Source organism: Rhododendron vialii, chromosome 4a (genome assembly GCF_030253575.1).
Source record: "Rhododendron vialii isolate Sample 1 chromosome 4a, ASM3025357v1".
Classification (NCBI taxonomy): domain Eukaryota; kingdom Viridiplantae; phylum Streptophyta; class Magnoliopsida; order Ericales; family Ericaceae; genus Rhododendron; species Rhododendron vialii.
Window position 1 is genome coordinate 35,207,319 of NC_080560.1, and position 144,179 is coordinate 35,351,497.

Genomic DNA, 144,179 nt, shown 5'->3' on the forward strand with positions numbered 1-144,179 from the left:
AGTCATATAATACGTGTGTGTGACCGAGAGTGCGAGCGTAAAAGCGTTTTTCTAAAAGATCTCAAACTACTAAAATTCGCGACAGTAAAGAATGAGAATGACTACTTAAAATGAGGATCGAGAGCAAGAGCGAAACGTTCTTAATTTGACCTAGGTCTAGCCAGCTGAAGATAGGAGCACAAACAATCAGCATTGTAGTATAATAGTAGTTAAAATGAAGAGAGTCATAATGTTAGTTAGACACGAAGAACTCGATTTACTTGGAGGACTTTCAAACGGTACGTCGATCTGGAACCTCATGAACTCTTTCGAAAACGTTTATCCTAAAGAATCTTTATGATTAATGGAAACTTTCTTTTGCCATTAATGCATACAGAAAGTCTACACACACATACAATCTGTGCACAGATTGTGCACAAATTTTGTTGTGGGGCCCACCACGGGTCCCACACAAATCATCCGAGCCGTTCATTAAATGTAAAATATTTTTTCAAGGGTCCCCGTAAAAAATAATTTCAATCCGATACTTATAGATACTCGATCCAATCGTATAACTTTTCATTATCCGAAAATCTGAATGAAAAGTTAGATGGTTGGATGAAGCACCTATAGGTATTGAATTGAGCTTATTTTTTACGGGAACCCTTGAAAAAATATTTTACATTTAATGAATGGCTTGGATGATTTTTGTGGAACCCGTGATGGGTCCCACAACAAAATCTGTGCACAATCTGTGCACAAAAATCTGTACCGGTAGCAGGACTCTAATGCATATAATACACTAGGACACATAAAAAAGCGTATAATGCAAAGAATACACTTTTCAAGATGCAAATTCATCTTGTCTTCCGGCTCATTCGACCGAAATTCTGGCTCCGCCCCTGCGTGACATACAAGATCTCACAGAACAATCAAGCCAACTAATTAACGATACCTCTAAGCAAACAAACACCTAACAATCAGTACTCCTTGGAAAATTGGTGATCCACCTTTTTCTTCCTCACCTTACCAACATCGGAAAGGCTCCTAAATGCCACTTTCTCACCCTTGATAAATTTTGATGGGCTTTTTCCACCAAATTTGGAGCAAATTCCACTGATAAAACCATATGTTTTTGCTTCTTCCTCCTTTCCATCTCCATCTCCATCTCCATCATCATCTTCATCTTCAGAGTCGAGTAAGGAACCGGATTCTTCTACCGGAGGGCAATCCCGTTCCCAACAATGAGATCCCTCAAAATTCCATCTATCGCCGGTTGGAGTGCTAAATTCCTCGCTTTCAATTTCTCCTATTGAAATGCTATCTACCACACCCATTTTAGCGCTTGGATATTGATCAATATCGTGTTTCGTTTTTGCACCTACTTCCCACCGTGAAGGGGTTGAGGAGGCGGAATTTAAGCCAAAAGTCGCAGCACTCCACATTTTTGAGGGAGAGGATGATGAAGGAGACGGCGTTGAACTCCCAAAACCTTGGATTTCTTTTGTGATTTTCAAAGCTTTCAAACGCGCTTGTTTTAGCCTTTCTCCTCCGCTTAGAAGCTCTAGTATCCTCTCAGATCTCATTCGCATGGTCTTCCCCCAATCGAACCTTAATATAACACACAATAAGCACGCAAAGTTAATGCAGAGAGAAATGCTACAATAGGCAATCTATATTCGGGTGTTTACTGTACGCCCCCCTTAAATTTTACTATAAAACCTTATAATATCTAAACAATATTCATAGTATGAGTTTCCAAATAATAATCTTGTATAGTAATTCATTATTTCCACACATAAATATTGAATTTATGACAATTTATATATTGTTGCGTTCTTGTTTTGATCTTATGAATATTTTAGATGCGAATACCATGAATTGTTATGCAAATGTTATTAGTTTAAGACGATTGAATGGAGAGCATATACATACTATATACACTCAAAATTAAGATGCGTAAGGTATAACTTTTCTACAAAAAAAATAAAGAGAGAGAGAGAGAGAGAGAGAGAGAGAGAGAGAGAGAGAGAGAAATTAGCTTTATAAATCTCTTTCGACATTTTGAATTTTAAAGAAATACGTAGTAAAATGATGAGCTACGTACCCATTTTCGTCTGTGTGTTGAAACGTTCCGAGCTCTTGGATGGTACGGTAGTCGCGTCTGAATTCTCCAGCAAATTCTTCAGGACCATGAGTTAGTAAGAACTCGAGCAATGCCATGGATTTGTAGTATTGCCTCCATTGCTTCAAGTCAATGCTATAGAACCTACATTTTGTCAGACACCATATATGAAGAGATGAGCTTGTAAAAATATAAAATAAAAACAAAGCTACTTTAAAAAATGAAGTCAGAATTAGCGAACAAAAACTTAGATGATGCATGTGTAAATCTCGCACTGCTATTTCGGAGACAAAGGGCGATTTTTTTTTGGGTCAAATATGAAAATTTAGATTGGATGATATAAACAATGATGAGCAAATATTTGGCGCGAAGTTAAAATTTTGACATCACTTATGAAATACTCCCATTTTCTTTGTTTTTTTTGATATTCGTGTCAGTTTTTAATCATTTAAATCTTTTAATAAGAATATTCAAAAATATGCAATATGAATCTAGTTTGATAGTTTTTGATTAGGTTTATAATACCAGGTTTTCAAATTTATGAGAAACTTTGTAGATTAGAAGATATGAGCATTTAAAGAACGGCATGAATAACGAAAATGGACAACCAAAATGAGATAGAGGGAGTATGTTTCGGATATACAATCTCGCAAAGTGTAAAATACACGGCATCATAGAGGTGGTATTATTCTTCTGATTAACATTGTATACTGTTAAAAAAAATTAGAACTTAATGTGACAAACAATACCTCCTGTGAAGGATATCAGCTATTCTCCAGTAGTCATCTATGTCGAAGGATGCCTGAGTTATCTGGGTCATTGTTTTTGCATCTGGACTGCATGGATCATTATTTGTTGCTTCCTCGGCCAACCTTTAACACAAGAGAAGATGTGCAGATAAATTGTCAGCGTGAGAGAGAGAGAGAGAGAGAGAGAGAGAGGGGAGGGTGTCAAAATCCTATATCGTTATTAATTGGCATGTTTAACAATATGGTCACGTGCAGATAAATTGGGATCGGACGACTGGGTCTTCGGCCTCCTCGGCGTCAGGTGGTTATGGGTCTCGGCCTGGTGGGTGGTGTCTGTTGTTGGTGGCGGGTTGCTTGGCCGACGGTGTTGAGGTGCTGGGGCGGTGTGACCTGCTCTGGTTAGGGATTAGGGGCGTGGGTCTGGGCTTGGCCCTCTTTGGGCTAGGCCTCGCCCGTTTTGTGGTGTTTGATCTTAAATTTCTTTATTTAGGCTTTTAGGTCAACAGGCGTAGGTTTTGTTCCAATGAATTTTTCATATTTGGTTTCTTGCAGGGATTAGATCTCAGATGGACATAGAATTAATTTTAGCGTTGTAGATTCTTTGGGTCTTGGGCTAGGATTTGAATGTCATCATTTGCTCCTATTAATCTTTGTAATATTTTAAGAGATTAATAAAAAAAATTCCTTCCAAAAAAAAAAACAATATCGTCACGGTGGAATGATATCAGGAGTATTGAGCAATACGTATTGAGATTTGTTTTTCGTGACTGTGATTGTTTTAAATAGCGTTGACAAGAATATAGGTTTACAATTAAGAAGTATTGGTAGAGAAGACATGTATAATGAATTGCGGCTACATCTACCCACACAACACGCCCCCATAACACACAGAGAGAGAGAGAGAGAGAGAGAGAGCGAGCAGAAACAATGGACATCTATAGCAGATTCCTGCTACACTCATCCAATTATATGTTTTTGCAAGACATATATGCATATTTATGTATATGTATATATACGTGCGTGCATGTATTGAGAGAGGTAGTTTTAAATCGTGATTCAGTAAGCGTAACGATTGTCAGATGTATTGGTAAAGCACTCAAAACAACGAATGCGTATATCAAATCACTAATCACTGCCACGAGTGCGATTTTATTTTCACTTTCAAGAATTTCACTCCAAAATTTTCATAAACTTCTTGTTTCAAAGAAGGAATTAGGGAAAAGATCATACTTACAATTCGGCTTGAGTAACATCACTTAAGACCAGCCTAGCAGTTTTGTATTTCTCATGTAGAAAAGTGGATGCTTGCTTCTTAATCTGCCCCAGGAACAAGGTCCCCATTCTTAACAAAACTAGTTATGCCTAACAAACCCTAGTTTTCAGCCTCACAATCTTAGCCATTCCCTCCTTGATCTTATTTAACACATAACAAGAAATCTAGGGGTAAAATCTTGTGGAACTCTATTTCTCTCAAAGCAAACAAATTACGAGGTTGGTGGATTGATACCAACCCTTTAGAGAGAAAATAGAAGCATTTTGTGGGACGGAAATTTGAGAATGTCAATATGAGGGGTGCCATGATTCTTGCTTAGATATTGGAGGAAAGACCTCAATCAATGGAGATGTGTGCAAAACTTTAAAAGTTGACCAAATGCTGGCCATACATATATCGCTCTTAATTACATACTCCTTCTGTTGCCCATTTGTTGGTCTAAATTACTAACACTTTTTATTGTCCCAAAAAGATTGTCCCCATTTTAAATTTAAATGGACAATATTTAATGGACTTTTTCTTGTACCTATACCTTTAAATTAGGGGACTGATTTTGCCACTCTTTTTTTTGTTAGTACCACTCTCTTTTGTGTCTTGATTAAATGATTTGTTTTGTGAGAGAAGGAAAGTGACATTAACAAAAAAGGGAGTGGCAAAATCAATTCCCTTAAATTAATAGCACTAAAATGGAACTCCATCCATCCTAATTTGTTTGCTCATTCCAACTTTTTATTGACTCGGAGTCTTTGGTCTTTGGTTTGAAATTAAAATGTTTAGTTTTCCACAAATACCATTTAGAACAATAAAATAACTTTAATTAGTTAAGTTTCCTTCAACTCAAAACTAATTAAAGGGGTAAAATTGGAAGTTTAGCCTTTTGAGGTTTTGCTAATTTTAGAAAATTACAAACAATTTGGGACGGCTCAAGAAGAAAATATGAACCAAAATGGGACGGAGGAGTGAGAAAAGGTAATGATTGGAAAGTAAATGGAAAAATAAAGTGATAAAATACAATGATTATGTTCCCTTGTTAAGTTAGAATCTCCAAAAGGGACCAACAAATGGGAACAGATGAGTATATAACTATACATATTTAGCTAATACGTACTATCCATTAAGAGGAGACGACACTTTATGATTGGTCAAATGGCACGACGCTTCTTGATTGGTCATACGTCAAGGTTGTAAAAAAACCCAACTCGATCGACAATGGATCCCTTTTCGGCCTAAACATTTGACCTTAATAGGTATACCCTAAGAAGGTGACATGTAGCCCCATGTGGGTGTGGGCTTATTCCCTGGGCTCCAAGGATGGTGGTGGCAGCGGCTCGTCTCACCCCAGGTGGCCGTGGTTGGTGGTTGGTAGGGTTGCTGTTTAGGCTGGCTCATATTGCCTATGGGTTAGTCTCTAGCTAGGCCTCTGTTGTCTATGGGTTGTGTTTTGGGTTTGGTTTTCGATGTTTTAGGCTTCATTGTTGTATTTGGGTTTTGGGTATTTTATGGGCTTCAATGTTATATTTTTACCCATAGAGACCCCTATGTTGATCTGGGCTTGGTCCATTGAATGCTTTGTTGATTTCTTGCCAACTTGAGCTTTGCTTTGTAATTCTTTTTCTTATCAATAAAATTTTGCTTCGCTGTTCCAAAAAAAAAAAGGGTGCGGGCTTCGGCCCATTAGGTGTGGGCTCTGTCCCAAGGGTTAGGCTGGCGTATGTTCTCTATGGGTTGGTCTCTAGCTTGGCCTATGTTGTCTATGGTCTATGCCTTTTAGTTTTTGGGCTAGGATTTTGGCACCTTGGGCTTCTTGTTGTATCTGGGTTACGAATTTCTTGTGGGCTTTATCGTTATATAGTTATACATGTTTTGACCTTTTAGGTGTTTTAGGCTAGGCCCTTTGGAGGTTCTCTTTGTTGGCTGCTTGCCAACAAGAGTTTGTTTGGTAATCTTTTTTCTTATCAATAAAATTTTTGTTTCGCCGTTCAAAAAAAAAAAAAAAAAAAAAAAATATATATATATATATATATATATATATCAGTTCCCATCTTGTAGGGACGTCCTTATTTTTCTAAAATGCGGACGTTTGCTCTGAGCCGTTGGATCTCATCCAACGGCTGTAATAGAAGGGCGAGACACGCGGGTAAAAAAGGGGATGGGTCGGGTAAAATACAACTCGCGGGTCACCAGGTGATCTCAAACGGGCCAAACAAAACCCCAATTCCCTCACTTCTCACTCGTTGAACAACAGACGAAGAGAGAGAGAAGAGCAGAGAAATCGAAGAAGACGGAGAATCGACGAACGAAGAAACGAGTCGAAGACGAACGATCTGTCAACAAGGTCTCTCTCTCTCTCTCTCTCTCTCTCTCTCTCTCTCTCTCTCACAACTTCCTTCTAGAAACCCTAACCCCCTCGATTTTCAAACTCGCAAATTAGGGCTCGATTACGCGAAGAATACGGCTCGATTTGAAGGTATCTATCTGATTCGAGCTTGATTTTGATTCTGGGTTGGATTCTGATTAGAGCTTTATTTTGATTCTGGGTTGGATTCTGATTAGAGCTTGATTTTGATTCTGGCTTGAATTTGGGGTTGGATTCAAGTTCATTTTACTGTTGATTTTGATTCTGGGTTGGATTCCAATTCATTTTACTGTTCAATGTCACAAATCGTAGGTTGTGAATCTGTATATATTTTTTTGCAATATGTGGTACATTAAGCAGAAACCCTAACCCCTTTTTGATCCATCTGTTCTCGCAAACCCAGCGCAACTTGGCATGATTTATTAGCTTAAGCTACGACATCTGCTTTAGGAGTTTCTGTTGATTCCCCTGATTTCATCTTTCCTTGTTTTACCTAATGAAAAAATAAATTTGGGGCCCATAAGCCAAGACTTGTACCAGTTTCTTACTACTGGTATTGTCATCGCCGAATGAAAGATTCACTCTTTCTTGATGATTTACTTGATATTTTGTAAAATAAGTAGGTCAATATGATTGTTATGAACCGTTTTTCCCAATTCTTTTTTTCAAATTTGAATTGCTGAACATGTTATTGTAGTGTTTGGGTAACCTATAAGATGTCAATTTAAGGTGCTTTTTGATCGTTGGGACTTGGGAGTACCCATCTCGTACTCTCTTTGGATTCCTCCAAAATGGGGCATTGTATCCTTGTAAACTGATTTCAATTGTGGCTTTGTATAGCAGTCTATTGGTGTCCACAATTGATAGGGGTCCAATTCATTCAAACATATATTGGTGTTCTAATTAGGAATTTGCATCATTAAATCTGTTGCCTTGTCGACATTTGCAGGAGTTAGAGCGGTGTAGAGAGGAACTTGAAGCTTTGTTATTAGTTGAAGAAAGAGCCTGAGATAGCAACGAAGGTTTTTACCCGTAGACCATCATCACACTTTTGAGCTTGAACTAGAAGACGACGAAATTGAGTTTTTCACAACCGTCGCGAATTTTTTTTTTTTGGGTATATGTTCAGTGTTTCTTCTGATCGAGTGTTGTGAATGCTTGACTCAGTAGTTATGAATGCTTGACTCATTGTATTTGTATTTGGAGAGAATCAGATATCAACTATCCATAGAACCATTTTAATTCCATCATTATGATTCATATTTCCACCATATTCCGTTATGTAATTGATTTTCTTGAGTACTATACTTTTAAATGGATAAGAACTTAGAGCATAGGAATTTTGCTGGCTTTTTTTAGGGGGTTCGATGGTTCAACAGCCTTAAATTTTCTGCTTCTTTGGGGTGTATTTGAGCTACTACTTTCCAGCAAAACAAGGTTTTTGAATTTCGATAATTTTTTGGAAGCAACTTCAGTTTTTCCCAAGATTACAGCATAAGGTAGATTGAGCATAGCTGTAAGATATGAGGTTATTGGAAACATGATTATAAACAACGAGACCATCAATTCTAAGAGCCATATTTGAAAATAACAGGCTTTTGCAGCTTCATACACAAGCTTTTGTTGCAATTCATATTTGAAAATAACAAGCTTTTGCAGCTCCATATTTGAAAATTTCTGCTTCTTTGGGGTGTATCAGAGCCAGATAGGAGCTTATAGCCTTATAAAACCATTCTATACTCAAAACCATTTCATCAGTTTGGTCCAAGCGGATTTGCACTCACAAGAACTTACCTGCTTCAGGAGTTATGTTGCCAAATGAACTATTAAACCAAGCTTGAAAAAGGTGACAGATTTACAACCATGTACACAAAACTTGCTGTCTACCTGATATATTTGTAACCAAATGCAGTTTTGTAAAACGCAACGAACACTGACATAATAAAGTCTCTAAAGATCAAAACTTTCTGAAGAGAGGTGTAAATTATAAGGTGTCACATAAAAATTCTGTACAAATCACACAATTGCCTGGTTAAATACAATGACCAGAGAGGTCCCAACATTACATGGATGCGGATTATTTTTCTTTCTTTTGTTGGCAGTTAACCAACCAAGTAGGAGCCAGGGCAAGGGGATAGCCTTGGACCCAAGCATTACATAGCCTAATATTGTCACGAGAGGGGGTCATGTTCCTTCAACCACACAAGCATGCTCTCACATGTTCACAGATTAGACTGGAGATAGCAGCACGGTCAGCACCATCCTTGCTCATTTACAATTTGAAAGGCATCACTCCATTTCAGCTTCTAAATGCATATTCCAGTTCAAGGCACTTTGATGCAACTTTTGATCTTTTCTCTCCCGCCCAGTAGACATAACATCAGCGAAAAAGTAAGATATAGTGTGAAAGGAAAAAGAAAACAAATCAGACGGGATTCAAATTCTTAGTATTTAACCAACACTTTTCCTATGTTAGGACCCAAAATTGATCACCAGAGACAAAGTTTGGTAGGAAAATAAGTTAAAACTTTCTTAAACTTGGAAAAAATATAGTTTTCCCAGGAATTAACCTACACACAAACACACATATGTATAGGTTTATATGTATGTACATGACACACATATGTATTGTAAATGAAGAAATGGACAGATTCAATCATAAGCCTGCTATAATTTCTCTGTACAAGGAGCAACAAGTTGAACCCCTTCAACAAACATAAGATTTAGGACCAGCGGAAAAAATCAAAAGAAATAGTAAAGAACCCTACTATATAGAGAGAACCAGATCGATAAATCGAGAGAGATTAAAAAATATATACAGACTCCAAAAAAATTCCCAGATCATTAACATTCCATGAATTCTACCCAGATCAAACCCTAACTCGAAAAAACTAAAATTCCCAGTCGCCTAGCAAACCCCACTAGAAATACTTACAGTCCACACAATTTCTCGAACCAATCCTTACTAAAAAAAAAAATTACACAAATTCGAAGAGAGAGAGAGAGAGAGAGAGAGAGAGAGAGAGAGAGAGAGAGAGAGAGAGAGAGAGAGAGAGACCTTTTGCGTCTAGTCCGATTTCCTCCTTCGTCCATCTGTTCGAGGAACATGAAAAAACCCTAACTTTAATCTCAGCGAGAGAGATTCTGAAATACAGAGAGGGAGAGAGAGAGAGAGACCTTCTTGACAGATCGTTCGTCTTCGATTCGTTTCTTCATTCGTCAAAAATCAAGCTCTAATCAGAATTCAAGCCAGAATCAAAATCAAGCTCTAATCAGAATCGAACCCAGAATCAAAATAATCCAACCCAGAATCAAAATAAAGCTCTAATCAGAATCCAACCCAGAATCAAAATCAAGCTCGAATCAGATAGATACCTTCAAATCGAGCTGTATTCTTCGCGTATACGAGCCCTAATTTGTGAGTTTGAAAATCGAGGGGGTTAGGGTTTCTAGAAGGAAGTTGAGAGAGAGAGAGAGAGACCTTGTTGACAGATCGTTCGTCTTCGATTCGTTTCTTCGTTCGTCGATTCTCCGTCTTCTTCGATTTCTCCGCTCTTCTCTCTCTCTTCGTCTGTTGTTCAACGAGGGAGAAATGAGGGAATTGGGGGTTTTGTTTGGCCCGTTTGAGATCACCTGGTGACCCGCGAGTTGTATTTTACCCGACCCATCCCCTTTTTTACCCGCGTGTCTCGCCCTTCTATTACAGCCGTTGGATGAGATCCAACGGCTCAAAGCAAACGTCCGCATTTTAGGAAAATAAGGACGTCCCTACCAGATGGGAACTGATATATATATATATATATATATATATATATATATATATATATATATATATATATATATATACCAAGTGAAACTTTAGTTCCGAACAATGAGTCTAAGCACTCACTTCCTCCAAACAATATGAGACTAAACCTTAGGATTAGGGATGCAACGTCATCGTTGCATAATCCCAGCAACCTTCCTTGGTTTCTGTGGTGGCAGAGCACATCCTACTTATCGATCACTTGAGACTAGGGAAGTGAGGCTCTGATACCATTTGCAACAACTTGACTCAGCTGGCCATGGATCCCATTTTGACTTAAACACTTGGTCTTAAAAGTATACCTAAGAAGGTGTCATGTAGTCGTAGGTGGGTGTTGAATAAACAAAGTTACCAACTGAAACTCTAGCTTCCAAACAATGTGAGACTGAACACTCACTTCCCCCAAAACCTGGGGTATTACAAAGGTGCTTCTTGATTTGTCGAACAATGACATGGCGATCCCTGATTGGTCGAACGACGTAATCATTTCCTAAATCTTAAACTATAAAAATATACGGACCTATGCTTTGAGTTTCATTTACTATTGTAAAGAATGAGGAAAGAGCGATCGATTATAAGAATTTTTAGAATTATATAAGTATATATTGTTCAGTATGGAAATAATATTCACGATGCACTGTAAGGCTCTCACAGTCCATTTTTTTCTCCATGGCAGCGTTGAGATGCGTTTTTGACTTGTAGCAAATCCAAAGTTGGGATTTCCATTGGATTTTGCTGCTAACTCTGATTTGTTTTTGCGCCACCCTGAGGCGACTTAGACACTTTTTAGTACCTAAATCTTTAACAACCAATGGTGCCGAATTTTATTGTCGGTGCATGTGGATAGATTTTTGAAGGGTCGTGTTTAGAATTTAGACATAAGTTTCTTCTCTTTATGTTTATTAGATATCATTAGTGTTTCGAATTTGGTTGTTGCTCCTTTTCTCTATTATTGGATAGAAATGGTAACAGCCGGATGGCTTTTAATGTAACGTCGTAGAGCTCATTAATTTGCAATTCCAAAATGAAGGATATACCTAACAACAAATGCTGATAACAATTTCAATGATTATGATGCCATTCTCTTTGTTTCTATTACCAGTGTAACAATTTCAATAATTAATAATAAAAAATTCCTTTCAAAAAAAAAAAACAAATGCTGATCATAACATAAATAAAAAAAGATTATACATAAGGATGTAGGCCTCGCATTCAGCTTAACATAAGCAACTCTAAATCCCATCCCATCCCACACCACCAGAAAAAAAAAAAAAGGGAAAAGGGAAAAGGGCAAAAAAGATAAAAAGTTCCCCCATCCCACCCAAATTAATGACAAAAAAAAAAAAAACTAATTAAGAAAGATTTTCATACGCGAAAGGAAAGGAAATGTAAACTTGAACCATCTAGAGTTTTAGGGTTAAATCAATTATTGAATTGAATCCATTTGCAGCATTCTCTTCATTACTTTTGATACTCTCCAAAATCGGTCGATCCAACTTGTCAATCAACGGTTTAGTGCAATCACAGTCCACTTCTTGGATCGACGTTTTCTCTCCCAATGTACGGTTTCTCGTAGCAAATGGGAGTAGCGGTGATGTTAGGCTCGGCGAATGTTGAAAATAAGAGACACCGGTGGTTGGTACATGAGGTAGTGGTGGCATTGGTTGTGGCTCAGGCAGAACCGATGGAGGCAGAACCGATGGCAGGAGCGGATGCAATGACGACGAGGGTATAGTGATCACTTGAACGGAGGGTACTTGATGAGAGGCAATGGAATTAGGGTTTGGTATAATGGAAGGGCGGTGATGAATTGGCTGAAAGCCATTACGGGTGGCGCTAGGGTCAGGGATTCGATATGAAAGGTTACGCCTAAGAAAATTTGGAACGCGGTTTAAGTAATTGGGGTAGGTTTTAAGATTCAGCGCTTCATTGACTGTCTTACTCTCTCTCATGTGAGATGATTGGAAGTGCCTCACCATGTCGTGAGTGCCCACACACACCTTATCGCATACCTTGCATGCGAAATGCGTAGGGTGGTTTGGCCTTTGCATCGCGCTAGAAAGAGAAGACACGACGGTGAGAGAGACGGTAATTGAGATGTGCTAAATGGTTTCCACAACGGAACTATTTATAGCTAGTACTGGAGAAAGGAACTCGTTTACTCGCGGTTAATGCATAGAGAGCTATATTTATAATTGGAGATTTGTTTATTTACTTTTTTTCACTACCTAACTTCATTATTGCTTATGAATCATTAAATATTATTTCTTGGGCTCAGAATGCTTCAACGAAAAAAAATGTCAGAATGAGCTGTAGATTATTGCCTTTTTTTTCAACAAAAATGACTTAAAACTTGGTTTTATCAGCCCAATAAGTTTGAAATTGGAGGGGAAATGGCTGGCCTGGTTGAAATTTCATGAGTCAAGTTAATTGAAATCTATTTGCTATGTCATAAATGAGTGAATCTTGTTCCTAAAGAAAGTCAAGACAATATAATTAATTGTTTTCATATTTATTGTCCATTAACTACAGCCATTGTTTGGTAGGTTAATTAAAAAAGAAGAAGATGAAGAAACAAAGAAATTAATTAAGGACTTAAACCTTTGAGAATCTGGTTAGCACAATCTGGTATGTGTTACCTTTGAGATTCTGATTATCAGTGATTGGTCATGCTCAGTGCATGTCTAATTCTTTTTTTATTTTTTTCTCAGCAAAAGAAATTTTATATGTCTAATTCTCTTTGCTGTATGCAGTAATCTTAAATAGTTTGACACTTAATATTTTTTTTTTGTAATAAAGTATGTATGACATATATCTAATTATTAAGGATACCAACTTTTTAAACTTTTTTGTGCTTTGTAATACAGTTTTTATAACATTTTTTCCATTTTCATGTTGACAGCGCAATCTAGCCAATGGGCATTAAGATTATTTACCTCTTATTGCGGGAAAAGTAAATGATTCACATCTTCTTTTCTTTTTCTTTTTTCCAATATATTGTGTACATAGGGATGGCAATGGGGCGGGGCGGAGTCGGATTTAGCGTCCCCCAAACCCGTCCCATTCTATATCAGATTGGAGTCAAAGTGGGAAAAATCGGGGAGGTGTCGGTGTCGGAGAAATAATCAGGTCCCCATTCACCGTAATAATTTGACTAATTTTGTTCTTTTTAGAGTGTTTTGACAAGAAAACAAGATATTGATGAATGATGATTGATGAGAGTTTAAAAAAAAAAAAAACCAAAACATAAACTATGTCTAATTAATTGGTATATTGCTCTTATTATATGAAAACAATAAAATTTATTTAGACATATACATACAAAAATATAAATACCTATAATTGAAGTCGGATTGGGTTAAAACAGGGCAGGGGAAGCAAATACCATCCCCACCCCATTTGCTTATCGGATCGGGGAATACCTGCTTGGATCGGAGTAGGGGATGGGTCGAATGTTTTATTAATTGGTATATTGCTCTTATTATATGAAAACAATGAAATTTATTTAGGCATATGCATAGTACAAAAATTTTAATACCTATAATCGGAGTCAGATTGGGTTAAAACGAGGCAGGGGAAGCAAATATCATCCCCGCCCAGGGGAGGGGGAGGTCGGAGGCGGGGACGGGGACGGGGACGGGGACGGTTCGATGTCTCTTTATAAACTTGAACCTCACACCTCCCCTTTGAAAGCCAAGAAGTACAACCAGATAGCCTAAGTGCCACAACTAATAATTCACATCACCCTTATTACATTTGAGAACACATTTGGATATCATCTAATGGGTGCGTTTGTGATAGTTGTGGATACATATATATTTAGATTGAAGCTTTTGATTCTATTGCACAGACGCCCAACTTTAGACTCTAGTAGAAGCATATAAACATGGTTGCCATAGATGTCAAATTCTAGTAATTATAGCTTCAGTAAATTTAGTACTGTATACTATAAAAACCTGAAAAATCTACTTTTATAAAACTTAAAATCTAAAATTTTATCAAAGAAGCACTAAAAAGTATCCAATCCCAACTTTGAGATTTTCAGAATTTCATGTTTTTTTTAAAATTTTTTTTTCAAAATCTGTAGAATCCAAGAATCTTTTGTCTAGAATTTTTTGTGAAAGCTACAAACTAATTGTGAAAAATTAAAATCTCAAAATCTGCGGAAAAAAATCTCGTAAATGACACTCACAATATATGGTAGATAGGACACTAATTAATTACAGTACCTATATATTGATTATTGAGTTTCTTCCATCACATTTGACTAGTTCCTGTATAAATGATACTACATTTAGATGATACCTACATAAATAAGGTCAAGATAAAATTAATTACAACGGCTTAATTTTGCTTAATAAATATTGTCCAAAATAAGGGTATTTATCTGTGTATTAAGATGTCATTATCATCTCTTCATCATTGCATTAGTTAAACAGCTAAGAAGAGAATTGAATGGCATCTTACTTGCAACATCTATAGCTTATTTATGCGGTTAGTTATATTTAATTACCATCTTTTGGTCTAAAGAAAAAGGAGTAATGTAGACACGGACCGAGGTGCACAAATTTGAACACACGTAAATATGAGGTCTATACACATCTAACGATTATGAACACATCTATGTTTAGATCTGTGTACTTCTGCCTGCATGTGTCCATTATATTTGAGAGAGAGAGAGAGAGAGAGAGAGAGAGAGAGAGAGAGAGAATTAACCAACACAGCTGTTGTTAAAATGGCCAAATCCTACTTGGATTTGTCATGACTTACTATTTCGAAGCTCTTTTCGTTAGAAAAAGATACTATTTGAGAACAAAACTTCTTAAAAATTTTGATGACTCTAAATTTGAATCTAAGGTTGGAGATGAATGATTTTCTTAGTGTTGAATCTAAATTCGGAGATATATAAGGTTTCTAAAAGATGACACAGCCAAAGTTGAAGCCAAGATTTAAGATGCTCTTAGATACACGCGCGACCTGAGAAAATATATGTAGGCGGAGAAACTGCATCAAAGGAAGAAAAAACAGACCTGAAAGGGAAAATCAGAGGACTCATTCCGAGAAAAATCCGACTCTAAATTTGAATCGAAGTTACTATTTGGGACGGTTCATTTTTCAATTGTCTTCTCCAGTCCAACACATAGACTAGGGAAGATCCGAGTCAACTTGTGTGCAGCTCAACTAAAGCAAACAAGCTGGCCAGTAATGAAGTGCTCTACAATGGATCATTAGTTATTCCAGAGTTTGGGCGCTTCTCTAAACTCGTGACTCTTATCCTTTTTGTCGTTCTGAAAACATGTTAAAAGTAGAGGAATAGGAATCACGACCCATTATTAGGCTCGGAACATCCAATTTTTTTATGATATCTTTTTATTGGGTTCTTTTTAATGGCGAATAAATTTCATTAATCTTGAAATGAGACTTATTACAAATTAATACTGAAGGGAACCCATGAAAAGAGGCATCAGAACAAGTGTATCAATTAAGTTGGTATCCAAATCCTTGATAATCATTTACCCAATGCGGACCCTAATGATCCTAAAGGGTTGTCGAGCACGAGCTCGGCTCGAGCCTTGACAAGACGAGCCCTTAACCAGTTGAGTTTAGTCATTTACTAAATGAGCCTCTTTAATCGAGCCGAGCTTCCCTTAACGAGCCGAGCTCCATTTGGCTCGTTTAGTAAATGAGCCGAGCTCACGATCTCCTCAGTTCTTTTATAACCCTTAACGGAAGAGAATAAAAATATTACTCTCTTTTTATTGGTAATAATATCATGTTCGATCTAGAGTAGAGGTGAGATTTTCTCTTGCAAATAATTTGATAGGAAGTGTTACATTGATCACCCCACTTCTCGAGTACTCTAATGGTAGATCTGATCTGAAGTTCAACAATGGAATTATCTAGGCCACAAGTCACATGCCATGCCAACACCAAGATGAATAGCAAACTCAAGGTCCAAGATGGATGTCATGGAAGTGCACAAAACCTTTTCTTTATCGGGAAAAAAAAAGATTTTATTCATCATTGAAACAAATTACAACAATTAAGAGGATCCAAAGAGAATGACATCACAACGAGGAAAATTTGACATCCCAACAAAATTGGCATCCCAGCTCTCGACAATCATTTGCCTCTAAGGACCCAAACAGTTGCTGAGGAACCAACCACATAATAGCAGAAAAGCAAGGAGAAACAAAAGAAAAATCTTCAGGCCTCCCCATTGCTGTCTTCCATATGGCTCAGATTTTTACTCTTCTGATTCCATCCAAATTTCCCCTGAAGTCTTCAACTGAGTAATCTCTGATGTCTTCCTACGGTTCCTTGCGGCATATGATTGTTGGAGTTTATTATTGCTCCTTTGTGAGGTTGCCATTCTCTGGCTTGATACCTTGTGCTTTGAGTCCTTTTAATATTTGTAATTTATTTTCAAAGGTCAATAAATTTTTTGCCCTTAAAAAAAAAAAAAAAAAAAACGAGAGTAATCTCTGATGTTGAACTTAGATTTCATCCAAAGAGCTACCCTGATTTTCACTAAATCGCCAATCTCTGACTTGTATGGAGTAGAAATATTAAAGATGAGATCATTTCTTGCAATCCAATTGACCACATTCCAGCGTAGTGGATTGTCAATAAAGAGAGAGTTCCTTCAATTAGCAACCTACGGACTGTCGGGGTGCGAAAAGAGCCTCTCCAAAATGATTAAAAACACACACACACCACAAACTTCAATACATTTTCACTTTTCAATAGACTTTCACGCTTCAATACACTTTTCACAAACTTCTATACACTTTTCATTCATTTCGATAAACTTTTCCAACCTAAAAAAACATCCAGTGGGCTGCTTTTACCATATTTCATTTCAATATTACGGAATAAGATGTTCTCGACAAAATTCAATAGAAAATTAAATTCATATGCTGATTTCATTTAGAGAAAAAGTTCTTTCTGGATCAACCGGACAAGGGGCTGTCCGGACAGCCCCGTGTGGGCCCCCTTCGCTCATTTTTTTGGAAAATTTAAACTATGCATCTTGTAGAGTCCGCAAAATAATGTATCTAAGCAAAAAATCAGCTTGTCCGAACATCGATAGGTATGTCAAAAGTTGAGTTTATATACGGGAAAATGGACGACCATGATCTGTCAACTGTTTTTAAAGTTAAACTGTTCACGGTCATCCATTTTTTCGAATAAAAACTCAACTTTTGACATACCTATCTATGTCCGGACAATCTAATTTTTTGCGTAAATAAATTATTTTGCAGGCCCTATAAGATGCACGGTTCGGATTTTTCAAAAAAACGCGCGAAGAGGGCCCACATGGGGGCTGTCCGGTTGATCCGGACAGAACTTGTTCTCTTTCATTTAATGCCGTAAGACCTACTTTTATCTATCAAAATATAATAGCGAGTAAATACACGAACTTAAATTTTATTAACCACATGGCCGAATGTGCATTACAAAAACACGAGACAGCTACATGGTGACCATGAACATGAAGTAAAGATTTTCATAGTACAACAAACACAATTGAATTATTACAACTCTACTGCGGTCGGAAAAACAAAAAATTCCCTAAGCTTGAGATTAACTTTCAATCTCCTTTTGTTCCATCAGCTTACAACGTAGTTTAAAATACAGCAGCAAGAATCAGTGAGTAAGACTAGAAAAACTTGAGTTTAAAACAGTGAAAGGTACATTCGCGTATTATACTTATAACGTAGCTGAGATCTTCATAAAAAGCTAAAAATAGGGAATGGAGGCCTTCCCTGTTATTTTATTTCCTTTTCCCTGTGCCAATGGTTAGAAGCTCAAAGCTCCGGAGAGGATCGTCGCGGCCAGCTTTTGTGGCTGCAGCCCTGGTGAAAGAAGATGATTTGGACTCGAAACCAGGTTGGACCCTTTGGGTTGTAGATGGGCGACCACTGCCCGTACCCAACCAGATTTCACCAGATGAGCTTGGTCGGCTGCTTGACACCACAGCCCTTTTCGAAGTACTACCATTTCGAGAAGTGCGTCCTCGTTCAGAGTCAACTTGCTGAAATGTAGAGAATCAAAAGATATCAAGAATTAGACAAGGTCCGGAACACATAAATCTTAGGGGACTTGGGCGGCATTGTCAAGACAAATATCCAATGGTGAATTTCTCTGACGAAATAGTGAAATCCTGAATCCTATTAAATCAACACTGTATAATATTCACTTAAACGGATTTTATTTTTATATCTGTAGATGCATACAAGAGCAAAATACATCAACATCACTAAATTGTGTACTTTCATAAAATATAAACCGATGGATGCCAGTATGCCACTACAACTAAACTAATTGATCTCTTGTTTTTTTCTCAATAGAAAGGTGAAACCCCAGAAGACAGTTTTCTGCATTATGCATACAAAACTGATCGAAATCAACTTGCAGAGAAGTAGAGAAGCAAACATCAATGTAAGATTGAACTTCCCAGGATGGTTATATGAGAAGTTGGGCTCGGTTGCAATCTGCAGGAATCTTAAGGGGTAATGGAAAAGTGATTTCAGGAACTACCCATTAGTTAGCAATGTAATGGAATAGGAATGGGATTCATTAGAGCACCTCCAATGCACAATGGCTAAAATTACATACCAAAGCCAAATCTGGGCATGCTACAGTATTAAGAATAGCAAAATTTATCAACCTTCCTACATTGCTAGAAATGTTATTCCTTTAGTCATCTCTACGAAATGTGAAATCCAAACATTCATAGGCCCCATTAAGGGGGGAGAGAGAGAGAGTGAAATCCAAACAACATTCATAGGCCCCATTAGGAGAGAGAGAGGACACGTCTACCAGGCTCACATATCTATGTCCAACACATGTCAGAAACAGATACAACACGACACTCCCCAGACACATGTCAAACACACCTAAATATGTGTATTTTTTTTTCTTATTACATTTGTTTTACCATGACACATTGTGGACACTCTAAGACACGTCATGGACACTCTAGGAAAAGTGGTGGACACTCTTGGGACATGCAAAGGACACATTAGGAGGATAAAATGCAAGGTTTTAAGCTTCGCCCGGAGTTCAAAATTTCAATTGATGGTTAGTTCATGAATACTTGCACTAACTGTTGATTAATATCTTCATAATGATATCACTTTTTGTGGGTTTATCTTCATTTGATAGAAATGATGTTTTTCTCTATAGAATAAATTCATAAGATACCTCCATATAGTGCAATTAGAAATGACATCAGCATGTCCGTATAATGTCGTGTCCGTTTCCGTGTCCTGTGCTGTATCCGTGCTTCTTAGGGCATTACTAAAGCTTTAGCCATGTGTTTCGCATTGCCGAAAGTTGACAACTCATTTGACAGGTGCATTGGAGCAACAGGAAAATTGGAATTGACATTTTTTCGTATTGGCAACCAAATTGCAATCCGCATTAGAGATATTCTTACCAACCCAAATAAAAACACAATCCCAAACTAAACAAATATTCCACCCCATAATCTCCCATGCTGATCTCATGTTCCACTATTCCAGTCTCTACAAAATTCCCTAACATCATGGAGAAAAATCCTGGAATCTTAACTACCTCATAAAATTGAATATATGGTAATAAAATTTCCTACAAGGAAAAATTCTGCTTTGCGATCGATTTGTGTGCAGAATTCTGGGGGGAATTTGCACATCCCTCTGGAGATCTGGGGAGGGTTTTGCCATTAATTTTTGTTTACTGGCTGTTTTGTATAATTCGTGTGTACCAAGTATTGTTTGGCACTTAGGGTTTTGAGTGATACTTTTGCTTACCTGCCAAAGAGAGAGAAGAAAAAAAACAGATTCTCGTTCCCGCTCTAGACAAAAGTCATCCAACCATAACACTAATGCACTTACAATGAGGTCTAGGGATATTCTTAAAAGCTAAAGCAAGAACGAAACACATAAACAAGCATATCGCCAATACTACTCAGTACTCACCACATCCTTCGATGATGGTACATCATCAGATGATCTATTCCTGGAGTGATCTCTGTGCCTGGAGTGTTCGCCTTGCAAGCCGGAACCAGTAGCATTCCTTCTAGAAAATGCTTCAACTGCACCTGAGAACCTATCTCGGCCCTCTTGCCTCACTTTATGGGACGCATAATGGCATAAGTTAGGGCAATTAACCATCCTTCATTATGGACTAAACAAAATACAGGAATATAAATATAGAAGGTCCAATTTTTTGAAGCTCCAAAGACTGATTTTGCTTCACCAAATAGATAAGTGTATCTAAGCTGATGGTATAAATAGCAAAACCAATAACTCAATGATTCCCGTAAACAAAATGCTTCTTAAGGTAAGGTATAAAATGAATTCATTTGGACAACAAATAATTTAGTCATTGAGAAACCTTGCTGAGAAATGAGAAATACCCGGAGGCCTTTCAGCTTTTTCTGCAGATGGTCCCGGGTTCAAAGCTAATTTCCCAACCGGCTGCGGAAGAAGAATGAGAAGGTTAAGGGAAGGATCATTTATTCAAACTACATCAATAATTTCAAGGATTTCCGAAAAAGCACTAACCCGTGCTCTAGAACTAGAACCAACTTGCGGATACTTCAGAATAGTCCAGTCAAATACATAGTCAAACTGGTAACCTGCACCAATTAAATCGTACAAGAAATAAGAAAAAACTAGGGGAACTTTTACTAACGAACTTTGGCCATTTTTAACTCTCACCCCCTCTACTTCATTGGATAAATACGCTTCTGAACTTCCAACTAAATTACAAACACTCACACCGCTAACGAAACAATAATAATGCCTAAAATACACTTCTTTTCAGCCCTCTACCCTCCCTCTTCTCTGTCTCTATCTACCTAGCCTAAAATATTTGAAAATTTCTCCACCACTGAGAACTTCCGTGGTCAAAACCCTTGCCCCACAACATCCACTCAACCTCCATCACCAGAGCCAAGCCCCATCCCTGCAATCTACTTTGACTTGCCCATAATGCTCCTCAACTTTCATAGCTGAGGAGAATGACTCACTCCTCTTCACCATTACCGTCAACGCCGGTTGAATCGCATGGTGTGAAAATGCGGTCCAATCTATTTGTTTATGAACAAGCTCTTTTGACACCAAGGAAGTCCTGAAAAAAAAATTGCTTATAGCGACAAATGACTAGTTCTCATTAGCTCTCCTTGAAGTTGAACACATTAAAACCCATCTGAGATAAGTCGACAGAGTAGCACCTGCACTGCAACCAATCATAGTATATCATCCACATACAAAACATGGGACACTGAAATCTCCTCTCCAACCAGACTCCCCAAAAAGGCAAAAACCCTAAAAAACACCCTTAACAGCCTTCATAATTATTCTACTCAACGCTTTCATCACGAGAATGAAAAGCCCCCATATGTCTGGAAAAAGCCAGAAGAAGATCCATTGACCATAACCGATGTTCGCACTAAAGTTCCGTAGAACATGATCCAGTTCATCAACTGCAATCTACAACCCATTCTTCCCAAAATATAAATAAGCAAGTCCCCATTCACAGAGTCATTAGCCTTCTCAACGTGCAACTTCCACAGAAGACCTGCCTCCCCACTCCTCAACCATGATGGATTTTGGAGGTTTTGTCCTACAATCTATTCAGTAAACTATTTCACACACACACACACACTCTTAAGTTGGAAGTTCAAAGGATGTCTTTAATTGTGAAGTAGAGGGAGTAAGAGTTAAAAATGGCCAAACTACATTGAGTGAAAGTAAAAATTAACTGAAAACGCTTCTTTGAGTTGAAGTCGGCATCAGCTCCAGGTAGAACATCAAATGTCAAAAGTACAAAACAAACAAAAAAAGATGGTAAATAGGAGGATGCAAATTAAGAAGTACACTGAACCTTCTCGAATAAATAGGTCACGGAAAAGCCTTTTAAGGTATGAATAATCTGGTTTGTCATCAAATCGCAATGATCGACAGTAATGGAAGTATGATATGAACTCTGATGGATAGGATTTGCACAGCACCTGCAAACATATGTTAGAATTTCACTTAAATGGAGTAGTGTATCCTAGGCTAATAAGTTTGACAAACGAAGAAGCCAGGTAGACAACATATGACACGAAGCTCAATAACCTGATGAGATTCGCTAATAATCTCGTAAAATATATGAAATTATTCGGTAATTACAATCCAAGCAATGTGGCATCAATAGCAAGTAGTGATACCTCTATGGGAGTAAGCATCTTCTTTTCACTAATTTTATCATATTTCTGCTTCTTTGTGCCTGCTTTCAGACCCTGCCAAGGAAGACTAAGAAAAAAATCATTTGAATTGGGTCAGGAATGTGAAAATGCTAATGGGAAAAAAGGTTAGTAAAATTCCTATAAGACGTTCTACCTTCCTCGCAGAAAATACATAAGAACGTAACCAAGAGATTCCAGATCATCCCTTCTGCTTTGCTCTGCAAGAAATCGTACTCGAATGCAATTAGGAAAAACATAAACACTAGAAAATGTGGACAATGAATATCGTACAAAATTTGGTCACTCGCTGCATCAAGTTGGATTTACTAACCAACTCCAAGGTGGGTGTTAACACTAGCATAACGAGCTGTGCCTGTGAGATTTTTGTTTTCCCTGTGAGAAAAAGAAGATAAGTTTCCATGACAATGTCAAAAGCAAAAAAAAACTACAAATAAAGGAAAAAGTCCAGATATAATCATGCAAACAAGTTTATGCAAGGGCCGAAACGATACAAGGAAATAAAAGGATGATTAGTTGAGATGCTAAGCAGGAATCAAAATATCTGCAGTACAGGATTTCTGTCCCCTATCATATACCCTGGCTATCAACTAGCTCACTCAATCTGCAGCCATTAGTCTTAAGCCGATGAGCCATGTTAACATTTCACAGTCATAGGTAGAACAATAATGATATGCATGCTCCACTACTTTCAAACTTGCATAATGACTTCACTTTAGAAGTACATAACAGAAAGTAGTAACAGTCTAAGAGAGTAGTTCGACAATTCACAAAGAATATTAAGTTCTCAAGAGGATCACTTCAAAACAGAAGTAGCTGTTAAGTACCAAATAGTCCCAAAAGCTTAAGCTGTTAGGAAATGGGCCCAACAACGTATATCAAGCTATCTAACACCCTCCCTTGTGAGAAACCCCGTCTTGCATGTGGAGATGCAAACAATCATACAGATGGCGATAGAATGCAAAGGGGAGAAACATAATGCAAACGGGAAACAAATACAAATAGAGAGACTTGAACCTAAGACCTCTTGCAACCTGAGCTCTGATACCATGTTAAGTTACCAATAGTCCCAATAGCTTAAGCTGTTAGGAAATGGACCCAACAATGTATATCAAGCTATCTAAAAGTAGCAACTTTTTTTTATAAGTATCTAGCAGTAGCAACTTTATCCTGATTACAAAATGCAGCCTAAACGGAAGGCTCCAAGAACCCCCAGGGGTTGGGCAGCGGTAGTCACCTGGCAACTAGGAGACTTAGGAAGCTTTTGGTCAGAAGTTCGACTCCCACCCACATGCTATCAATTCTTGTCATGGGCCCATTCGGGAATTTGTCCCAGCTTTCATTGGGCCCTTGCTAGCTGATGGTGGGATTCGTCCCCAGATTAGTTAGTCTATTGGGCCAGATATTTTTGAGTTATCAAAAAATTGAAAGGCTCCAAGTTCCCAAATTAGTTCCCTGTCTGGTGAAGTGCAGTGAGGAAATGAGGGGAAAAAAAATAAAAAACCAACAAATCACTACAAATGCTTATCTCCACCATAGAATCCTAATAGGACTATGTAGCAAAAAGCCACATACACAGACACAGAAATGTGAAGGATGCAGATATGCCCATGGTTGCAGCTACTAAGGGACAAGTGAGGCAATTGCCTCTTCTGACTCATAAACAATTACACTTTTGACTTTTAGTTTTCAACAAATTTCACTTTTTTTTCTTTTTTAACTAGTAAAAAAAAAAAATTATTGAGAAGGCATCAAGGGGATGCCTTCAAGAAGTTCGAAAGACAACCCCATAGAGATTTAACATGAAGAGTTCAAGTGATGTGTATGCTAGATATAATTTTGTAGGATGGAAACCTAAAAGCTTCAAAAAGGCGGCAAAAAGCCCTCAAGGAGAAAGCTCGGAAGAAAGCTATGGAAGAGGAAATCAAATTTATACAAAAGACCCCCTGGTCCCCCACCCGCTATGGATTTTCCATCACTTACTCCTCCACACACTCAGTCCTTCCAACATCTTCTAAGAAACTACTGTCGTAACATCCTGCCCTTCTTCATCCGAAACTTATGGAGATCAGTACTGGACCAACTGGCAATCTCATGCCATGCATCAGATCAAGATTCGAGTTATATGCCAGGTAGATGAAACCGAACTTTATTTGCCCATTTAACTTCTCTCAGAGTCGGCAGTTACAAAATTTTCAACTGCATTTAGTATGTTTGTGTCATTCATTCCAAACAGAGACTCCATAACTACAACTTGGAATCCAAAGTTCCATTCCGTATACGAATATAGGAGGCTAGGAAACTAATATACACGTCCACTGTGATAAGCGTATGGTGTTCATGTTGTTTGGCTAGATCTCCTCCCCATAACAAGGCATCCCATAATCCCCCATCCACGATGGATCCACAAATGAAGCCGCAGCCAACTCTGCCTCGTCCAACGCCGAAGTCCTATTTCCCTTCTACACCTCCTCCAAAAGTTGCTCTGGATCTGCTCCTGGTCTCTCCCTTCACCAATTCCCGTACTCTCCCTCGAACTGCTATTTCCCCTCTCTGCATTGCATGATGTGTTTGAAAGAGAAATACAGGCATTTTTAAAGATGAAAAACAGTCCTCTCAAGAAAAGTGCCCCTTGGGATAACGTCCAAAGGTAACTCCTTAATTTTAATACCCCTACAGCTTGCCCTTCTCATGGAAAACATCATGGGATTGTTGGGCTCTCCCTTTCTTTTACTCACATCTTCTTAACAACAAAAACACCTCCTAATGATCCTGAAGTGTCCCTATTCCACACCAAAAACATGGCATAGAAAGTTAAAGCACAAATGACACTCATGAATACCACCACATGTCCAGATACTCATGCCAAGTCAATGATTGGAAAACTCAGACAAACAATTCCAGGGAGAAGCTAGTGAACAAATGATATGCGATAAATGCGTGAGAACAGCTGGTCATCTTTCATGTCTGCCCAGCCAAAAAGTACAAGCGAAAGCACAAAAGATACCAATAACATCTAGATTTATATACATCCCCGATTACATAAAATGCCAATAATTTGCGTTAGAACTTCCAGAAAGGTCAATTTACGTGCTGCTCCAAACATAAAATAGACAGAATATCTCAAGGCAAGTTCAAAGTTAAAGTGGAGAAGTTAGATGAGACATTATCTTGTCAAATTCCCAAAACATATAGAAATTGTGTTCATATACCTGTATGGTATGTGCTTGTGCGTTTGAAGATCTCTATACTTTTTTGCTAGGCCAAAGTCAATGGCATATACCTGTAAAAAGAACAAAAGAAGAAAGTTCAGGAATATATTTTAAGCCATGCCAAAATTTACACATTTAAGAAGTAAAGAACAGCAAGAAAGTCAAAATGAATATCTCCCAGATTTTCATTAGAAATCAGGGTTGTCAAGAGACAATGAGATTTCACAAAATCAACCAAAATTGCCAGCTAATAGGCGGTTGAAGACTCGTATGAGCTTAGGGAACGTGAAAAACTAAATGGTATCTTTATGTGTTGGCCTTTATCTATTCCTCTTTCTATTGATATATTTGTTCTGGTAGCATCAGTCGAGGGCACTCTCCTTCCATAGTAAGGAGAGGGCGCCAGGAGAGGGATGTTGCTTGTGAAAGCTTTCATAAAACCTATTCACATTCAGTAATTCTACCCCTTCTTCATTATCTACAGTGCTATCACCTTCATTGACCAGGTCTTCGGTCTTCCAAACCGTCCTTCCCTTTCTGATGGATTGATTTTGAACGGCTTGCCTACTCACTTGGACGATGATCTGAATATCAAATCTTTAGAATAAAATCCAGTTAGAAAAGTGACATGGTGTGGTCCCGTAGAAAGTGAAAAGCTGGTCAGTGTCGGGTCGGCTCCTAGAGCACTATTCGCCTTGAGAGGATTGAAAAACCTCTGCCCAACTAAGAGCAACCAGTTAGTAGGTTCTTGTTAATGTCAACATCATGAAATTCACCGCGAAGAGGGAGCGGGGGCACCTGGAAGCTCCTAAGGTTGGGAGCGCCTAAGGAGCGTATAGAGATTACATATAAATACATATTTAAAATATCTTTAAATACTTAACCATTATGTGCATACTGATACTCTAGACTATCAATGAAGAAAGCATGGTAATGTGCACAGAAATTGAATTGAGTCTCTAGGCCTACTCTCTCTGATGCCATTTGGCTTTGATTTGGGGCATGGTTCCGCAGCAAAACAGATATAGGGGGGCTATTGTTTCAGTGGTATTCTGAGAGCAGTCACTTTGTGCATATTGCCAAAGATTAGGTCCGTCTTCAATCTTCCCTCGCCCATACCCCCAATAATCGGGGACTACATGGATTCTGTTGTTGTTGTTGTAAATATTTAACCATTGAAGGAAAAGTGATACTGATTGAGAATTTTCCCAATCTTAAAGGGTAATTATTGGAATTTAGATATTTTCAATTTGCAAAACTTCTTGACTAATATGATTTTTTCATATTCTTATTTCCACAATAGCACAACTCCATTAACACTAAGAGAATAACTGCCTAAACGGCCCGATAAGCTCTCATCTTGGGAGCGTTGATTCGAGCTCCCGCCTTGGGAGTGCACCCATTTTAGAAGGATTCTGCTATTAAGCTACACAAACTTGTTGATTCAAGGATAAGGGGATGGGCAGGACTAGTCATACCAGCATAAAATAATCCAGCTTTTGGTAGAACCTATGTTACCTAGAACACAGTCCAGTATGATGAATGAGAACGGAACATGGTAAACTGTATGTCCTACATAGTGGGGTACGATATGAGTATGATTCTATAGGTCACTGTTAGAATAGAATCTACTTACTTCAAGAGACCAACATCCAGAAAATAAAGCATGAGTTTGAAACTAAATTCTTCTTTTTTCGCTAAACCCCCACATCTGGATTTTTTTTTTTATCTACTACATTTGTTTTTTCGCCCAAGGACAATGTTAAGGAATTAGAGAAAATTGGGAATTACTTTGTATTGCTAACTTCACCATGGTGGAATATAGGTGTACTCTGTACCATATTTTGGAGGTCCATATCGTGATTCATAAGGATGTAAGCATGTTCTGATAACACAAGGTAGCACAAAAACATCATGGCATAACTGATCAAGTGGCCTTTTCATCACCCATATAATGGAGTATTTTGTCCAACGGGTAACTATGATTGCTGTGTTTGGTTTGGTATTTGAAAAGTTTTTTGAAAAATAGTAGGGGTAATAAGTGGAGAGAGATAGAAAGAGAAATGTTGGAAGTAGGGAGAATCTGGGGGGAATTTTTAGAAAAATGCTTTTTGAAAAGGGAAGAGAACAAGGCAATGATTAGTCTCACAATAACTCTTATGCAACCAAATAACTAAATGCCCTCCCAAGATAAATTTTGACGGATAACTTGTCTGTGTGATGCAATCATCAGATCAAACATGGCTGTGTGTGACATCCTAAAGTAAAAATGGGGAAATGCGCCAATTATCATTTCCAATCATATTGATACCAATTGAATGAAATCATGCAAGGTGCCATGAGTCATCCAAAATGGGGACTACAATTAAAAACCAACAAACAAAATTTCTTCCTGTATTACGTTTTCCACTGTCAAAGACATGTCAAATTAAGAGTCTTATAACCTACACTAACTGGTTAAACGCAGCCATGAATCCAAGAGTCTCAATACATGCAAGCATGAAGAACCTACGTCAACACATTAAAAAGCACTCAGAAGAACGAACCTGATTTGCTTTGCGCCCTAAACCCATTAGAAAGTTGTCCGGCTTTATATCACGGTGAAGAAAACCTCTTGAGTGCATATATTCAACTCTATTAATCTACGCAAAACATAAGGAAGAAGCATAAGTAGCGCAACTACCATCAAAAGGAGAACATTTCTGTAGCGCATAGGAAACTTACTAACTGATCTGCAAGCATTAAAACTGTTTTTAATGTGAACTTCCTATTACAATAGTTGAATAAATCTTCTAAGCTTGGCCCAAGAAGGTCAATAACCATTGCACTGTATTCGCCTTCAACTCCAAACCATTTGAGGTGGGGAATACCAGCTTCACTCAATACATGCAAAACAAATAGATACCATTACATTCAACTAAATTAGAAACCATGGTCAATCACAAAATAGAAAAGAGAATAAAAGCAAGAGAAAACTCACTTCCTCCTTGAAGAAGCATGTACAGTTTTGATTCATAGTGAAGCTGAGGGTGTTTAGTCTTTACCGATTCCTGTGGGGAAGATAAATATTTCAATCCTGAATATCGAATTCTCTCCATAGAAATTTGTTGTCAAACTATCAAATTCAAGCTGAAACCGAACCTAAATGAGACTTGACAGTATCGCTAGAGCCAACGCAAGCAAGAAATGTAAATCACACCAGAAATATGTAATAAAGAGAGATATTAATTGATAGTAATTGCTACTACATTTAATTTTATTGTATAAATTGAAAACTAAGGTCGAAAAATTCTAACTCAAACATCAAAATCCTCCATGAATAGTTCTTTCACAGTTTCACTAGCTTCTTACCAACGAGTTAACACGACAGACAAAAACTATATTCCGAAGCTGTTTTCCAGTTATTAGGAATCTAGGATATCTGTTTTCAAACTTCTTTCAAACTAGAAGCGACCAGGTTCTTCCTTTCAAAACTTTAGTGGTACCGAAACCGACTATCAACGAAACTAAAGACAAGTTATGTCAAAGAATCTACCCCCCAAAAAAACGAAAGAAATATTTCTAGTACTCGAATACAGTGGACCAAGCTAAAAAAGATGTATTCTTGTTCGAGCACCAAAAATATTTCTTAAAGTGATTCCACAAAACAAATCGAAGAAGTCGTGAGCCTATGCAAACCGGATTAAAAGCGGTGGATAGCCTAGTTCCTATAGGCTATGGTCAACGAGAACTTGTAATCAGGGACCGACAAACTGGAAAAACAGCTATTGCTTTCAATATCACATTAAACCAAAAGCAAATGAACTCCTCTGAGAGTGAGACATTGTATTGTATGTAGCGATTGGACAGAAACTCTAATTAAGTGGGAGTTTAGGATCCTTCTATTCGGGATTACACAAAAAGGAAACTCCCTTAACAATACTAAAGGCCAAAAAGCCTCTCTAATTGTGACTCCCGGTATAGTTTCCAATCCCAATCATGGTGCACGTAAGAGTCATCCATGTTTGTGTTACCAAAAGGAGTTACTAAGCTTGTTGAAGCTACTCCGAGGAAATTTCTATGGAAGGGCAGCGAATTAGGTTCAGGAGGAGCTAAAGTTTCTTGGGATGCGGTGTGTATGCCTAAAGATGAAGGTGGGCTGGGCCTGGTAAGTGGTATCGATCCTTTGCTTGGTTGATTGAATATCTCTTTTCCTACCCCTATCAGAGAAAGCCATTTCGCACTAGCCTTTTTTTTTTATTTGAGGAATTTGTTGGAGGTGAGTTGTAGGCCCACGATTGGTGCATTAGTATGTCTGTTTGCCTGTGATAGTATAGGCAGGAGTTGATAGCTTGCTTGTTCCATGACCGAAGGTTGAAGTAAAGCGATCAAAGGTTTCGAGGAGCATACTTAACAGGAGATAGACACAATTCAACAAAGATTTAGCACCAATGTCTAGTGCTGATTAAAGACTCACAAACTAGTTGAAAATCAGTATCCCAAACTGCAAAATATAAAGCATACAACACAAATTGAAAATCAGCATCCCATATGCGAAAAAGCACACATACCAGCTTCACAGCCACTTCTTCTCCTGTTTGTACATTTACTCCTGAAACATATTTTAGAAACCAAGCAGATAGCATCAAAACTAAGTTTAGTTCTGAACAAAACAAATGGAATGCCATTTTAAAATACACAGTGCATATACCCAAATATAGCTCGCCAAACGATCCGCTCCCAATCTTCCTCCCCAGCTTGAACTTTCCACCAATCACATGATCCATAGTTTAATCCCCAAGTAATATTTACCCTTTTTCCTTAGGAACCCAAAAATTGAATATTTTTCTATTTCTTCAAATTCCAAATTCAACCCAATTCATCGTCCCAAGCCAAACACGAACCAAACCCTAAAATACCCTTTTTCAAAGAACCCACCACCATCCAAAGCCAATTCCAAATTCAACCCAATTCATTGTCCCAAACCAACCACCATCCAAACCCTAAGATATCCTTCCAAGTAGAACCCAACAATTGAACCCTTTTTTTTCTTTCTTTTTTTCAACTTACAAATTCAACCCAACTCATCATCCCAAACCAAACACCACCCAAACCCTAGAATTTCCATACACCTCCCAGATCCATCAAAAACCCACCATTCAAAAATCATATGTATCTCAATAACAAGCTCGGAAAGGATTACAAAACGAATCCCTAATCAATACCAAAAATACGTAATTTGTACTGTATTTGATTCTATGACTTTGAAAACCAAAAGAAATTCCAATAAATCAAAAGAAGGCCCTTGAATCTACATCTACCGGGGGCTGGAAACCCGACCCCTAAATCTGAAACTGAAGTTTGCGAATCGAAACCCAGGTTAGATGGTACATTACAGCGAAAAGTAGATGAGGAGATACGTAACGTAGAGAGAGAGAGAGAGAGAGAGAGAGAGAGAAATGAAATGCCGGAAATTTGAGGTAAAACAAATCTAACGATACAAAATTGGGGGTGACAAAAAAGATCTGTGATGGAGAGCGATGAGTTCCGAGAGTTTATTGGTAAGAGGGAAGGCAATGGCCAACGAGGATTAAAGGCTTCTGATAAAAAATTCTTGTAAGGCATCGTTCGGTTCTTATTATTTCTTAGGGATTTATTTTTCGTTTAACGAGAGATAAGTTATTCTTTTATAATACATCTCTTTTAATTTAAATTTAAATAAATATTAATTTTAGTTAGTGAAATACATCCTCAACTTTGTTTTATGTTTTTCCTCATGTTTTTTCATTGAATGGATGTTTATTAAATTCACGTTATATTTTTTGAATTAAACCGATAAGAGGAGTAGAAAAAGAAAAAAATCATTACCAAAAATAATAAAAATAAAAAATACCAATATCAATAGCACGATCTATTGGTATTTTTTAGATATAAAATTTGCATGAAACAGACTTCGGACGAAGAAGTTATGGCCACTTGAAGTTGGCTGAAACCCAGAAAACGGGCAAAATTTTCAAATTCGATCGAAACATCAAACCCAACCTTTAGCACAAAAGAAAGCACGATCTAGGTACATAAACATCATATAAACGTATAACAAGAGTAAGAAATTCCTACCAAAAATGGGTTTTGAGCAAAACCCTAAGAGAATCAAGTGGCTCAAGCCCAAATCTTCCAAGAGGAGCTCCTCTCAAGCTTTGGTACAAGATCTAGAGAGAATATAACCCAAAAAAAAGATAAACAAGCATGAATCAACAAGTGATCGAGAGGAGAGAGAGAAAAACGTGATTAAGAGCCAAATAGTGAGAGCAAGAACACAACACTTACTTTGTTCACCAAATGTGAGAATCAAGTGTTCTTGAGGTGGAAATCACTTGGATCTTGATGATTTGAGGTAGAAATCAAGTGAGATTGGGGGGGGGGGGGGGGGGGGGGGGGGAGTGGTTTCAGGTCTGGTTCCAGGGTTTGGGTGTGAAAAATGGTAAAGGTAGGTATTTATAGTGAGCTGAAATGCGTGCTGCATTTTTTGAAAATCGACAGCGGGTACAGGTACTCGGCGATTTCCAGTACCGGTACTGGAACCCCAAGATTCTAGAAAAACATAACTTCTGGACAGCAGGTACCGGTACTGGGCAAAAGGCAGTACCGGTACTGGCTGAAGAAAAATGAAATTTTACCGACGAACACCAGATCGAACCCCGCTTGCTACCAACACCTCCAATCATCATTACAACGTCAAAATACGATCTTCCATCTATTTAAACGATTAAAGAAAATATAATAATTTACGAGTCTCTACAGATGATAACTTGAAGAACTCATTTTTTAACTCATAAATGTGTTTCGTTTAGGTGTTAGGTGTCGGATCAGCTTGATTTTGGTGTGGTTTTCCTTACCAAAGAGTTCTACAATATGAACGAGCCCGATCATCACAATAGATTGAAAAATGGCCGGATTGTACAGGTGCAATCCAACGGTCAACCTAAGGAAAGCCACCTACAAATTAAATAATACCGACTACTTCAATAAAGATTAATTTAGTCCAAACTCAACCTAATTAAACATTTCATTACCATTAATTATTATATTAGAAATTAAATTAATCACAGATCATTTTAATACATACTTTTTTAATATTCAAGAACAATAGGTAATATATTTTAGAAGATCTACAAATTGAATGGTTCCTGTCATCAAAATGCATTCGAGAAAAGTTCATAATGAGCCTAACATTATGGTCAGTTGCCAAAGGTCAAGAGGAGCTTGAAGAAAAGGAGCATAACATTAGTAAGCAAAATATTATTTGGATTTCTTTTCACTTATGGTTCGAGTCATCGAAATGTATTGTGGAAGAATGATTTGTCTCGTAAAGTAAAAATAAGTGCTTAAAAATAAGAATCTTAGCGGAACCGAACCTTTATGGTTGTTTATGAGTTTTGCTAAATATCAGTTTTGGTGATGCAAACACGTTTTAATAAAATACAAAATTAGAAGTCAATCCCAAAGATGGTATCTAGCTTCAAGTGGAAATACCACCTAGGGTGGTTGGCCATGGGGTCCACGGATCTTCGGCAGGATCAGAGCTCGTCAAGGCGTGCTATTGATGCCCCATTGACCTCTGGGGCGGCAGTCTCATGACTCGATTCTTCGGACTCTTATACTTTCCCTTGCAGATTGTTCTATCTCCAGGTGGGACAGTACTCGTGTTGGAGCTTCGGTCCATGCCGATCATTTGCTGCGGGCTTGGAACTCTATGGTCACACAAAAAAACATATCGCCGCGCTTGGTCGCTTCCTCCTTTCCTTTTTGCTCAGTAGAAACAGCTTCATCCGAAAATGGTGTAATGGTTCGCTAAGAATAATTAATTGCAGTTAAAAAATGAACAGCTTTTCTTCCGTCCCTTTGTCCAGTTTTACCTAACTGTGATTTCTTTTGAGGCTTAATTCAATGATCAAAATTATACATTTGAGCTCGTGGATCAATAACATTAAACCATGCTCTAAATGCAACAATTTCCAAATTCGTAGACCATGATGACCTTGAGTTTAGGCAGTTTTGTTGTTGGCACGCATCTGGAATGAATGTTGCTTCATATACCAGTTGAGTAGCTCTGGTTGGTAACCACATGGCCTAAATTGGGGTCAAGCCATGTTATATAATTGCACATTTAATTACATGCCACTCGTTCTTTTCTTTTTTCCTTACAAATTAAAAATGAGTAAAATTCATGGTCCTAAGTAGATCACCCACTGGAATTTTCGATCATACTCTGGCTAAGAATTAATCCTACAATTGTACGGTCTATCGATTTTACACTAATTATATACTACATTCGTCTCTTTTTATGTGGCTAGTTTCGTAATTCTAACTTAGTAAGAAAGAAAACATTATTATTATACCTTTCACATCGACTTTTACGTCTACTTTTCAAAATTATTCTCTATTTTTACCCGTTAACTTTTCAAAAGGACAAAAGAATATAGATTTACAAAGTTATACCCATTAAAATTTTAAAATAGACACTTATTAAGAAACAACTCAAAATAAAATACTGAATTCTTATTTGGGGACGGATAGAGCAGGTGTTTACACCCAAATTTGGCACCGAAGGCATGAACTGTCACGTGGTGCTTTTTTGACCATGAGAATGACCTAATATGATTGTCCCCCATGTACATTCGAGATTATTAAGGTATTTTGGGCTTTGCTGGATCGAATAATTTCTGTTTCAGATTATGGTTTTGGCCCAGTCTTTTTTTTAGATTATTAAAAATGGTATTGGGCCCGTTTGTTACTGAAATTAACAATGGGCTGAACGGTTTGAAATGGATTAAAAATCTAGGGAAAGTTGGGCAGTCCCAATTTCCCAAGCAGTCTGGCCCATGGAAAATTGGTAGTTAGCTTATTACAAAGGAGTGTTAGGCTGTGGCAAAGCCCATAGACGTTAACATCCCCCTTGAGCCTTAGACCATGTTCGGTTTGAGTTTTAAGGGAAGTTTTTGAAAATAACGAATAAAGAAAGATATATAAAAAAAATTTATTGAAAACCATGTCCAGGAATTTTGAAATCCCAAAACGAAGCCCTAATGATTCAAGAAATAAAAAATTACCCAACCACTTTAGTAGAGCTTCCAACCCATGGAATTTGATTGGGAAGGCACTTGAGCTTTGGCCATCCTTAGAGATTCTAAGGACATGAATGGGTAATGCCGTATTTCCGTTGCACCCAAAAAAAAAAAAGAAAGAGAAAAGAATGAGTAAAAAAATTTAGAGTTTGGTGATAATGTTAAAACTGTTGTTGTTGGTACCAAAATTCTAGTGCACAAATGGCTTGTATCATGTGCAATGTACAAGACTTTTATGTATTAGAGTTTTGGCACCAATAAAAACAGTTTTGGCATTATCACTACTCAAAATATTTTGTTCATCTAAATATAGAAGATCAAAAGTAAAATTGAAGACCAAATCTGTAAAATGAACAATGAGTTCCTTCAAGATTCTATCAAAAAGTATAAAAAGTGAAAAAGAGAGAGGATAAATTATAGTAAAATATTTTCGCTATATGTCACATCCATATTCCATTTTGGAGGAATAAAAATGAGTTGGAGATGCTCCAAAATCTCTCTCTCTCTCTCTCTCTCTCTCTTTACCCACAGTTTTTTTTTACCAATCAGAAAATGCAGATAACATATATAACAAAATATTACAACAAAGTGGACACTACCGGTTCGAAAATACAGAGAAAATAAAAAAACAAAATACAAAAAAAATAAAACAAACAAAAAGCCGTCTGGAGCTAAGATGCCAGAGTTGGACCCGTCAATCACACTCGTAACAGAGTTGGAGTGGCCACAATTTGCACTCAAAGCACCTCACACTGTTCTGCACAATCACATGCAGCAAATAACAGCCATACAATACAATCTAGCTACTGCCCCACTTCCCATTTATCAACTCCGATCCATCTCTAAAAATTCAAAATGAAGAATGGATGTGAAATATTAGAGGGAGATTTTGTAATTTATTTTCATTTTTTACACTTTATGAAAGAATATAAGAGGATCCATCGTACTTTTTAGATATTTGGGTCTCCAAATTACCTTTGATTCTCTAAATATGGAGACTCTACTCCCATTTTGAAGGCAAAATCTCTAAAAAATACGATGGGTCTCTTCTACATTCTCTCATAAAATGCAAAAAATGATAATAAATTATAAAATTTCCTTCTAATATATCACATCCATTCTCCATTTTAAAGTTTTAGAAATGAATTGAAGATGCTTAAAATATCCAACTCAGCTGGCCCTCTCTCTTTACTCTCCATCTCCCATTTTGCTCCTCCACCAAACGACACAATTGGCCCACTCACATGCAAGATTACACTCACAAGTCACAACAGATTTGTCTCCGACAAGAAAAACAAAAACATTGTTATTAACTTCAATTTCAATCCAACTGTACTAGCAAAGGCCACAATATTGTTACCCATCTCCCTAACCATGTTTAGAGCTTCCGTATACTTGCCATTATGTGAATTTCCTCCAATCTTGTGTTCCAAGGGTAAACTTTGGCATCATTTGATCAAAAACTTTTCTAACCCTATCTCCAAGTGTAAAGCTCCGTTTTCTCCATTCCTTCTCAATACTTCATTACTCATCCCTTCTGAATAATCAAAATCGTTCCTAATTTTGTGAGCTACTTTGAGGTGACGACGCGACACATAGTGTAGAAATTTTATATCTATCTCAAAATTAATTGGCAATGAGTGGAGAGGTTCCAGATGTTATTAAGTGATCACTCATTCAACTCTCAAGCAATGTGGTTCATTTCCTTAGCATCCCCCCTTTAAGGCCGGCTTTGGGCTAAGGCCCATGAGGCGCAAGCCTTAAGCTCCTCAAAAATGTCCAAAAATTAAGGTCTCCCCTTGTTTTTAGTATTTAGTATATAAGGCTAATTTTTTAACCCATGAATATGTTTTACATAATGCCTAATGGCTCAGTAAAAATGGAATGTATGAAAAAACAAAAAGAGAGAATAAAGTTAGATAACGGAACATCCAGATTGCTGATCTTTGGGAAAATTATTCAGTTTGATGAGTGCATCATTAACATGGATGCATCTTTTTCCTCTAAACGATAATTCCCATTGCAAACAAACCCAACAAATTGACGAAGAAGGAATTACACATTAAGCGATAGGATATTAAGGACCTCATTTTCGTGGATTGTCTTAGGCCTCCGAAATCTCAAAGCCGGCCCTGCCCCCCTCACGTGCAGCCGCGTTTGAGATCTATCATGTGTAGCCACTTTTGGGTCCTATTATCGTGCAGCCTTTTCGCTGGTCTGTCATTACGGAGTGTGGATTGTGAATTTTATAAAATGTGGGGTGGAAAGAGCCCCGCTCTGATATCATGTAGAAACTTTATATCTATCTCAAAACCAATTGACAATAAGTGAAGAGGTCCCAAATATTATTAAATGATCACACATTCTACTCTCAAGCAATGTGGTCCATTTCCTTAACACATAGCTCATTTGCTTTGACACATACAAGATCGAAATGCGTTTTTCCAATTTATTGATCAATAAGTTATTCCAACTACTATTCACTGTGTTTGCTTCATAGTTTTAGAGTGAAATTTTTGAGTTAAAATGTAAAAACATGTGATTGGATGCCTCATCTCAAAGATGAGTGGATCCCCCTCTTAGAAGGAAAAAAGAGTTTGTGCATCTCTCTCTCTCTCTCTCTCTCTCTCTCTCTCTGTGTGTGTGTGTGCAAAGCTTCCAAAAGAAACGAAATGACTCAAGAAAAAGAAGGTGAAAAAGAAAAAGCCATATCCGTTCCTCGCTCCAATTTGACCTGCGATTTGTTTCTTGCCGCTGACCTCAAGTTTGTTCGAAACCAGATTCGAAGGACATTCAAAATCAGATTTGGATAGTTGAATCTCTGTCCGTTTGTCATCTTCTCCAACTCAACGAATCTCTCATTTATTCATCTCGAAACTCAGAATATTGTTGCTGGAGTGATTTTGTGGAATTGTTAATCTACATTGTAGAATTTGAAATTGTATAGTGCACGGTGCAGGTGAAAAATTTGCTAATTTGGTATAGTGCACAGTGCAAATGAAATCGTAAATTATTTCTGATGTCAGTTGTTGGTATCAATTATGAAGTTAGGACCAAGCCTTCTCAATCGGTTGAAGGATTCACAAAAAATAAATAAAGAAAGATCCTGATTTTAAGTGTGAAAGTTCAGGGCCTTTGCTAACACTCTAAAATGGGTTTTGATCACTGTGAAAAAAGATGGTCCCCCTTTCCTTTGGAAGCTTCGCACAGAGAGAGATAGAGAGAGGAGTAGTACTGTGAGGTGAGGGGCCTGGCCTGAGAACAAGAGACAAATGAGTTGGTTGGTTGGGTGGGTGGGTCCCATGTGGGATGTTGTCATCTTTAAGGGTCTTTTAAGAGTGTTTTTATAACTCTCTTAAATAAAAGTTGAAGTAGAACGCAAGCTGATTCAGGACGTCTTGTAATTGGTTGGTATGCGGGTCGTGGCCTGCGATTTAGGAGTTCACTTGATTTCACCTAAGATCTCAAAGTTTGATTCCTCTTGCCAGCGACTCTTGAGCCACATCACTTCTATGCATAAGCGTGTGAAAATATTATTAGAGGGGGCTGCAAAGATTAGTTCAAGATTCACGTAAGCTGGGATTTTGAAAAAAAAAAAAAAGGTGTGATAATGAGATGATTACTGGTCCCAGTCCCATCCCTTCTTTGGGGAAAATTTTTCAGTGTGGAGCAGATATCACGTGGTGTCCGCTCGTGCATTCGAACCGTTTATTTTTTTTTGAACGGCTCAAATTTGGAGAGAGAAAATGAGAGAAAGTGTAGGGGTGAGAGGAGAGAGAGGGTTTCAATCCGAACCATCCAAAAGTGTATTGGGCAGTTCGAATGCGCCGAACTGGTACCACGTGGGATATACCCGCTCGGCACTGAAAAATCTCTCCTTCTTTGGACATAGTATATGGATATGATTACTACGCACTACACGTTTGCTTCCACTTATCTTTCTCTCTCTCTCTCTCTCAAAACACCATAGCACCCATTGCAACAATGGACGCCACAACGATCACAACACAACCCATAAACACCCAGTACGACTGGGCCAAACAAGTGAAAGAATTCGACGAGACCAAGGCCGGCGTCAAAGGACTCGTTGATGCCGGCATTAAGAAACTCCCCGAATTCTTCGTCTATCCTCCGGAGAGCCTAGAAAATCTGCCGCCCAAGTTCCCCCTCGAGCTCCCCACAGTGGACTTCAAGGGGGTGGAAGGCGGTAGAAGGCGGGAGGTGGTGGAGGGGATACGGGCGGCCGCGTCTGGGTGGGGTTTTTTCCGGATGGTGAACCACGGGGTGCCGAGTGCGGTCATGGAGGAGATGTTGGAGGCTACGAGGATGTTTCATGAGCAGAGGAGAGAGGACAAGATGGAGTACTATTCCGGGGATAGTAAACGGAGGGTGAGGTTTAATACAGGCGGCCGCATCCGAGTGGGGGTTTTTTCTTGGAGGGATATTTTGACTTGTGTTTTCCATGATGATTATCTTGACCCTCAAGCTATTCCTCTTGTTTGCAGGTGTGTGTATGTGTGTGTATATATATTTAGGTATATACAAACATACATATATGCATTAAAAGCAAAAGTTGACTTGGATAGGGATAACATTGTGTGGCTATATGTATGATTGGTTGAATATTAAGTAAATTCAAGAAAATAAGATAAAACTTTTAGAGACTCTCAGTGTAAATTTCAAGTCGTGCATATTAGAATATGTTTTGGTACTACTCTTCGTGAATTTTTCAAAACCCTTCAACCGAGTTTTTTTTTTGAGAAGTAGAACATCTTCTACTGGACTCGCCGATGTTGGTGTGAAATGATTTGAAACTGTTATTCGCTCTGCATAATCCCTAACACACCCGCTTAATTCTTTGCAGAAAAGAAGTGCAAGAGTATGTGAAATGCATGATAAAGCTAAGAGAGACAATGGCCGAGTTACTCTCAGAGGCTTTAGGGCTAAGTAGTGACTACCTTTCACGTATCGAATGTATGAAAAGTGAGGCATTGGCTTCTCTGTATTACCCGATTTGCCCGGAGCCGCACTTGACCTTGGGCACTCCAAAGCATACTGACACAACTTTTCTAACGTTGTTGCTGCAAGACCACATTGGTGGCCTCCAAATTCTTCACAAAAACCAGTGGGTGGATGTCCCTCCAGTTCCCGGCACCCTTATCGCAAACATTGGGGATCTCATGCAGGTACGTATATAAACACAAACATCCATTCTAGTAGATCAAATTTTCTATGCGCCAATCAGAAAACCCAAAATAGTATTGAGAAGCCAATAGTGGTTTCCTCCATCTGTTCAAGACCACTTGTTTTAGCTTCGATTTTCCCTTTTGTTTGACCCTGTTTTGTACAGATCATTTCAAATGACAAGTTCATAAGCGTGGAGCATAGAGTTTTGGCTCAACCATTTGGACCAAGGGTATCAGTTGCATGCTTCTTCAGTCCTAGCAGTAAGGCTGCAGATAAACACTTCGGACCCATAAAGGAGCTTTTATCGGAGGAAAGTCCTCAAATATACAGAGAGTTCCTGTGCAATGAATCTTTTACCTATTACACGATCAATGGACAAGATGTCGAATCTGCCTTTCCCCATTTTAAGCTATAAAGTGCCGGGTGCTGGTGTCGGTGCGGGCTGTTGAGGTTACTGAAAGTTATGTTGCTACTGCTTTTTTAACTTATTGGTCATTGTTTTTCTTGAGATGATGTTTACGTACGTAATTACTTATGTCTTATGCTGTTGTGTAGCACTTATCAAACGAATCCCTATTTGATCGATCGATGTGAATGAACTATATATAAGGAGCTATTTCCACTATTTTGATTTTGTTGAACCACTAAATACGAATATTGCAGTTCATATCAGTAGTCTGGTAATCTGTTCAGCCGAAACATTCAATTGTTAATTCTATAGATATCATGCTGCATATATAGCTTGCAGGTCAATGCAAGTCAGCACAGGGAGTGCCTCTATAGCCCAAATCTGCAAATATACTGCATTCTGGATGTAGGGCATCAAACGAGCCTAACTGACTAGTACTTTGGAGGTTTTAAGATCAATATCATTAGTCATAACTCATGCTTAAATAACCAAAATTGAGATCGGAAAAACAGGCACCTTTGATAGAGATCAGAATGTTTTTTCTTGGAGATGGAAAATTCGACTTAATCCATGTAGATAGATGCCTTTATCTATTTGGCACATTGGAATTAACAATCAAATGTGTCTTTGCTCCAATCACCATGAAAGCGTCATACAAAGGATAGATTGAATTTTTTCTATGATCAAATCCAAATCACCAAATCATCTAGTAAAATGAGAATGATGCATCTTGTTATTCGTTGGACAGAGATCTAATTATGCAATTTTTTGGATTTTTTAAAATTTGTGTAGAGAAAATGCCCCGAGCCTATGTTCGAGTACCATGCGCTACAGCGCTAAACATTAGCCATAGTCAAAGTCCTTGATGAAGCAATTTGGACATTTATGTATGCAAACAACAAAAAGAATAGGATAACTATCAATATGAAAAGTTGCATCAGTGAATTTACACACATGATTTAATTGTTTGTAAAAAATGATTTTCAATTACCAAGCCTATCAAAAATTGATCTAAGAGGACAAACAAGGTCAAAATAATCTGAGGTACACAACAGCAGAAAAGAGAAGCCAAATCTTTACAGCACTATAGACTTATATAGGTGTGACTAAAACTCCAAATATCTTCAGGATCCACATGGAAGCCTCTACCTCCTGCGCTTGATTTGATTTTCCGTTCAGTACTAGTCATAGCTACTAAACTAGTTGTCTTGGGTTGCAATATCTGTACAAGTGCCCCTGCAATTATCATACAATTGGAAACCTTGTTTACACATATTAGTGAAAGGAATTTGCAATAAATTCTTTACTGGAAAGTATGACGTGCGGCGTTATATTGCTCAAATGATGTCCAACAAACATCAAGAATTTTGCTTGCAGATTCTGTTATATAAGAAAACATTCCAAAAACTGAAATAGCTGAATATTCTGGTCTTTACAACCTTTAGCTTGTCTTGAATCCAAGGGGAGCTTCCCCATTTTGATCTCAGGGATATGCTCTAATTGGAACAAGTTCATATTTCATATGATTACAACATGTTGAAGCAGACATCAATGCATGACGTGGATTACAAAGAAAAAAACCAACCAAATTCGTTCATTCATAATTCAGTTATCTATGTTTAGACCCTAAAAGTGCAACCTTTGTTTCTTTGGTAGGCTATAGATACCCATCCAAAACTAGGATTGTACCTCAACCACAAAACTCATTTGGTTTGTTTTCCCAAAAGCTTCCGCTACACCCCTCATTCAGGTTGGCCACTTTCCTCGCACAACATCTGTATGGATCCAGCAGAAATATTACTCCACATCTCGAATCAGAAATACTACACAGGATTTGCTCTGAGATGCTGCTCACTCGAAAGCCACATCTCTTATAGGCATTTTACTTTTCTCATATTTAATCCAAGAACTTAATGTGTATTTGACGTGACCATACCTCAATCAGCATTTGCCCATTCATGTTAATGTTCTCTACCATCATGGGGCAAACTTTTAGGTGACTTCCCACTTCAATTGCCCCTAGCTTGAACCCTGATCATATCCGTGCCATCCTCCTAAACTTGTTCCTTTGTTGCGCAACTGCAGAATCAACAATACAAGGCAATTTATCAGGAAAATCATGACTGAAGATAGTAGGTCGAATCACAGTTTCTTACTTGGGGAGACTAGTCAAGTTCAATGTCTGATATCAAATTCTCTGGTCTGAACATGTTCTAGTGAAAACAAGGCTCAAAAAGGAAGAAACATTATATATGTCCATGAACGACACTGCCTTGCCTTCGACTAGTAAAAGCTGAATTCAACAACTCGCAAAAAGCATGTTCAAAATTAAAAGCCTTGGAGGAAGCACACAAAATAATTTGGGTTCCCAGCAACAATTCTTATATTCCAACATATTTGTCCTGACGAATTTCTATCAATTACCAACTGCGGGCGTGCTCGGCATGGGTACTCTTAAACAAATGCAATTGGTGTTCAACTGAAAACATAGGTTGCCAACAAAAGGAATGCCGAACCTTACCTTTGACTCTAGGCATTTACTTAGTTTGTTAGCATGCTTAGTGATGCTTTGCATGAAGAGCATATGCTTGATTGTGCGCTCTAGAAGTAAATCGATACTCCACTGTAAATATCCAAAGAGTCAGCACAGTAAATGTTAAAGACACGGAGATAATAAACACAACACACAAATCAAGATGTGAAAAAGAATGATGCCAAGGACCTTTGATCCATTGGGCACAAGCTCTCTCAGCTCTTTAATACAAGTACAATCTTGGATCAATTGTCTGTCCCCCCTTGGCCTCGGCCTACCATTTTCACCAGGTCTAGTCCTCTTCTTATTGACCTTTGCTGGTTCTTGTGACTATCCAGGCAGTCCAGCAGCTCACTAAATGCACTATGACTCCTTTATGAAAAGCCCATCGAAGAGCTCACACAACATGACTTAGAGCCCAAGCAGTGCAACGTGTCCTTTTCTACAAAAGATTGGTCATATGAATACCCAATTGCACTAGTAGTAACCTTATCACACAGGTTGGCTGTGGCATTTTTTCAGAAGTCAAATAGGGCCTTTGGCAAACTATATAATGTATTTTCAGTTCTATCATCACTTGCACTACGGACAACTTTAGCCACCACTGCTTCTAGAAGATGCTCTAATCCAGTTTTTGTTGTCAATAGGCTACTACAATCCCTTCCCTCTGTTCGCTAGGGCCTATGGGTATAGTATTAGAAATACCCGTGAATGCGAACCAGTTAACATGTCCATGTGGCAGAACCATGTGTATGCACAGAGTGTAACTACAAAGATTGCATAACAACAATATCTTGAGATCATAACTCAATTAGAGAAATAAGGAGCTCTTTCCTAACATGCACGCACGCACACACACAATTGTAGGATACCTCATCATATCATAGGATCTCTACACAAAAAGGATACGGATCAAATACTTATAGTTTTTGAAGGAGACAATATAAATTGTAGGATTGTAGGTTTTTAACAACTATGCTCATATCACTATCGAGCTCTCTCGTGAGAGAACCGACCACAACCATAGATCCCACAGCTAATCAATACAGGGCAATAAGACTTCCAAATTCACATATGGACACTTATCCAAACACCTAGAGATATTCCATAGAGGTACATCTTGAGAAAGGAAAAATTATAGTTTTGGTGGCAATAACAAGAATTGCAAAAAGAAATAAAAATCCAAGTATCGAAAGAGAAGATAGACCTGAATTAAATTGGATAACATGAACTGATAAAATCGATAGCCTCAATCGTACACAATCCAGACAAAAATTGAGCTTTTTCATACCCAAAAATGTGAGGTCAGAATCAATTGATGCCCGTTTGTGAATGAAGATTCAGAGAAATAAATATGTATACATAGCCACAGAAAGAGAGAGTAGAGAAATCTTGGGGGAAATGGGGATGACGACTGGGGTTCGGTAAGAATTACTTCTCACCGCAAAGAATTACTCTTGGACGTGAAGAATTACTCGGACTGCAAAGAATTACTCATGGCCACGAAGAATTACATCTTGGCCGAGAAAATAACAAATGGTCACAAATAATTACCCTTTGCAGCAAAAGAATTACTTCTGGCTGCTGAGAATTACGTGCCGCAAAGAATTACTCCCGGTCGCTGAGAATTACGTACATCTGGCCTTGAAGAAGAGTTGGTGTTCTGTAAGAGCATCCACATTGTTATAAGTAAATTGGTATGGATAAGCAAACTTAACAACAATGCTAAAAAAATACCTCACATTGTAATAATCAAAGTTACAAGTCTTTTAGCAAATAACCAAATTCCACTCATTCCATACCAAATTTAACAACTTTTACCAATAACCAAAACTCAATAATCAAACCCAATAACCAAATTCAAAACTAAAAAACTAAAAAATACCCCACATTAGAATCGTCTCATCGAGAAGAATAATTTGGTGTGGTCGGATGCATGATTAGAACTCGTTTGTAATTGGACATAGGTGCATTGCGTATTGTGGGGATTTTTTTTTATAGGGATGCAAAAATAACCAATGTGGAGGTAAAGTTTGTTAAGTTTGATTATGCACTAAATGGATAATCAAATGCTGACATGGCACATTTTGGTTATTGATTTTGATTATTTCCATTGCGGATGCTCTAAGAAACTCGCATATAACAGACGCGAGCTTTGTCTAAACGGCATCGACGTGGTTCCATTAAAAGCTCGCATCTTGAACACCTGAGGTATCTCAAAAACGACATCGTCCGTGCTCGTTGGTACTTCTCATGGTCCACCTGAGAAAGTTGTTGGAAAACAAGAATTTGTCAAATTGTGAGCGCATTTCGATTTCTCTCTATGATCAAAGTTGTTCATGTTGAAGAGCTTGCTTCTACAATAAATCTTGTCAAATATCATTTGAATCGAATACTGATTCATACATAATCGAAGACAATATGGGCGAATTTTGTTTTTGTGAAAATAGATTTGTTACACCGTATCAAATCCGTTGCGTCAAACGACTTTGAAAGCTTGCAGCATTGGATCTGCAATGTGAATTCGTCAAATTGTGATCTCATTTCGATTGATCTCCATGATCGCAATCGTTCAAGTTTTAGAGCTTGTGAAGAAGATTAACAACGTCAAATGTCATTTGAATCGATTACTGAATGATATATGATCGGAGATGGTCAAAGTGTTTTTTATGAAAATAGATTTTGATACGTAGTATCAAACCCATTATAGCAAAGAATAAATTCACTCCGACGAATCGACGTCCCCGACGAGAGAGAGAGAGAGAGAGAGAGAGAGAGAGAATGTGGTTTTGGGGTAAGTTAGAGAACATGTGGTTGTTCAGCAGAGAAGCACCTACTCGGCTGCTCACTACTCCATTGTAAGTTCGTAACAGGTCCGTTAATTTCGATTTTGTATAGCTTTCATTGTTCTTGGCAAAAACAAAAACTGCTCACTACTCCATTGCTAGTTTGGAAGCTATTTTGTTTATATGGGATTTCATTGTCTCACTTGAATTTTACCTTAATATGTTGATGATCTTTTGTACACCTATTAATCTGCGACAACAAGAAATTTAATTCTTGCTCCATTGCATGTTCAAATTGAGGTGATTGTCAACTACTTTGCGTGTATTACTTTACGAGTTGTTGCGAGCACTGATTTTTGCCAGGGATTTATGTTCTTGCTCCATTGCCAAGTACTCCGTGTGTATTACTGTACGAGCTCTTGCAAGCATTTTGGTTCTTAGAATGTAAGAGATTGCTTTCAGTTTGGACTTCATCCCTTGAAGATAACTTAATTGATATGGACAAAAAAATACAGAAGAACAGAGGGAGAGTAGAGCCTTCACTTTTTGAAGCTCGTTAAAGTTCAAACCAAGCTGGATTTAGCTACTACTGGCTCGTCTGGCTTATGATAAATGTAAAATTCAAACTACTCGAGATCAGCTCGTGTTCGGCTAAATCGGCTCAATTAAAGCCCTTTTGACATTGGCTCGTCGCATAAACAAGCTACGCTTGAACATATTTTTGGAGTTTGTAATGCTCTCAAACCTAAACCAGACTAACTAGGAAACATGAATGATAAACAAATTAAAAAACATGAATAATAGCATAGAAAACATGGTAACATGATATTATCCCAATACTATTCTAACAGTAGCCGGTGGAATGATATGAACTTTTGTTACATGTGGTGTCGGTGGAAGTTTCCTGTTGAAGGCATGGGGAACAATGGTGAAAGCGGTGGTAGAGAAGTCGGTTGTCCTGTTGAAGGCATGGGGAACAATGGTGGAAGCGGTGGTAGAGAAGTCGGTTGTCACTGAATACAATAGAGGACTGGGTTGGGCCAACCTATGGTGTACCAGTTGTTATGCCAATGGCAGTGCCGGGCAGCTAAGTTGGTATGGAAGAACTGCTGCGCCGCAGGAAATCCTTCTCTATACAAGTTCTCGGACAAGGTTTTTGAACTGAACTTCGATAGGCGAGAGGTGTATTTGGTCAAGTTCTAACATTTGAAGACTTGCAGGAAAATAATTTTTTGGAGCAGGTTATTGCTCTTTAAAGATATATTGTTCTGTTGATTAATGGCGTGATTACTTCCCTCAAAAGGATTCTATTTACAAGACAATTAAACAAATATGATCATAGGAATTTTCCACTTGCTGGTTATTGCTAGGTTACCTCTCTATTCATTATCTATTTCACATGTAATATTACAGCTACTGGAAGCGATTGTCATGCTGGGTTTTTTCCCCTTGACTTCTGCCTAGGCCCGTATTGATGAAGATATATGCTTTGCTGTATGCTGTTATTTCTATTATCTATGCACTTCTTTCCTTTCTCTGGGAAAAAAAGGAAGAAAGAAGAGAAGTTATACTGTTGCTGCCATGTTTATGTTATTTGATATGTTTTTGCAGACTCTAGATAAGTTAAAAACACTTTAAGAATTCAACACGATGGAGAATACAATTGCACTAGCAAATAAGAGGAGGAGGATCATTCTGCCTCCATCTAAAATCCCTCTAATTAAGGTGAGTCACTTTCTCTTTGCCTTACATACCTTTTTTGTTCAATTTACGAATTTTAGTTGGTATTTCATTTGAGAAATTTTAAATTGCTCACAATTTTGTTCAATTTCAGGTTTCAAAAGGTTTTTAACTTTTGAATTTAGTTTGCTGATAAAGATCTTATTCTATTTATTTGAAACTGTAAGTGTGGAAACTGGAAAGGCACAGAGTTGCATGGAGGACCGAATCAGTAACTTGCCAGATGGAGTTCCTGTTTCCATTGTGTCTCAACTTGAACAAGAAGCAAGCATTAGTGTCCTGTCCCGTCGACGGATAGATTTGTGAAGATTCAGTCGTAGTTTGAAGTTGAAATTTCGTGATGGGTTGTGGTTGGACTTTGGAGAGGAGTCATTTGGTTTTAGATGCAGGGAGTTTGTTGAGTGGGTTAATTGCCTCTTGAAGTTGCATCGTGGTGAAATGACATATATATTGAGCTTTGGATTTTGTTTGAACAACAAAAGCTTCAGAGTGATATTGACGGTTGGATCGCCTTTGCTTTTCGAAAGAGGGTTAAAAAGCTCAAGTTGAACTTTGCCTGTAATTGGACGAATGTGAATTGGAATTACCCTCTCACTGCCGAGATTCTTCACGGTTGCAGTCTTGATTCCCCAACTTCCCTCTACCTGTGCCATGTAGATGTGACGGAAGAAGTTCCCTATTACTATCTGTCCGTTTGCCCATCTCTTGAAGAGTTATCTATATTACCTAACAAATGTTTGGTGAATTTTTCGGTTTCTGGTCCATCACTCAAGCTAAGACACTTGGAGATACAAGACACATGGAATCTGGAAAAACTCGATATTTGTGACTCAAATCTGGTGTCATTCACATACACTGGACAGAAGACCAGCATTTTCTTAAAAGATACACCGCTTCTTGTTAAGGCTTCTTTTGGTTGTTATGCTTGTACTATAGTTAAGAACTTCATCCATGGATCAAGCTATCTCTAGCAACTTGAGATGCTTGTATTGGGCTTCGGTTGCCAGTGTAAGGTTAGCTTGTTGATCCAAGTTGTGTTTGTTGGCATTTTGTTAGTAGTTTTTTTTTTTTCCTGCTCTTCTTCTTATTATCTCACTGTCTATATCTCTTATTGACTTTGCTTTTGGTTATACTGTCTCCAGACTCCTCCTTTGTGGTTGCCTACTATAAGGGTGTCTCTTTTATTGAGTCGACTTAAGATTGAGGTGAATATTCTTTCCTAAGGCCAATTGTTTTCAGATCAGATGAATTTTTATTGACAATTTTTAACGACAATTTTTAACCATGCATATGACACATCATGAATGCATTGCAGTGCAGGCACACATACAGTCTTTTTGTGTGTGTGTGTGTGCGTGTGTGTGTACACATGTGAGACTAGCAGGAGTTTAGTATCTCTTACTCAGAGTCTTTATGCCTTGGGCTCTTGCAATGCTCATACCTGAATCTGAGACATCAGTCCTCTCATCTAAAATGGAAATAGGAAAACCTTCATCTAAATAGGAATTTTGAAAACCTTTTAAAATCTCAATTCGCAGATGTGACTTTGTGTATAGGAGAGAGCTGATTCATGTTTAGATGTACATAGGTGAATGTATTGAGTAATCGTTGAGTTGCAAAACTTATAGCCAATCGTGCACACCCATGCTAGTAGTATATGTAATAACTACAAATCTGGTTGTGTGAAGGTGTTGTGCTTGTCTCACGCATATCGATCTGTTGGATCTCTATTTAGTTGGATCATTGTAAAATCCTAACTTTTAAAATTCTTGTCACGTGTTCCGAATAAGAACTCAATACTTCAATTTAATTCTAATAGAAGTTAGACTATGCGAAGGGAATCGTGGTCTGGATAAACCTGTGAATCCCGATTTAATTTTGTAATTACCAGGGGACAATTGAGTTACATCTGATACATGGTACGAGTTACCCGAAGTCGGGATTTTTCCTTAAAAGTCGGACACCACCACGATAGTCCTCATATTTTTATTAGTCTATGTTGAATTTATGAGAATTTTCCCAGACTGGAATTTGGACGCGATCGGACAGAAGTCATGACAATTAGATACACAATGCCACGTGTCTCGTGATTCAAATGGAATGACACATGGGTGGTGATTCAGCATAAGCTTCTAATATGTGATAGCTATGATATATTCTAGGGAATTTAAGGGAACTAAAGACAAAAAAAAAGAAGGGAAAGCACAAAGTGAAAGAAGAAGCGGCAGCATGACTCCTGTTCCTCCAACCTCTCACGCCGACTGCCAACTTCCGTTCATATTTCATCGGAATCTCTATCCTCTTTCTCACGGTAAACTTCATTTCTCAGTCCCTAGTTTACATAAGAGTGGGAATATATATATATATATATATATATATATATATATATATATATATATATGTGTGTGTGTGTGTGTGTGTGTGTGTGTAGCGTAACCCATAACTATTTGCGTCTCAAAATTAGAATTATTATTTCCGGAACAGGGACTTGTTGCTAGGGTTCGGACTAACAACAAATTAAACCCCAAATGAGAGTCTTAGAAACTTGAATTGAACTTCTCGGTTGCTTATTGGAACAGCACCTGCGAACTCCCGAACCAAACCCAGTGATCTGATTGGATTGTTCAATTTGGGTCTTGAAATATCTATACTTTTAGCCTCTGAGTTATGGAAAATATGTAGTGTAGCCAATTGGAATTCTATGATCGCCCAACTCTGCAAATTGTGTCTGCTCAGTCCCCAAACCTTCATAAACTCCTTTTGCCTATATGGTGATTTTGGAGTAACCCTCAATTGAGGTCCTAAAAGGTCATATTCCGACCTCACAGGCTAGTATGTACTATTACGGGTCCTACAAGGGTGTACTAATTTAGACAAATTACTGAGCAATATTTGTGGGTTAGTGATAATCAGTGCATTTCTACTTAGGTACCAGTTCAATGGAGTAGGTACCAGTTCAATGAAGTATCTCGCATACGTGATGAATTAAGCATTTCTTAAAGGTGAGTTGCGCATACCTTAGTTACATTTATTTTCTAAATTTTTCGAATAAAATGCCATTGCTTGATTTTACTGGAAAATATGGAATTTGAGCTTTTTACTTGGTTGAATTGATGATGATAAATGGGAAATACATGCGATGGCTTGTTTATAAATTTTATATGTTACGGTTAAATCTAAACCATGGCAATATGTTTTGGAAACTTGAATTTTATTGGCTGCTAGTACATGCTTGTGATAATATGATTCATTCGAACGGTGTCCCGAGCGCTAGGGAACGGGTAAAGATACTAGTGGCGTGAAGTAATAAGGTAGGAGATGCAGCCAGGCATCACCGGATAATGATATCTTACCACTCTTCAATGGGGTCGCTCCCCAACCGACTGGCAAAAATACCGTTGAATGCTATTATCGCTCAAAAGTGCAAAAGTTGAAAGAGAAATGAAATGAAAAGGGTCCATCTCTTGGACCAAAGAAATGAGCTTACGGGCTATAATGCATGTACTGGATGTTCAATGAAATATTTGGATTGTTGCTTTGAACTGTTTTATAATGTGGGGTATTTTCATGGTCAAACTTGTAAATTTGGTATACGTTTCTCACCCGAGCTTCGACTTATGAAAACCTTTTCCAATTTTTCAGGTTAAGGTAGATAGCAAGTTATGGACTAAGTTGTGGACTGAATGGGGTGCTAGAATAACGGTGGAGAATCATGTGTAGTCTAATGGTTTGTAATTATTATGTTTGTACACTTAGAAACTCTGGGATTATGTTATTTATTTTATGCTACCGCATACTTTGCTTATATGGTTTAAAATGACAATGATGCGAGAAATCCCTAAACTAGAATATGAGCAGGCCTTGGGCGGCTTAACACCCGCTTGACCGGTCACGACTTTCAAGGTAGGTTTTGGGTCATGACAATCATATTTTTCCTCTTGCAGTTTCGGAGCTTCCCCACAAGAGAAGAAAGGAAGGTGTGATGGCCTAAACGACCGCATAAATGCCTCAAGATGGTTGAATTGATTACAATTGTTGGATGCAAAGCTGAGCTGCAGATTGCCTCGTATTTACTATCTGTCACTTGGGAAGATAATCATTGATCCGCATGAGCTAGAGAAACGGTTTCGTGAAGATCCTGATAAGCTACAAGCGGCTGGAAACCGTGTGAGGCAGCACTTGGAAACAAGATTACCTATAGGGAGAGAACTAGTGGTGCTCTAAAACATTTGTGAACTTTCCTGGCCCTGGTTTGGTTGAATAATTGGTCCTCAACCACACTGTTCTCCCGTTTGTTATTTTTGTGGTTCTCCCTTGGTTGGTATTAACCCGAATACTGAACTTGGGTTAAAGGTTTTTTATGATCGTGTCCTTTTTTTAAACTTGTAATATAAGATGAATGCCAAGCCTACGATGAACAGATGTAGTTCAACATATTGGCAGGTGGAATCATCTTATCTATTGTACATACAAAGAGGCTCGATTGGTTTTCGGTCCTCTTTTTTTGGTCACCCAGAAATTTTAATGCCCATCGGTTCTGTTTTATATTTCCTTGGCTTTTTTGTGGCTATATATGTGGGTTTTTGGCTTAAATTGGAGGGCTTCGTCATTTCTTTGCGTCTTCAGCTTTTTCCAGAAGTCTCGAGTTCTTCATCGCTTTCCCAATTCATCAGAGCTTCTTCCGTCTTGTGTTTTGCAAATGAGCAAGGAAGACGCATCTGTTAGGAAAGGTGCCACTTAACCCTTACCTATACTCTGAACAGTTTTTTTCCCCTGCAATTATATCTGAATTTGCTCCAACTATGTAGCATAGATGCAGACGCAGACGCGGCGGGGACAAAGACAAGAATAGAGGACATGAATATTCTCAAAAAATGGGGACACAGGTACTTCAAGGACACTTTTTTTTTTTTTTTTTTAAGTAACTCTTTGAGTTATGCAAACCTAGTAAATATTTACATTAGGATTCCTATTGAATGCATTACTGACCGAAGGTGTATGGTATGCACATATACACGCTTTATATTACACTTTTGGCCTGTTCAAAAAAAAAAAAAATTACACTTTTGGCACAGTTCTTTTGAAATCATAACTATTTCATCATGAAAAAACTTTTAAAATTTAGAAAAATCACCCTACTGTGTCCAATGTGTGTCCCCGGTCCACCATAAGAAAATATTAAGATTTCATGGATCGGCCAAGCGGCGTGTCCTCAAATTGTACGACACAAATACGGCGATCTCAGGAGTGTCCAAGTAAATTTCAGTTTTTTGTTTTGATTTTCTAGGAGAACCTCACAAAGTATAGTACATACTAGCGAGTAGCACCGGTGGACTGGAAAAATACACTGATGAGGAAGGCGCATCACGACCACACCAACTGGGCAATTGCGTTCGAGGAGAAAAGATTATCAACTTTAACCAGTGATACTTCATCAACTACGACGATCAATGTCTGAAGACAACTACCCAGCTGATACTAATCATCTTATCATTATTTGCTTGAAGGCGCGCAATTTTGCTCGAGCCTTCTTTTGCAATTGTCTAATATTGTACCAACCGGAAATTGAACCGGAACAAAATTAGAAGGGTTGGGTACCGGTTATAGGGAAATCCGGCGTGCACTTACTGGTACGGTATGTGATTCAAAACCTCGAATTTCATGCTTCAGAGTGCACTGAGAGCAGCCTCTTGTGACCTATCACGAGGAAATCTTGGTGGTATCATAACGTTGAACAACCTCATTAAACACGTTGAGCCAATATGTAGACCACACAACCTCATCAAATCTTGGTTGTACATTGGTTGATGAAATTGAATTTAGTGCAATTAAACACGTTGAGGCCGGCTTGTTTGTCTTCTTTTTTTTTTTAACACATATATAGGTAGACAAACTCATTGATTTTGCAATTGCAATTCTTGGAATTTTCTTCAAATTATCGCTACGTCCTTTCGAATCGTACGCTTCCCGCTATGTAGTTTCAACGCAATGTAACAAATTGATAAGTGCCAAAATATACGTATTTTGGCCCTCCAATATACATTTATTAGTCTTTTATATTTGTTAACTGGTTTTTATTATGTGTTTTTATGTTTATAGGTTGCTTGAGCCCGTTATCCGAGACTTTGGATAAAAAGAAGATTTTAAAGAAGTTTTGGGTCAAAGTGCGAAGTGCTTTGAAATTTTGAATGGTTAATTCGATATTAGACAAAGTCCAAGAGCCACTATGTAATTAAGGCTTTCAATCCCTATAAAACCAACATTATTACCCTACTGTTTTTGGGGTCGGCAGCTTTGGCAAAAAAAAGGGTTTCGGACGAAACAAGAAAAAAACAAAGAACGGGGCCGTTGACTGCCGAGTTCCGAATATTGGCTAAATTTTGAAGCAAAAGTTAGATGATTCGTAAACACCCTTCCCGATATCGGATTGAGGTGATTTTTTACAGGGACTATAAACGAAGTATTTTGAACAAAATGAGCGGCTCCGATTATCTTTGCGAGACCCGAAACGGGCGCAAAACTGATCTGTGCACGGCTGCTGTGCAGCCTTTGCTGTGCAAGCAGACTTTCTGATTGTTAGGTTTCTTGCTTCAGTTGTTTTTCCTTTCAAGTTTTAAAGTTTTGTTCAATTACTCGTACTTCGGTAACTCGTATTGATTTTCGTTCTTTATTAAAGTTGTTCATTGGTTCTTGTTTAATTTTGGATCTCTTGTTTATTTTCAGTATCGAGTAATAGAAGCATGTTTCAAATTAGGATTTTTTCTGTTTTATGTGCAATGATTAGTGAGTAGTCGTTTAGGTAGGGTCGCGGGGTGATTAGCACACCGTAGCCAATCCGGTTACTGCTTCTATTTTAAAACATTGAAAAAGATAATTTTAGATTGGAAAAATACTTCCCGCAGACGAATTCAGGCATTGTCGGAGCCTATGTAAACGGATTCTCCGCTGCGCATGGGTGAACGGCGACCATAGGGTCTCGCATCTTGCGGGGTATCTTTTTCAATCCAAAGTTGAACGTTTTAAAGAACACCGAATGAAGCAGGTTAATCCGGACTGGTTACGAGTGTTATGAACCTTGACCATACCTCTTTTTAATTATCTGAAAAGTTTAGTTATTTCTTAGTTTTAGTTAATCTCAACAAAACGACAAGGGGTGGCTACCTAAGAGCCAGTTTAAATAAGTAACAATCCGAGTTTTTAGTCAGCACACATCACCGTCTCTGTGGATTCGATTCCGGACTTGCCGGATATTGTGCTACGTCGGTCTTCGCCCTACGCTTGGGGCAACCCATTAATTTAGGATTAGGAAATTGTCAAGCACAAATACGACATTGTAGGCTTAAGTTTGCAGGTAATTGCCCTAACGTATGAATAGAAGTAATCCTGGTGTCACTTGAGGCTTACGCGGTGGTTGTTTTTCGCGAAAAAAGGGGTAAAATTCCTATTTTTCCACCGTTGCGTATGGTCCCTGTGCTCTTCATTTCATTTTCCAGGCATCGCTCTAACACGTTTCATCCGATGCCTTCGCCATTCGAACAGCGCGGGGTGGCAGGGGGACATTGACACTCAACTCGAATATCACCAAAGTGCAAGGATTAGAATGTTCAAATCATCGACTGCTCAATTGTGAATTGTTATAGAAAGAATCTAATACTTCCTCCGTCCTTTATTTAGAGTTTAGTATTTTATTTTAAGCTGTTCTTTAATAAGTATTTATTTTGTAAAGTTAGTAGGTAAAAGTTAGTGCATTGTCTATTTTGTCCTTAAAAGTAGATTCCATTTTAAAAAGTTAATGAGTAAAAGTGTAATGATGATGGGTAAGTAAGAAAAGTGGAGGAAAAAGTGCTTATCCAAAAAAAAAAATAGAGGAAAAAGTTAATGTGAAATGTATAATGGAGATATCTTTTTAATAAGTCAAGACACTTAAAAATGGATGGAGGGAGTATTGTTATGGTTCTATTCCACCAATTTATAGTACTTTGAATACTTTCTTTATCGAGATAAAAATAGATTTTGATTCGGTTTAAAAATAGTGTGATGCGAGTATATTTTCAACGTAATTTATTTTTCAACGCGTCAAGGATCAATACAATTGTCATATCTTTCGATGTCTAAGCAATTTTGGGATCCAAACTACTTGGGTTAAAAAGTAGTCTAGACAAAAATTTTGATGATTCAAACCACGTCCAAATCGGAGATTGGAAATGTCTGTTGCAAGACTGCAAGAGTTGGCCATTTGTGAGCTGTACAGGATGCGCCCAAGGCGCATAGAATTGAGCCTGAGGAGCATTAAAAGTACACAATATGTCAAACTTTGTGGGCTTATCTCGAACACTCCCAAACTCCGAATTGTGCCTGGTTTGAAACGTTAAAAAACTTGTTGAATCTACTTTCTAACTAAAGTAGTTCCAAACCTAATTTATTGTACATAATATGATATGACAATTTACTCTCAGTTGGTCGAAAAACAAAATATTTCGGTAAAAGTCTCACATTTCCCTCATTTCAAATCGGATAAAGGCCTATTATATATTGATAAAGAGGATTTTCAAAATACTAGAAAAAATTTGGAATCCAGCCATAAAAATAATAAACTTTGTTTTATGAAAAAGGGAGAGATAGCAGGCCATTACAAAGATCATTTGAGTACTAGCTACCACTCCTCCACTACCAAAACCATCGCCCTAAAACCATCTGTCCACCACCGTCACGGCGTCACTTCACCATCTACACCACCACTGGCCACTACTTTACCACGACCAATACAAAGATCATTGGAGTATTGCACAAATTGGTTTTCGGGCGCATCCTCTGAAGTTCAAAAAACACCAAAACTTTGCGATTCAACATGTCAAATTGTCATGTAAGTTTCCAAAAAAATTTGACATCTTCAAATTTGAAGCTAGGGTTGGAGATGCTTTTAGAATCAATTTTTTGGACATAAAATTGGATTTCGCTATCATAGATATTGACCAAAGATAAAACCAAATATCATTATGTACCATTTTCAGCTAACCAAAGATAAAATTGTATTTCACGCTTATATACTTCATATTACTCTGGTATCCAAGCGATGTGTGATGTGAGACTTCGCTTCACACTGAGCCTGTTGGCCGGAGATGTGGCTGGTGTAGCTTTTGCCAGGGGTTCATCCGAATCATCCCCCTAGTTATTCGCTGTTTTAATGATTGCGTTGTTGAAAAAGCTGATGGTCGGTTTCTGCTTTCTAGAAACAGTTCGTGAAAGTCCACGAAAGTGTCAATTTAGACGGGGAGAAAGAAGGTGCTTCTTTGATGCCCCAGACAAAGACAACAAATTGAAATTCCAGAGGTGAAGGTGAAGATCTAAATACAAGTGAGCTTGGGCTAAATTAGGTTGAATATTTCTTATTTTATTGTACTCATTAAGGTATTTGTGGGTGGAAATTGTCGTGCCCTATGAAGTAGGTATTATTGAGGACGAATCACGTGTGTATATATTGTATCTATTTTTGTGCGTGTTTTTTTTGGCACACTTCCGTCACGGGTGGGATCGAAATAATCACATCAGTTCATCTTAGGAGTGCTCACCAGCCCGCCCAACCCAACCCCTTTTTTAGGGTTTTCGATATGCATTTAGGCCAATCGGGTTGGTTTGGGTTGAGTTTTTAAGCTCGTTTAGTTAATGGGATGGGTTTGAAAAAATCTCTTAAAATCAAACCCGACCCATATAAAATAATCACAATCAAGTGCATTACATATTTAGATTATGAAAAAAATAAAAAAATAAAAAAATATACTACCACACGTATATACACAGTACCTTTTTTTTAATGCATACATATACATATATTCCTTGGTATTCGTATAATCATAATTATACTTGGGTACTATACTTCAGAAAAATAAACGAACTAGTTGATCGAGCTTGGGAAATGAAATTTAAGGGGGCCAGATTTGAAAATATTAAATGAAGCCCGATTATTAATTAATAGGTTGGGTTTGGGTGTGCCCAAGTTTCTTTATTATCTAGTATAAGTCCGGCCCGAGATATGTGCAGCCCTATTTTATCCCACATCGCTCATATAAGTCGTCAAAGATTGGCTAATATACTGTAGAAGTTACTCCACCTATTCTCAATTGATTTTAATTTGAAGCGGTCGAAAAACAATTTAGGCAGGGAGAAGGATGGTCCTTCTCTGATGTCCTAGACAAAGACAACAAAACGATCGAATTGTTGGAATTCCAGGCCGGGGTGGTTGTTGTTTTGAATTCTTGGTTGCAGCATCTGTATCAAATTTTAATATCTGCTGGTTGTGTGATGTTACAGCTGGAAACAGCATTTGGCATGATTATACTGACCATCTCTTTTCTTTCTAATAAAAAATAGTACTATACTCCATCTGGTCCTAATTTATTTCTTCAATTTAGAAAAATTATTTGGTGATCTTGAGTCACTGCCACGTGATGTCCCAACATCCCTACCTTCATTGCGCATTTCTGTAGGGCCCAGTACTAATTGTATGGACCTAACATATAAGTGTAATCACTCGTTCAAAAAAAATTATTTGTTGGTTTTGAGGCACTGACACGTGGTGCCTAGCTAGGGCTGTAAATGTACCGAGCAGGTCACGAGCTCAAACTTGAGTTTTTGGCTTGTTTAGTAAACGAGACTAGTGGAAGCTGAGCTCGAGCTCGAGTTTTCAGTTTGTTTAGTAAACGAGCCGAGCTCTACTCAGTTCGGCTCGTTTGACAAAGGCTTGGCTTGTTAAGGGAGGCCCGGCTCGATTAAAGAGGCTATTTTAGTAAATGATTACGCTTGACTTTTTAAGGGCTCGACTCATTAAGGCTCGAGCCACGCTCAAACTCGACTCGTTTATAGCCCTGGTGGTGCCCCAACACTACTAAATACTCTAACTGTTGAGGGCAGCACGTGGCGGTGCCCCAACACCCCAACTACTCCAATTCTTATTAGCCTTACATATTAGACTTCGATAAGATCTTGTAGCATTTTGGGCTGGAATAGGAGGTCGAACTACAGTGGGGCATGCAACATTTCTTATTCCCAACTAAATATAGATTTCCGTCATCTTTCGTCATCGCTAAATTCAAAGCCTAAATAGTACTCAGATCAATATTCATGTTGAAATTACTATATAGTTTGAAAATAATATGTTCTGCACAAAAATCTGGGTTGTTGCATATATAGTCAATCAGATTTTAATTAAGGACCGCAATGCTCTAGAAGTACGGGCTGGTGAAGTCTCGGGTTATTGAACGGCTCGGATTGCGCAGTATTGCACAACTGCAGTGCAACCCTGCTGTGATTTCTTCTGTGTTGACAATAAAGTCGTACTAGTCTATTCTTACTCAATTTGTTGTTCTTTGTTGTTGGTTTCATGATTAAAGTAAAAATTGTACGGAGTACTACTTTAGAGGAAGAATTGAATATCGCAAGTCCAAGTGGTGATCAGAGCATATATATCTAGGCCAGCTGGCTGCATGTGAAATATTATAGACGGTATGTGATTATTTTGTCGTGTGATGAACTAATAAGTCACATAATTTGCACGCGAGAGTAAAAACGTCTTTTTGAAATACATTCTAATTAAAAAGAGGAATGGAATGCACATCTTGTTGTTCAGTTTGGGCAACATGGCAACTGTTGGGAAATCGAATCCCCAAGACCCAGTAGTGACGCGTACAGATTAGACAACAAAAATTGTAAAACCCTATAAAGAGGAATTAGGGTTCTACCTCAACTCCCTGCGACACGAACGCTGGTTGAACTTGTTATAGCACGTCTTGCTATAAACCACGAATACTGCTCGACCGTACCTTACGATCTTCTATCGTATTCCCTGCACGTCTAGAACACGAACCAAGTGTGAACTCTTTCGTGATCTGTTTGCTCTCTCTAAGCCTGCCTCTATTTACTGAATTTCAGAAAAACATTGATCCTGACCTAAAGAGCATAACGTGTATATATAGGGCTACGATAGGGACCTAAGGAGTAATAAGTCTGGGCTCTTAGTGTAAATAAGAAAACTTAATCCCACCAGGATTCTATTTCTTATTTCACTAATTATAATTCACCCCACTACAGAATTATAATTGCACTCCCCTCCTTATCTCAATTATATTACGAGCTCCATGATATTAAATACTTATTAATCTCCCCACGTTAAGATTACAGATACCCCCGTTGATTAAAATAAATTACTAACAGCAACATTGACCAAGCGTTTGGTGGGCAGGCAAGCAGGAGAAGAACAGATCGATTTGATATACTACTACTTTAGAGAATGTAAAGTGAAATAGAATTGAAAATCCGTTGTTTGGTTGCTAGTAAACGAGAGAACGAAATTGACTTGTACTCCCATTCCCATGCATCATGCTGTTCTTTAACCGACTAGTAATTATTTTGAATGAAATGAACTAACTTGATTGTGCAGTACAAGTGGTGGGGGCGGTGGATGGTGGTCCCGGGTCCGTCCGGATCCCATGAAAATCTTCACGCCAGCTTCACAGAGAGAATTTCATAGAGGATCAAGTGATTGTAGCGGTAACGGTGGTGCCTGACGGTGGTTAATTATATAATTAATTCATAATAAGCTAAAGAGAGTGTCATTTAATAATACGATATTACTAATATGTACGTTTTATTGAATGGGCAGGTGGAATCATCTAATATATATTTATTGTACATATGAAGAGGCGGGGTGTTCTTCGATTGGTATTCGGTCCTCTTCTTTTGGACACCCTGAAATTATTTTATGCCCCTTGGATCTGTTTTATATTTCCATGGCTTATGTGCGCTTTTTGTCGGTTTTATTGTCTTGGCTATGTGAGTTTTTGGTAAAATTGGAGAGCTTCGTTATGTCTTGCGTCTTCAGCTTATCCCAGAAGGCTCGAGTTCTTCATGGCTTTCCCAATTTATCAGAGCTTCTTCTGTCTTGTGCATGCTTTGTAAGTGTAACTGAGCAAATGAGACAAATCAGCTGAGGGAGCATGGCCATCATTGACTGTCCACACCGCAACTACAATAGCTAGCAAAGTGAATTGATATGAATGGAAGTTCTTGGTGCTCGGCTGTCATGGTGGACCTGGCAATTTTAATTTATTACAACCACGCGGTACGTAGTCCTTCACTCCTCCATTCTCTTCCTTTGCACTCACTTTTTAATTGAATAAGAGGGGTGTATCACGTGTGGACCGCAAAAGCAAGGCTGCGCGCGGATCCTCAATCTTTGTATCCCTCATGATGTACATCCTATTCCCTATCTACTTCCTTTCCAGAGAAAATGTGGGTGCATGCACACAATTACTACATGCTAAACCTGTAATGTAATTAGTATATTGTGCATAATGTTACGGTTGGACCTACTCTTCTCATACTCTCGATCTGAGCTCACCCAGGTGAAAAATGCCAGCGAAAATGATGCACAATAAACTAATTACATTACACTTTCAGCTTGTGTAGTAATTGTGTGTAGTATTTGGAGATCATGACCATGGTACTGTTATATCTTTCTCTTTGGTGTTGCTATAAAGGATTTTAACATGTATATGTCACACATTCGGACCTAGATATGACGGTGTGGTGCTTTTAACGACGTGTCACCACAGAAATTATTTGAATCAATAGAAGAAAACAGGACATGTCACCCAACCGTTGAAATCAATCTGGACAACATTGTTTGCGGAAAATGATTCAGGACAGTTAGAAGCCCTCTCTGGATGTTGCCACATACAATTTCAAGGTGGGCACCTTGAAAACCCGTTTCTCTTCACACATCAACTAAAAATAGCTCAACAGCTTGTTGTCTTGACTCTCAATTGTTGTTGCATCTCTGTAAGAAAAGGTGCCACTTAACCCTTACCAATCTCCGAACAACTTTTTCCCTGCAACTTTGTCTGAATTTGCTCCAACTATATATTCTCAAAAACTGGGGACACGGCAAGGAAACATATATCGTTTTTTAAACAAGTCTTTGAGTTAATCAAACCTACGTTGTCAATACTAAATATTTAGGTTAGGACTCCTACCGAATGCATTACTGATAGAAGGTGTATCCTATGCACAAATACATGCTTTATATTACACTTTTGGCACAATTTTTTTGAAATTATAACTATTTTACCCTGAAAAAACTTTTAAAATTTTAAAAACTCACTGCCATGTCCCCATGTGTGTCCCCGGCGTATCTCCAGGGCGTTCAGCATAAGAAAATATTGAACTTTTATGGACACCTCTGATGCTGAGTGCAATTTTGTTCCCACTCCTTAACGGCCCCTTTGGATGGAGGGGTGAGAAAGGAGAAGAAAGGGGAGTCTTCTCCATTAATGGCGAGAAAGGAGAAGAGAGGGGAGTGATATCTCACTGTGCAACCCAAACAACCGGGAGAAATCAAACCCTCTCCGGCGAGAAACTCTCTCCGGCAACCAAGATCTGTAACTCCGGCGACGAGCTAGCAACTCTGGCGTGGCCCACACGCGCGCCTTCCTTTCCTTTCTCAAGGAATCGCGCCACATCTGGCGCGATTCAGAAATGGGGTCCTCAGAGGAAACGGTTTCTCTCCTTCCCCACCCCTTTCTCGCCTGATGGCTCTCCCAAACGTGGGTGAGAGTCGGATTCCTCACCCTCTCCTTACTTCTCGCTTGAAATCACTCGTTCCAAAGGGGCCGTAAAAGAGGGTGAACATTACCGTCATTCCTGTTGGTTGAAATTGTGTGGATCTCACCACAAAGTGATGTCATGTTTACCATGCAATATACTTTTTGGTAAGCATGACATCAGTTTGTGATGGGATCCACACCATTTCAACCAATAGGAAGGAGGGTAATGTTCACCTTCTTAAGTGGAGGGTGAATAAAACTCAACTCCATCTCCAATTGTCCAACATGGATACGGCGATCTCTAGGGGTGTCAGAACTCTATATAGGCTCCAAGTAAATTTCAATTTTTTGTTGATTATCCAGGAGAACCTCGTAAGGTACAATACTGGTGGACTGGAAAATACGCTGGTGAGGAAGGCGTATCACAACCGCACCAATTGGGCAAGTGCGTTCAAGGAGAAAAGATTATCAACTTTATCCACTGACATTTTATCAACGGTGATGGTTGATGTCTGATGACACCTACCCTGCTGATACTAATCATCTTATCCTTATTTACTTGAAGGCAATTTTGCTGGAGCCTTCTTTTGCAATTGCTCGAGGTACCGACTGGTATTTGAATTGGAACGAAATTAGATGGGTTGGGTACCAGTTAGGCAAATATGGTATATATTGGTGCGGTATGTGATTCAAAACCTTGAATTTCAAGCTTCAGAGCACTGAGAGCATCCTGTTGCGACCTATCACGATCAAATCTTGGAGCAAAATAGCATTTATTGATTCCGCTATGTCCTTTTATTGTCCTTGTATTGTATACTTCCCGCATAGTTTATGTGGTAGGCACGGAGTAGAATAGGGATGGACGGAGGAGTATTTGAAGAATTTTATTTATTTGGAAAAATCATTTTTGTTGTAATTTTGAGGGGGGTTTTTGTATAGGCAAAAAGTTTATTACGAACCTCGAGGTTGTAGTTTTTGAGGTTATAGAACAGACCTTGTAATTGTTGTAATTTTTGAGGCTTATGTGGGATAATGGGGCTTGAAAGTGAATAAAATACAATCACTGTGTTTGCTTCACAGTTTTAGAGTGAAATTTTTGAGTTAAAATGTAAAAACACATGTGATTGGATGCCTCATCTCAAAGATGAGTGGGTCCCCCTCTCAAAAGGAAGAAAGAGTTTGTGCATCTCTCTCTGTGCAAAGCTTCCAAAGGAAACGAAACAACTCAGGAAAAAGAAGGGGAAAAAGAAAAAGCTATATCCGTTCCTCGCTCCAATTTGACCTGCAATTTGCTTCTTGCCGTCGACCTCAAGTTTGTTCGAAAATAGATACGAAAGGACATTCAAAACCAGATCCGAATAGTTGAATCTCTGTCCGTTTGTCATCTTTTCCAACTCAACGAATCTCTCATTTATTCATCTCGAAACCCAGAATATTGTTGCTGGAGTGATTTTGTGGAATTGTTAATCTGCATTGTGGAATTTCAAATTGTATAGTGCACAGTGCAAGTGAAAGATTTGCTGATTTGGCACAGTGCACAGTGCAAGTGAAATCGTAAATTATTTCGGATTTCAGTTGTTGGTATCAGGAAGTTAGGACCAAGCCTTCTCAATCGGTTGAAGGATTCACAAAAAATAAATATAGAAAGATCCTGATTTTAAGTGTCAAAGTTCCGGGCCTTTGCTAACACTCTAAAATGGGTTTTGATCACTGTGAAAAAAAGATGGTCCCCCTTTCCTTTGGAAGCTTCGCACAGAGAGATAGAGAGAGAGGAGTAGTACTCTGAGGTGAGGGGCCTAGTCCGAGAACAAGAAACAAATGAGTTGGTTGGGTAGGTGGGTGGGTCCTATGTGGGTTGATGTCATCTTTAAAGACCTTTTAAGACTGTTTTTGTAACTCTCTGAAATAAAAATTGAAAAAGTTGAACCAAACACAGTGATTATAACTCTCACCGGTAGGTATTTCTCTTTCCGATGTCCTACGTACGTGCCAAAATGTGGCACATTTCCATCAGTAGTTAGTTACCTCGTAATGCATATCGTCCACAAAACCATTCCGAAATTAAAAAGTCACGCATTTTATGAAACAATTGACCCGCAAAATTACTGAACCCATCATTTCTACCCAAACTTCCCAAAATCATAAAAAAAAAAAAAAAATCAAAAAAAGTACATGGCCAGGAGTGCAGTGCCCATGTTTAAATCTGAATTGACACCAACCAGAAATTTGACAGAAATGTGTATGATTAACAGACAGAAGATGGAGAAAATGAGTAAGTCTACAATTACCGATCGGGAAATCCCGATCGGAATCCCGACGCCCCGCCGGGCACGCTCCGGCCACCGGAAACAGCTTTAAACTTCGCCCCCTCCTTTCCTTTTTGCTTAGTAGAAACAGCTTCTTCCGAAAATGGTGTAATGGTTCGCTAAGAATAATTAATTACAGTTCGAAAATGAACAATTTTTCTTCCGTCTCTTTATCCAGTTTTTAGCTAATTGTGGTTTCTTTTGAGGCTTAATTCAATGATCAAAGTTATACACTTGAGCTCATCAATAACATTAACCATGCTCTAATACAGTTTTCCAAATTAGTAGTCCATGATGATGACCTTGAGTTTGGGCAATTTTGTTGTTGATACACCATCTGCATAATTAATAATGTTGCTTTCATATACCAGTTGAGTAGCTGGTTGGTAACCACATGGCCTAAATTGGGGTCAAGCCATGTTATATAATTGCACACGTAATTACATGCCACGTGTTTTTTTTATTTTTTCCTTATTAATTAAAAATGAGTAAAATTCATGGTCCTCAGTAGATGACTCACTGGAATTTTCATCATGCTATGGCTGAGAATTGATTTTACTCTAAGAGTCCAGTTTCGTAATTCTAACTTAGTAAGAATATATTATTATTATATCTTTCATATTAATTTTTACCTCTATCTTTCAAAATTATCCTCCACTTTTATCCGTTAACTTTTCAAAAGGACAAAAGAAGATTTACAAAGTTACACCAATTAAAATTTTGAAATAAACACTTATTAAGAAACAATTCAAAATGAAATACTAAATTCTTATTTGGGGACGAAAAGAGCAAGTGTTGACACCAAAATTTGGCACTGAAGGAATGAACTGTCACGTGGTGCTTTTTTGAGCATGGGAATGACCCAATTTGATCGTACATTCAAGATTATTAATGTCTTGTTTGGATGGGAACTTGAAAAAAAAAATTCAACTCCAAAAAAACTCATTACCCATACTTCCAATCATTACTCTTATTTCTCTCTCTCCACTTATTACCCTTATCTCCAACCATTATTCTCATTTCTCTCTCTAATTATTATCTCTATCTCCAATTATTACCTTAATTCTCTCTCTATTTGTTACAGTACCTAAAAATCAAACTCAAAATTTTTTGAGTTTCCATTCAAACGAGGCATAAGGTTTTTTGGGCTTTGCTGCATCGAATAATATCTTTTTTAGATTACGTTTATTGGGCCAGTCTGGTTTTTTTAAATTAAAATGGGATTGGGCCCGTTTGTTTCTGAAATAAACAATGGGCTAAATGGTTTGAATTGGATTAAATCTATATAGGGAAAGTTGGGCAGTCCCAATTTCGCCGAGAAGTCTGGCCCATGTAAAATTGGCAGTTAGCTTATTACTAGGAGAGTTTAGGCTGTGGCAAAGACCATAGATATTCCACACCCAAAAAAAAAGCCCATAGATATATAACAGAGTTCAGATCCCCTGTCCGAGTCCAATCCGGACAGAGGCCTGTCCCACCCCTCGGAGTTGTTGATCTCGCAAATCAACGGTTGAGATATGCCGAACACTTTTTGCTCCAAAACGACGTCGTTTTGGCTTGGTACATCTCAGCCGTTTGATTTGCGAGATCAATGGCTCCGAGAGGTGGGACAGACCCCTGTCCGGATTGGGCTCGTACCGGGGATCCTCGGTGTATATAACATCCCCTGAAGTTTTTCCAGCGACGAAAAGTAAATTTGGAGATAAAATCTCTAAAAGAACGATGAGTTCCTTCATAAATTTTACCAAAAAGTTTTTAAAAAATTATAAAAAAGATAAATTACGAAATATTTCCTCTATGTGTCACATCTATCTTTCATTTTGTGGAGGAATAGAAAGTGAGTTTGAGATGCTCCGAACTCTCTCTCTTCTCTGTTCTCTCACTCTCTCTTTTGTTTACCCACAATTTGCACTCATAGCACGTCACACAATTCTGCACAATCACAGATGCAGCAAATAACGGCCATACAATACAATCCATCTACTACCCCACTCCCCATTAATCACCTAAATATCCAACTCTGCTGGCCCTCTCTCTTTACTATCCACTCACGTGCAAGATTACAGTCACAAGTCACAGCAGATTTGTCTCTGTCTCCCAATAATTCTCCGGCGAGAAAAGCATCTACATTGTTAATTAACTTCAATTTCAATCCAAGTGTCGGGAAAGACTACATTACATATTTTTTATTTGAATATGTATTATATACACACCTAAAATATTATGAATTATAAAAAAAATGTTACGAATCATATAAAAGTTACGAGATACACCAAAATGTTATGAATTATAATAAAAATATTACGAATCGTACTGCTGAAAGGTTATGAATTCTAAAACAAAAGTTACGAAACACACTAAAATGTAATGAATGAAGTATAAAATAGGTATATATTTGTAGACTTTTCCCAAGGGTATTGTTTGTTTTTCTTTTTGATGATTTGGGCGGGGAGTTGTTTGGCTGGGGATTTTAATTGATGGAGGATGAGTTTCTCAGAAGTGTTTTGAGGAGAGTTTGAGTTGAACTCATCTATCTGGTTATTGTGTTTGATTTCCAGTTTTGAAATTTTTTTTTGAGATAAAAAAGTTCTATAGGTTTGAATATTTTTTCGTCTTTAGTAATTAATTTTAACATACTTTTTTACTTTTTGAATAGAGAGATACGTTATGTACATTCAAAAAGTAAAAAATTTGACAAAAAATCACTAAAGATGAAAAAACACGGATGACAAAACAATCAAAAAATTTGAAAAGATTATTTCGGAAAGAAAAACCAAACAAAGTGTTTTTTTTTTTTGGTGAAGAAAGTTGATCCGTTTCGGTACAGCTTTTGGTAATGTTCTCAAACCCCACGGTTATCCAAATTTATTTATTAGGAGATCATGCAAGAATCCATTAGGTACACGAACAAAAAGTTTAAGTTTTTATTAGTTGAGAATTTTAAAGAAGAATTGAAGAAAGGAAAATGGAAAAGTCTACAATACACATCCCTTAAAAGGGTGTACTATATGCACCTATTTTATGGTTTATTCATAATATTTTAGTGTGTTTCGTAACTTTCGTTCTAGAATTCATAACTTTTCAACAGTATAATTCGTAACGTTTTCATTATGATTCATAACCTTTTGGTGTATCTCGTAACTTTTTAGCAATACGATTCGTAACATTGTAGTCTTTCCCTGGAACTTAAAGTATACAATACACCCCATTAAAAGTATGTATCATATGCATATATTAATTGTGTGATTCATTAATAATATGATTCATAAAATTTTGGTGCATCTCGTAACTTTTATAATTAAAAGTTATAACTTTTCAGCATTAGAATTTGTAACATTTAGGAATCGTAACATTTTCACCAGAACCATAATATTTTTGAGCTAGCGTCTCGTAACTTTTATACCAGAATCATAACTTTTCAGCAATATGACTCATGACCATTTCATATATTATGCTTCCTTCGTCCCAATTTGTTTTGTTCTTTTTTTTACTTTTAAGTGTCCCAAAATATTTGTCCAATATGAGTTTGACTTGTTAAAATTTCCTTATTGCTCTTTCTCTTTCAAAAAATAATGCATTGGAGAATGAACACTCCCATTTAATGCTAGGAAATTGAGGGGGCATTATTGGAAAATCAAAACTTTTAAAAAGCAATCATTATGTTCTCTTAAAAAATTGGAATTTAAAAAATGGACAAACTAATTGAGACGGAAGAAGTAATATTTTAAAGGTGCATAAAAATGTGTATTGTAGCATGTCCCTACTTTTTACCAAAGACTGCTTTGGCATAAGATTTTTTTTTTTAATAATCTTTGGCATAAGATTTTTTTTTTATAATCTTTGGCATAAGATAACATAAACGGAATCCTATAAAGATAAGATTTTGTGACATAAAGCCGATCAAAAAAATCATGATTTGACATAAAGGGAATCCTATAAAGATAAATGAAAAATTCTAAAATCAGCCCAATGGATTGACAATGATAAATATGTAAATGTATGTTAAAAAGTGTAAAAAATAAATAAAAATACATATTTTCTTTGCCTTCTAGTGTACTTATCGTCAACCCAGTGAGATGACAATAGCAAGACCGGAGCTAAATTATGTCAATGTATGGACAAAGTTTTCAAAAGTGAAAGTATTTAAAGACTTTTGAAAAAGGAAACGGGGAGTATGCAGGACATGTGGCATAATTGAAGCAGAAAATTTGAAGTCCGCAACACAGTAGTATAGTACTAGGGTATTGTTTTTCTTAGTTTTTAGGTTTTTTTGGGCGTTTCTCAGAAGTGTTTTGAGGAGAGTTTTGAGGAGAACTCATCTGTCTCTTTAGTTTTTTTGGCAAAGAAAGTTGATCCGTTTTGGTACAACTGGTAACGTTCTCAAACCCGGCCCAGGCCAAATTTATTTGTTATGAGACCATGCATGCAAGAATCGATAAATCGGAATCGGATACCAGTAGGTCCACGAACTAAAAGTTTAAGTTTTTAGTTAAGAATTTTAAAGAAGAAAGGAAAATCAATTAAACTGTACAAAAAAAAAAAAAATGTATCTGCTTATAAGGAATAATTTCCAAATTCTAATACCAATACTTCATCAGATGATATGGTTAATTTCATCTAGCAGTTGAAATCAATGGTCCAACATGCATCTTTATTTGGATATATCATCTTTATATTAATGAAAAATGAAACAACACTAGTATTTGGCCCTTAAAGGAACAAATGGTTCTAAATCAGATGCAAAAAGTGATGTCTCTGTGGCATGCATCACAGTCTTTAATTGGCATGCCTAGCTAGAGAAGCACAGAATTTAGAAATTGATGCAAGTAGTGGTGAAAAGCCTTTAATCTATGGGATTCTATTATTGCTATCAGAACAGAACCATTTTAGGAACAAAGACTGCTTTCATGAAGACTTACCATGATGGAGTACCATTTTACCAGAGACTGCTTTTGAAAAAGATGACTGTAAAGATAACATTATGTGACATAAAGGGTATCCTATAAAGATAAGATTATGTCAAGATCTGAACAAAGTTTTCAAAAGTAAAATTATTAAAGAGAAAAGACTTTTGAAAAAGTAAATATTCAGGACATGTGGCATAGTTGGAGTATTAGGGTATTCTTTTTGTTAGGCATTTTGTCTTTATTTTAAAAAAAATTGCAGTACGTTATTAGATTTGTGCCAAAGTTTTTTGAACTATTGATTGGCCGCCTCATCGAGTGAAATCGGATCAAAAGTAGTTTTGAAATTAATTATTCAAGAAAAAGTCCAAAAAATCAGGCTTTTGAATATAATCCCACGAGCAGATAAAAAAAAAATATAATCCCACAAAATGATCAATTGGTGACATCGCTATAACATACATTGAAAAGTGCTTCTAGTCCTCAAAGAGGTAATTATAAGTGGAGAAATGCCGAGCGAAAAAGAAGTGGAGAAAGTGCATAAAAGTCACCCGAGTATAAATAAATGATTAAAATCCTTCCACCTTTTTGTACTAACTTATTCAATAGGAGCATGTCTAGCAAAGGCCACAATTTGAACGAACCCATGTCTAATGGCAGACCCATGAATATCCCTCACCAAGTTTAGCAAGTCTAGCAAAGGCCACAATATCATTACACAGATCCCTAACCATGTTGAGACTTGAGAGCTTACAACAACAGAACCCATGGAGTTTCCATTAATTATGTGAATTTCCATAAAACAATCTCTCTAGCATAGTTTCAAAAACTTTTCTAGCGCTATCCAAGTGTAAAGCACTATTTTGTCCATTCCTTCTCGATACTTCATTACTCATCTCTTCTGAATAATGAAAGATCGTTCATTCTTTTGTGAGCTACTTTGAGGTGACGACGCGACACATAGCTCATTTGCTTTGAGTAACCCATAATAACGTCACCACCCGCGATGCATTTTTCCAATTTATTGATCAATAAGTTATTCCAACTACTACCATAACTCTCACCATTAGGTGCTTCTCGATCTCTCCAATTTCCTACCAAAATGTGGCACATTTCCATCAGTAGTAACCTCGTAATGCATGTCATTGCCAACAATTTTGTTATCATCCCTGCACAAAACCATTCCTACATTAAACAGTCTTCGATCGGTTGTTCAAACATTTTATGAAACAATTGACTAGCAAAATCACTCGACCCATTATTTCCACCCAAACTTCCCAACATCAAGTACACGGCCATGAGTGCATTGCCCATTTTCAAATCCGAATTGACACCAACCCAGAATTTGACAGAAATGTGTATGATTAACAGAAGATGGAGAAAATACAGTATTTGATTTAATGATGTACATTTTAAATTTTGAAGGGGCATTTTTCAAATCAAAGGGCATAACGCTCCATTCATAATGCCCAACAGGAACAACAATGCAGTTTTATACCAACCTTTTTTTTCTATGGTTTTGCTAATATCTAGATTTCAACTAAGATTCGAAGGAAAAACGACGCCGGATTGCAATCTATCTGATTAGTCTTTTCTACTCGCAATAGGGAACATCAATCGATGTCTCATGCATCCATTTTGACACACCATACAAAGGCTTATAACTAATGACAAGCCTAGGACGTTTCATTTTTTTCCGTCATTTTTGTTCACTTAAAAATAAGTGCAGCTAGCAAAACCTTAGGAAAGGTGGTTGAGCCTTTGTCACGAAAACTTGCCGTGATCCATGCAGTGTATCGTTTTATCATAGACTGGCTTTTGCAAAAGATGACATAAATGGAATCTTATAAAGAGAACCTTACGTCAAGAGGAGGAAAACCTTTCAAAAGTAAAATTATTACTAAAAAGAAAGGACTTTGAAAAATGTAAGAGGCCCTGTTCGGGCTTCACAGTATCTAGGAGTGCGCAACAATAGTACTCCGTATTAGGTTTTCCTGTTTAAAGCTACAATATTACGCCAGTGTGAGGCAACACACGAGAGTCCTCTTGTATATATGCTTTCTCTCTTATTTTCCTCCACTTGATAGTGGCAGAGTTTCTTTCCGGAGAATAATAAAAGCATAAGCATGTACAACAGATCAAATTGATAAAATCTACATGTAGCATAAGCATGTACTGAATTGGGGCAAGTTCAGTTGGCCATGACTCTTGGATCTCACTAAGAGGCCACCAGGGGTTCGAGATTCCCGACTTTTCCTTTCTTTCTTTATTTCTACGGGCTTATTTCTTGTATTGGTTGAGTTGTTGGGCTTGGTTGTCTTGTGGACTCTGTAATGTCCCGAGTTTATACTCTCTACTTTGTATCTAATGTAAAAAAGATCTCTTCTATTGATTGACAAAAAAAAAAGCGTTCTCCAACAGCATCAATACAGAAGCTAAGGTAAAATAATACTATTTGCTCTAGTACGTACCTCTCCTAATATGCTTAGTTACTATTCGCAAGGCATTGTTTTTGTATTACTTTCTCCCTCCCTCCCACTATGGAAGAAAATAAAATGTAAAACCAGAAAATGAAAGGAAAAACAAAAACAATACATAGAGCAGTAGCAATAGTAGTGTTGGGGTTTGGAAAAAAAAGGGGGGACTAGCTAAACATTTTCTTTTTCAACAGGTGACTAGTAGAAACTTAAGAAGGCATTTTTTGACAAGTTAAAATACCAACTCCTTTTGTCCTAAAATATTTATCTGGTCTGCAAAATGAGAACTTAAAAATAATGCATTTCGATTTTAAAAGAAAAAATTCAAACTTTTTTTTCATAAATTAAAAGAACTCATCGATATCAAGTGAATTGTTGAAAAAAATTTGAATTTTTCTTTCAAAAGTTGTATTATTTTTATGTTATCATTGTACGAACCGAACAATATTATGGGACGGAGGGTGCAAGCTCAACGCGTAATTGTGGCTGGTTGCGGTAAATCTTTCTGTATATATGGAGCATTATTGATTGATAAAGGTGGCAATGATCAAGACCTCAACCACTTTAACAGTTGGCAACGACCAAGACCCCAATCACATTAAGAATATTCGGCCCTTTGTAGTAGTGCGCGCCCTCTTTTCTCTGGCACCACACCCTTGTCTTGTCTTCTCTCTAGCTCAATCGTTTCTGTTTTCAGACGGAAAACATGGCTGCAACTGTCCTCCTCCCTGCTGCTCAGGCAGGCCTGGTTACCTTGATTCCACTTGCAACGGAACAGATTAAGTTGGCTTGGGGTTTCAAAGGAGGCCTCCAAAAGCTCCGAAGAAGGTTAAACAACATCCAAGCTTTGCTACGTGATGCTGACAAAGGCCAAATTGGATCAGAAGCCTTGAAAGAGTGGCTCAAGAGTCTCACGTCGGTAACCTGCGATGTGGAGAATGTGCTGGGTGAGTTTGCGTACGAAGCTCTTCGAAAGAAGTTGGAGGTAGGAAACCGGATGAGGCACAAGGTACGCAACTTCTTCTCGTCCTCTAACCCGCTGGCATTTCGTATCAAGATGGCCAATAGGGTGAACAATATCAATTCGTTATTGGATGAAATTTGTAAAGAAGCACGTGATATGGGTCTTAGACCAGCAGTGCAACTCACGAGTGCTTTAGTTTCGCCTAGTGAGCGTAGGCAAACTACACCTTTCGTAGACGAATCACGTTGTGTGGGGAGGGATGGTGATGTGGTAGTAGTGAGAGACATGTTACTCGGCTCTAAAGATGATTTATCTGTCATTGCTATTGTAGGAATCCCTGGGCTTGGAAAGACCACACTAGCTCAGTTAGTTTACAAAGATAAGAAGGTTGTGGATTATTTTGGTGATAACAAAATGTGGATTTGCGTCTCTGATGATTTCAAGGTTGAAAGGTTATTGAATGAGATGGTGAGTTCACTTTTTCAAGAAAAATCAGAGATTCCAAGCATTGAAGGGATAGTGAGAAAGCTTGGAGAGAAACTGAAGGAAAAGAAATACTTACTCGTATTAGACGATGTTTGGAATACGAATCCACAAATATGGGAAGATTTGATAAGTTCTTTGAAAGGTATAGAGGGCTCCAATGGAAGCAAAATTATAGTTACGACCCGTAGTGTGGATGTGGTATACGCAATGCGGGTGCCCCAAGCTCTTACCCATCCTTTGCATAAACTATCAGCTAATGATAGTTGGACCATGTTTAGGGAAAGGGCTTTTGCAAATGGAGGACCAAGAGAAACTCAAACTCTAGTAGAAATTGGTGGAAGAATGGTAGAAAAGTGTAAGGGTGTGCCGTTGGCGATAAAGTCGTTAGGAGGTTTACTGTACGACAAGAAATCTCTACCGGAATGGGAGTCTATTGAGGAGAGTGAAATATGGAGAAGTGAGGGTGAAATTCTTCCAGCATTAAGGCTTAGTTTCCATCACCTATCCTCCCCAAGTTTGAAACAATGTTTTGCCTATTGTTCTATTTTTCAAAAGGATAAATTAATATTTAAGGATAACTTGATTCAGCTTTGGGCTGGTCAAGGTTATCTTCGGTCTCTTTCAGAAGGGAATTTGGATATGGAAGACGTAGGCAATGACTATTTCAATACCTTGTTGCGTAATTCACTATTTCAAGATGTTAACTTCGATGAGTATAATGATGTTACTGCTTGCAAGATGCATGATCTTGTGCATGATCTTGCTCTAGATGTTTCAAAAGGTAGTTGTTTGACTTTGGAAGCTAGTGCGGTTAAAGACCATCCCGAAGTTCAACATTTGTCATTGTGTCTCAAGGAAGAAACAAGGTTAGAATTTTCACATGGAACTATTGGGAAATTGAGGTCACTATTTTTAACTGGAAATCTCCCACAAAATATGGAAGATGTCAAATCTATTCGTGCCTTGAGTATAGTAAAATCTGATCGGAAAGTAAAATTTTATAGGAAAGCGTTAATAAGATCTGTTGGAGAGTCTGATGGGGAAGAGTTAATAGAATCTGATGGGAAAGAGTTGTCGCGTTCTATATGCAAGTTTATACATCTAAAATATCTTGACCTCTCAGAGTCTTCTTTTGAAAAAATGCCCAATTCTATCACCAAGCTCTACAATTTGGAAACACTGATGTTGCCACCGTCTTCAAATATTTTAGAAGAGATTCAAACAGAATTTCATAAGTTGGTTAGCTTGAGACATCTTTGCGTGAAAGATGCAGAAGCTAGCACGAAAATGATTCCACCCATGATAGGCCGCTTGACTTCTTTGCGGACGTTACCATTCTTTTCTGTGGGTGAGGACGAGGGCCATAGAATTGAAGAGCTCGGAAGCTTAAGCAAGCTGAGAGATAGATTACGTGTTTATGATCTCCAAAACGTGAAAGACAAGGAAGAAGCAGAAAGAGCTAAAATGTCTGAAAAATCAAAAGTTACAAAGTTGGAATTTCATTGGGATAGGAACCATGTAACGTCAGACATTAACGATGGGGATGTGTTGGAAGGACTTAAACCTCACAAGAATCTTAGGGGTTTAATTCTCAAAAATTTCGGAGGAAGAAAATTGGCATCATGGATGAGGAGTAGAGATGATCAAACGCTTCATAATTTAGTGAAGATTGAATTAATCGACTGCCAATCATGTGAAGATATCCCAATACTCGGACACCTTCCGAAACTTGAAGTCGTTGTAATGGAAAATTTGGATAATGTGGAGAGAATTGGTCCTGAATTCTATGGTTTGGAGGGACAAATTGTTGGTTGTAGTAGCAGTACTGTGGCTGTGCCAGCACCAGGAGTATTTCCGGCATTGAAAAAACTCACTATTCATGGTTTGCGAAAGCTAAAAGAGTGGTTAGATATATCATCATTGCCTCCTGCAATCACGAGTACAATGGAGTTCTTTCCTCGTCTCGAGGAGTTGCATATCGAGAAATGCCCTAACTTGATCACCATTCCAGGTCATTTGTTATGCATTCAAAATTTAGCTATTTGTGAGGAAGCGTTGTATGGTTATGATATATTTGCGAATGGACTCACTTTGACCATAGTGGTAGATCCGGATTCGACAAATGTCAATACTCTAATTGAACATTTGTTAGAAACAAGCGGCAAGTCCCTAAAGCGTCTGGGAATAGCGGGCTCGATTGGATGCGGTATTAGGTTTGGAGGTATTATATAAGAAGGGGGGATTAGATAGTAGGGGGTATTGGTTAATAAGGGATGGCCCGCATTGATGTGATATTTATGGAGGGGGGATTAAATAGTGATTGGTTTGGATGGAGTATTAGAAAGGGGGGATAAAATAGTACGTGGTTTGGATGTAGGATAAAAAGGGGGTATTAGGAAGGGTGGATAATGTAAAAAGCTGTCAAATGACTTTTTTACCCTTGTGCAGTCTCATACTTAATTATGTATTATGTTATATGTATAATTACAAATATAATTAATCTTTCAAACTTTAATCCATAATATATATTTTTACTAAAAAATGTAATAATTTAATAATATTATAAAATAAAAAGTCAGTTTTAATTTGATAAAAATCGTTTTTTGCAAATAAAAATTCTGTTTATTTTTTTTGTTGCAAAAATACATTGTTTGGTAGTTGAAAAAGTGTGCAACAATTTTGTTAGGTGAATTTGCATGTGGCCAACATATTTTTTTGGTGAAAATGTGCCTAACTAATATAATAAGAATTATATAAAATAAATAAAATATTTACATTTCGTTTTTAAGTGCTTTATTATATTTATGAGAAATATTTTTATACTTGATGAAATTTTAAAATGTTAAAATACGTACCGATTATTTGGATAAAATAAAATAAGTTTTCTTTAAAATGTTTGAACTGGTTATTTGTTGAAAATGTTGAATAAAAATAGTTAATAATGTTTAAAGTACGAAATTTTTTCTTTTTTTTAAAATGTGTAATAGAACCGAAATTTTATGCATTTTTTAAAAAACCAAAATTTATAAAAATGAATGGGGAGTAGATGGTGGTTGGAAACATGTGGGTGTTAGTTGAATTCATGTGAGTAGTAGGTTCAACAAATTAATTATATCAAAGTTTCTATAAATAGCACTCATTTTCCATATCTCATCTCACATCTCATATTCATTTCCTAATTTCGTAAATTTATTTTCTTCATCATTTCAATGGCACGCCGGGCTTGGAGCGAGGAGGAGGAGGATGCATTGTTAACAAACCTTACGAGCCTTGTAGATCAGGGGGTTTGGCGAACCGACAACGGAGGGTTTCGCCCTTCCTACTTGGGAGTTCTTAAAAATGAGATGCGAGTTTCTTTCCCTCAAGCAGGTATAAACGAAATTCATATTGAAGGAAGGATCAAGAAATGGAAGAGTGATTATCGTATACTAGACGCTATGCTTAGGCGTCCTGGGTTCGGGTGGAATCCAAATGAAAACAAGCTAGTGGTGGCAAATGAAATTTGGAATGAATTTGTCCAAGTAAGTACTTTTCAATGTTTTTTCAATTTTGTATAAAGTATTGGTCTGTAAATTTTGTTAATGTTTTCCTAACTTTTATATGTAGGATCAACGACATCTGAGACATTTACGGGACAGGCAATTTCCCCATTTTAATCGATGGGCCTATTGCTTTGTTTCCGAGGAGAACTAGAAGTTCGAAGTTTAAGGCGGCCATTGGAAGAATAAATTGAAGTTATGATAATAAATGTGTTGACGAATAAATCAATGGGCTTCCTAATTTGTTTTATGTATGGATGTGAGAGGGTGTACTTCTGTTGGGGCTCTGTATTGTACTATTGTTTTGAAGTGAAATTTTGAACCATCAAATAATTTATATCTTTCATACGTTAGTTATGAGAACAAAATATCCAAAAAACAATATGCCAACGTGATTGATGAAATAAAACATACAACTTACGAAATTTTTACAACTTATACAGTGTTCCCAACCTAATTCGTCCAAATTCTTGAAATAAAACTTACAACTTTACTCCGAATTGAACAGATGTGCCAATAAAATACAACTTACGAAACCTAACAAAAAAATTACAACAAAGTATGTTGTTAGACTAGGTTGGTATTGAACTTCCAAAGCACTTGTGGATGTCGAAGCACCGTCATTTGATTGATGTTTGGTTCGGGCCAACTCCATGTCTTGAATTAGCCGGTATCTTTCCTCATGAAATGCTAACAATGCTTCTTCCGCTTCATCTAATGTGTTGTACCTTTTCTTCAAGTTTCCCGCGTATCCATTGACTTGTAGTTCCGCGGTCGTCCAACTTGTATATATACCCGGTTTACGGCCAATGAAAACCACCCAAAACTTATCTTTGTCTTGACTTCTCATTGCAAATCTAGTTGGATACAACAATAACTATATTTATTGTCAAACAATATGTAGAGTATGCTTACAAATAAATATGGCTCAGATATATTCGACCGGCATTGTGCACTACTTGGCTACAAATTATGTTGCCGAACGGTGATTGAACTGTTGGCCCTCATAACTTGTCCCGCCAAGATAAGTGACTCACCTCAAATTGTCTCGTTTTATATCATCATGGCCAACATATAAGTTACAAATTGACAACAAAACAGCCTAAAAACAGCATCTGGTATTGAAAAATACATTGTTTGAGTTCACAAACTGCAGGTTTTCATGCACTGTCCAAAAACTACAGTGTCCCAAAAAGGCTACTGCAGGAACCACAACTGGAACACAGCCAGCCACATGCTGCAGCAGCAAGAGTTTGGACACAGCAAACAACCACAAAAAACTGTAGAAACAGCCAGCAGTCAAAGGCTCGTTTAGATGCTTCACTGTGAATAGGTGGCTCAGAAAAGTTTCGTCATAGCCATATGTTAAAAACCAGCCCACGAAAACAATGCAGAACAGAAACCTGAAAACTGGATTGGCATGCTCAACACTTAAACACAACATCCCACACTCCATAGTGGCCAGCATTACCTATGCCAAAGCATGACAATACACAGGCCCCACATTCACACACCAGCAGTCTCAAAATCAGTCTCAAAAACAGCTGACATACCAAAAATAACAGTCTCAAATACCAAAACAGAAACTGAACAGAAACTCAACTACAGAATACAGTACCCAGACACACCATACAGAAACAGAACTGGAGAACTAGATCCTATGAAGCACGGATACTCCAAAACTAGTCACGTACGAGTATCGGATACGCGAGGGATACGGATACACGTTTGATAAGCACCCGAGAATGTAATGTAGGGTGCGCTAGTATCTAGTTTTAGTCAAATTTAATTACTTTTTAGTTATTATTAACGTGTTTGCTCGTATAGTGCTTTGGTTATGTTTTGTAGATAAATCGCCAAATAAAGGAATCTTTGAGGCCTAAGGCATGTCAAGGTGGAAACAGCCCGAGCAGAAGTTGTTTCGCCCGAGCAGAAGTTGTTTCGCCCGAGCAGAAGTTGTTTCGCCCGAGCAGAAGTTGTTTCGCCTGAGCAGAACTAGAGATGCCCAAGGCAGAAGCTGATTCGCCCGAGCAAAACAAGACTCGCCCGAGCAAAACAAGACAGCCAAGGCAGAGGCAGGCAGCCAAGCGCCGAGTTAATGACCTCGGCATCGATGGGGTGCTTCTCAGCGCCCGATACGGCCCGATACGTATCGGATACGGCAAATAAGTATCCTGCATTTAAATTAAATATTTTTTATTTCGGATACGTTTCGGATACGCGAGGGATACGTGGGGGATACGGCAGGATACGTTTAGGATACGGCGGGGGTTAAAATGAAATTTTTAAAAGAATCATAGAATGTTCAATGTTCCGTATCGTGTCGTATCCGTATCCCGTATCCATGCTTCATAGACCAGATCAGAACCTCAACAGAACATTCAGCTCCTGAAGTGGACAGATCAGAAATCGTAGTGGGCTCAAAAAATTAGTACGAAACGCACGAGGGTACGCATGGCTGCAACCAAAGTTGCCCCGCCAAGGCACTACCTTCATTTATATTGTAATTTTTCATCATTGCCCTATTCAGAACCACTTAGAATATAGAACAGCTAATTGGACACAGCAGATACAGCTTGCTTAAAACTGGACAGAGCAGAAAATTGAACACACACACACACACACTCTTTGCCGCACACATTGCACCTGACACAAACACACACTACACCCCCTCCAAACTGCAGTACCAGAACTTAACCAAACTGCAGAAGCAAAACAGAACAAAACTTCAGAACTACACCAGTACATATATAATGTCAACTGCAGAAACCATTCAACTCCTCAAGTGGACAAATCAGAAATCGTAGTAGGCTCAGGAAGCATGAGACCATAGCCTTCTCTTATGTCATTTGGCTCAGAACTTATTCATCATAGCCATTTAGTTTACAACCTCATGCCAAAACTGCAAACAGAAACAGTCTAGCAAACAGAAACAAAACCCTTGCCAAAACTGTAACCTTTAGGGCCTGTTTGGAAGCAGAATTGTGAAGGGGGATTATGATATCCCCCCTCCTACATGACTAAGTAACCTGCAAAAACAGCCCACAAACTGCATAACCTGAACTTAACAATACAGCAGAACCGGAACCAGAACCAGAACAGAACATAACTAAACTAAACCAGAACAGAACATAATGTGAAGTGCAGAAACCTTTCAACTCATCAAGTGGACAGATCAAAAATCGTAATGGGCTCAGTAAATTATTACGAAACGCAAGAGGGTACGCATGGCTGCAACCAAAAGTTGCCCCGCCATGCCACAACCTTCAGTTATATTGTCATTTTTTCATCATTGCCTTATTAAGAACCACTTAGAATAGAAGAACAAACTGGAAGACAACACAGATACAGCTTGCTTAAAACTGGACAGAGCAGAAAACTGGACACACACACACACTCTCTCTGCACATGCTACACACACACACACACACACATTGCACCTGCTACACACACACACACACACAGAACACCCCCTCCCATACTGCAGAACCATAACATAAGAAATAGCTGCACCAGAACAGAACAAAACTGCAGTAACCAAAAACTACAAAACTGCATGCCATTTTGATGAACAGGAAAGAGCAGTACTAATGTCGACCCTTCAAAACTGCAGAATTAAGCTATAACAATCCATATACAACAAGCACAAAACCAGAAAGTGCAGAACATTAAACTGCAGAACATCAAACTGCTGTAAACAGAAAACAGCCCAGATTCAAATGTGATATCCCCCTTCTAGTCCGTGGGCCTGGCTATATGGCGTCGTTTGGGAAGTCAGTAACAGGTGGCTCAGCAAAATTTCGTCATAGCCATTTACTTATCAGGATTGATTCAGAGGCACATAGAAGTATCATCATAGCCCAAATGACCCAGTTCTATGCCATTACAAACACCACTGCAGAAACCAAAAGAAACTGAACAGAACATAGACACCAAACACATATTGGACATGGGGACACGCCCAAATACGTATTCGACACGCTACGTGGTATTTTAATTCATAATAATTATTTATTTATAGAGGACACATGGGGGACACGCCGAGGACACTGCAATTTGGAGACACCATTGGACAAAGCTGAAAACTGGACTGGTAGGGCTCAGATCATGTATTTTTATTCACAAGGGTATGCATGACTGCAACAAAAAGTTGCCCCGCCAAGGCACTACATTAATTTAAATTCTAATTTTGTCATCATTGCCCTATTAGGGGTACCAAAACTGCACAAAATTGCTTTCCACAGTTGAGAACAGAAAGAATATGGCCAAAACTGAACCTGCTACAGAACAGAAACCAACAGCTAAACACTGAACAGAACCATCACATTTTCGTACACCTCATGTTCTATGCAATTACAATAAGCACTATAGAAACCAACAGCTCAAAATTCCTTCATTGCCATTTACTTAACTGGATTGATTCATGCACTGCATTGGAGTTATGACAGGGCTCAGATCATATATTTGTTATCACAAGGGTAGTCATGGCTGCAACATTTGTTACCCCGCCAATGTTTCTACGTTAATCACAACTAATGTATTTTGTCATCATTGCCCTATTAATGGATTGATTCATCATTGCCATGGATCATCAGTTTAGGTAGGATTTTTATGACAGTTGAACTGCACCTAATCACACAGACACACACACTCTGCACATGCTCCACAAAGCTGCCAGTAAGTGGACAGAGGCTCAGAAAAATTTCATCATAGCCTTCAATGGGCTCCGACAATATAATTCCATCATTAGGGAACTCAATGGCTGCAACTACCGTTACCCCGCCACGGTATCTACCTTAAATAAGAATTAATCGCTTCATCATTGCCCTAGTAAGACTCACTTTAGTTGCAAACAACCTGTCATGCAAACAAACTTCATATTACAATCCCCAAATATTAACAAAATGTATGCATCAAATGTACAAAATTGCCAAGTTTAAGATCATAGTGCATTAGTTCATATATATACTTCATAATACATTCCCAAATATTAGCAAAAACTATGCATCCACATGTATCATATTACATTACAAAAGGCAGCAAATGTTCATTAGGGATTAACAAAAGGCTTCCTAATTATGCCACTACAAAAAAAGTGGGTAAAGTACCATTCTTGCTTATAATGGTACTTTAGCCACTTCAAAAAGGCATTCATTCCTCAATGCCACTAGATGGGACCATACACTTCACCGGCAAGGATGGCCTCCACAAAAGCTTGCCTCTCCTCGGGCTTAGTCCCATAGAAGTCATCCACCCTCTCTTCCGCTTGCACGATTACTGCACTTAGCTTGAACTTCTCTGTCAAGGTGATATCAAGCTTCGACAACTCATCTTTCACCATCGTGCGTCGGGCGGATAACTCTTTGTCATAGCCAAACGAATTGGCCATCTTCTCCATATAGGTAGTACTTGACTTGAAGAAATTGTCCATGCTCGCATGGATGGGCAACTCTGCATCACCCATTCTTGTCCTCTTTCTCTTGTTTGGGACTCCAGCATTGGCCGCCGGCATTGACCCATGGGGAGTGGACGTGGGGAGTGACGAATGAGGTGTGGGAGTTACGGGAGTTGTAGGAGTTACGGGAGTTGTAGGAGTATTGGGGAGATGTTGATCGTAGTTATCGAATAGGGCATCGTAAAAGTCAGTAGAGTTGTGTGGCTCCACACTTTCATTGGGAATATCCGGCCGCGCCATTTCGTCATAATCTTCGGCGGCTGCCCCCGTAGCCCTATCCTTGCCAAATATGGTTTGCCAATCTTCAAAGTACGGGAAAGACTTCCCATACAAGCCTTGGGCCTTTTTAGGATAGGCCTACACAACCATTTAAAAATTTACTACGAATTCTCATGCCTTAATATTCAATTTAAAGCATTGGAATTCAAGATGGGGACTTACCTTTTCATACGCATCCCATACAACTTGGTCCACGTCGATGCGTTTGTTGACCGCATCCCACCCGTAACCACTTAGGTTTGTAATGTCTACAATTCTAGCCCATACGCATTTCCAATACCTCACCTTAGAGTCAATGTGGGGGTTTGCCTTAAGGTTGCAACCCGGGAGCACTTTCTCTAACTCCTTCTCCAAATGGGTGAAGTAACCCGTTTTGAAGCCATTATCGGCCTTCCACTTTTGTGCTGCTTCATTGAGCATGCACTTCATTAGTGCATCCTCCTCCCTTTTCCTCCAACTCCTACGTTTTTGCTTTGTAGGCCTTTCCACTTCCACTACTTCCACATCGTTAGTAGCCATAGCTGCAAATGCATTTAAAAGTGGCCAACAATTGTAATAGTACGACCTTAAACATTACGTTATGAAAAATACCGGCAAATTCAATAGTACGTTACAAGTTGTTCACAAATATAAGTTTCGAACAAGTTCGAATTATTAGAATTACAATGTTGTACACCACAAAACGAAAATACAATCAAGGAAGGATGCCCTCCACTTGTCCCCCACCATTGGCTAACCAATGGTTATACATGGCCGCCGCTAGAGCATCCCTCCCCGCAGTCCACTCATTGGAACTCTCAACGTTAATAATGTTATCATCAACAGGGACATCGTTCACATGTGCTTGTTCCCACGCAGTGTACTCGTGTTCAATGGGATCGTTCGGCATCTCTCTCTTAATTAGGTTATGAAGCAGACAACATGCTGACATGATACGACATTGAGTCCTTATAGGGTAATACGAGGGAGATCTCAAAATTGCAAACCGCATCTTGAGAACCCCGAAGCTTCTCTCAATGACATTCCTAGCGGCAGAGTGTTTCATGTTGAAGAACTCCTCTTTGCTTATTGGCATGTGACCTTGCCTCCAAATGTTAATGTGATATCGCTGTCCACGGTATGGTGCTAAAAAACCGTTGCCATTTGTGTAGCCGGCATCAACAAGGTAATATTGTCCTGTAACGAATGGAAGACAACACATTGATGGGTGGATAACTTTAATGGAGTCAAAGTAAACTACAACTTAGGATATGAAACATACCACGGGGAACTCTAAGACCGTGGGGTCTTTCCATGGCGTTTCCAAGGATTCTAGAGTCTGTGGCCGATCCTTCCCAACCAGACAATACATAGACAAATTTAAGGTCCCGGGTACAAACACCTAAGACATTAGTAGCAATATCACCCTTCCTCGACCTATATCGTGGCCTATCCGCGGCCGGGGGATTTACTGGCACGTACGTCCCATCCAAGGCCCCAAGACAATTCTAACAAAAGTGGACAAGAGTATTAACGTAAGTGAATATGTGGAAGTAAAAGAGGAAAGCTTGACAATGGAATGACATATGAACAATTCAAAAGGACTATACCTGAAACCAATTCCACCTATTGTCTTCGTAGTTAGCAGGTACAGGGTTGGGCGTCTCTAGGAGCATTCGGTGAAGGCGCAAGACAGCTTGGAGTACAGCATTGAAATGCCTACTTATTGTCTCAGTAGACCTATAGAATTCAAATTTTGTACGCCTCTGCTTCGTATGGTTAATACAGAAAGCTACACTTTTATGGAGTATTGTATTGGTTATTCTAAGCAAGGAAGTTGTCTACTTCTACATGTTGAATCAAAGACAGTCAACTCTATGGTATATACTAATGAGGTGTATTTCACTTGACACTTCCTCATTTTTTATAATAAAGAAATAAAAAAAAATATCACACAAAATCCTACACCACCCTTTTCACTTCTCTCATCTCACGTTCTTTCCTTCCTTCCCTTCGAAAAAATCTTGGTTATTTGTGACGCCCTCTCAGATGATGTGGGCTCCATGTCTGCATAGGTCTCACACCATGTAAGAGAGGCATTACAAATAATCATTGCATTGAACTTTTCCGAGGCGCTCATTTATTTCCTACCACCTCTCTAATTTATTTGCCTAGGGCTTCTCAAGATATTAACTGGTATCAATATATCAGCGGGTACAGAATTGTTCTATTTATTGATTGGTTGGTTGATTCAGCCAAAGGCTAATTAGGCTTAGTTCTAACGTGGCATTTAGCCCAACGGTTGTGTAGCTAATTTTAGGTACAATGAGACTCTGAGTTCAACTCCTATGGAGAAAAAGTTTACAACCTTGTTAATAGGTTGAGAAGAAATTTGGGTACTATAAATGTTTCAAGGTATGATAAAAACAAATATTTTGGCCTAATTGAGATAGTTCCTTAGGATTTTTGTTTTCTGCATTCTTCTAAACATATATGACAATATATTTATGTCGAACACTCAACACTCGAACAAGAGCCTGGAATCGTGTCCGACATAGTTAGATATTCATCTTGCACATGTATTTTGTAATTTTAAGTGCACATTGACTAATCTCTGGGGACCAATTCCATTGTCCTCTACCGGGGGAGTCCGATTAATGTTGAAGCAAAGCCTGTATTTCATAATCCAAACTTATCATGAAGTATGTGCGAAACTCAGATGTTTTGTATGAATACTCTCACTTTGTAGATACTTTTATTTTTTTGATAATATCAACGAAATTAGAATGTTTTGACGTATCTCGTCTGCTTGATATGAAAATCATTTGAATCTGACTTAGAGACGTACCCGTACTCGATACTCGTACCTAAATCCAATGTAACATGGGATTACTGTAGCTTCAAACTTCTAGAAAACTAGGACTAATTTTTCGATGTATGTGTTTTCTTGCAGTATGAAAAAAGCAGACGGTTAATAGTCACTGGACACTCCATAGAGGGATCCATTGCCACTCTCTTCACCTTATGGCTGCTCGAAACCGTTCCCCCGACAGACAGAAAAGGAACACACAATATCACGCCCATAGCTTCGGACCATCCTACATCGGACAACTTCGAACAGTTCAAACCCACATAACCCACAAACCAAATCGAACCCAAACTCTGCCGGAATAAAAAATGGCCACCAAATCGAACCTAAAAAACAACAGAACCAGTTCAAAATAGAAGACTCCTGTTCATACCTGAGTGAATCCAACTGAAATCGACCAAAGCACCAAATCGCCACAAAACTCTTCCAGCCTTTCTTCTCGTTCCAACAACCACAGACCAAGAAGAGTAGAGACAGAGAAATGGTACCTGGAGTCCACACCCACAAAACCCACAGATCAAATCGAACAAATACACTGCTGGAATGATAAATCAACACAAAATCGAACACAGAAATGCACAAAAACAGTAACAAATCGAAGAATGTTGTTCATACCTGGAGTGAATCGAACTAAATCGACCAAAAGCACCAAATCGCCAGAAACCTCTTCGAGGCCATTTCTCTTTTCGAACAAGAAGAGACCGAGGAGAGTGCGGCAGAAATGATGCGTGGGGGTGGGTAAGGGGGATTAGAAGGGGTAAGATGGTCCGAATGATGGGGGGATTAGGGCGGATTCGAGATGGCTTGCTCAAACCCTAGCTATCTCCAAGCCCCCCTCAGGCTGTATTGGGAGGGATTACCGAAGGACTGTGTAAAGATATCCACCCTGGTATTCAGCTTCCCAAACCACGCCATATACGTGGCCCCACGTATTAGGAGGGGGGATATCATAATCCCCCTTCACAATTCTGCTTCCAAACAGGCCCTTAAGAATAACAGAGTGCCCTAAACTGATGTACATAGGCGAAGAAACTGGAGGGGAATTCAACAGCTGCCAAACGTCACTTCAAAAGCTTTCAATTCGAGGGTGCAGGGAGTTGAGATTCTTGCCTAAGGGGTTGCGACAACCAACCCTTGTAAGATTGGAGATGATTGAGTGTTCCAATTTAACGGAGGCCAGCCCAGTTGAATTGCGCAACCTCACGTCCCTTCAGCATCTGGAATTGGACAGATGTAACTCACGATGGGCGAGGGCTTGGGAGGAGGGGCAATTCTGTTTGACCAGCCTTCGAACGTTGGATGTAGGTCACTTCTCAGAGGAGCTTGATTATTTCCCCTGGCCAGAGCTGGCCAAAGCTCGAAATCCGCAACATTACCCATTCATGTCCCTAGAATCTCTGGAGTTATGGGGATGGCCAAAGCTCAAGTGCCTTCCCAATCAACTTCGGCACCTCACTACCTTAAGAAACCTGGGAATTAATAAATTTGCTGAGTTGGAAGCTCTACCGGAGTGGTTGGGTAACTTTTCATCTCTTGAATCATTGGAGCTCTATTGGTGCCGAAATCTGAGGAGTTTGCCCTCACTGGAAAACTTTCAATGTCTCAAGAATTTACAATCTCTGAATATAACCCGTTGTCCCCTTCTAACGGAAATGTGCAAAGAAGGGGGAGAAGAGTGGCACAAGATTGCTCATATTCCAACTCGTATATAGATGGTAAATTCTCCAATTGCTCATTTTGGTGATTTTCTTCTTCTTCTTCTTTTCTTCTTCTTCTTCTTTTCTCTCTCTCTCTCTCTCTCTCTCTCTCTCTCTCTCTCAGTTTTGGGTTAGTATTTGTGTCATCTTTCATGTGCATTTGGGGAAAGAATAATGCTATTGGGACCGATTGTCTCTACCGAAAATATACAGATCTGAGTTGGCATGGAAGGGACCCACGCACTGACGCAATCCCATTATCTCTCACTCCTCTCCCCCGCAAACAAAATTGGCGGGCCCAATTTGGAAGAATTCAAAAAATTTGGTTTTCGGAATATATGGGCCCACAAATTCATTTTGGTTGAAAAATTTCTCTCTCTTCTAAAATGTTTCTCTCTCTCTCTATCTCTCTCTCTCTCTGGAAATACAGAGGCATTTCTTCTCCAAAATAGAATCTGTATCTTCCTCTTCTTCACACCCACCCCCGACGCCGCCTTCCCCTAACTCACCTACGCTGGTTTGACACAACCATCACCTCCGTTCCATCTTTGCAGTGTATCGCACCACCACGACGCCCTCCCCCGATTCACCAACGCTGATCCAACGCAACCATCACCAGTGTCCCACGTTGCTGCCTTCCTCTTCCCGTCCCACCGTCGGTGTCGTCTCACTGGTAAGGAAAGCTCCAACCACCGTCGGTGTCGTCTTGCTGGTAAGAAAAGCTCCAACCAACTTGTTCCTGATTTTTTTTGAAATCCCCAAATCTCATTATATATTAGGGCTTGCGAAGGTAAAAGGGAGATTTACCGTATGTTCCAAATTCACGGACAAATGTTTCTCAAGTATAGATTTTTGGTGAGATCTCCCTAAACTATCATCGGATTTTTTTTTTTTTTTTTAGAAAGACGAGAATAGTTGAGAGGAAAGAGAGAGGGGCCTAAGCTTCCTGCTTTCGGTGGGATTTTTTTTGAGGAGTTGGCACAGTAGATTGAGTTGTGTGGCTATGGTTTGTTTGTGAATTGTATAAATGTATATGTGTATGTGCTATGTAATGGTGCGGATAAATTAAGAGAGAAGAGAGGAAGCCGATGAGTGTGAGAATGTGGGAAGATGAGGATTAGGCGATTAGCAATTGGTTGGTGTGAAATGAAGCATCTTGAGTCACGTGTCGTTCACTTTCCTGAGAACGTGGCTTGTGAATCAGATTACACTTGGGTTATAGACTCTTATTGGATTAAACTATCTTTTGCTTTTTGTTTATAAGGTTGTTTGAACTACTGCTCACTGTTGGCATTTCGGAGCACATACTTTGAACTAGTTTGTATCTCAATAAATGATATTGTTGAATGGACAAATCATTTTGTGTGAATGATCTTTCTATGCCCCACCAACAGAAACACCCTTTGAAATATAATTTGGACAATGATTTTTTTCGTTTAGTAGCAAACATGTTCTTTTTAATTTTCTCAACCTTTCTTGCCAGTTTTCTTTGGAATTTTGGTCTTAAAGTTATTGATTGTGTTTTGGAGCTAGCAGGGAATGCGGCGAGGGATAACAAGAGGAACCAAATAGTTCCAAGCACAATCAGTTTGCTTTGAGGAATGATGGGGAGTCGGTAACATTTGTGAATGATGTAGTTTTGCCTAACAATAATCAAGTTCTCTTATCGAAGAATTCTGGGAAAGGAAAGAACCAGATCGGATATGTTTTGCAGGAGTTGTAGGGTTTTTAGGAGTAGTGATTTCCTCTCCGTGTTTTGGAAATGATTATGTTGGTTCCTTTTCGGCTTGTTTCGATGGATCTTTTTTTTTTTTTTTTTTTTCAATAGCTTGTTATGGACATATGGCCTTTATAGCTTGTTATGGAAATAGCTTGATGAATCCTTGTCTCAACAACTTGGTCATATATGGAAAATCAGTTGTTTCAAATGTCGAGAATCACACTATTGAGTGCAAATTTTTTGTTTGATTTATACACCAGGTTTTTATATCCTACAAACAAGAAAGAATATGATGGAAAAGGCTTGGATTTTGCTTGGTGTGCATGGTGATTCATTAATTGATTTTCAAAAAGTCCATTGTTGAAATACCATTTTGTTGGTGGAACACTTGGTATGCATAAGACAAAAGAGCAACCTTCCACTATGTTACTATATTAGAATTTCAATTTTTTGATGGCTTGCCAACTTGCATTCATGTCTTCTCTTATAAAACGAGCAATTCATGTACCATTGGATTTGGTTCGGGCATGGATTTTATTTTTAAAAAACCGTGACTCTTGAATTAGGATTGGATTCATAAGAATCCGATCCGATCTGGACTTGTACAGCTCTAATTCTCACACTAGAAAGGCCTCGTGTGCTAAGTGTAGGGGTGTGCAAAAAACCCGAGCCCCTACGGATTTGACCCGACCCGACCCGACCCGACCAGAAGGGTTTCGGGCGGGGCCGAACATGTGGTTCGGTCGGGTACGGGTTTATTTTTTGAAAAAGATCAGTTTTCGGTTCGGGGCTCGGAGGTGCTGTTTTTCTTACCCGACCCAACCCGACAAAACCCCGACCCGACCAAAAAAATCGGACAGGCGGACGGTTATTCCCCCTCCTTCGGTTCGGGGCCCAAAAATTCAATACTCGACCAGTCGGGGTCGGGGTCGGGGTCGAACCCGACCCGTCCGACCCGTGCACACCCCTAGCTAAGTGCCACAAACATGTAATGAAATTGAATGCTATAATTCAATATTGGTACCGGTTTTTTCAGCCATCCAATTAAAGAAATGCTAATAAGCAATAATCCATTAATTGCATAAATAGTTAATCCATTAATTGCATAAACAGTTCACATAGTCAGGGGATTACATTTCATGGCCCATGATGAAAACAAAAATAGGGGCATAATGCATCAACCTTACATGTTTATATACAAACAGGAAGCTTTCACACCTTCCACTCTGCGATTCTGATCCCTATACAAAAGAACCATACTTACAAAAAATAATGCACCAATCCTCCGAAATTCTATAACATCTGCCACATACCACAAAGGACGCCTCATAGAATGCATACATGCCATCATTTTCAAAGCACCTTGTCCAATTCCATTGGAGTCTGATCTAGGTCAATTTGGGACGACTGAAATAGGAAAAAAAATCAAGTATGTAAGTTGAATTGAATTTCAAACTAAAATATGAAAAAAGATAAGCATACTTACGCTAAAATCTACACTCTCTTGCGTGATAATCTCATCAAACTCCAAAGCATGAGTGTGAATAGTTCGAACGTCCATATCCCCATCTTCCACTCGTCCCTACTCATACGTATTTTGAAAAAAAAAATAACATTTTAGTGCAAGCGTAAATAGTTCCCATGAAAAATTGATTGCAAATAGGTATTTACCGGTATACTATTTGCACGGCCTCGACTAGCTTTCAACTTTTTGCTTGATTTTCTAATAGTCTTAATAATTTTCTCAATCATGGGTTTTTTTCTATTAATCGGCGGTCGCCCTCTCCGAGGACGTTTACTTGGATCTCCCACGGGTTTTTGAGTGTTGCAAGTTACTATACCATCTCTACCTACAAAAAGATAAGTAGAATATGAATAATATGCACCCAACAATGAGAATTATGATAATGAAAAGTAACATTAGAATGCTTACTTACCGATAAGTGAAATAGGATCCTTTTGTACATCAGGAAACATAGGCCTATTGGTGTCATCATCACAAACTTCATTCTCCACTTCCGCTTCAAGCAACTTAGCCATAACCCTCTCACTCTTTCCATCGGAATCAAAGGCCTTGTTGGCGACTCGATGGAAAAGCACCAACATTTTGTCAAAACGATGCCATTCAGGCTTGCGTTCCCAATTAGCATAGCTAACCTTAACAAATGTATGATTCCTCCTCACATCTTTTCTCCATCTTCGTAAAATGTATTTTTCAGATACTTGAGTGAGCTTCTTCTTTGACCAAACAACGAACGTATGCTTGCATACGATTCCCTTAAACTCGAACAATCGACAAGTACAACTAGCATCTTTTGACTGCTTTTTAAAACGAACATGGAAAGTACAAGTTTTCAAAAAACCAGCCTCACCAATTTTTATGTCTTCTTCTATCTCAAATTCCTCCATATCATCCACCACCATTACTCGCTCTATTTGGCATGAAATCTTTCCTGCTACTTCATCTCTGAAATCCTTAAATTTGGCAATTGTGCATGCTTGTTGAAATTGGTCCTCAAACCCATAAGGGGACACGGTCTTAATTTGAGCGTTGAAACAATGGGCATCTTCATCCTCTTCTTGTTGCACTCTTTTACCCATAGCATTCTCATATTGCTCCACAAATTGCTTCAAGGTGGTATTTGAATGAACATAGCCATCAAAAAAGTGATTAATGCTCTCGCTCCGCTGGGTGGTTGACATCCCTGCCCAAAAAGTATCTTTCACAAATGCCGGAACCCATCGATGTCTTTCCTCGTATAAGCCATTTAACCACTCATTGCCCTCTAACTCATATGCATCGATGACATGGCCCCAATTTGCTTCAAATTCTTCTTGATTCAATGAATCATATACCGCATTAAGGAGACCAGACTTAATGGAATCATAAGCTTCGCCCTTTATCTTTTCAGGAATCTTTTTCAAGATATGCCACAAACACCAACGATGTCGCGCTTTAGGAAAAACTATACTAATCGCATTTTGCATAGCCCGACATTGGTCCGTGATAATGGCATTAGGAGAACACCCGGACATGCAAGAAAGCCAAGCCTTGAACAACCAAACAAATGAATCTGTGTCCTCCTGTGATATCAAACCACATCCAAACAAGATTGACTGTCCATGATGGTTTACACCTACGAAAGGAGCGAAAGGCATGCCGTGCTTGTTAACCAAGTAAGTAGTGTCAAATGTTACCGCATCACCAAATTCTTTGAAAGCCTCTCTACTCCTCGCATCGGCCCAAAAGACACTCCTTAGTCGGTGCTCTTGATCAACATCCATGGCATAAAAAAAATTCCCATTGTCAGCTTGCATTTTAATGAAATACTTATGCATTGCCTCAGCATCCCCTTCCTTGAGTTCTAAGCGCCTCGCTTTATCAAGGTGATTCCTTGCATCCTTTTCTGACCATGTCAAATTTTTAGGCCCACCTGCCTCAATAACACATGAAGCAATTGTCTTGGTTGTTCTTATTCCGGCAGCACCATTCAATTCAAGTGTCCTCTTCGCATGTGGTGGAATAATTCGATTGAACTTGAGATAGCGAGCTTTGTCTGGGCATATTTCATGATTATGATTGAGCTCAATTGAATTCAACATCCACTTCTTATCGGCGGTATAAGAAATATTCATTGATGCTTTACATCCTGTTTTTGATGTTGGACGGGCGGTGATTGGGTTGAGTGAATTTATCCTCGACTTGCCTTTCCGATGACAACCATAAGTTACATTGGTCCTTTGTCCATCCTCACGCTTTTTTGATGTTCTTATAATCACACCAAAACCTTGCGTTCTACCATAACTAGTGTAATAATCACGAGCTTCATTTTCTGAATCAAAGGACATCCCAACTTTAGGTTCCACTACCTCCTCTAAATTATGATCTCCCTCCATGGATAAATCCTCACAGTCCTCATCCCCAGTAGCCTCATCTATGTCAAATTCAAGTGGACATTCTTCCATTTCCATTCTTCTACAAACAAATTATTAAAGATCAAAATGCAGCGGATCAAAAAAAAAAAAAATCAAAATGCACATTAGAAAAGAAAATGCAAACTACAAATTTGGGTAAGGAAATAATGGAGCATTTATTTTAGTAGGTTGTGGGTGGTGGTCGTTAATGCAAACTACAGATTTTTGAGGCTACACTACAAATTTCTACATATGAACTGGCAGACTAAACTAGTATTATACGACAATCTTACTTTATAAGGCTACATTGGTTACTAAAGAATTCATAATAGAATTGCATTCCTGACTTTGTAATTCTTGTCCAGGCCGCATTTCAGATTAGAACTTTAAGCAAATATACAAAGTAAACAAACTGGACATACAACTTTTTAACACAATATTTACTAAGAGAATATCTTTTTTATGGAGATTTTTGTGAAAATGCGTTTACGGAGATGAAACTTATCCGTCCAAAATGTTCTAAGCGGTCGCAATTGATTGTTCCTGTAAAGAACTTGGGAGCCGTGAATATATAAGTTTCGCTCTTTTACTAATTTGACTTAATTTAAGTTTTAGTTGTTAGTGAGAAACGAAAACTTGTAATTAGGAAAAAGTTAAAAGTGAATCTGGGAAATGACAGAAGATATGCAAAAGAGAAATAACTTTGTCCATATCTTATGCCCTTAGTAATAAATAAGTACAGGAAAGATTCTCTTACTTACAAGAAAGTGCATTGATGCTTATTCAATGCTTATTTTAGGTAGCTTTCACACTATGGACCCTAATTTCGAACCGCATTTAACAGTCTGACAACAACATGGAGTTAATGTGCATTTGTCTCATTTTAGCTATCATATATCCACATGTATACATACATCGAATCTTTTTTAAAAAGCCGGTGGAGCTTACAAAAATGGTGACGGGCGGTGCGGTGCCCCTTGGCGGTGGATGGCGGTCTTCCGGCGTTTCTGAGCTCTAAGGGGGAGCCAGCGCCAGCGGGTAGAGGGTGGTGATCGGTGACTTCTCCGGAGGTCGGTGACTTCTCCGGTGGTGGGTGACTCTCCGGTTGTCGGTGACTCTCCGGTTGTCGGTGGAGTCTTGGTGGCGGTGGGGGTTGGGGTTGGGTCAGTTGATTCACTCGAGGAGAGAGAAATTATCTCTTACTGAGAAACTTTACTTTTTTGACAATTACTTTGTGGGCCCAAATCCAAATTTTTTTGAATTTTCCCAAATTGTGCCCGCCAATTTTGTTTGCGGGAGAGAGGAGTGAGAGAGAATGGGAGTATGTCAGTGCGTGGGTCCTCTTCCATGCCAACTCAGATCTGTATATTTTCGGTAGAGGCAATCGGTCCCTATAGCATTATTGTTGTGGAAAACACACGGAAATGTCATCTAACCTAATTTAGTGGTCCCATTGGAGGTACTATTAAACGACGTTTGTTTGTTTGGATTTACTGAATATGTTAGGGTTTCCAAAACCGTTCGTCAAGGTTTTGGATTTTGGATTCTAATCATTATCCTATTTCTTTTAAATCATTACTCTTATTTTTTTCTTTATCTATTTTCAATCATTACTCTTATTTTCAATCAATATTCTATTTCTCTCTACACTTATTACCTATAAATCTAAATTCAAAATCCCAAAACGAACGGAGTTAGTATTAGGATCAAAGAAGAAAAATGATCTGGTAACCTTATATGTCTGAAATTTATTTCGGTATTTTTTATTTTTGTAACTTTTTAGTATTTAGCTTTTTATCCTTTTTGGGGTTATAATTGTTCGTCTGGACAAGACAAATGCAAAATGTTAAAAAATGTGAATAGATGTTGAAAAAATTCAAATAAGACGACACTTTATAAATAAGACCGCTATTTAATATTTTTTTTCGTTTTAGTCAAATTTATTTATTTATTTATTTTTTGCAAGAACCCATCCTCAATCTCGCTCTCTCCCGTGATACAGACGTGCAACACCTTCACCGATTGGGTTGTCCATTCCCCGTGCTGACTAATGGACCTCTGCCTTGAATCTCCTCCGTTGCCACTAATATAACCGCTTGGCGAGTTAGTTTTTTTGTGTGTGTGTGTGTAATGTTTGTGATTTTTCATCCATTTTAACGCCTTCTTCTCGATCTATTAATGTCTCGGAGCCCGGGAGAACACTCGGTTAGACTTGGTTTCTCAAATCAGAAACCAATCTTCATCTTAAATTGGAGGTTGATTAGAAATTTGCCCTATTTTATTCGTCTACTAGTTAAGTTAGATTTTCTTCTTTACTGCGAAGTCATATAGAAGTCCATTCAGGTTGATATGAGCAAAAGACTTGGGTTAATAAATACCAATGGAAAAATAAATGTCTGGGCAAAAAACTTAGCTGACTGATTTGTAATCAAAATGCGCGCGCGTGAGTGGAAGTGTGTGTTGTGGTTGCCATTGTTTTGTAGATGATTAAATGCCTATCTAATATTTGAAAAAATGCCTCATTATATCATGTGTTTCTATGCTATATTAAATATCAATGTTAGTCTATATGCAAAATTTGTTGCTTTACTCATCTTAACTTTTATTTTCCCCATATTAATCCGATGCGTTTATTTGTGTTTTTGTTGCTTCATTCATTAAAATTGTGGATCCATTAGCTAGATTAACACTAAAGCATTCTATGCTAGTTTATTTGATACTTAGTCTTGCTTGCTTTCCAAATCAAGACTTTAGTTCATGGATGATGTTTGACGATTAGCTAGGTATAGGGGTATGTTCATGGATGATGTCGACGGTTTACCCAATAGCTTGGAGAGGGAGCATTTGTGGAACTTTGATATACATCATTGCTTTACACTTTATTTCTTTCAAATTATTGCTGTATACAATCAGTAACTTGCATTTTGTACAGTGTTTTACAGGTTGATTTATTTAATCATGGCTCTTGGGTAGAGGGTAATGTCATCGGTTAGGAGATCCTCTACGCTTTCACCATCTTTCACCATCACAATTGAGCCCAACAGAAATTGCGGCACAATCTCAACCCCATGATCTTCCACCACAGAATTCTGATGCTTTGTGTGATGCATCATCTTTTGCACTGTCTAATGGCGCAGGTAAGGTTTGACTGGCTTAAAAAGCTAGTCTATTTAGTCGCACCAATTAACTTGAGATATGCATTCTGTTTAATATGCCGTTTGTAATGTGGAATATGTAGTCTGTAAAGGCACTCTGCTTATGGGTTCTGCAATATGGACTTTGTTTAATCGATCATTAATAGTTCATCATTAACTCATGGGTGGGGGTGTGTCTGGTTCTGTTTATTTAACGGAGGCCAGCCCTGATGAATTGTGCAACCTCACGTCCCTTCAGGAGCTGGAATTGGGAAGCTGTACTCACGATGGGAGAGGTATTGGGAGGAGGGGCAATTCTGTTTGACCATCCTTCTAAAGTTGGGTATAGGTCCTTCTCAAAGGAGCTGGATTATTTCCTCTGGCCAGAGGTTGAGATGGTCAAAGCTCAAAACTCCCAACATTACCCATTCATGTCCCTAGAATCTCTTACTTTATCGGGATGGCCAAAGCTCAAGTGCCTTCCCAATCAACTTCGGCACCTCACTTCCTTAAGAACGCTGCAAATTTGTGGATTCGAAGGGTTGGAAGCTCTACTGGAGTGGTTGGGTAACGTTTCATCTCTTGAATCATTGAGGCTCTACAAGTGCCGTAATCTGACGAGTTTGCCCTCACTGGAAAAACTTCAACTTCTCAAGATCTTACAATCTCTGGTTATAGCCCAGTGTCCCCTTCTAACGAAAAGATGCCAGGAAGGGGGAGAAGAGTGGCACAAGATTGCTCATTTCCACCAACGGGTAACTTCTTTGCTAATTACTCTTCTTTTTTTTTTTTTCTTCTCCTTGCCCTCTCTCTCTCTCTCTCTCTCTCTCTCTGTATTGTGCTAAAAATCTAAATTTATCTATTTACTTTAAATTTGGATCAAAGAAGTGTCATCTAACCTAACTTCTTTGGCATGATGTGTTGGGCTTTCAGATCACTGGCTAGATTAACGGTTCGCTCTGCAATTCTATTCCATCGAGATAAACCAATGAAAGTCCCCTGCCAACCATGTAATTCCTTGCTTTCTGCTTTTTCTTTAGTTTGCAGTTTTATTAACATCTCTGGCCAATGCGAATAATTTGTTCAATAAACTTATTGATAGTTCAAATCCAGCTTTTTTGGTTTATGGGATGTCCGGTGGCAATGGAAGAACAGTGGTTGTGACACCACGTGAAATTAACGCCATTGAAGAAGAAGGTATGTGAACGGTAGTCTGCATATCGCATTAAATCCTTGAATTGAACTGGACTCGAGAAGTCTTCTGTTCATAGCGCTCAGTGCACAAACTGAAAAGCATAAGGTCCAAGGGAATGGCAAGTATGAAATTACTTTGCAATAGTACCTTTTTGGAGAATCTCTAAGATTAGTCAACAAACTAAATGTGCTCCTTGTTTGAACCGTTTCTTAAGCGTTCTTTCTGTTTTGCAGAATGCTTGGAAGTTGGAATGCCATATGCTAGATATGTGGAAATTCAAGGCATCATTTAGGTTCTCAAAAGTCTCATTCAAAACCTTTTCTGCACAAGGTTTTTCTTTAGCCCTGAAATTTGTCTTGGGTTGGTTCAAATTGTTTAGTAATTTTTCCTTGCTGCTTAACTGTTTATCCAGAGATAATAATCTTGCAATGTCAGCAGTTGTTTTCTCTGCTGGAAGGTTATCGGAAAGGAATTTTGTAAAGGTAGCTTAAAGTGAAGATTTCGAGGACTTCAATGTCTGACCTCCCACTAATGAGGCAAGTGATCGAATAGCATTACAGCTGACTCTAGACAATCAAATTTGGGATCTGATTACGGTGCTTGAGTCTGGACAATCAACCACCATGATTGACTACAGCTTTAAGATAAACAAGTGCAGGCTACTAATAATCAAGTACGCAGATGATGTACTCATGTTTGATCATGAACTTTAACAATCAGATATTATGCTAACTTCCTAGTTCCACTGGAGTTATTTATTTGTGATGTTCAAGGTTTCGTAGTTGCACCTGTAGGTTGAAGTTATAGTCGAAAAAATTAGCTAAATAATCTGTGATAAAATAAAGACCCCTCAAAATGCCTTCCTTCTAACCTTCGATACAAACTTTCATTTTCCATATGTAAGGAAAACGATATCAGGAAGGCACACAATGCTCTTGCATGTTGTATTCATCATTATGAAATCTTTTTTTGTTGGTTTATTAAAATGAATATTATGTTGCGTTGTTATTGTAAAATCCCAATTTTAAATGCCTAAATACTTGACTTCGTAGTATTTATTGATGTGATTAACCCATGAAATCAGTGAGAAGATTATAGTCGACTTCACATTAAAATTAGTTATGATGAATTTCCCATATTTTCCTAGTATCGGATTGGAGTAGAACTAAGTGAACCGGATATAATTTCTTGAAAGACGTGCGCGTGCGTCGCCGTGCTACACCATGCTACACATGTTGTAACAAGGGAAAAGGATTGACACTTGTCAAAAAGGTGTAAAGGAAGAATAACACTTAGGCAGCTAATTCATCTTTCACCGTTTTGTACTTAGTAGGTAAATTAGGAATTAAAGAAAGAAAAAGGATGGAAACGGAAAGGAAAAGGAAAAGGAAAAATTTGAGAGAAAGGGAGCATGGGAAAGAAGAAAGAAGAAAAGGGTAGCAACCCGTGCCGTGAGCCGATTCTCCTCCCACCTGCGCACCGTCCAGAAAATCCTTTGGGTAATCTCTCTATTCCCTCCTCTTCTCTCTCTCCTCACCTCTTCATCATGTACGCTCAACCGCAACACACGTTGGTGGCCATGATCGCTGGCCCTTATTCTTATATTTTCCATCCCCCTCCTCTCCGTACAGCGGCAGCGATGGGAACTTCAGCGCCGCCGTCCGAGGAGCGGTGTGTTGGTGCAGTATAGTATGTATTGTGCACTGTGTGGGTATATGTTCCTACTCTATATCTTAGTTACACAAAGCGGGAGCGGGGACGGGAGCGGGAGCGGGGGCGGGGACGGGAGAGCAGATGATCACAGAAGTGTGGGAGCGCCATTGGGAACGGTTAGGAAAAATTATTAAAATTATAAATATATTTTGGAATTTTATATTGTTAAATGTCAATATAAAAATATTATTCTACCACGTAAAATATTACTATTAAAATTATAAGTTTCTAATTATATTTCAACATTTTTATTGTAGCACATGATTATACAATAGAGCTCTTTGTGCATATTAAGTAGGCGTAAAAGTTAAGGGCATTAATATGACTCTAGAAGGTTAATCACATGATTATACAATAGAGCTCTTTGTGCATATTTAGTAGGCGTAAAAGTTAAGGGCATTAATATGACTCTAGAAGATTAATATCAGATGTGCTCACTAACAAGATCAAAACAATTTTAAAGGTACCAATTGCAACTTGAATCGTAAGTCTCTCAACCGTTTTTTGGGTGTAAGTTCCCGTATAGGTAAGGAACGAGTTCCCGTCATCATTGGGACGGGTTTCTTTCGACGGGAACGCGGAAACGCGTTTCCGTCGAAGAAACGTGGGCATAGTTGAAGGTTCCTGCAACTAAGCTCTATATGTGTCTACTGAATATGTGTGATATATTTGTAAGGGTATATCAGTACGTGTATTAGCCCAAATCATTAATCAAGACACAGCTGGATCAATTGAGTAATTGAATTATTACTGAGTTTAAAGCAGGGAATTGGGTTAGTTATCCTTTTTAGGTAACTACCTAACCATGTTGATTTCACAATATCAATACTTATGAAACTGGAACTAGTATGTGTATTGATCGAAGTGAGTAATTAATATTTGAACTCCCAAACCCTGCTAATCTGAATAGGCCAACTCACACTCGAGAAGGCCTACAAGTATTCTAATTACATTGAATGAATAATGACAAGTATTGATTGGTATATAGGTGAGTCTGAAGCGTAACAAATGACACGAACAAAGCCTTGTGTAGCTTTCAAGGAGTTAAAGGTGAGTTACGCAATACCTTGGTTACATGCATTTTATCTATACGTTTTGATGTGAAATGTTTCTTGCTTTCAAATGCTGAAAAATGTAAATCATGTGTTTATTTATGAAACCTGATATTTTTAGCAAACCGTGAATTATCGGAAAGTGGCCTATTCACGTGTGTTTTGTTATGGCTGGATGTAGACCATGGAATATGATTTTGGAACTTGAATGCTATGAATTGCTCAGGCTTATGTTTCTATTTTATGTTCGTTCGAGGTCCCGGGTCCTAGGGGACGGTAAAGAGACTAGTGACATATAGAAGGAAAGGAGGGGTGTACGCCAGGCAACCTAAGTGGTATCGATATCATAAGGTTGCTCTCTTTGACCTAGGGGTCGCTCCCCTTATGTTCTGGCAAGGCCGTCGAACAATAGTACTACTTTAATTCTATCAATGAAACCATGAAGAGTCCTTCTACTTGGACTATTATGAATGAGCTGAAAGGATCATATGTTGATATTGCTTTTTGACGAATTTATTCTATCTTGCTCCTATTGAAAGTGAAGCATTATATGATGTAAAAATGTTTCCATGTTCAAACCTGTAACCTTGGTATTACGTATCTAACACGAGCTTCTGCTTATGCAAATATTTCCATTTTTTATTCCAGAGAATAGCATGTATAGCAATCAACTGCTCAATGCCCCTTTGTGCTATGTGGACAATCATAAATTCTCTGATGGTTTGTACTTATTATACCTGTACACTTAGAAGTTCTGGGATTATGTTATTTATTCTACGCTTCCGCATACTTTTGTTTACATGGTTTAAAATGACAATGATGTTGGAAATCCCTAAACTAGAATGAGCAGGCCTTCGGCGGTTTAACACCCGCTTGGCCAGTCACGACTTCCAAGGTTGGTTTTGGGTCGTGACAGTTATTAGCTAAAATAACGACATGGATCCAAACGGTTTATCTTAGAAATTAAGATGGTGTTTGCCTTGCCACAGGAAAATCCTTTAGTTCCTGTCGGTCATTGGTTTTCATGGTTTGCTTTGTCTAGTACAAGCACTACATTTTCTCTTCTCAATAGCTCTATTCTGGATCTTATGTTTCTTTTGCAAGATTGATGTAAACTTTAAGCTTTATATTTGCAGATCAAAAGAAAACTTTAAGCATTATATTTACTCTTATTTTTAGTTGTCCCGTGTTTCCGTTAATCTGCCCTTGAGTTGTTATGAGTCAAGAAAACCTCAATCTTTGCTTCTCCTACATTTCTTCTCTTAGATTTTCTTCTAGCCCTGCAGTTGGCTTGATTTTTTTGGTCCCACTAGCAGCTAATTTGTGTTTATGCCACCGCTTGATTTCTTGTACCTATATGAATGCTCCATCTCTTCATTCATGACACTAACATAGTTTTTATATGTATGTGTCTCAGTACTTGCACATTTTCTTGGAAACGGCCTCTTCATATGCTGGGTTAAGGCTTTAGACATCTGAAGTTGACATTGCATATGAGCCTGTGGACTCTGACGTCTAGCAAATTATTTGTTCCAATCAAACATTGTCATAGGAGCATTGTGAGTTTCTTTTTCAATATTTTTCCTTCAAAACGACTATTACAAGTACCTAAATTAGGATCTTTCTTCCCCTCCTCATTTTTTCTTAGGCCTTTTTCAATGAATTTTTTTCTGCCAATACGTAAAATTCCAAATCATTATTCGGCTTTCATCTCTAATCACCACTTCCATTGTTTATGCAGTCTTTCTTTTATCAAATCTTCCAAGTGTTGACATACTTGTAGTGATGTATCCACAAATGTTTTGAACATTGAGTCAAAGCCTAGAAATTCTCTCTCGAATGCCAGTTGTGATTTGAAAGTACGTGATTTTGTACCAGCTAAAGTCACATCTGAACCTGATTTCATGACGTATATGAAGGTATGCCAACGGAACTGTTGCTTTGTACCGTCAGTGGGTTGAATATCTGCAATAGTTAATATTTCTCATTGGAGCTTCCCACTGTTTTACTACAGTACTACTACTTAAGGGTAGCTTGAAGTGAAGATTTCGGTCCTGACCTCCCACTAAAGGAGCAAGCATATATTGCATTAAAACTGTCTGGACAATCAAATTTGGACCATTAGCAGGCAATAGTTTTTTCTTCTTTACCGATGAGTATATTTCTAGTGAATTAAAGAATTCTTTGTTGTAGTAGTTTGATATTGATTTACTCCGTATGTTACTACTTGATCATCCTTGATGTATATTGCATGTTGGATTTATTGCTTTCCAACTCTAAGATTAACAACTGCTGGCAACTTTGAGAATCATCAGATTCAGATCCTTGTTATGCCAACTTCATAGTTACACTGGAGTTGTATATTTTGTGATGTCGGTTGAAGATAATGCAGACAAACGAAAGCTGAATAATCTGTGCCTAAAAAAAAGCTCAAAATGCTTTCCTTCTAACCTTCATTACGAACTTTCATTTTCCATACGCAACCAAAATGAGATCAGGAAGGTGCAAAATGCTCTTGCATGCATGTTGTATCCATCTTTATGAAATCTTGGTTTTGTATTTTGATTCGTCAAGATAATTACATGGATCCAAACAATTTATGTTAGTAATTAAGATTGTGTTTGCCTCGCCACAGAATCCTTTTGGTGCTGTATTCACCTTCTTCTTCTTTTTGTCTAGTACAAGCACTAATTTACTCTTCTCAATAGCTATATACTGGATCTTCTGTTTCTTTTGCAAGATAGATGTTTGACTTTTATTCTATATTTGCGGATCAAAAGAAAACTTTAAGCACTATATTTACTCTTATTGTTAGCTGTCCCATGTTTTAATTATTTTACACTCACGCTGTTGTGAGTCGAGAAAACCTCAATCTTTGCTTCTCCTGCATTTCTTCTCTTAGATTTTCTTCTAGCCCTGCAGTTGGTTTGATTTTGTGGTCCCAGTGGCACATGTTCAGCAGGTAAAAGATTATTAGCATACACTATTTCTTCTTTCGAAAAAATTATATTTTGTCATTTCATGAATCATCTCATTAGCTCATGGGCCTCACCACAACAGGCTTTCATAGACACTATGAAGCAAAACCAGGCAGATGAAACAGCGCTTGCAGTGGCAACTCAATTTTGTATCATTCAAGAGTCCAGAAGATATTTCTGGTAGCCTAAGGAAACTTGATCAGTTGATAGAGAAAGGCACTGGGCCGCAGAGTTTCCAGCTTGCTCATGGACAGTACTTTAAACCTGTTCTCCAAAACAAACAGAAGCAATATATGCCAATCGTGTGCTTCTGCTTCTTCAACCCTGAAGCATCATGGACCAGGTCTTGAATTCCTCTCTCACGTCTTTCAGGATCTATGCCTCATCCTTAATTTTCTCCCATGAATGCTCTAGTTTTCCTTGAATTCTTATTTACATTTGATGTTATCTGTAGGCTCAATAACCTATTGGTGTCTGCCAGAATGTTTTCCGATAGCGTGATATTTTCGTGCCAAGCAGGATTGCAGAATGCAGTTCAGGCAATCCAATCCATCTTCTCAGTCATCTTGCAAGAATCAAGGAAGTATCAGGGAATAGAACCATAGTTCTTGTGAAATAGAGTTTAGAGTCATCTGTACATCCTAGCATTTTGTTTTCAATCAGAAACCATTAACGCGGTAGTGATCTTGTACGTGCACTGGTTACATTTACTTTTAGACGGAATTTCTCTGTATTTAGCATTCTCAAATTCTGTTGATACTTGTAACATTTTCTTTGTACACATGGTATTCCCTTGATAGGGCTCCAAGTTCTTTTTGTGAATATAGGCCTATGCTTTCTTCTTCATTTTTTGTTTGCATGAAACTAAATACACTCAGCATTTGGCTCGGAATTTCAACTATAATACTGACACTTTAATTGTTCTGTACACATCTTCAATTTGTGAACGAAATGGTTCTATAATAAAAAAATCTGTTAACTAGTTTGTCATTAGGACTCACTACTTGTATCTAGGGCTGCAAATGAACATAACCATTCGTGAACTGTTTGAGGATCGATTTGGTTAAGGTTCATTCGATTTCGATTCGGATACTAAACAAATCAAACCTGAGCTTCAATTTTAAGCTTGTTTAATAAATTATCCCAACCTAAATGTGACAGTATTCGGCTCAATTTTGTGAGCATAGATGTATGGAGTAATATTTTTTACTCACTAAGGCTCGTGATCAAGTTCAAGTTCCACTTGAACCTAGGCAAGCTTGGCTCGTCAAATTTTTGTTAAGCTCGAGCTCGGCTCAAGTTTACTTAAAAACTTAACGAACGAACCTGGACATTTTAAAATTCGGCTCGTTTGCAACCCAACTTGTATCACCACTCTTTGTGGCAAGTAACATTGCTCTTTCTTGTTAAATGGTTATTGAGATTCTCCATTAAGCGTGTGTATGGGATGCATGCTAATGGAAAGCATCCGTTGGCGATTATTAGAGGAAACTGTCATTCTCCTCGAAAGTCCCTCTCTCGTTCCTTTTTTGGTAAAAGGGGGAATTGTATCATTCGTATTGATCGATATCGGAACATTTCCATTGCTTTTATGGAGCTCTCATGATATTCCAATTTCAAAGAATTTTGGCTTTTTCATAAAGAATGACCAAGAAACCATTGTATTGGCGTCTTTCTTGGCATTCTTTGCGATTTCCCGTTGAGACCTGTTTCTAATAAATAGATGTGGTCACTTCACTATTATAGGGAATTTTTTTATTAGTCCTCACAAATTTACTGAGGATCCGAATTTGCATCGTCTTCTTCTTCATAAATTTGTAACGCTATTGTGCCTCTTACAATCGAAGTTTTCATGTTTTCTTTGGCCTTCGACTAATGACGGCTCTCAAAAGAAGAACTAGCCGCAATATTCGTAAATTTAGAGTCTCATTAACTAACGACGGCTCTCATCAGAAGAAGAGCTAGCCACAATCTTCGTCCTCAATGTTGTATCATGTCAATAGTCTTTAGATCGTTTGTTACTGCATTTGTCTTTTCGCTACAACACCTATTGGCATTGGCTAATCAATTGGTGGATTCGTGTTGGACAACACAAATACCGTTGGCCTCTGCCTTTTTTTAATTTCTCTCAAATATTGTTGAACAACTTTCGGGGCTTTGCTGCAGTGAACCCAACACCGGGAAGAGAGTCAAAAGTTTTAAGGAATACCGTGAACACCAAAAACCAGGAAGAGACTTGTTCAGGTATGGAGGAACAACGAAACCAGGAAGAGAGTCGTCACTTAGGGGCAAAAAGACAAAAAAACAGACTTGGTGCGGATGAAAATGTAGTTAGGTAGATTACACAAAAAATGGCTAGAACCATTCAAGTTCCAAGATGTAGTGTCGTCGAGTGAGCACAAGCTGGCAGTATGCTTGAAAAGGTAACATTCACACGTTTAATCTTTACACAATTTCAGGCCTTCGTCAAAAGCACCGTTTTGCACACACCCTGCAATAACAGAACTCTGCGAGACACTATCACGTTGAGGGAACAGGCTAAATACTCGACATGAATCTTCCACCCGTGTGCAGTTTGCATACATGTCAATCAAGCTACTTCCCTAAATACATCTGCATCAATCCCATGTGTAATGGCATATCCATGAATTTCCTTTCCCTTTTTTATGTCCACATACTCTGCAAAGATAAAGTCAAAAATTATTGTATTATTTGATGTGGACCTTGGTAGACCTTTGGGTGTTATGGGCTTTGCCTTGTGGTGTATTATCCAACTGTTTGTTGGATTCCCTTTTCCTTTCCCCTTCCCCGTTTTTTAATAAAATTCATCTTTGCCGATCAAAAAAAAAAAAAAAGATAAAGTCAAAAAGTGAAGGACTCTGGCTGCAAATTGGCATTACCCATCTCCCTAACTATGTTTAGAGCTTCCTTATAAAACCCATTTGTTCATTTCCTGCAATCAGTGTATTCCATGAAACAAGCTAGATCTCTCTTTGGCATCATTTCAAAAACTTTTTTTCAACACTATCCACATGTAAAGCCCCCTTTTCTCCCTTCCTCCTCGACCCTTCATTATTCATCCTACCTAAACGATCGAAACCTGCCATTAGTGTGTTACTTAGAGGCAACGCATAGCTCATTTCCCTTGAGTAGCCCATACGATCATCACCCAAAACGCATTCTTCCAATTCATTCGAATTGCTAGCAAAACTCTCACCGCTCCCTGCCAATCATCAACTTGGTCTCAGAGCAATCACAATTCTAATATTACTATGACGATGTGTTAGAAGGACTTAAACCTCACAAGAATCTTAGGAGTTTAAAAATTATGTATTTCGGAGGACGCTGATTGGCATCATGGATGGTGAGTAGAGATGATCAGTTGTTTCATAATTTAGTGATGATCGAATTATTTCACTGCAAATTATGTGAAGAAATCCCGATACTCGGACACCTTCCCCACCTTGAAGTCATTGAAATGGTTCGATTGGACAATGTGAAGCGCATAGGTCCCGAATTCTATGGAATGGATAGACAAATTGTCCATGGTGTTAGTACTAGTGGTACTATGACTGCACCATCGACAGCAGTATTCCCGACTTTGAGAAAACTCAATATTGATGGTATGTAGAAGCTACAAGTATGGTCAGGTGTTCCATCATTGCATCCTGCAACCACGAGTCTAATGGAGTTCTTGCCTCGTCTCGAGGAGTTGTGTATCTCGGAATGCCCCAACTTGATTACCATTCCAGGTAATTTGTCATCCATTCAAGATTTATACATCGGTTGGAGGTATTTCAACTCAGGTCGCAAGGTTTATAGACCCTCTTCGATCATAAAGATAGATCGGGATTAGAAAAACATTGGTATTCGCCTTGGACATTTGCTGGAAACATGCAACAAATCCCTCAGAAATCTGGAAATACGGGGATTGGATGAGTTAGTGTTATTTCCCAAAGAAACTACTAAACCTTGCTTCCCTTGAGGCTTTAAAAATAGGAGGCTGCCCGAACCTAAAGTACATTTGCGAAGAAACAGGAGCAGAATTCAACCGCCTAGCTAACGTCCCTTCAACAGCTTTCGGTTATGCGGTGCGAGAAGTTGACATGTTTGCCAGAGGGGTTGCTACAACCAACCCTTGCAAGACTAGAGATTTATGGGTGTCCCAATTTAATGGAGGCCAACCCGTATGAATTGCACAACCTTACGTCCCTTCAGATGCTTGGGAATCGGAAGCTGTAACTCCCAATGGATGAGGTGTTGGGAAGAGGGACAAATCTGCCTAACCAGCCTTCGAATGTTGGACATAAGTTTGTGCGCACGGGAGCTTGACCATTACCCCTGGCCGGAGGTTGAGATGGCCAAAGCTCAAAACCCGCAACATTACCCGTTCATGTCCCTAGGAACTCTTTCTTTAGGAGGATATGGCCAAAGCTCAAGTGCCTTCCCGATCAACTCCAGCACCTCACTTCCTTAAGAGAGCTGGAAATTCGTGAGATGGGTTGGAAGATCTACCGGAGTGGTTGGGTAATTTTTCATCTCTTAAATCATTGATGCCCAAGTGGTGCAGTAACCTGACGAGTTTGCCCTTGGACGTCAATGATTTAAGAGATGAAAAATTACGCCCGATTATAATCAGGTGTCCCCTTTTAGCCAAAAGATGTGAAAAAGAAAGGGGAGAAGAGTGGCACAAGATTGCTCATATTTCATGGCTCGAGATATATAGGGTAACTTACCTAAAATATTTGAAAATTGTTCCTCTACTGAAACCTCCGTCATCAAAACCCTTGCCCCACAACATCCACTCAACCTCCATCACCAGAACCAAGCCCCATCCCTGCAGTATACTTTGACTTGCCCATAATGCTCCTCAACTTCCACAGCTGAAGAGAATGACTCACTCATCTTCACCATTACCGTCAATGCCGGTTGAATCGCATGGTGTGAAAATGCTGTCCAATCAATTTGTTTATGAACAATCTCTTTTGACACCAAGGAAGTCCTGAAAAAATGATTGCTTATAGCGACAGATAACTAGTTCTCATTAGCTCTCCTTCAAGTTGAACACCTCCATTCTCAACCCCAAAAACTGCATCTTCTGAACCCAGTACGAAAGATCACCCCAATCTAAGCATCAGAATTCAACTCCAATCTAATTGATTTGGCTTTGTGACTGTGGAGACAACCCTTCCGTTATACACACGCATGCATACACTTATCTGCATAAATTCAGTGGGTATATGTACACATATAAGACTGCCGAGTATGATTAGAGAGGGGGGGAGGGGGGGGGGGGAAACAACCAGGATATGAAAACCCAAATCAATTTTGGTCGCTTGCTAGGCTTTGTTGGTGCAAAAGTCGTTGTAACCGATGAAAGTGGATAAACAGAGATGGTTCAAGTCACGTTACTATGTCGCTGTCCTTAAGACGATATTCGCCCCTACCAATTCGAGAGAATTCAGTGTGCACCGGGTTACAGCAAAGCCGCCTCCAAGATAAAATGAAGCACAGTCTCCAACTGTTGTCTAACTGTGTTATGCACAAACGAAGAGAGACCCGAATACCTTTGGATTTTGCAAGCCCCTCAAGTATAATCGTAGGAGATAATTCTAAAGAGAAACAACAATCAGAATGATTCTGATTATCTCTCATCTTTCAATTGGTAGAACCATTTGCCTTTTATAGGCATAGATCGTGACTGTTAGCCAAAGATCACATCTCTTGATTTAATCCCAATAGTCATACCTTTTTATTAGATCATGTCTATTCATTTAACCAGAATCGACACACCTTTTGCCTTTAAATCCAATAACCATGTCCATTCATATAATCTGAATAGATACATCTTTTGGATTGATTAAAACCGTTCACCAATATTCACATTTAATATCCATTAAATATTTTGGAAATGTTCCAACAGGCTATACCAAAAACTCTGGTGCAATTATCAATTTTACCAAAAACTCTGGTGCAATTATCAATTTGCAAGGGAAACAAAACAAATAAGCTAAACACACACACAAATGAGACCAAATTTGTTTAATCTAGCGTTCTCGACTCTTGTTTCCGTGCCTCATTGCAACTCTCTCTCTCTCTCTCTCTCTCTCTCTCTCTCTCAATCAAGCTGCAAGTTTCCTTGCTTCTTTAATACTCCATTAAAGAAGGCTAACAAAAGACCAACATAAAATATAAAGGTAAACTCAACAACGTACGTACTATTAATCAAGGTGAGACTTCCTCCTTTTGAAAGATACTGTCTCTTCCATCCAGCCAACCTCCTCTGAAATCTTTCTATCACTGAATCCCACACTAACTTCACTTTAACCGAGGCCCCAAATACGACCCCACCTTCGCTTTAAATCCTTGAATTGAACTGGACTCGTGAACATGTCTTCAGTTCACATCATGCTCAGTGCACAAACTGAAAAGCATAAGGTCCAAGGGACGATGGCAAGTATAAAATTACATTGCAATAGTACCTTTTTGGCGAATCTCTAAGATTAGGCAACAAACTAATGTGCTCCTTGTTTGTTTCTTGTTTGAACCATTTCTTAAGCATTCTTTTATTTTGCAGAATTCTTGGAAGTTGGAATGCCATATGCTAGATATGTGGAAATTCAAGGCATCATTTAGGTTCTGTTCTCAAAAGTTTCATTCAAAAACTTTTCTGCAAAAAGTTTTTCTTTAGCCCTGAAATTTGTCCTGGATTGGTTCAAATTGTTTAGTAGTTTTTCCTTTCTGCTTAACTGTTTGTCCAGAGATAATAATCTTGCAACGTTAGCAGTTGTTTTCTCTGCTGGAAGTTTATTGGAAATGATTTCTGTGAAGGTAGCTTAAAGTGAAGATTTCGGTCCAGGACTTCAATGTCTGACCTCTCATTAAAGAAGCAAGCAAATATTGCATTAAAACTGTCTGGGCAATCAAAGTTGGATCTTATTAAGGTACATGCCACCGGAACTCTTGTTTTTATGTAGTCGATGGGTTGAATATATGGAATTGTTATTCCTCATTGGAGCTTCCCACCGTTTTTCTACACTACTGCTTATGTGAAATAAATCTCCTTACAAGTCTGAAGAAGAAAAATTTTGTTCTCTGACAGAAATGATCAAGAGGCTCCAATGGTATAAAAATTTGGCTGGTGAGGAGATATAGACTGAAATGGCTCCCTTAACTGTCTTTTGGCACAAGTTCAGCAGGTAAAAGGATACACTAACACACTATTTCTTCTTTCGAAAAAATTCTATTTCGTCATTTCATGAAACTGACTCATCTCGTCAGCTCGTGGACCTCACACAATAGGCTTTCATAGACACTATGAAGGAAAACCAGGCAGATGAAACGGCGCTTGCAGTGGCAACTCAATTTTATATTGTTCAAGAGTCCAGAAGAAATTTCCGGTAGCCTAAGGAAACTTGATCAGTTGATAGAGAAAGGCAGTGGGCCAGAGTTTCCAGCTTGGTCATGGATAGTACTTTAAACCTTTTCTCCAGAACAAACAGAAGCAATATACGCCAATCGTGTGCTGCTGCTTCTTCAACCCTATAGCATCATGGACCAGGTATTGAATTCCTCTCTCACGTCTCCATGCATGCTCTAGTTTTCCTTGAATTCTTATTTACATTTAAGTTATCTGTAGGCTCGACAACCTATTGGTGTCTGCCAGAATGTTTCTTGATAGCGTGATATTTTGGTGCCAAGCAGCACTGCAGAATGCAATTGCAGAGCAATCCAACGCATATTGTCAGTCATCTTGTAAGAATCAAGGAATTATCAGGGAAATAGAACCATAGTTCTTGAGAAATAGAGTAGAGTCATATGTGCGTCCTAGCATTTTGTTTTCGATCAGAAACCATTAACATGGTAGTGATATTGTACTTGCACCTGTTACATTTGCTTTAAGGCAGAATTTTTCTCTTTATTTAGCATTATCAAATTCTGCCGATAGTTATCTTAAAAACATTTTCGATGTACACAGGTACCCTGAATAGGGCTCCAAGTGCATTTTGTGAATATAGCCCTATGCTTTTTTCTTTTTTTCGTTGCTTGAAACTAAATACACAGCAGTTGGCTCGTAATTTCATCTATAATACTGACACTTTAATAGTTCTGTGCACATCTTTTAATTTGTTGACGAAATGGTTCTTTGTAAGAAATTTGTTAACTAGTTCGTCATTAGGACTCATCATCCATACTTGTACTATGATGTATCACCATTCTTTTTGGCCAAAAAACATTGCTCTTTCTCGGTAAATGTTTATTGAGATTTTCCCATTAAGCATGAGTATGGGATGCATGCTAATGGAAAGCACCCGTTGGCGATTAATAGAGGACATTGTCATTCTCCTCGAAAGTCCCTCTCTCATTCCTTTTTGGGTAAAAGGGGTATTTGTATAGCTCATATTGATTAATATCGTAACATTTCCATTGCTTGTATGGCGCTCTCCTGATATTCAAATTTCATAGAATTTTGGCTTTTTCATAGAGAATGACCAAGAAACCATTGAGACCTTCTGTTTCTAATAAAGGTAGGTCACTGCACTTTTTCCGGGAATTCTTGTATAAGTCATTCTCTGACAAATTTACTGAGGATCCAATTTCGCATCATTTTCTTCGTCCTAAATTTGGAATGCTGTTGTTCCTATTACAATCAAAGTTTTAATGTGTTCTTTGGCTTCTTCTTTTTTTATTATTTTTAATGTGTTATTTAGCTTTTAGAGTCTAATTGACAAATAACATCTCTCAAAAGGAGGAGAACTAGACTCAAATATTGTTGAACAGCTTTCGGGGCTTTGCTGCAGTGGGCATGGAGGAACAACGAAACCAGGAAGAGAGTAATCAGTTTGATACAAAAAAATAAACATATTTGGTGTTACTGAAAATGTAGTTAGGTAGTTAAACAAAAAATGGATAGAATCGTTGAAGTTCCAACAGTATTAGTTGGAAAATTCTAAAATCAGTCTAATGGGCAAACAATAACAAGTGTGTGAATGTGTATTAAAAGATGCAAAAATGTACATAGGAATACGTATTTTTATTGTCTTCTTGTGTGCTTATTTCAGCCCTATGGGCTGACAATAGAAAGACCGGTATTAGTTTACCTAGATCTACACATGAATATTTTGGTCAAACTGTTAAACCGCTTTTTAAAGCAACAAAATAAAGTGATTACATATCTTGTGCAGGTGTGAACTGAGAGTTTTTCTTGCAGCGGCGCAAATGAAACATTTTGAAAACTAGATCAGGGACGGATTCATGAGTGTAATATCTGATATCGCATAAGTTTATGATGGTATCCATTACATCACTCTCTCTGGGCCAATACAGCAAGGCTTTCTGTGTGATCACAGCCCTGTTACTATGAAAGATACCACTCCAACAAGTACAAAAGTCGAGCAAAGGGTGTTCAGCTAGTAGTATCTCAAGCTGCTTTTCCAAGTATAACCGATGCCAGCACTTGACAACGGATGCTTGATCACCACGCAATGAGGGTGGCTAAGGCAGCGTGTGTGCTACTCCCACTTTTCCTCCTTGAATCCAATCCCACCTGAAAATGATCACTTGGTGACATCTCTATACCATTCATTGAAAAGTGCTTCCAGCCCTCGAAGAGGAAATTATAAAGGGAGGAAAGTGCATGAAAAGTCACACAAGTATAAATAAACGATGACAATCCTTCTACTTTTACACCACAAAGTTAGAGATATGGCCCAGGACGATTAAAGAAGAATGATTAAATAACAAGATATTGTAGGAATCTGCACCCAAATAACCCTAAAATCCACATCTTGGGATTTTATAGGCATCCACAACAATACTTCAGTAATCAATTTGGTTTCACTAAATAAATAGTTCGTAAATATATACCTTAGAGTCCCTAGGATTCCTCCGTAAAACATCATGAACAAGAAAATAAGGTTAGAGTCAACATTATTTTGACCAATTTAATGATCAGGTGTACCAACAAGGTTAGAGTCAACAGTAGAATAAGCCTACAGCACGGAAATTAGTAATTTCAGACAATTTAACCAATATTTAGCAACCAAAAGAGCACTCTTAATAAAGCTAAATCAAACAAGAGATGAACTCAAGTATCCATGTTATCTGTAACCGACTGAAAGGTTAAAATAGTGTCAGACTCACAAGGCACAAGTTCTTGTAAGTTTGGTTTGTTGCAGGCTTGAGGCACACCGGCCGACAGTTTAAAAAAATAAAATAAAACTGCACTAGTTGTGTGAACCCCACCTTAAATACAATATATGCACCCTCCATGACAACATAGATTCATGAGTTTAAAAGAGAACATGTCACGAGAAATTGCAATTTTTTTTTTGGGCAAAGTACGGATTACCTTCTTGAGGTTTGGACGTTTGGCAGATGACCTCCCTGACATTAACTAATGACCACATAACTCCCCTATGATTTTGGAGTAAAATGCATCCCTAACTCTAACTCCGTTAACAGAAAATGTTAAATGACTCTAATACCCCTATACTTTTATTTGGGATAAATTACCTATATATCCGTCTTCTCTTCTCTCTCTCCCTCCTCTGCCTCTGTAACTATGTCTTCTCTCTCTTCTTGCACAGAAAACGTAAAGTAACAAAAAAATCAATTCCAGTATTTTTTTTTTTTTTTGCTAGGCAATTCCAGTATTTTTTCAGTGTGATTTTTATGAAATCAATCCAAATAATTGAAGATATTTTGCACTTCAAATCTTGATTACTTCCCGTTGTTTCTTCACTGACAAAGAATCAAATGAAATGAAATCGCTATAATAGATCTCAGTCCAGAACACCAAAAACGAAATTATGAAGCTCAATTTATTAAAAGTCTTGATAATCTGCCATCAAGCAAGAAACCAAAGAGGACCAATTCTGCTTCGAATTCTCAAATCTAAACTCTAATTATCAGCACAAACTAACTAGGATGTAAATATGTACATGTAGTCGAATCTGACCCTTTTTCGACGATGACGATTTCTTCAACCCCAAGGCCTTCTTCACGTTGCTTGCTATCGTTGATGTCCACGATCATTGACAACGACCTCTCCGGCGTTGGCGACATCCTCTGCGACTGGTCGGTTACGGTACCCGGCGATGGCGATCGCGGAGCAAGCGAGACGGCGATTAGTGAACAGACCCGGCGACAAAGGAAAGCCCAACAACGAAGGCAGAAGATGTGAGATTGGAAGGCTGGGGAGAGAGGAGAGGAGAGAGGACAACGGGAGAAGATGGGCGATGGCCGCCGTGATGGGCGGCAGCGTTAGCTAGGGTTTCATGGGTTGTCGGTGGCTAGGAATGGTCCGTGGTTGGTTTTCTTAATGTTCTACGGAGTAATTTGTTGGAGAAGGGTAGTGTTGTCATTTTACCCGAAACTCTACCTTTATTTAATTTTTTTTCCCATTCTCATTCTCACAATAGGGGTGTGTGTTACACCTTCCGTTAGTTTGGATGGAAAACCTAACGGTTGCAGTTTACTCCAAACCATAGGAGGGTTATGTGGTCATTAGTTAACGTCAGGGAGGTTATTTGCCAAACGTCCAAACCTCAGAAAGGTAATTCATACTTTGCCCTTTTTTTATGTCAATTACTGCAGATAATCAATACACAAAAGCACGTGCCCACACACTCAGATGCAAATAGTCATGTGATAGCAGGGTTTATATACTAGCATCCCTCTGTACCTCTGCGGCTTTGCCAATGCTGCAGTTGCTCAAGTGAGCACAAGCTAGCATTATGCTTGAAAATGTAACATTCACAGGTTTTATCTTCAACAATTTCAGGCCTTTGTCAAAAGCACCGTATTGCTGTATTGCACGCACCCTGCAATAACAGAACTCCACGAGACACTATCACATTAACGGAATAGGCTAAAAATACTCGACATGAATCTTCCACCCGTCTGCAGTTTGTATACATGTCAATCAAGCTACTTCCGTAAATACATTTGCATTGGTTTGTCGTTTCTATACCAAAAATACAATTTGTAAAGTAAGGAATTAACTATTATTCCGAACAATAGCGGTTAAGTCCGAGATCGTCCACAGGGAGTATAGAGCTAAGTTATGGTAATCTCAATTTATTTCTAATTTAATTCTCAAAAGGAATGGAAGTTTGAGTTGATTTGATTAAGCTACGATTAAGCTAGAAACCAATTATCGGATTCATGAGTGTATGATCTGATAACTCGTAGGTTTATAACGGCATCCTTTATCATCACCCTCTTTGGGCCAAGATAGTTAGGCTTTCAGTGCGAGATTCAGCCCTGTTACCATCCAAGATACTAAGCAAAAGGTACAAAATAGAGCTAAGGGGTGTTCATCTACCGTTATCTCAGGCTGCTTTTCTAAGCATAACCAAAGCCAGCACTTGACGGCAGATGCTTGATCGCAATGCAATGGGGCTGGCTAAGAAGGCGCCGTGTACTACTCCCCCCTTTTCGTTCTTGAATCCAATCCCGCGTGAAAATGATCACTTGGTAACATCTCTATTCCATAGATTGAAAAGTGCTTCTAGTCGTGTAAGAGGAAATTATCAGGGGAGGAAAGTGCATGAAAAGTCACCCGAGTATAAAAAAATGATGAAAATCCTTCCATTTATTTTTTATTTTACTAACTTATTCGGTAGGAGCAAATATAGCAAAGGCCACAATATCATTACAATCCCATATTCCCATGTCTAACTCTGACCACCAGGTGCATCTCTCTCCGATTTCCTACCAAAATGTGGCACATTTCCATCTGTAGCAATCTCGTAATGCTTGTCATTGCCAACAATTTCTTTAACATCCAGTAAATCATTCCCATTAGCAAAGACGGAACCAGGATTTTACCCTAGCAGTGGCGAAATATATACTAAAAAATTCTAGCAGTGGCGAGACTATATAAGTTGGGCATAAGTTTTTTTTACATATAATAATTGTATTTTTTAAAATTCTTGTCGTGGCGGTCGCCGCCACTAGACTCTCCTGATCCCAGGCTATTAGTTTGTTAGTTCAGGCATTTTGTGAAACACTCAACCCACCATTTCCACCCAACTTCAAGTACATGGCCATGAATGCATTGCCCATGTTCAAATCCGAACCAACACCAACCCATAAATTTGATAGGAATTTGTATGATTGACAGGATATGGAGTAAATATAGTTTTTCATTTAATGATAAATTTTGAAATTTTGAAGGGGCATTTTTCAAACCAAAGGGAATAACATCCTATTAATAATGCCCAAAGGAAAAATAATGCAGTTTTATACCGATCTTTTTCTTTTATGGATTTGCCAATATCCAGATTTGAAATAAGATTTGGAGAAAAAGCGACGCCGGATCGAGCCCAAGCCATCTAATTGGTTTTCACTAATGATACTCACACAACCGTTGTGTGTGTTGTGTAACCAATTCTGACCGTTCAAATGTGTTTGGATGCTCTAGATTTTAAAAAACTCTTCCAATGAAAAGTTTAACTCTTCTAAGGAAAAGTTTGAAGGAATCTTGACCATTTATTACAACAATAAACGGATAAAGATTGGTTGTGTTTGATGTTTTGCATAACCGTTGTGCATGTAGCATCTCTCACCCATTTTATGACATCATATAGAGATTTATAATTAATGACAAGTATAGGAATGTCTTGCTCTTTTGCATCATTTTTTTTCACATAAAAAACAGTGTATCAAAAGCTAAGGTGGTTGAGCCTTGTTATGAATACTTGCCAGTATCATTTTAATTAATTTGCAATGATGGCTTTTGCAAAAGGTGACAGAAAAGGAATCTTATATATTAGTGGTCATTTCAGTTCGGTCAGTTCGATTTTTTGAGATTTGGACACCAAAAAATCGGTTTAAATGTCTATATTTAGTTATCGAATGCCGACCGACAAGATCATCGGTTTTTCCTGTTTAAAGTTGCAATACGCACGCCGGTGTGAGGTAGAAGTCCAGAATCCTCTTATGCTTTCTCTCTTATTTTTCTTCACTTGTAATTGGCAGAGTTTCTTTCCGAAGAATAATAAAAGCATAAGCATGTACAACAGAGACTTGATAAAATCACATGTAGCTATTTTACCTAGCCAAATAGAAAAATATGTACGTTCTCCAACAATATCAATATAGGCTAGGTAAAAAATAAGAGAAATTCTAAGTGCAAAGAAAATGTACGGAAATTATTTCGAAATAGCAAATCAATGATACAGATTCACTTTGAAGTGCATCTGTACCGTTGATTTGTTCTTTCGAGTTAATTTCCGGATACATTTTTTTTGTACATAGCACTCCTCAAAAAATAATGTTTGCTCCATAGTCTTTGATTTGTAACCGTCATGTCGGTTTTTGGTGGTTACGTACATGACTTTTTCACTCTTCATCTCCTCTTTAATATATTTTAATTTGATTAATTTGAGCGATGTGTGCTTTCCTCGAACTTTCATGTCACATGCACCTTCATGCGTGCAGGACACAACTACGATTAAATTAATAAAAGTGATTAGCGTAGTGGAGTGCTGCAAGTGAAGACAGTGGAGCAGTTAGGCCCCATTTCCCACACACTAATGAATAAGTGTGAATAAGTTTTTGTGGTTACGTACATGACTTTTTCACCCTTCATCTCCTCTTTAATATTTTTTAATTTGATTAAATTGAGAGATGTGTGCTTTCCTCGAACTTTCATGGCACATGCACCATTGTGTGTGCGGGACACAACTACTATTAAATTAATAAAAGTGATTAGCGTATTGTGCGTGCAGGACACAACTACGATTAAATTAATAAAAGTGATTAGCGTAGTGGAGTGCTGCAAGTGAAGACAGTGGAGCAGTTAGGCCCCATTTTCCACACGCTAATGAATAAGTGTGAATAAATTTTTGATTACGTACGAGTTATCAGATTGGATCAAGCCAGGAAAGGTAGTTGAGCCTTGTCATGAAGACTTTGTTGGCATTACCCCAAGCTATTTTTTAATTTTAGTGGAGAAGGAATAAAAAATGAAGAAGGAAATGGACTGCGGTTTCTCGGCAGAAACAGGGGAGGAGAGAGGTAAGGCTATGGATCTCAAAAGGGGGCAGCTTACTCTTGGCTGCTTCTCACGTTTTTCATTCATACCCCAAAAGTCTACGGTAAAGCCTTTACATGGGAAGGAGATAAAAAGACTAAAATGGACAATAACAAAACTAACATAAGCATTAAAACATAGCAATACAAAACAAACGGCATTAATTTTAACACTCTCCCTTAATCCCTTGTTGCAACACCCAACATTTCTCTAAAATATTGGAACTTTTCCTTTGAAAGAGCTATGGTAAAGATGTCTGCCACTTGGTCTTCGGTTGTACAATACTTGAGTTAAATCTCTTCATCTTCCACGGCCTCTCGAATGGAGTGATGCTTAATTGCAATGTATTTGGTATGGCTATGTAAGACGTGATTCTTTTGTGATTGCGATTGCAAACTTGTTGTCACACAAAATTGGAGTAGCTTCTCCTTGCTTTTGACCAACATCCTCCTTAACCAAATAGCTTGAGAAGTTGCCAATGATGCTAAAACATACTCGGCCTCCGCGGTAGATTGTGCCATGGTTTGTTACTTGATGAATTGATGCCCAACAAAGACCATTGAAAACGTAATTCCATTTCAAGATTGGAGTGGGAGAAAACCATCCGTAAATCATTTTGAAGATTTTTGAGTCCATTTGTTATGCTCATGTTCTAAAAGTGTATTATTGTGGGTTATAGCTCCCAATCAAAAGGCTATAGACTCCTCAATTCAAAATCCACACCCTGCAATGACAGATCAACAAAAAGGCTGCACGATGATAGAACCCAAAAAGAGGCCACACGTGACAGACTTCAAACGTGGTTGCACATGAGGGGAGAATGTTAAGAGAGTCTCACATTGCTTGAGAGTAAAATTGGTGATTATTTAATAACATTTGGAACCATCTCTACTCATTACTAATTGTCTTTAAAATGGATATAAAGTCTCTACAGAGTTTACCATACAGTATCATTTTAATTAGCAAAGAACAAGAATCTTAGAACGAGAACTTCATACAGAACAAGAATCTTATAACGAGAACTTCATGTGAAGATCAGGAAAAAAATTTCAAAAGTAAGATGGAGTGTTATTAAAAAGAAATTATTTTAACACTCCATTTTTTTATACACGTTTCGTTTCTTGTCTTTTAACAAAAAAAAAAAAAAACATACACTTTCAACACTAAATAAAAAAAAATTAACATGAATATCGAAAAAGAAAATATAAAAATCACTTTCTTTTGAAAAAGTAAAAGGCCCTTGTATGACTCCACAGTATCTAGGACACGTAGCATTCGGACCTAAAGCATGATGTTTAAAGCTGCAATACGCATGTGAGGTAGAACTCCATAATCCACTTATGCTTTCTCAGTTCTTTTCCTCCTCCATTTTTCTCCATTTGTAATTGGCAGAGTTTCTTGCCGAAGAATAATAATGCATAAGCATGTACAACAGACTTGATAAAATCTACATGTATATATAATAGCTATTTTACCTAGTCAAACCAGATCAAACTGAGCCTCATGTCCCAATAATTTGAGATCGGCTACATGAATCATTTTTCTATATTAAACTACTAAACGGAACGACAATAAATTCAATAAAGCTTCTAAGGACATTTTATATAATAATAACTAGATCTCTTATCAGGTTAATATATGGTTTATAAAACCTTATCCATATGCATGTATTAGGCCGAGTCCACTAAACCACCATCAAGAAAGATTCACTGCTCCAAAGTAAGGTCAAGAGGAAGGTCACACACACTAAAGTCACCGAGCAGTGATGTTCAAGAGGAAGGTCACATCATTGGAGTGGTTGGCCAGTGAAGTTAAGTTTTAGACAATGTTGTCAGTGGGTGCTGCATGTAGTCACCTCCGACGGCTCGTATTTCATCTCGACAAATAACGATCGAGAGTCATTCATTGTCGAGATGAGATTCGAGCCGTCAGATGTTCGATCCGATGGCTCGGAGGTTCGTAGCACAATGCTGCGCACACCACTATACAGCATCATCTCCCAATTCCCTCCGCACTATACGGTGTAGTGCGGCTGATTGAGCTGTCCTTTTGCACAGACAATTCAAATTTAATCCAAGCGCATATAGATTTGAACTGGACTTCTGGTTGGTGTTGTGCAGCAGTGAGGTGCATAGCACCATGCTATGCACATCTGAGCCGTCGGATCGTGCATCCGATGGCTCGGATCTCATCTCGACAACCAACGATCGAGAGCCGTTCAATGCTGAGATGAGATCTGAGCCATCGGATACAAGGATGTACACAGCACGGTGCTGCACAGACCACTGCACAACACCATCCCCCAATTCATTTGAACCGTCCATTACTCAATTTAAAATTATGTTCGTCGATTGCCAAAATAGACGGCCGAAACGACCGTGCTACACCATCGTATTACATGATATAGTGCGGGAGGAGCATTACAACACCCCAAATCGTGGACCTAGTACTCCTTTGACATCTCAGAAATGTGTCTTGTTTTTCCAAGTCTAGTTGTAGTACGAGACAATGTAGGTGGCCTTTTGCTCTCGGTGATCTCGTCCTTTTGAAAACAACAGGTGCCTGCATTTTCCAAGTCTTTCCCCACTTGGTGGTCCAGGAAAGAAAATAATGAATGGTTCGATTCGGTAAGAGTTAGAGAAATCTGCATCAAACTCTGTCGTTTTACGAACTCAAAATGGACACTACGCGTTTAACACTATTTAGCATTATTTATGATGAGCATGCAACTAAATTAATTAATTAATTAAGAATTATTTTTGTTACCTTGCATGATTACTATTGCTTCAAAAAAAAAAAAAATTTTGCTAGGTTTCTTCATAAACGTCTGTACGCAGTATGTAATATCGTATATGTTTAATTAGCAAGACTATATTGTGCCCAAGATCAATTTTAAATTCCCTAGTAAAACAATTTACTTACAATAGACTATAAATATAAAGTCCGAACGACGTACTTATATGAAGGTTGTAATTACTTGAAGCAATTTAGTTGTAGTGATTTTCCTCCTATGTGGACCAATTCGAAAAGAAAACATAGACCTACCCACGTAAAGGGAGTTACAAAATGCTTTTCTCTTCTCTTTGTGTTTCTTAAATTTACTTTGAATGAAATGGAACACTACGTACCAAGAATGATATTTCTTAACTTTGTCACATAATTAATTAAAGTTTGCTTTACATTTTGAGAAAAATATGGGGACAATTTTTAAAAAAATACTGAGGTCAAGTACCAGTATGCATGATATACGGTCCCTAAAGAATATTTTATTTTTTTCGGTTACTAAAGAATATTGCCTGAAAACTCTTCAATTTGGATGATACTGAGTTTCTTATAGTTTGGTCATGTTGAGTCGATTTTTGAAAGAATCAACAGTTCTACATGCACCTCCCCACACGCATAGATCGAAAAAGTTTGACTCATGAAAAACCAAGAAACTTTGAGATGAAAACAAAGTCTGGGTTGCATTATATATTCGGGAAAAAGATAGAAGTCCAGTTTTACTTTCAATAATTGAAAAACTAGTTCCATATTTAATTTTGCTGCCTAATTGCAATATTTAGCTAGTAGACGAGAGAATCTTTGGTAATAAAAGCGGAAGTTGATATGCAACCAATTAACTTAGACCAGCTATCCCATTGATGGAGATGCACTGTACTGTGATAGCTGGTCCAAGGAGCATGTCCACACGCTATTTCAACCCTTACCCATACTTCATTTTCAGTGATATTAGCTTGTGAAGAAGCTTCACTTGGACAACGAATGCTCAAATCATCAGACTCAAATTCTACAATTCCTAATATAAATTCGTATAGGACACGGTTTCTCTGTCGTTGAATAGTACTAAAACAAAGGCTCTGCAGGTGCATTGCAATCATCCATCTCTGTCATCAATGTAACCTAGTTTTTTAAAATATATCTGAACCATTAAAAACACTTTTGCGCAGCTTAGGTCGCAAAAATGGCTCTATGTTGTCGAACCTCAGACCGCAGTATTTGTAGGGAAGTTTCATTAAAGCCAGATCAATAAATTTGTAGGGAGCCGCTTAAACCTGTAAAAAACATGATGAACGAAAAAAGCTCGATCTTAATTGCAATAGTACCTCGACAGAATTCCTACGGATTCTATATTTGAAAATGAACGACTCTAAACAAACATTTCAGAGAATCATATTCAAGCTTATGAAAAATTAAATTTGAAATAATCTAAAGCACTAACGAGTCCTAGATGAGGTGAATAGGACAACCAATTAAATTTTTAGTACAAGACAATACAAATTAATTCCAATAAGATCAATGATATATATGCAATTAATCAAAGCTCCATGCTAGCTAAATCAATCAACCAAGCATTCAAATAAATAGCAAATAAACTTATAAACAGAGGAGACAAGACAAGAGAATTACGTGGAAATTACTTAGAGTCTAAGCACGCTAAGCATAAAATTACAGTCTAATTCTATCATTTTTATTAATTAAAAAGGGTTATAAGAGGTAGCTAAGTTCGAAATTACCCACAGTCCCTTGCGTCACCTGAGTACTCCACCTGTACCCCTTACTCCTTTGATTCAATGGACTCCACAAGCTCCAACATCTTGATCTCCGAATCAAATCGGCATTAATGGAACCGTCCGACTCATGTAGGAACAAAGGCAACAATGCAAGATATGACGATGATGATGAAATACTTCAGCAGATGATACGGTTAATTTCATCTTGCAGTTGAAATCAATGGTCCAACATCTTTATTCGGATTCATCATTATATTAATGAACATGAGTACAATACTAGTATTTGGCCCTTAAACGAACAAATGGTTCTAAACCAGAGTCTTTAATTTGCCAGTAACAGAACAAGTATCCGGCCGAACTCAATTGGCATGCCTAGCTAGAGAAAGCACAGAATTTAGAAAATGAGGCAAGTAGTGATGTAAGGCCTGAACATATTATTATAAGGGAGGATTCTATTATTGCTATCAAAACAGAACATGCAACAAAAGCTAGGAGCTCAGGCCCTTTCATGAAGACTTTATTACCATGATGGAGTAACATTTTACCTAGGAAATGTCTACAATAAATGCACAAACCGATTAAAAGTGTGTACTATATACACCTATTAATTATGTGGTCCATTCATAATATGATTCATAACATTTTGGTGCATTTCGTAACTTTTATAATTAAAAATCATAACTTTCCAGCATTAGAATTCGTAACATTTAGGAATCGTAACATTTCACCAGGACTGTAACATTTTTGTGCATTTCGTTACATTTATACTAAAATCGTAATTTTTAACATTGCATGTATTATAACGTTTTGAAGGTGCATATGATACACACCCAAATAAAGAGGCATATTGTAGCCTTTCCCTACTTTTACCAAAGACAACTTTTGCAAAAGATGATATAAAGGGAATACAAATCAAACCAAACCAAATTGAGCCTTACGTCTCAATCACTTGGAGTCGGCTACATGAATTCTTTTCCTCTATTGAACTCTGTCAATGGGCACTTGTTCACACAAACCTACTATATTCATATCTTTGCACACCATAACATCTAATGTCAATTTAGGTCTACCCCTTCACGTAGCATTGCTACCCAAAGCTATCATATCCGCTCTCTTAACTACTGCATCTTTTGATCTACGGTAGACATGCCCAAACCACCTTAGCTTATTTTCCCTCAACTTCTCTTCTATGGGTACTATACCTATCATCTCACGAACTGTTTCATTTCTAATCATGTCTCGTCTAGTCTTACCACGCATCCACCTCAACATTATATTTTCGCTACACTCATCTTGTTCACCTGTTGTTTCTTAATAAGCCAATATTCTGTCCCGTAAAGTATCGCTGGTCTGATGACAGTTCCATAGAATTTTTTTTTTCAATTTTATTGGTACCCTCTTGTTACACAGTACACCAGTAGTGCTCTTCCATCTGAGCCACCCCACTTAGATCCTATGGGTCACATTATCGGCAATCTCTCAATCTCTACTAATAATTGAGCTTAAGCACCTAAAATGATCACTCTTAGGTATCTCCTGGTCTTAGATCATCACTATTTCTTCGTGCGCACTGCTGGTACCTTTAAATTTGCACACCATATACTCAGTTTTACTCCTATTTATTCGAAACTCTTCGACTCTAATGCTTCCCTCCAAATTTCTAGTTTCATATTAACACCTCTAGCGGTTTCATCTGCGAGGACAATGTCATCTGCTAACATCATACACCATGAAATATCCTCCTGAAATTGTGTAGTCAATTCATCCATAACTAAGGCAAAAAGGCACGAGCTCAAAGTTGATCTTTGATGCAATCCTATAGTGATTGAAAATTCACTCGTTTCCCCTACTAGTGATTGAATGGTAGTGACGGCACATTCATACATATCTCTAATCACCTCTATATACCCTTTGGTCACCCCCTTTCTCTCCAGGACCCATCATATGATGTCTCTAGGTACCCTATCATAAGCCTTTTCTAAGTCTATGAAAACCATATGGAGATCCTTCTTCTTTGCTATGTATTTTTCTACCATTCTCCTTAATAGGTAGACAACTTTCATGGTTGATCTTTCAGGCATGAACCCAAACTATTTATCTAACACCGTAGTCACCATCCTCAAGCGATACTCAATAACTATTTCCCACAACGTCATTGTATGACTCATCAATTTAATACATCTATAGTTATTGCAGTTTTGAATATCCCCTTTATTCTTATAGATAGGTACTAGAGTGCTCTTTCTCCATTCGTCGGGCATCTTCCTAGTCATAATAATCTTGTTAAACAACTTCATCAACCAAGCCACCCCCAGGTGACCTAGACTGTAACGCCCCCAATTTTGGAAACGTTAAAGAAGGCAATTTCATTGAAAATCTAAATAGAGTCTAACTCAATATTACAACATAATTCTCCCAAGAGTACTTTATTAAACAAAAGGAGGGTAGACTATGGTTGCTATCTATTGCTCCGCCTCTTCTTCCATTCTGGCCAGCTCCTCGGCTCCGAAAGCTTCCAAGGTATAGTGTTCACCCTGTTCATCTATGAGGTCTGACACATTATACCGGCGTCGCCACCAATATAATATGTCAGGGTCACCAAAGGTAACACCGTGAGCTTACAAAAGCTCAATAGAATAAACCCTACCCACTAACTCATAACTTACAAACAGTAAATTATAAACGACAAATAGTAACAATCACACATCCACATTCGTTATTCAAGTATCGTTGGTGTCCATGTTTTTCTGTATTTCTCCTACGCGACTCATCGTAGACCGTGTCTCCATTTTCACTTTTCATAACCAAATCAACATTTTCAAAATATGTTTCTAACACACCCAACCTCGGTTCCGCCGTTTCGGTCTCCCGAGTATCCGCACAATGGTTCCGCCGCACCGGGTTTCCATTGGCACACTTTGCATTGGCTCCTCTCCGCGGATAACCAAGCCACACACCCAACCTCGGTTCCGCCGTTCTGGTCTCCCGAGTATCCTTACAATGGTTCCGCCGCACCGGGTTCCCATTGGCACACAAAACACACACCACACAATGGGCTACCATGTCCGGCCACATTGCGGTTTCCAAAACATTTCACCTTTTCAAAACACGCCTTTTCGTTAACCACATGCACCCTAGGTGTCATGTTTCTAACTTTCTTGATTTCCGTGTCACGTTTTCATGCATAGACTCCGCGGTAGGACTTTTCACAAAAATAAGCATAAATGATTCATTGAAACTACACTAGCAAGATCATTCATCTCAATATTACTAAGCATGCTCAAAAAGATCAAAATATGAATACTTCAAATCAAGCGTTAAAATCTTATCTTTCGAAAATCGTTCTATCTTACTTTTTGAGAAATTCAATACAACATATGTTTATTTAGGGAAATGATATTGGCACTCCAAAAATTGATGCAGGCACTCCAAAATCAATGTAATTCCAAAGCCATTTTCTTTTGTTTTTAGAGTGCCTGCATCAATTTTTGGAGTGCCAATATCATTTCCCTTTATTTAAGACAAAGTCATTTATCTAACATGCTCATACCTCCATTAGTGAGATAAACTTATTGACAATCATGTATTTTAAACGATAGATAACCTTATCTACTTGAAACTAAACAATAGATAACATTATCTACTTAAGGAAAACGATAAGGATATTGATACTTTGAATCAAGAACATTCTACTTTCTAACGTACGATTCTATACGTAGAGTTTAGGGGACAAGGGGTTCTACTTATACTTAGGGAAGTGAGTAGAGAAAATCTACCTTGATCCGAAACTAGTCGGGGCCGAATAAGCTAGTTGGAAGTTTTCTACGGGTGGTGAAACTCGAAATTCTGGACCAAACTTTAGGTGGCAGTAAATCGGTCAATATTTGGCCGAATATGATCGTTCTTGGGTCGAGATTGAAGCTCTCAAAGTGCTCTACAACTTTCGTGAAGGAAGTTGATCCTAGAAACTACTTTAGGTAGGAGAAAAATGGTGATGAAGGAGAAGACAGTATGCTGTCTGGAAATAGAAATTCGAGATTTTTACTGAACTTCGGATGCCAATATCTTTGTCATTTCTTCACCGATTGGGATGGTTCTTGGGCCTAACTTGAAGGTTTTGAAGTGCTCTACAACTTTTCCGAAGGGAGTTGGTTCCAAAAACTACTTTAAGCAGGAGAAAAATGGAGATTCGTGGAGGGCAGTAAGCTGTCTGGAAAATGGAAATGGTTTCTAGAGAGAAGTGAGTGAGGGTGTGAGTTGAAAGGGTGAATGGGAGGTGCTATTTATAGCAAAACTTGGGCTCTTCCTTCTCCCCCATGGCCGGTCTCCCTCTCCTCTCCTTTCCCCATGGATTTTGCTCCATAGTCTTGTCATTTCAAGACTCAAATCAAATCCTAGCCTTCATTCACTTGTTATTTCTTCTTTAAGCCAAATCCTAGACAATCATGAAGGGTTTTTGGCTTGTCAAATCTATGGGGAGGTTTCTTGCAAGAAAGCACAAAATCATTGCACTTTGGAAGACTAGAAATGGGTTGGCATGGTCAAAAATAGGCTTAAGGCTATAAAGGTTGCTTGTGTAAGTGTCCAAAGTTTGCACACACACACATTCTCCCTCTCTCTCCCCATCCGGCCTCCCTCCTCTCTCTCTCCTTCGGATTCTCTCTCTCTCTCTGGTACATATATATATGTATATATGTGTACATGTATATATATGTGTGTCTAGGAAAGTAAGTCTAGGTTTAATAGGTTTTTAAGGCTAAAATCCTAGGGTTGCATGCATGCATGGCTAGGTTAACTAGTTTTGGAAGTAAAATGATGAGCTTCCTTGGCCCATGATTTTGTATGGTCAAATCAAAGCCTTATTGGCAACTTGATAAACAATGACCAATGGTCGAAAAATTTCCTAGCATTTATGGACCAAAGGGTAAATGAATATGGATTATAATTAGGGTTTGAAATAACTTGTCATGGGGTATAATGATTACCCCTAAAAGTCTAAGGGTTCAATTAGGGTTTCGGGGGGTTCAAAAAGCTCCAAGACGGTCAAAAAGGTTCAATTAGGGTTAGGGTAATGTAACTAGGTGAATCGGTGGTCCGGTTCCTCCAACTAATCGGTTGGATACTAACTCTACTTGCCAAGTAGGATTTCTAGCCAAGAAATATGATTTAAAGATTTTATCTAACTCGTTAGGAAAATATACAAGTGGTTTTATAAGCATACTTGTCTTTAGAAAAATGACTACATTGCTCGGCGTGAAAGATATAATTTTATAAGTCTCAAATCTAATTATGACGGATTATTAAAATTAAAAAAAAATTTTTTAGTAGCAATCCAAGTAATTAAAATAAAATTCAAATATTTAACGAAATTTTTATTTATCGAAAATCAGGGTTGTTACATAGACTTTTTCATACTTCAATAGAGATACCATCTGGTCCTAAGGCCTTACCCGGTTTCATCATTTTCAAAACTTTAACCACTTCGAACTTTTGCATTCTCCGATAAAATTTATATTTTATGTTCTCTTCAGGTACATACACTTCCTCCCCACCAAAGCCTCATTCATATTTTTCATTTACAACTTCTCGAAATACGACTTCCATCTATCCCTGATCACCTCGTCTTTCACCAACACCATCGAATCAATACATTTTATATACTTAACTTGAGAAACGTCTCTAGCTCTTCTTTCTCGTAACTTGGCAAATTTATAAATCATCTTTTCTGCATCTTTACTATCAAGTCTGGCGTAGAAATTCTCGTAGGCTTTCAATTTAGCATCCATAATGGCTTTCTTAGCTTCCTTACTTGCTTGTTTATAACCCTGAAATTTTTTCTCATTCTGGTCCTTTTGCCACTTTTTAAAGCACTCTTTCTTGACTTTTACCATAATTTGAACCACGTCATTCTACCACCATATTTCCTTAAAAATTGGACTTTTTCCCTTCAACTCTCCAAGAACTTCTTTCGATATTCTTCTAATAATGCCAGCTATACGTATTGTCAAGATCTTGGACAAAGTTTTCAAAAAGTAAAATTATTAAAGAGAGACTTTTTAAAAAAGTAAATATTCAGGACATGTGGCATGATTGAAGTAAAAAAATTGGAGTCTTCAACACAATAGTAGTACCAAGCAAGTGGAGTGGAGTGGAGTGGAGTGTAGTTGATGCACTCCTTATACTCTCATACACATGAACATAGTTCGATTTTCGTAAGCACCCATCCCTCTTCCCAAATCCCCTAAGATAGAGTAGATTAGATTTAACGAATGACAAAAAAAAAATAGTACCTACGGTATTTTTTTTCTTAGGTTTTAGGTTTTTTGGGCATTTTATCCTTATTTTAAAAATTACATTTATTAAATTTGCGCAAAAATTTTGTGAACTATTGATTCGCTTCTGTTGACACCTCATTTTGCCCCAGCACCTTAACAAAATCGGCTCCATAGCAGGAGCAGGTTAACAACATCAAATGACAAAAATACCCCTGCACGACACAAAGCGGCTTACCAATATTCCGCAGCAGATGTCTACTGCCCCAAGGGCTTCGACATTAGACATAGGCTCAAACACTTTTTGTAACTCCGAGAATACCAAGTCTCCCTCTTTGAATTTTCTAGGCCGGACTGATTTGTTGAAAAATTTAGCAATCCGCTTTTGATAATATTGAGCATGATAGATTGCGGCTATTCTCTTTTCGTCAAGCATGCATAATTGATCATGTCGTATTTTCACCCATTCTGCATCATTCAATTCGGCTTCCATTATTATTCTCATTATTAGAATTTGCACTTCGTCTCGGAGCACCGCCTCATCTCCATAAACAAGGGAATAAGGGGTTGCTCCTGTGGAAGTACAAATCACTTTTCGGCATGTCAAAGCAAAGTAATTTTAAAAAAATAAAATCCTCGCCTAATGCATAATTTTTGTATTTGGAGGTGATTTAACACACCTGATTTTATGTTAAAGTGGCGACTCTAAATCTTTTTTTTTTTTTTTTTTAAATTAAGCAAGTCCTAGCTGTCCAAATCCAAATCAAATAAAGAATCATTTTTTGTCGCATTATACGTCAAGAATTTCTCCCGTCAGTCCTCTGGCGCTCATGGAAAAAATTCAGGGCGCGACAGCTGCATTGAGAGGAATATATCAGATCAGAAGTAAATTTTTATTTTTACCCATTTTTGAAACTATCCAAGATGAAGTCCAAAAAACCCCTTGTTCGTTTAGCACATTTGGGTATTTTTGTTTTGGTAGTGGGTGGAGAGAGAAATAGGGTAATGATTGAAGAGAGGGGTAATGAGTGGAGAGAGATAGAGAAAGAAATAAAATTAATAATTGAAGAAATAGGGGAATGATTGAAGAAAGATATAGGGTAATGATTGAAAAACAAAGTTAAAATAAAGTAAATATGCTAAACGAAACAATCCCATGTGAAAATGATCAATTGGTGACATGGCTATACGCCTATACCATACATTGAAAAGTGCTTCTAGACCTCGAGGAGGAAATTATAATTCGAGAAAGTGCATGAAAAGTCACCCGAGTATAAATAAATTATTAAAATCCTTCCATTTTTTTTTTTTTACTAACTTAACAATTTCAAAGATTAATAAAAAAAATTTGCCGCTAAGAAAACTTATTCAATAGGAGCAAGTCTAGCGAAGGCCACAATATCCTTACATACAAACCATGTCCAATGGCAGACCCATGAATTTCCCTCACCAAGTTTAGCAAGTCTGGCAAAGGCCACAATCTTTGTACTTTACGGAGATGAATAAAATTTCTTTTATCGAGAAAAAAAGAAAGAAAAAGGCCACAATATCATTACCCTTCGCCCTAACATTGTTTAGAGCATTCCTCATACTTCCCATTATGTGAGAATTTGCTGCAATCTGTGTTTTCCACGAAACAAGATCTCACTTTAGAATAATTTCAAAAAAATTTCTAACACTACCCAAGTGTAAAGCCCCGTTTTTTCCATTCCTTCTCAATACTTCATTACTCATCCCTCCTGAATAATTAAAATCGTTCTTTTGTGAGCTATTTTGAGGTGATGACGCGACACATAGCTCATTTGCTTTGAGTAATTCATAAGATCACCACATGCGATGCATTTTTCCAATTTATTGATCAATAAGTTATTCCAACTACTACTACCATAACTCTCACCATTAAGTGCTTCTCTATCCGATTTCACACCAAAATGTGTCACATTTCCATAAGTTATAACCTCATAACGCATGTCATTGCAAACAATTTCGTTATTTTCCACAAAATCATTCCTACATTAAACAGTTTTTGTTAGTTCAGGCATTTTTTATGAAATAATTGACCCGCAAAATCACTCAACCCACCATTTCTAGCCAAACATCCCAAGATCAAGTACATGGCCGTGAGTGCATTGTCCATGTTCAAATCCGAATCGACACCGACCTAGAAATTTGGTAGAAATTGGGATAGATTGACACAGTATTTCATTTAATGATATATTTTGAAATTCTGAAGGGGCAATTTTCAAACAGAGGGCATAACATTCCATTCATAATGCCCAAAAGGAACAACAATGCAGTTTTATATAGATCTTTTAATTCTATGGTTTTGCCAATATCCAGATTTCAAATAAAATTTGGGCGCTGCTATTCGCAACCCTTTATTTTCTCCCATAACCCGTTAAAAATTTTCAATTATACTCGACAGTTAGTTACCGAAATTGAGATATATTTTCAGCATCCAATTGTCGAAATATAATTTTTTTTTTCAACAGCTATTTACCGAAAATGTATGTTCGGCAGTTGTTTACTGAAAGTTGAACATATTTTCAACATGTAGTTACTGAAATATAATCTTATTTTCAACAGCTATTTACCGAAATGTTATGTATGATTTTCAATAACCATTTACCGAAATGTAATGGGCTATGGGAGAAAATAAAGGGCTACAAATAGCAGCACCCTAAAATTTGGAGAAAAAACTACACTGGATCGCTATCTATCCAATTGGTCTTTTCTACTCAAAAGAGGGCATCTCAATGTCTCATCCAGTTTAACACATGGTACAGAGGCTTGTAATTAATGCCAAGTCTAGGAATGTTTCATTCTTTTTCAGCATTTTGTTCACTTAAAAACAAGAGCAGCAAAAGCTTAGGAAAGGTGGCTGTCAGGAAACCGAATCCCTAAGACCCAGTAATGACGCGTATAGATTAGACAACAAAAATTGTAAAAAATTCCTACAAGGCGGAATTAGGGTTTTACCACAACTCCCGCGTCACGATCGCTGGTTGAATTTCTTACAACACATCTTGTTGTATGCCACGAATACTGCTCGACCGTACCTTATGATTTTATGCCAAATTCTCTTATACCTTGAATCACGTACCCATTTGTGGAAACTCTACGTGATTGTTTGTTCTCTCTCAAAGCCCCCTTTTCTAATCTCTCAAAAACAAGTCATCGACCTGGAGAGCGAAGAGGTATATTTATAGGGTTAGGGCAGGGACCTAATGAAAAATAAATCTGGGCTCCTTATGTAAATAAGAAATCTTAATCCCACCAGAATTCTATTTCTTATCACACAAATTACAATTCACCCCACTACAGAAATGTAATTGCACTCCCGTCCTTATCTCAATTATATTTCGAGCTTTATGTTATTAAATACTTATTAATCTCCCCATGTTAAGATCACAGATACCAGCTGATTAAAATAAATTACTAACAATCTCCCACTTACTCAACATCTTATACTTTGAGACTATCCGCTTAACTTATTCGATATGTCGGATGCAAATATCCACCTGCAGGGTTTGACATAATCAAAACTTGTAAGCTTACTCAAGGGGAATCATCAATCCCTACTGGGACGTGAATTTCATCAATAATTAATAGTTGTCATATATATAATGTTGCTACTCAACTCACCGAGACTATTAATCATATAAAGTTCTCACTCTTTAATGAATCAAAATCAACAATATTAAATATATATCTCTAATAATTATCTTTGGATTAAGAGAATAAGCATTCATAATAACCATAAGGTTTCAATTGTCTTATAAAGTTAGTACAAAGACAATTACTTCAATGTGGTCCCGTTCAATACACACATAGTGTACTAACACAATGAGTTGGAACTAGACCGTTCTCTATCGTCAAGACAGACCTACTAAACATTGTACTACAGTCCTACCGATGGTGTGTCCAATTCCATCTAAGACTGTGAACTATATCTTATATTTCACAAGAACCAATAATCTGATCTTCTGTGTGTAAGCCGAATTCTACACACTGGATCATCTATTTTGTAAAATAAAAGACACACATTCACAATATACAATAATATTATGCAAATATTACCCATAAAAGATTCTCATAAAAAATAGATAAAACTGATTAATAAATAGGAATCAAATATTAATTCATTACACAAAAGCATGACTATTAGTATAATTTTTAACAAACTCCCACTAAGACTCAAAGTCATGCTACCACGCATCTCACTCTCATTCACTCTACATGACTATCAAAAGTCTTAGCTTGTAAGTTGTTCGTAAAAGGATATGCTAGGTTGTTTACTGATGCGATCTTGGACACAGCTACATCACCTCGTTGAACGATCTCTCGAATCAGGTGATACTTACGCTGGACTTGTTTTTCCTCTTATGAGTCAATGGCTTCTTAGAGTTAGCAATTCCACTACTATTGTCACAATAGATGTAATAGCTAATTGCACTAAAGAAATCACTTCTAGATTCATCAAGAAGTTTCTAAGCCAAACGGCCACTTTGGCTGCTTAAGAAGCTACCACATACTCGGCCTCCATGGTGGAATCAATCAATGCATGATTGCTTGATACTCCTCCAACTTATGGCTCTACCTCCTAGGTAAACACATATCTCAAAGTACACTTCTGGAATCCTTATCTAACACAAAGTCTTAGTTTGTGTACCGATAAGGTATCAGACTATCTGACTGGTAAACCAACATATAATCTCTAGTTCTTTTCAAATACTTGAAAATACGTTTCACTATAGTCCAACGCTCTTGCCCTGAATTAGACTGAAATCTACTAACCCTGCCAACGGCAAAGCAAATATTAGGTCTAGTATACAGCATAACATACATGATGCTTTCTACTGCCAAGGCATAAGGAACTGCCTTCATCTTCTCCATCTCCTCAGGTGTCTTACAACATTAATCCTTGGATAGGTTGATTTCATGTCTAACAAGGGAGGAACCCTTTCTTGGAATTCTGTATGCTAAAACGAGTAAGGATCTCATCGATATAAGTAGCTTATAATATAAGCCCAACATCCTATACTTGCGATCTCACATAAGCTTAATCCCAAAGATGTGACCGGCTTCTCTCAAGTCCTTCATATCAAACTGGCTAGATAGTCACACCTTTACTGAAGACAACAGTCCCACATCGTTTTCAATTAGCAGAATATCTACATGCAGTTGCTTCGTTCAATCCGATATAAGAGATAATACCCCAAGCGTAGGGTTTAATACGTCTGTTGAAGCATAATAATCCGGAAATCCAGGATCGTACCCAAGGGAATAATTATACGACTTTGCTGGATTTGTAGATGTAAGTAAGGGCTTTCGGCTTTTAGACAGCCAACTTTGTTTTACTTTAAACGGTGGAAATAAAAGGGCTAAATTAAAAATGAATTAACTAGAGAAAAGATAGGCTAGGTCTAGGAATTATTAACACCCAAGACCCGAGCTAAATCACACTCTTCACCCAATTACACAATTTAAGATACTTGATTATAGTTCTCAAATCGGAAGATAAAATGATTTGAGAACCAAGCTAGCTCTAGAATTCATTTGGCAAATACCTCGAGCGATAAAGTTCTAAGCATCATGTGTGGTGGGTAGGCGATGCTCCCACCTACACATGATCAAAGAGGTTAACACCTCGGTAATTTGTCAAACAAACCCGAACCTCACATCAATTTTCAAATCAAAGTTTAAAGCTTTATTGGGTGCAAAATGTAATTTTCGCCCGAGCCATGAGATGTTAATCATCCCATGACCTAACCTTGGAAACTACTCGCCCATATCTAGAGAGATAGGAGCAAGTGAAAATCTACTTAACATAGTGAAATAACAAGACTTGAAGAAAATTGGAGATTATGATAGATCGGAAGAGTAGCAACAACTTTAATAAAGGCAATAATAACAAAACTAAACTAATTAAGGCAGGAAATTAAAAGATGAGTGCTAGAAAAATGAAGAACAACAAGAACAATTTGAATTGCAATCAAATCTAATCCTAGATCTAGAAATTGTACTCTTGAATCTATGCTACTTGTTTTTGTACAAAAAAATGACATAAGCTTTTATATCCTGAAGATCCGCGTCTAGAATATTCCCAAGATGCTCAGAAAATCCACCTCTAAGCTCCTCGGCATCGATGGCAACAGCCTTAGAGTGCTCTACTATGGGGGTCGGCATCGATGGACTATCGAACCTTACATCAATGCCGAGCTGGCTAAAGGACTGGACCACTAAGGGGCTCGGCATAGATGGACTGTAGAACTTGACATCGATGCCGAGCTCAATAGCTCGATGCTTGGCCGTCATCCTCTGCCTTGCTGCCTGCCTCTTGCTCGGGCAAATCTGCTTCTGCTCGGGCAAATCTACTTCTGCTTGGGCAAATCAGCTTCTGCTTGGGCAATGACATGCCTTACGCCTTGAAAACTCCCCTGTTTGGCCATTCACCTGCAAAACAGAACTAGAACACTCTACAAGCAAACAACGTTAACAATAACTAATTAGTACTTAAATTAAACTAAAACTAAACACTAGCGCACCCTACATTACATTCTCGGGTGCTTATTAGTAGTACCAGGAACACCACCACTTTTTTGTTGCACTTCTTGTACACACATGACTCATCCGGACATTGATCAAAACCAAAAAAAAACTTGATTGCTTGATCAAAATGGATGTTCTAAGATCTAGATGCTTGCTTGAGTCCATGAATAGACTCCTTAAACTTGTACAACATGTGCTCTTGACCCTTTGCTATGAATCCATCCAGTTCCATTATGTGGATGCGTTCATCCAGATTTTCATTAAGAAATGCAGATTTCACAGCCTTTTGCCAAAATTTTGCATCTTTATTTTATAGTTCCTCATTGTAATTGCAGGGTTCAGCATGTTGTTCTTCAGGGATCATATTATAAGATTCTCCAAAGAACGTATACTAATTGGGTCAGACAACAACCCTCCCACTACGACGAGGTACCGATGTCAACAACTCTTTATTGCAGTGTAACCTCATGTTCTATTGGTGTTGAAAAAGTCTTTGTCGGTCCCTCTCTTCTCAATTTCTCTAGAACAATCTTGCGTCTGGGCTTGCGGTTTATTACATAGTCCTTCACTAAGATTGGTGCTAACAATGACCTTCTGATTCTTAGAACTATAAAATAATCCATATTTCGTTCCTCTAAGGTACCCCACATGCAAACAAACTTATGCCTTTGATTCCAGTTTATCTGCGTTCTCATTCAGCACATGTGCTAGACTATCCCAAACCCGAACATGCTGCAGACTAGGTTTGCGCTTAGTCCACAGTTCTATGGGTGTAGATGGTATTGACTTAGATGGTACCAAGTTAAGAATGTACGCTGTTGTTTCTAGTGCATCTCCCCAAAATGAAATTGGTAAATCTGAATAACTCATCATTGATCTCACCATATCTATAAGAGTCATATTTGTAGGGAGGTATTCCCGAACAGGTCCAAAAAGAGCCCGAGCACGGTGAAAGAAAAGGTCAACGCGCTATAGACCAGTGACATGAGAAGTCAATGGTCCAGAGAGGTTGTACGATTCTCGGTGCAGTAACACGAGACGTTATTGGACCAAATACAAGGAAAGTGACATGTGATGCCACTGTTTAGGTAACTTGTTCGACAAAGAAAGAGCCGAACAGGAGGAGAGCTCCTTAGATAAGGAAATGGTCCAGGTCGTCTGTTCGGCCATGAGATGGCCGAACAAAGAGAGAAGACCTGTTAGAGAGAACACTCTAGAAGGGTCCAGAATCACTGGTATTCCGTTAAGGGATGAGATCCCAAGAATATAGGATCTAAGAAAGATACCCAACGAGTATGGGATGTTCGGCTTGTTATGGGAAAGAGTCCTACAAAGGATTAAGGAAATAAACTGATAAGGGAACGAGAATCCAAGAGATCCTGGGTTTCCTATACGAGATAGGAAACCTAGGGCAATATGGATATTTGGGCAGCAAGCATCCATAAATCTATAAATATGAGGTAAACCTAGAGGTGAAAGGTACGTAATACATTGCATTATTCGATATTTACCTACTGATAATTAGGGTTCCATTAGTACGAAATACTAACAAAAGCATCGGAGGGCCTTTGCCACGAGAGGCAAAGGTGCACTCACTCCTTGTCTGTTTTGCAGGATAAGGGTTTCGTCGACAAATTAGGGTTCCGGTCAAGAGGCACGTGAAGCCGTTGCATTCCAGTGCTATTCAGAGCACTACTTGAATTTGTCCACCTACAATTGGCGCCGTCTGTGGGAAACGAAAGAGTTGCCTTTGAAATACGACCATGGTGGAAGTAGATCCAGCAACACCACACGATCCAAAGGATGTGTTAGTTGGAGGAGGGGATAAATCTCCACCCGGGGCTCCGAGAAAGCCCGAAGGAGGACACAAGAGGACCACGAGTAAGGGCCACCCCCTTATAGTCCACGGCAACTCCAAAAATAGAGATGGAGAGACGGCATCGAAGTCCACGAGAAGGACTAAATCCCATCGAGGGGATGAATCGATTGCACACTCCAGAAGTGTATACCGTAGCGAAGACGTTCTTGATAAGAAGAGACAAGAGATCGAGAAGTATGCTCGTTTGATCAAAAAATGAGAACATGAGATCAGAGAACTAGAGAGGATCAGGGAACATCCGGAGGATTCCGGACTATCTCGAAAAAATTCTAGAGGCAGTGAATATGCTTTGGTACAATACAAAAACGCTCCTTCACGAGGAAGAAGGAGCAGAAGCAGAAGTCTGACCCCAAGGCGACGTAAAGCTTCTCCACGAAAAGGAAGAAGCAAAACCCGAACACCCGAGCGAAGGAGGGTTTCTCCGAGAAAGAGGAAAAGTAGAGGTCGAAGCTCTACCCCTAAGGAGGAAGGGAGTAGAAAACATCATAGGGACAGGTACGAGAGACCTGATTCCGATTGGGAAAGAACTAGATCCAAGAAAGGACCAGAGGATGAAACCATGACTGCACGGGAAGCAGCACGGAAAGCACTTCAGAATATAGCATCCTCCCCTTTTGCAAAAAAGTTACAAGAGGCTAGGTTGTCGACCAGAGTAAAACACGGAACATTCATCCTCTACGAGACAGATGCTAATCCCGTGGCACATATACAGCATTACTAGCAGGCGATGTTTATGCATGAAGGAGATGATGCAATTATGTGCAAAATGTTCCCGTCGAGTCTAGGGAAGGTTGCTTTGTCTTGGTTTCACAGATTGGGTTCACGCTCCATCCAAACATGGGTGCAGTTGGCCGAGGAATTCACTGCACGGTTTTTGACGAGCAGGAAAGCTCCCAAAACCTTTGAGAGTCTTTCCTTTATGAAGCAAGGAGAGGACGAGCCGATCAGGACATATGCAAAAAAGTACTGGGAGACCTTCAACGAGATTGAAGGTTGTAGCGAGAAATACGCAATTGCCACGTTCAAGACAGGTTTGCCTGTTCGGGGGGAATTGCGTAAGTCCCTAAACATGAGTCCAGTGCAGACATTGGCAAAACTGATGGAGCGAATTGAGCAGCACGCTAGGAACGAGAATGACATTCTACGGGAAGATGGTAAGCTGGCCGCCGAGCAAGTAAAGGGGCCTATAAAGAAAGCAGAAAAGCCAGAGCCCAAAACTTATCGTGAAAGGAAAGATTATGGGCAGGCAAAGAAAGAGCAGTTCAAGGACAAACAAGCTCCGGATCCAAAGTCATTCTTTTCAATAAACACGGTCTGGAAAGAGCCCATTTACAGAATTCTTTATCGAATAAAGAATCAGCCCTATTTCAAATGGCCTCCAACTCTAGGTGGAAATAAAGATGCAAAGCGTGCTACGAATCAGCACTGCAGCTACCATAAGGATTGGGGCCATATGACAGAAGATTGTGAGATGTTTAAACGGCATCTTGATGATCTGGTCTTGCGAGGTTATCTCAAAGAATTTATCCAAGAAGATCTCAAGGATAAAGAAAAAGCAATGGAATTGGATTACGAACATAATCCAAAGGGAATAATCCATATGATACATGGATTAGCCGAGCCTTATACGAGAAATGAGGTGAGATTGCTTCAGAGACAGATTAAACACGACCAACATGTGATGCAGTTGAGAAAGAAGAGAGGGCGTAGCGAAGAGGCATGCAACGAAGGCATAGTTTTTTCAGATGAAGATCTGGGAGGAATCCAGGTACCTCACAATGACGCATTAGTCATAACCCTACGAGTTGGGGAATATGACATGGAAAGAATCTTGGTGGACTCTGGGAGTTGCACCGAAGTGTTGTATTACGATGCATTCAAGAAATTGGGACTGACTCAAGAAGACTTGGTACAATCAGTAACCCCTTTGGTCGGATTTGGAGCAGGAGCAGTTTGGCCGCTGGGAAAGGTAACTTTGCCTATTCGGGCTGGTACAGTGGTGTTACGAACCGACTTCCTGGTGGTGGATGTACCATCCTCCTATAACGTGATTATAGGGAGAACATGGTTACATAAGATGAGGGCAGTCTCTTCTACTTTCCATCAAATGGTAAAGTTTTCAGGATCCAATGGGATTTAACAGATCAGAGGTAACCAGAAGGTAGCTCAATAATGTTTAGTGTCCATCGTAAAACGCATCCAAAATGCCCACCATATCAATTCAGTAGAAGTCCCCGATCAGCCGACCATCGAGGATATCGGAAAGGATCCAGCCGAGAGGGTAGTTGAAGGTTTAAAGAAAATACAGATCAATGAGGTTGATCCTGATAGGTATTTTTTAATTGGGGAATCACTGCCAGTAGACGAAGAGACTGAATTGATAAGTTTCTTAAAAACTTATGTCGACGTATTTGCCTGGACACCAGAAGAAACGCCTGGGGTAAGTGCAGACATAATTTGCCACCATTTAAACGTTGATCCTCAGCACAAGCCAATCGTTCAGAAAAAACGGAGGGCAGCCGTGCAGCATGTGGATGCAGTTATTGAGGAGGTCGATCGTTTGTTGGAGGCTAAAGCAATACGTGAAGTCAACTACCCAGAATGGTTATCCAACAGTGTTGTGGTGAAGAAAAAGAATGGAAAGTGGCGAGTCTGCGTAGACTTCACAGACCTGAACAGAGCCTGCCCAAAGGATAGCTTTCCACTTCCAAGGATAGACCAGTTGGTTGATGCAACTGCTGGGTACGAACGAATGAGTTTTCTCGATGCATATCGAGGATATCATCAAATTGCCATGTTTGGGCCAGATCAGGAGAAGATTTCTTTTATTACACCACGAGTGTTGTATTGTCACAATGTCATGCCCTTTGGATTGAAGAATGCAGGGGCAACATATCAGAGATTGGCAACCATCATGTTCAGAAAATTGATCGGCAAAATTATGGAGGTTTACATAGATGACATGGTGGTGAAAAGTAAAGCTGGGCAAGGCCATATTGCAGATTTGAGAGAGGCTTTTGAAATTTTGAGGAAATAAAAGTTGAAACTCAACGCCTCGAAGTGTGCGTTAGGAGTCGGATCTGGAAAGTTTTTAGGCCACCTTGTAACCTTGAGGGGGATAGAGGCGAATCCCGACCAAATTAAGGCCTTACAAAATCTGCAGAGTCCTCGGACAACGAAAGAAGTCCAACGGTTGACTGGGATGGCAACGGCTCTTAATCGATTTATTAGCCGATCAAGTGACAAATGCAGACCTTTCTTTCAACTGTTAAAGAAAAGAGAAAGGTTCGAATGGGGAGCAGAATGTGAACAAGCCTTCCAGGATTTGAAGGGATATTTGGCCTCTCCTCCCCTTCTTTCGACTCCAGAACCAGGTGAGTCTCTAGTTTTATACTTAGCTATTTCTGAGCATGCTGTGAGTGCAGTCTTTTTGAGAAATAAGGGATCCGAGCAAATCCCAGTTTATTATGTGAGCAAAACTTTGTTAGATGCCGAAACCAGATATTTGCCCCTCGAGAAATTAGTCCTGGCACTAATGACAACAACCAGAAAATTGCCACATTATTTTCAGAGTCATAAAGTTGTGGTTTACACTGAGTTCCCGTTAAAATCACTGCTACGAAAGGCAGACTTCTCGGGAAGGATCTCAACTTGGTCCGTGGAGTTGAGCCAATACGACATTGATTATCAGCCGCGCACAGCAATCAAAGGTCAAGTGTTGGCTGATTTTGTGGCAGAATTCTCACCCATAGTAGCACCTTTGCCTCCTACGAGAAAGGAGCATGAAGCAACGCCACTTGTAACGAAGAAACAGGAATCAGCCGAACAAGATCCCCTGGAATGGAAGCCATTTGTTGATGGGTCAGCTTGCAACACCGGTTCGGGAATTGGAGTTGTGCTTTTACCCCCTGAAGGATCAATGTTGGAACTATCTGTTCGGCTAGGGTTCAGTGCATCAAATAACGTGGCAGAGTACGAGGCACTCTTAGCTGGTTTGAGAAGTGCAAAAACCCTAAAAGCTGAACGTGTTAGGGTGTATTCTGATTCACAACTCGTAGTCTATCAACTATCCGGACAATATGAAACCCGGAGCGAGAAGATGGCGGCCTATGTACAGGCAACCAGAGATCTGCTCAATACCTTCGAAAGGGTGTATATTGAGCAAATAAGTTCTGGAAAGAATGCTCACGCAGATTCATTAGCATGGTTAGCCGCGGCTGTGCCAACAGAGTTTAAAAGAAAGATAGCCGTGGAGTATCTAACTGAGCCGAGCATTGGGAGAAGCATAGAGATGGTATTGGACGTGAACCAAGGGCCAAGTTGGATGGACCTAATTGTGGAGTTTTTACGAGATGAAACACTCCCTTTGGACAAAAAGGAGGCTCATAACACGAGACGTTATTGGACCAAATACAAGGAAAGTGACATGTGATGCCACTATTTAGGTAACTTGTTCGGCAAAGAAAGAGCCGAACAGGAGGAGAGCTCCTTAGATAAGGAAATGGTCCAGGTCGTCTGTTCGGCCATGAGATGGCCGAACAAAGAGAGAAGACCTGTTAGAGAGAACACTCTAGAAGGGTCCAAAATCACTGGTATTCCGTTAAGGGATGAGATCCCAAGAATATAGGATCTAAGAAAGATACCCAACGAGTATGGGATGTTCGGCTTGTTATGGGAAAGAGTCCTACAAAGGATTAAGGAAATAAACTGATAAGGGAACGAGAATCCAAGAGATCCTGGGTTTCCTATACGAGATAGGAAACCTAGGGCAATATGGATACTTGGGCAGCAAGCATCCATAAATATATAAATATGAGGTAAACCTAGAGGTGAAAGGTACGTAATACATTGCATTATTCGATATTTACCTACTGATAATTAGGGTTCCATTAGTACGAAATACTAACAAAAGCATTGGAGGGCCTTTGCCACGAGAGGCAAAGGTGCACTCACTCCTTGTCTGTTTTGCAGGATAAGGGTTTCGTCGACAAATTAGGGTTCCGGTCAAGAGGCACGTGAAGCCGTTGCATTCCAGTGCTATTCAGAGCACTACTTGAATTTGTCCACCTACAATATTCCTTCTTTCTGCTAAACCATTTTGACGTGGATACCTGGTGCTGATAATTGAGATGTAATCCCTTCAGCTAACAAGTACTCCATAAACTCTCTCAAGAGGTATTCGCCGCTACGATCAGATCACAGTGTCTTAAGACATTTATCCAGATGCTTCTCTGTTTCTGTCCTATGCTCCTTGAATTTTTCAAAGCATTCGGACTTACGGTGTATCAAATAAATGTATCCAAACATTGAGTAATTATCATTCAAAGTGATGAAATACTCAAAACCACCTCTTGCTAGGACTTCATGGGTCCACACAAATCAGAATGAACCAATTTCAACGGCTCTTTAGCTCTATAAACTTTTGCTGATAAAAAGCCTCTTGGTCATCTTACCTTTTACACAGGATTTACAGACTAGAAGTTCCTCAACTTCCAATGAACCTAAAGGTCCATCCCGGACCAGTCTAGAAATCCTATTCAGATTAATATGACCAAGGCGTAAGTGCCAAAGATACGTTTGGTTTAATTTAGAAGGCTCATTTCTCTTACATGGCATATTATTAGTGTTATTCAATTTATGCAGTTGCACTGTATGAAATATAGGATTAATAAAGTAGAGATTATCCACGAATGAACTAGAATAGATAAAACGTTTATTAACTTAATAACCACAAAGTTACTAAAACAAAGCAAATATCCATCTTTACTCAACTTAGAAAAATCAAGTTTTCTTCTAAGTGTGAGAACAAAAAGACAATCTCTCAAAATTAAATTCCTATTGTTACTAAAATTTAAAATAACATTTCCTACTATAACTGCTGCGACTCCCGTAGCATTACCCATGTGCAGATAAATCTCTCAATCACTGAGTCTTCTAATTTTCTGGAACCCATGCAACAAATTGCAAACATAATTAGTGGCTCCCGTATCTACACACTAGGTACTAGTAGATAACACCACTAAACATGATTCAACAATTAGCGAAAACATCTATCTTGATTATTCAACAATTAGCGAAAACATCTGTCTTGATACCTTCTTCAAGTGTTCTTGCTGCTTGCAGTGAAAACACTTACATTAGACTTCTTCATTCCACATTGAGGTGTTCTAATTGGCTCCACAACCTTCTTCTAAGACTTATTCTGCTTCTTCGTGCCTTTCGACTTAGAAGTAAAATCTTTTTTCGTCACTAATACAAATGGGTTCTTCACACCCACGAGACCCTTAACTGCTTGGAGTTCTTTAAGAAGTTTTGTCGAAATTAAATGCATTTTGTTTATAGAATAATTCAAGCGAAACTGTTTAAAACTCTCAAACTACAGTGAGTTAAGAACGAAATCGATCTGGATTTCCCAATCAATTTTAGCTCTAAGGATCTCTAGTTCGTTCAAAAGAGCTGTCATCTTCAGAACATGATCCCTAATCAAGGTCCCTACAACATGGATCATGATCACCAATTCTTTTATCGCAAATAGCCTTCCTGCATGATTCTAATCCCTAAATATTTTTCTAAGGTTTAGCATCATATCATAAGTAGTTTCCATAGATTGATGCCAATGTTGCAATATACTCGACATAGAAGCCATAATATAATATAACACCGCGCCATCTCATCAGCCTTAACCCAAGTTTTTATATGGCTTTGCTTTTTGTTATGTGGCATTCTCATCAGGTCTAGGAAGGCATACCTCAGACAGTACAAATTAGTACCCCTCAGCAATTAACACAATATCCAAATTTCTTTTCCAATCAATATAATTCGATTAGTAAGTTTATTTGCTTTGAGAATAATTGCAAGTGGATTGAACGAACCCATTTTTTAATTTGAGAATCACATAATAACAGTTATGAAGGGTAATAAAAACTTGAATTTCATTTTAATATTGATTCCATCAACCACATGTTAAAAGAAAATCGTTAGCAACGCTACACACTGTGAAGAGTATGCCTCAATGGGAAGGTCGTCTACTCTTCATCATTCGAGTAGATAGACACAACTTTTTAATTTTACTCTCTAGACACAATACCATGCCAAACAAAATTAAATAGTCAATATTGCTTCGGTCTTATAAATAATAACAGTGACTCAGATAGAGAAGATATT

At 38.4% G+C, this 144,179-nt stretch overlaps 9 protein-coding genes, 3 long non-coding RNA genes, 1 other non-coding gene and 1 pseudogene across 20 annotated transcripts; 7 read left to right on the forward strand and 7 right to left on the reverse strand.

Moving 5' to 3' along the window:
• Positions 1-765: 765 nt before the first annotated feature.
• LOC131322616 (epsin-3) lies at positions 766-4,447 on the reverse strand. 2 transcript variants are annotated; one of them, XM_058354002.1, is made up of 4 exons: positions 4,084-4,447; positions 2,854-2,976; positions 2,087-2,248; positions 766-1,590 (listed from the first exon to the last, which is right to left on the reverse strand). In XM_058354002.1, the coding sequence occupies exons 1-4, from the start codon at positions 4,104-4,106 to the stop codon at positions 960-962; spliced, it is 939 nt and encodes a 312-aa protein (XP_058209985.1). In that variant the 5' UTR covers positions 4,107-4,447; the 3' UTR covers positions 766-959. The 2 variants fall into 2 exon arrangements, with proteins under 2 accessions (XP_058209985.1, XP_058209984.1); XM_058354001.1 differs by having other exon boundaries at positions 4,088-4,444.
• Positions 4,448-8,429: 3,982 nt separating this feature from the next.
• LOC131322522 (uncharacterized) lies at positions 8,430-10,256 on the reverse strand. Of its 2 annotated transcripts, none has more exons than XR_009198866.1 (4): positions 9,964-10,256; positions 9,660-9,715; positions 9,541-9,575; positions 8,430-8,833 (listed from the first exon to the last, which is right to left on the reverse strand). It is a non-coding gene; the product is annotated as an uncharacterized LOC131322522 (long non-coding RNA). The 2 variants fall into 2 exon arrangements; XR_009198867.1 differs by having other exon boundaries at positions 9,858-10,256.
• A 7,446-nt stretch (positions 10,257-17,702) lies between these two features.
• LOC131321715 (casein kinase 1-like protein 10) lies at positions 17,703-31,330 on the reverse strand. 2 transcript variants are annotated; one of them, XM_058352614.1, is made up of 14 exons: positions 30,431-31,330; positions 30,291-30,331; positions 28,721-28,790; positions 28,465-28,613; positions 28,287-28,382; positions 25,741-25,811; positions 22,842-22,903; positions 22,665-22,728; positions 22,493-22,577; positions 22,165-22,291; positions 20,841-20,914; positions 20,693-20,753; positions 20,253-20,404; positions 17,703-18,325 (listed from the first exon to the last, which is right to left on the reverse strand). In XM_058352614.1, the coding sequence occupies exons 1-14, from the start codon at positions 30,504-30,506 to the stop codon at positions 18,065-18,067; spliced, it is 1,389 nt and encodes a 462-aa protein (XP_058208597.1). In that variant the 5' UTR covers positions 30,507-31,330; the 3' UTR covers positions 17,703-18,064. The 2 variants fall into 2 exon arrangements, with proteins under 2 accessions (XP_058208597.1, XP_058208598.1); XM_058352615.1 differs by lacking the exon at positions 30,431-31,330 and having other exon boundaries at positions 28,465-28,618; positions 30,291-30,337.
• On the forward strand, positions 26,655-26,761 carry LOC131324947 (small nucleolar RNA snoR100). Its single transcript, XR_009199528.1, has one exon. It is a non-coding gene; the product is annotated as a small nucleolar RNA snoR100 (small nucleolar RNA).
• Positions 31,331-37,738: 6,408 nt separating the features above from the next.
• On the forward strand, positions 37,739-40,656 carry LOC131322137 (1-aminocyclopropane-1-carboxylate oxidase homolog 1-like). The gene is made up of 3 exons (XM_058353328.1): positions 37,739-39,349; positions 39,709-40,030; positions 40,195-40,656. Exons 1-3 carry the CDS (start codon positions 38,829-38,831, stop codon positions 40,444-40,446), a joined length of 1,095 nt encoding a protein of 364 aa, XP_058209311.1. The 5' UTR covers positions 37,739-38,828; the 3' UTR covers positions 40,447-40,656.
• LOC131323946 (transcription factor EMB1444-like) lies at positions 39,738-44,654 on the reverse strand (annotated as a pseudogene).
• An 897-nt stretch (positions 44,655-45,551) lies between these two features.
• Positions 45,552-52,046, forward strand: LOC131322138 (uncharacterized). Of its 2 annotated transcripts, XR_009198705.1 has the most exons (7): positions 45,552-45,850; positions 46,706-47,000; positions 47,173-47,484; positions 47,594-48,512; positions 48,642-48,704; positions 49,662-49,810; positions 50,428-51,171. It is a non-coding gene; the product is annotated as an uncharacterized LOC131322138 (long non-coding RNA). The 2 variants fall into 2 exon arrangements; XR_009198706.1 differs by lacking the exons at positions 46,706-47,000; positions 48,642-48,704; positions 49,662-49,810; positions 50,428-51,171 and adding an exon at positions 51,444-52,046 and having other exon boundaries at positions 45,553-45,846; positions 47,371-47,484.
• Positions 52,047-72,326: 20,280 nt separating this feature from the next.
• On the forward strand, positions 72,327-87,069 carry LOC131322161 (putative disease resistance protein RGA3). Of its 2 annotated transcripts, none has more exons than XR_009198718.1 (2): positions 72,327-76,754; positions 76,840-77,105. XR_009198718.1 is itself a non-coding variant. In XM_058353392.1 (2 exons), the coding sequence occupies exons 1-2, from the start codon at positions 72,490-72,492 to the stop codon at positions 86,305-86,307; spliced, it is 2,967 nt and encodes a 988-aa protein (XP_058209375.1). In that variant the 5' UTR covers positions 72,327-72,489; the 3' UTR covers positions 86,308-87,069. The 2 variants fall into 2 exon arrangements, 1 of the variants encoding a protein (XP_058209375.1); XM_058353392.1 differs by lacking the exon at positions 76,840-77,105 and adding an exon at positions 86,291-87,069 and having other exon boundaries at positions 72,327-75,439.
• LOC131322164 (uncharacterized) lies at positions 81,807-85,980 on the reverse strand. The gene is made up of 3 exons (XM_058353400.1): positions 85,728-85,980; positions 82,669-83,027; positions 81,807-82,584 (listed from the first exon to the last, which is right to left on the reverse strand). Exons 2-3 carry the CDS (start codon positions 83,023-83,025, stop codon positions 81,940-81,942), a joined length of 1,002 nt encoding a protein of 333 aa, XP_058209383.1. The 5' UTR covers positions 83,026-83,027; positions 85,728-85,980; the 3' UTR covers positions 81,807-81,939.
• On the forward strand, positions 86,368-87,066 carry LOC131323947 (putative disease resistance protein RGA3). Its single transcript, XM_058355779.1, has one exon. It carries the CDS (start codon positions 86,368-86,370, stop codon positions 87,064-87,066), a length of 699 nt encoding a protein of 232 aa, XP_058211762.1.
• Positions 87,070-87,421: 352 nt separating the features above from the next.
• LOC131322170 (uncharacterized) lies at positions 87,422-88,979 on the forward strand. The gene is made up of 2 exons (XR_009198721.1): positions 87,422-87,763; positions 88,588-88,979. It is a non-coding gene; the product is annotated as an uncharacterized LOC131322170 (long non-coding RNA).
• Positions 88,980-89,945: 966 nt separating this feature from the next.
• LOC131322166 (uncharacterized) lies at positions 89,946-90,923 on the reverse strand. Its single transcript, XM_058353402.1, has 4 exons — positions 90,709-90,923; positions 90,443-90,621; positions 90,258-90,353; positions 89,946-90,178 (listed from the first exon to the last, which is right to left on the reverse strand). Exons 1-4 carry the CDS (start codon positions 90,875-90,877, stop codon positions 90,125-90,127), a joined length of 498 nt encoding a protein of 165 aa, XP_058209385.1. The 5' UTR covers positions 90,878-90,923; the 3' UTR covers positions 89,946-90,124.
• A 6-nt stretch (positions 90,924-90,929) lies between these two features.
• On the reverse strand, positions 90,930-95,799 carry LOC131323948 (protein FAR-RED IMPAIRED RESPONSE 1-like). The gene is made up of 4 exons (XM_058355781.1): positions 95,700-95,799; positions 93,601-93,862; positions 91,043-92,747; positions 90,930-90,968 (listed from the first exon to the last, which is right to left on the reverse strand). Exons 1-4 carry the CDS (start codon positions 95,797-95,799, stop codon positions 90,930-90,932), a joined length of 2,106 nt encoding a protein of 701 aa, XP_058211764.1.
• Positions 95,800-102,682: 6,883 nt separating this feature from the next.
• Positions 102,683-103,604, forward strand: LOC131322168 (uncharacterized). Of its 3 annotated transcripts, none has more exons than XM_058353404.1 (3): positions 102,683-102,742; positions 102,841-103,101; positions 103,213-103,604. In XM_058353404.1, exons 2-3 carry the CDS (start codon positions 102,875-102,877, stop codon positions 103,361-103,363), a joined length of 378 nt encoding a protein of 125 aa, XP_058209387.1. In that variant the 5' UTR covers positions 102,683-102,742; positions 102,841-102,874; the 3' UTR covers positions 103,364-103,604. The 3 variants fall into 3 exon arrangements, with proteins under 3 accessions (XP_058209387.1, XP_058209386.1, XP_058209388.1); XM_058353403.1 differs by having other exon boundaries at positions 102,722-102,742; positions 102,819-103,101; XM_058353405.1 differs by having other exon boundaries at positions 102,722-102,742; positions 102,819-103,101; positions 103,240-103,604.
• Positions 103,605-144,179: the final 40,575 nt, after the last annotated feature.

Bases quoted from the DNA above. Each gene is read 5' to 3' on its own strand.
- LOC131322616 (XM_058354001.1), bottom strand. From the start codon at position 4,194: ATGGGGACCTTGTTCCTGGGGCAGATTAAGAAGCAAGCATCCACTTTT. The intron at 2,249-2,853 runs GTATTGTTTGTC...GACAAAATGTAG, and splicing joins GCTGATATCCTTCACAGGAG to GTTCTATAGCATTGACTTGA. The intron at 1,591-2,086 runs GTACGTAGCTCA...TGTTATATTAAG, and splicing joins CAACACACAGACGAAAATGG to GTTCGATTGGGGGAAGACCA.
- LOC131321715 (XM_058352614.1), bottom strand. From the start codon at position 30,506: ATGGATCATGTGATTGGTGGAAAGTTCAAGCTGGGGAGGAAGATTGGG. The intron at 20,754-20,840 runs GTTAGTGCTTTT...CTTCTTCCGCAG, and splicing joins GTTCTAGTTCTAGAGCACGG to CCGGTTGGGAAATTAGCTTT. The intron at 20,405-20,692 runs GTATTTCTCATT...CGTCCCATAAAG, and splicing joins AAAAGCTGAAAGGCCTCCGG to TGAGGCAAGAGGGCCGAGAT.
- LOC131322137 (XM_058353328.1), top strand. From the start codon at position 38,829: ATGGACGCCACAACGATCACAACACAACCCATAAACACCCAGTACGAC. The intron at 39,350-39,708 runs GTGTGTGTATGT...AATTCTTTGCAG, and splicing joins GCTATTCCTCTTGTTTGCAG to AAAAGAAGTGCAAGAGTATG. The intron at 40,031-40,194 runs GTACGTATATAA...TGTTTTGTACAG, and splicing joins ACATTGGGGATCTCATGCAG to ATCATTTCAAATGACAAGTT.
- LOC131322161 (XM_058353392.1), top strand. From the start codon at position 72,490: ATGGCTGCAACTGTCCTCCTCCCTGCTGCTCAGGCAGGCCTGGTTACC.
- LOC131322164 (XM_058353400.1), bottom strand. From the start codon at position 83,025: ATGGCTACTAACGATGTGGAAGTAGTGGAAGTGGAAAGGCCTACAAAG. The intron at 82,585-82,668 runs GTAAGTCCCCAT...ATGGTTGTGTAG, and splicing joins TATGGGATGCGTATGAAAAG to GCCTATCCTAAAAAGGCCCA.
- LOC131323947 (XM_058355779.1), top strand. From the start codon at position 86,368: ATGTACATAGGCGAAGAAACTGGAGGGGAATTCAACAGCTGCCAAACG.
- LOC131322166 (XM_058353402.1), bottom strand. From the start codon at position 90,877: ATGTTGGTGCTTTTCCATCGAGTCGCCAACAAGGCCTTTGATTCCGAT. The intron at 90,622-90,708 runs GTAAGTAAGCAT...ATCTTTTTGTAG, and splicing joins GGATCCTATTTCACTTATCG to GTAGAGATGGTATAGTAACT. The intron at 90,354-90,442 runs GTAAATACCTAT...ACGTATGAGTAG, and splicing joins GCCGTGCAAATAGTATACCG to GGACGAGTGGAAGATGGGGA.
- LOC131323948 (XM_058355781.1), bottom strand. From the start codon at position 95,799: ATGATGCATCACACAAAGCATCAGAATTCTGTGGTGGAAGATCATGGG. The intron at 93,863-95,699 runs GTGAAAGCGTAG...TCTCTCCTCGAG, and splicing joins AATTGTGATGGTGAAAGATG to TGAATCAACTGACCCAACCC. The intron at 92,748-93,600 runs GTATGTATACAT...ATTTGTTTGTAG, and splicing joins CTTTTTAAAAAAGATTCGAT to AAGAATGGAAATGGAAGAAT.
- LOC131322168 (XM_058353404.1), top strand. From the start codon at position 102,875: ATGAAACAGCGCTTGCAGTGGCAACTCAATTTTGTATCATTCAAGAGT. The intron at 103,102-103,212 runs GTCTTGAATTCC...TGTTATCTGTAG, and splicing joins CCTGAAGCATCATGGACCAG to GCTCAATAACCTATTGGTGT.